General features: G+C 47.1%; 2 protein-coding genes and 1 long non-coding RNA gene across 3 annotated transcripts; all 3 read left to right on the top strand.

The window, feature by feature from the left end:
- The first annotated feature begins 15,953 nt into the window (after positions 1-15,953).
- Positions 15,954-32,870, top strand: C1qtnf2 (C1q and TNF related 2). The gene is made up of 4 exons (XM_041676334.1): positions 15,954-16,091; positions 22,418-22,488; positions 28,141-28,393; positions 32,096-32,870. The coding sequence occupies exons 2-4, from the start codon at positions 22,474-22,476 to the stop codon at positions 32,707-32,709; spliced, it is 882 nt and encodes a 293-aa protein (XP_041532268.1). The 5' UTR covers positions 15,954-16,091; positions 22,418-22,473; the 3' UTR covers positions 32,710-32,870.
- A 19,038-nt stretch (positions 32,871-51,908) lies between these two features.
- On the top strand, positions 51,909-54,080 carry LOC121463570. The gene is made up of 4 exons (XR_005976461.1): positions 51,909-52,147; positions 52,656-52,816; positions 53,371-53,427; positions 54,016-54,080. It is a non-coding gene; the product is annotated as an uncharacterized LOC121463570 (long non-coding RNA).
- A 10,374-nt stretch (positions 54,081-64,454) lies between these two features.
- On the top strand, positions 64,455-123,760 carry Ccnjl (cyclin J like). Its single transcript, XM_041676335.1, has 6 exons — positions 64,455-64,590; positions 64,977-65,081; positions 94,068-94,281; positions 117,139-117,441; positions 119,428-119,587; positions 121,366-123,760. Exons 2-6 carry the CDS (start codon positions 65,019-65,021, stop codon positions 121,784-121,786), a joined length of 1,161 nt encoding a protein of 386 aa, XP_041532269.1. The 5' UTR covers positions 64,455-64,590; positions 64,977-65,018; the 3' UTR covers positions 121,787-123,760.
- Positions 123,761-127,542: the final 3,782 nt, after the last annotated feature.

Raw genomic sequence — 127,542 nt, 5'->3', positions numbered from 1 at the left:
TAACATTTGTAACATTACTGAAAATACATCAAGTCTTAAGTACAATTTTCTGGCAAGGACTCAGGGATTAATAATTTCCCTAAGCCCAACTCTCCCAGGTATGACCTGTTGGTTAATCACTTATGCCAAGCATTCGTTCTAGCAAAGTGACTAGCACTGAGTTAGATGCCATGCTGTCTTGATTTACTTTGAACAGACAAGCCACAGGACATTTCTTGATGCGTGCAGGATAATATGTAGTAACAGACTAGCCTGTAACGTGGCTTCATTTAAATTCAGGGCTATATTTTACTCTAATTCCATGGTGTTTCTGGCACATTCACTGAGAATTTTTGCGTGCCGTGTCAAAGAAATGCGAACGGTGTGATGGCCATGTTTATCACTGGTTCACCTGTACAGTGGAGGTGGATGGCACTCAGCGCCCATGGCGTGTGTTGTGCAACAACATATTTTCAAGTGCTGACCTCTTGCCATCAAAACTGTCAGACCGTTTCAAAAGATGGCATGGTGGCGTTGCACGGCATAACCTCAGTAGCCCAAAGCCTATACCAGCACCATCTGGTCAGTTGAAAACACTTGGATCACATGAGAGTGCCTTGCTGTGGGTATCACACCAATCTGCCTATCTGTGTGCCCAGGAGAAGCCCAGGTGCTCACACCATAGCTGGGTAATTAGTCAAACCTCATGCGCTCGGAAGAGCACAAATCGTTCTGGCCTGGGATGCCCAGAAGCAGCTTCAGCAACTGCCCTTTTGTTCAATGATGGGATTCATTCTAGAACTGATTAAATGAGCCAGGACTTCTTACAGCAAGTTCTAGAAGGGCTCAGAGCTAGTCCTCTGAAGGTGGGCATTCAGCTTGCTGAGGCAGCTGACAGGGATGACCGCAGCCAGCCGATGGCGTTACTGTGATGTGTAAAAGGGGGAGAAACCGCAGGAGTTCCTGTTCTGTGACATTTGCGGTTACCCATGAAAGGGGCCAATGTGTCCCGTCTCCTCAGAGATTTCTTTCTGGAGCACAACCTGGCACTTGACATGTGTGGCTTCATGTGTACTGATGGAGCCTCCTCTTTCCTAGGAGAAAATTCGGAATTGGTTGCCCATGTGAAAAAGAGGTGCCTCATGTCGTGGTCATTGTTGGATCCTCATGCACTTGTCACCAAGACACTGCCTACAAAAACTAAGGGATGCTCTGTTTGGAAGCCCCTCCAGTCACATCGGTGGCCAGGCCCCTCCCCCAGCACCTCCAGCTCCCAGGTTCCACCCACAGAACACTCTTTAACTGCCCCCATCCTACAGAGTAAAAAGCCCAACCTTTGGATTTGAAACCCCACCAATCTCTACCCTGGAAAGCTTCACCCTGAAAAGTTCCAACCCCCTCCCCGCAAGATGCTCTACATAAGCCCGGCCTTCTGCTCAGTTCTTTGCTGTTCCTTGCCCAAGCAGAGGCAGCCATCTTTCTGGTTTTTTTTCCCTCACCTGTTAGACATCATTGAAACGAAGCTCCAAGAGCAGCAGGAGGCACTGTGAGCTGGCGTGTGTGTGTGTGTGTGCGTGTGTGTGTGTGTGTGTGTTTGTGTGTGTTGTTTTCTTGTTTGTTTTTGTTTTAGTTGGGGGTTGTTTTTTGTTTATTTGGTTGGTTTTTGTTTGTCTTTGGGTTTTTTTGTTTTTGCTTTTGCTTTTTTTATTTTGTTTTGTTTGGAGACAGCGTTTCTCTGTGCAGCCCTGGCTGTCCTTAAACTCACTCTGTGCACCAGGTTGACCTCGAACTCACAGAGATCTACATGCCTCTGCCTCCCAAGTGCTGGGATTCAGGGTATGTGGCACCACTGCCTGGCTCCTTTTTTGTTTGCTCTTTTGAGACAGGGTCTCACTATGTAGCCCTGGCTGGCCTGGAACTCTCAGTGTAGACCAAGCTTGCTTCAAACTCACAGAGATCCACCTGCCTCTACCTCCCAAGTGCTTGGATTAAAGATGTATGCCACCACACCTAGCCATAATTTTTTTAAATATATAAATTTTTAATATATTCTTAATACCATTGTGATATTCATGGTGTAAATTTTTCCTTTTTTCTTTCCTTTTCTATTTATGATAAACTGAGGTTTGTGTTGAAAAGCGTTGGCTACTTTTAGTAAGGTGTATGAAAATCTGGTTTGAAAAAAAGGAATACAAACGGCAGAAAAGGCTAAGTACCACAGCCTGGCTGATACAAAAGATTTGTACGTGTGTAATTTTTTGAGCAAATACATAACTACATTGTAACTTCAAGACCAGCTTCATGAGACCCTTTCTCTTTTCCAAGTAAATAATTAAATTACTGGGCTGGAGAGATGGCTCAGTGGTTAAGAGCACTGGCTGCTCTTCCAGAGGTCCTGAGTTCAATTCCCAGCAACCACATGGTGGCTCAGAACAATCTGTAATGAGATCTGTCGCCCTCTTCTGGCCTGCAGGCATACATGGAGCAGAATGTTGTATACATAATAAATAAATAAATCTTTAAAAAAATAATTAAATTACTTAGAAAGAAAAATAAGGAGCTGAAGAGATGGCTCAGCTCTTAAGAGCATTTGCTGCTCTTGTAGAGGGCCTGGTTCTGTCCCCAGCACCAGCACTGGGCAGCTCAGACCACCTGTAAGCGCAATTACAGAAGATCGGATGCCCTCTTCTGGGCTTCCTCAGCACCTACACACACATGCTGCATGTACAGACAAGCAGACACACATACACGCATGCACGTGCGCGCACACATAAAATAAAAATAAATAAAGGTGTTGAAGATATGGCCCAGTTGTTAAGACTATGTATTACTTTTTTGTTTTGTTTTTGTTTTTCGAGCCAGGGTTTCTCTGTAGCTTTGGAGCCTGTCCTGGAACTATACCAGGCTGGCCTCAAACTCACAGAGATCTGCCTGCCTCTGCTTCCTGAGTGCTGGGATTAGAGGTGTGCGCCACCACCGCCCACCTAGAATATGTACTGCTCTTACACAGGACCTGAGTTCAGTTCCCAGCACCCGCGTCAGGTGGCTTACAACTGCCTATAACTCTGACTTCAGGGGTAGCCAATGCCTGTGACTCCCAAAGGTCCCTGGACTCACAACACATGTACTCGTACATACACATAACTGAAAATACATATTATTTTTAAAAATAAATAAACACCAAAACAATGAATATGGTATGATAGGCTAGAAACTGAGCCGAGAAGAAAGAGGCTCTCCCACAATTAAAAACACACTGACAGCAACCCCTCCCTTCTCCATGAGGGTAGTTATTGGGAGGCTAATCAACTTCCCAATAACATTAGAGATTATGAGGTAATGCCGTAGAAGGCAGAATGCCTTATGTAACACTTGTTTCTAAGTGTACTCTTTGGAGTTCGTCTCGGTGTCTCTTCCTCGTCTCCCATGCTGTACGCACTATAATACCGACAAATACCCTGATACATTAGTCAGTCTGTGCCCTGATTACTTCCGTGCTCCAAGTCAGCAAGCCCGCTGAGGCTTCCTGCGGCTCACCGAGATTCTAGTTAACAGTCCTGCAGGAAGATGAGGGGACCCCATTCCTATGCAGGCAGTTGCTCTGGACCAGTGTGTGCTGGCCTAGATGGCTGTCCTGGCCCTTGCTCGTTCACCCTGACTTCTTCATATCACACCTTCCCTTGTGTGCCTTTTGCTGAGACCACTCAACCGTTTTGAGTGACCAGAGTATAAATTACATACAAGATGGCCTACATACATGAGACATTCACACTGCACAGAATACCTACACATTAAAAAGAAAAAGGTTTTAAAACCAGTAGCAAATAAATTTCCCATAATAATATGTGTATTGGCAGAGATCAGTCGTATGTGTTCTTTTCTGATCTTTTTTCATACATAAATAGCTCAGCCAGATATCATAGCTTATAACCAGTAGGTGTCACTGCCTGCAGGTTTGGGTGGAAGCGAACGTGCTGAGATAGCACCAATGTGACATTAAACATTGATAGAAAAGGCATTAGGGGCTGAAGACCCGGCTCAGCAGTTAAGGGTGTGTATTCTTCTTACAGGGGGTCTAAGTTCAATTCCCAGCACCCACACGAGGAGACTCACAACCACCTGCAACTTCAGTTCCAGAGGAGCCAAGCCTCTGGCCTCCAAGCAGGCATCCGCTACTCAAGGACATACACACACACACACACACACACACACACGTAGACATAATTTATAATATACATACACACAAATACATATGTAATTCCAAAGTAATAAATCTCTTTCTTTAAAAAGAGAAAGGTTATTAACTCAAATTTATAATGCTCACCCTGGACTTCTGATGTCTCAAACTTGCCAGATAGAACTCTGGCAGGGCCAATTAACTCCAAATGATGCTTAAGGGCTTGACCATGTTAGTATTCAGTCATAAGCCGATGCGGATCAAAACCAAACAGACATACACTTCTAAAGTAAAGACTTCATGACACTTGGATTATAATTCAATTAAAAGCATAGCCTCTAGATAGCTATTGTACAGACTTTTGGTCACTAAGCTATAGAAACATGGTGTTACGCTTGACTTTAATACTTAGAAAACAATGAGAAAGGTGAATTTGAGGCTTCCAGCATCCACCTGAATCTGAATGCCAGTATGAAGCTGTATTGTAATTTGCTGTCTTTTGTACTTTTAGCTTCTGAGACTAAAGAGACCTAGGGTTCCTTCCTTTTGCTCTACAAATTAACCACAAGTCTTATTCTGATTCAGAACTAGATTTGATTCTTGGCTTAGTGACTCCCTTGCTACATAGACATGTTAACCAAAAAAAAAAAAAAAAAAAAAAAAAAGACCACTTGAGAGGAGAGGAGTAGAAGAGAGGAGGGGAATGGCTCAGCAGGTAAGGGCCCTTGCCATCAAACCCGAGGATCAGTTTGATCCCTAGGATCCACGTGGTGAAAGAAGAAAACTGACTCTGACCTCCACAAGTACACTGCAGCCCGTATGCGCGACCCCCCCCCAATTAAATAAATAAATGTAATTTTAAAAAAGAGGACTTGTCTCATTTTGACCTGCTCAACATTCATTGATTTGCTTGCTGCTTTTCATCATAGTCCCCTTATTTTCCTTGAGATATTTATCATCTGGCCACTGTGGTGGGTCCCTATGACCTTCTCTTAACGAGACTCAGCCCCAGGGCTTTCCCTGGAATAAACATGGGAGATGCTGGGCAGGCTAAAGTACCAGAATGTGCCTAAATCTTCCATTAATCAGTTTGGCTAATTAAACTGAGAAGGTGCCAGAAGCTGCAGCCAACAGCCAAAGGAAAAAGATCTCCATCTCATTGCTCCAGCTGCTAAATGCAGCCATGCTCATTTTTCTCCGTTCCACTCCTTGAGGCCACACGTTTTCCGTGTTGGAGGCTACTTCCCATGGCAAACCATTCAGAGACCTACCTCATCTGTTTGGTTCCCAATATTCTGAATGAGTAATGGGTAAGTTTTTATTCCAATTTGGTTTTGTGGTTTGGAGCAACTATTACTTTTTCTGGACCTCGGTTTTCTCCTCTATAAAATCAAGCTCTTGTAGAAATTTTCCCTGTAGAACCTTTTCATGTTCCCTCCCTAAGAAATTATATTTCATTTGCTTAATTGTTATGTCTTTGTGGCACCAGCGATTTAGAGACATTTTCCTAGCTATAATCAAAACTAGGCAGTTGGTCTGTGGTATTTTTTTTTGATGGACCATCAATTTGATTGGAAAAATCACAACTCTATATATTATATCGTTCTAGCAAAAGTCTTACCTACATTTTAAGAACCTGATTTCCCATGTTTTACTTTACACACTTTAAGCTTTATGTGTTCATTCTTATCATGTATATATATGACGTGTGAGCTTGTGCACGCACATGTGACATGGCACGTGTTCATGTCAGAGGACAGCTATGCGAAGACAGTTCCACCTTCACTTGGGTTCCTGGGATCACATCGAACTTGGGTGGTCAGGACTGCACAGCGAGCAGTTTTACCAACTAAGCCACCTCATCTTTCCCGCCTCACCCAGTGTATAACCTGGACTTGCACCTTCAGAAATGAAACTCATCCAGAGCAAGAAGGAAGAAAAAAAGACAACGGCAGAAGTAAGCAAAATAGAGAAAAATGAATAAACCAAGAGTTGGTCCTTTGAAAAGATCAATAAGGAGCTAAGGAGATGACTCTGTGGGTATGAGCACGTGCTCTGCAAGTATAAGGACCTGAGTTCAAATCCCCATGACCCATATGAAAAGTTCGGCATGGGTGTACCTGCCTGTAAGCCTAGTACTGGGGATTGGAGACAGGTGGATCCCGAGAGCTTACCGACCAGCAAGTTTCACCAAATCAGTAAACTTCTGGTTCAGTAAAAGACTTAATAAGACAAATAGTGATAGAGGAAAACCCTATGTCCTCCTCAGGCCTCGACATGTACAATTGTGGGTGCATGCACCTACATCCTCATGTGCACATAACACACACACGAGAGCAATAAAAATGGCATACCTTTATCTAGCATATCATAGTCATAAAAACCTCAAAGTCAGGAATTAAGAGGACATTATTATGAACCTTGAAAAATTTTTAAATGCTTCTACAAATGCTATGAACAATAATTATAAACAACACATTTGATAATCTAAAAAGAAATGGGGAAATTCTCCTAGGAGGACTTATATTCCCAAAACTGATTCGAGAAAAAGTAAAAAATCTGAGCAAACTTTAACAAATAGAGAGCATTTATCAGATTTTTCAATACTACCCTGAAAGATCCAGGAGTGTGCGGCACAGCTTTGCCAGCTTTGGTGAAGGCCCTATTGCAGACAGTAGCACAGTGGCAGACCATGTGTTAAGGGGGATGGTCATGCAGTGAGAGAGAAATCAAGGACGTGGTAAGGAGGGGCCACCGGCAACTTCTTTCTAAGTCTCCACCTGTTAAAAATTCCCCCACTGAGGGGGCTGGAGAGATGGCTCAGTGGTTAAGAGCATTGCCTGCTCTTCCAAAGGTTCTGAGTTCAATTCCCAGCAACCACATCTATAATGAGGTCTGGTGCCCTCTTCTGGCCTGCAGACATACATACAGATAGACTATTGTATACATAATAAATAAATAATAATAATAAATAAATAAATATTTAAAAAAATTCCCCCACTGAGAACCAAGCCTCCAGTACATGAATATTTGAGAATGCATTGGTAATTTCTCGGTAGCTGCCGTGAATAAAACACTTATAGAAGGAAGGGTTCATGGGATTAGATAGGAAGGATCCAGAGGGATTAGAACTTGTAGTATCAGGGAAGTGTGGCAGCAAGCAGACATAGCAGCAGGAGCAGAAGCTAAGGTTACATACACACCTTAAACTGCAAGCAGGAAACAGAGAGTGAACTCAAGATAGATCAAGTCTTTTAGCTTTCAAAGCCCACCTCCAGTGCCATACCTCCTTCAACAAATACCATTCTCCCTAAACCTCCCCAAAGAGCACCATCAACTGGGGACTAAGTGGTCAAATGTCTGAGACTGTGGGGGACATTTCATTCAAACCAGGTGACAAACACATGTGAACCAAAATAGTAAATCAAAGAATCCCAATAGAAAAAAGTTCAGGACCGGATGGCTTGACTATCATCTGATAATTCCACCAAATACTAAAAGAAGACCCATCTTTTACAAACTAAAAAGATGTGGAAGAAGAAAGAATGCAAGTTAATATAGCCAACATATATTACAAAAAAAAAATACCAGACCAATGTTCTCTAAGAATATGACCATAAAATTCCTCAAAAAATAATACCAGAAAACTGAATTGGCAACATAATAAAGATTGTACTCTATGACCAAGTGGGATTTATTCTGGGAATGCAAGAGTGGGTCAAGGTGAAAATCAGTGTAATTTAACACATTGATAGAGGAAATAAAACATAAGATCATCTCAGTAGGCATAAAGAAAGCATTTGAAAAAAATTCAACACTGTTTAATGAAAAAATCCCAAAACTAGAAATAGTAAACTTCCTTAACTTCATTATGAACATTTATGAATAACCTTAACTAACATGATAATAAGGGATCAGAGAAAACCTTTCCCGTAAGATGAGAGAATGACAAACGTCCTTGCTCATGTTCAGAGAAACTAGCCAGAACAGTTAGGTATAAAAATGAAAAGACATACAGATTGGCAAGGACTTTGCTTTGTTTCTGTTATTGTTTTACTTTGGGCTGGCAAGTTCTCCTTGCATAGGTTGTATTCAAACTCTTAACCTTCCTGTCTGCCTGCTGAGTGCTGGAATTATAGGTTAAGTGTGTGTTACCATACCCAGTTCAAAAATTACGATTTCTAGCGATTTTCTATTGGGCATCAATGCTCTGAGAAGTCTTTATCCACTTATATCTTACACGTAGTCTTTCTTGCTTCGTTTGTGGAACAGTGACCGAGTTTGTCCTTTATAACTGTGGTGATTTGTGTGAGAAATGTCTCCCATATTCTCTGGCAATTGAATGATTGGTCTCCAGTAGCCCTGTTTGGCGAGGGTTAGGAGGGGTGCTCTTGCTAAGGCATGTTTTAAGAGCTCAAAGATTTGCATATTTTGAATATTCTTTCCACTTCCTGTCTGCATGATGAGCTGTGAGTTGCCCTGATAACATGTCTGCTTCCTGGCAGGCTTCCCTACTGTGGTGGTATCAGACATTTCATGTTTCTGCAAACTGTAAACCCAAATAAACCCTTCTTTTTTTATTTTATGTATATGAGTAATCTAGCTGAATGTACAACTTTATTCCAGAAGAGGGAATCAGATTCCACTAGAGGTGGTTGTGAGCCACCATGTGCTTGCTGGGAATTGAACTCAGGATCTCTAGAAGAGCAGCCCACTGAGCCATCTCTCCAGCCCCTAAACCCTTCTTTCTATAAGTTGTCTTAGTTATGGTGTTTTGCCACAGCAATAGAAAAGTAGATAGCACAGTAATCAAAGGCACTGCAGCCAGTAAAGTGCCCCTGCTCTTTGGCTATTGGTTCAGTGGCACAAGGAACCCAGCATTAATTATGACAGCACTCACTCACTAAGTAGAACCCCAAATGACAAGGTTTACAGGTTTAGTTTATCAGAGGACAAAAAGAAACAGGACATTAGTAGCATAAAATAAAGACATCCATCAAAGCCAATGACTGCCCCTCACCAAGAGGCCTGCAGGGGACAGTTGTGAGCTCCGACTGAAGGAGGAGAAGGAGGAGGGGAGGGGAGAGGAGAAGGGGAAGGAGAGGAGAAAAGAAGAGAAGGAGGCAGCTGCTGCTTTGTGGGTGTGATGTGTCAGAAGAATTGAACTGTTTATTATACTACCCTGGTAAATCTTGTGCCTTCCACATCTTCATCCCTGTCGCCTCCGTTTCGTGTCCACTAATCCAGTTTATGACCTGTTGAATCAAATTGCATCCAGTCCCACGGTAAAGGGCTTGGTCTTCGCAAGACTTAACAGCAGACCACGAGCTATTTCTCAGAGTGTGGATTCTCTCCAAAGCTCTGGAGGTTTTAATTCCTCTGTTGGCATTCGCCAAGGCTCCATACAGAATCTCTTATCTGTTCATTCGCGCGTCATCGGACCTGCTGTGTCTAAAGCTCCAGATGGCAGAGCAGCTAGCGCTAAAGCTAGACTTGCTTCAAAGCCTTTGACGCTCTGGTCTCTGGATTATGGATTACTTGGTAAATGGGTTGGCTAAATACCACTCCGAAGGGCCAAAGGCTATCAAGCATTGTGCTTCACCACCATGGTAGGTAAGCAGGAATAGCAGCTTGCTTTCTGCCATGAGATGGCTCTTGCAATATGTTGCAGAATATTGGAACATTCAGAAATGTCAACAAGTTTGGTTCTCTGATTCACACGATTTTTACTAAAACATGGAGGCTACTTGCTACTGCCTTAGATCTAATCTGAGATATGTCATTAATGAAATGGACAGGCATGGTGTTCAATGGAATCACAATGCTCAGGTTCAAGGTCAGACAGGGCTACATAGCAAGACTCTGGTTTTTAAACTGGTTTTTCTTTTGACCAAAAAAAAAAAAAAAAAGAACTTGTTTTCCTTTTACTGTATAATTACTTTGCAACCATCCCAGGTCCCAAGATCGGTTCTCTATCCCCATGGCATGGAAGTTAGAAATCACTATAGAGATGAGTAGGCACATGTATGTTATTTGCTGTGGGCAGATACATCTGTCAGGTGCAAGGAGAGTAGACCTAACATGCACACGTCTCTTCTGAGTGCTACTTAAGTGCACAGACCTCCTGCAGATACACACAGCCTCAGGCAGAGCTCAGGTCGCTTCTACACTTCATTCTGCGGTTTCTGCTCTTTCATCCCAGACACAGGGCAGAGATGGAGACTTTACTTTCCCTATTCTCTCCCATGGTTACGCTGGCAGTCCTGTGGCGAGTCCTGCCCATACCTGCTCCTCGGAGCTTGATTCTGCGAAGCAACTGAGGCCCTCCTTCAAACGATGTGTCTATCCTATTTGTGACCTGGTCTCACTGGGCCACCTCTATGTAGCCCAGGCTTGCCCCCAAAATCCTAGCAGTCTTCCTGCATCATCCTCACTGGTGCTGGGACTACAGGCATGAGTTAGCGATGCTCAGCTTTTTGGTTTCTGAGCCATGCATTTGAGAAACCATCTCAAGGGTCCTTCCTTCCTTCCTTCCTTCCTTCCTTCCTTCCTTCCTTCTTTGATCTGATTCTAAAATGAAATTTCTCCAGTCACAACCCTGCAAATTACATCTGGAATCTGGTTGGAGCTTTTCTGGCCGCTTCCTGTTGAAGACTTGCATGTGGTGTTTATTTTGGTCTAATTTCATTTCTGCCGGAGTTCCAGCCCCTTTAAAGCTTCAGCTTTCCTGAAACCACTCTGCTCTAGAGAGTCCCTCTGTTTCTTCTTTCCCTTCCCACGGAAACTACTCTATCCATGCACTAGTAGAGAAACTTGTGCCCAGGGTCAAGCAAGGGGTGAGTCACCTCAGCTGCCACTCACTAAGGTAACCTAGGAAAGACCCGTCACTGTGCCTCGTTCCTTTCTGCTGTGCCATGGAAGAACAAACTTCCATTTCCACTATTTCCCTAAATAGTGTGTCATTGTAGGGAGTTCACTGCTAATTTTCTGAACTCCCGGCCACACCCACAGATCCAGCCCATCCATAATAGCAAAGGAAAACTCTGCAAGAACTGCCACGTGGGGCTTATTTCTACTTTATCAGAAAGCACGGTGCTAAATTAGTGAAACACTCCCACGGCTTTCAAATGCACATCGTTCCAAGACACACAGTGGAAAATAAATGTGTCCCTCTCCAGTTTTCCAGTTCCTCTCCCTAGGGAATAAGGTTCACTTTATGAGTAATTTTTTTTTTTTTCTGTTTCTGGAGACAGGGTTTCTCTGTAGCTTTGGAGCCTGTCCTGGAGCTAGCTCTTGTAGACCAGTCTGGTCTCGAACTCACAGAGATCCACTTGCCTCTGCCTCCCGAGTGCTGGGATTAAAGGCGTGCGCCACCACCGCCCGGCCATGAGTAATTTTTTTTAAAAACAATATTTGATAGCCCAGGCTGTACTCAAACTCACGATCCTCCTGTTTCAACCTCCTGAGTGCCGAGGCAAAGGTATGCTCCAACACAATCATATGGAATCTTTTGTGTTCCCTTCTGGGTTTTGCTTTTGTGAACTTTTGTTTGTATACAAGTGTGTACTGATTTACTGAACTTGCTGCCTACGTGTTTAAAGTTCTTTATTAGTTCAAATAGGTCCAAACAAATACTTCCAGAACAAATTCCTGGAAACATAACTGCTATGTTCATAACAACTCCAAAGCAAAATTTATTTGTAGTTTAAATCTTCACACTTCCTTTGAGGCTGGCTGACCGTCTTGTTTCATCCTAAGTAACATACGTAGCTAGTGTCTGCTTCAACCTCATGGTTTTTAAACTTGATCTGTTCCATCAAATGACATCACAACCATGGGCACAAGTCCCCAGGCCCACCAACCCAGAAGTCCATCAAGTGCAGCATGTCCACAACAGCTGTCTCCCCAACCTTGCTTCATTGTTGACACCCCATCTAGAATGACCTCATTCTGGAGGACTTCACTAAGCCCTGTACTGAAAATAAACATCTGAGTCCTTGGTTCTTGGCCGCTAACTTTTGGAATGATTCAGTGATGGTTTGTAGACACTCTCGTGCCAAGAGTGGAGTAAGAGAGGGGTTGAAAGGGCAAAGAGAGTGGTCCATGTTTTAGCTCTGGGTGTAAGTCAAAAGATGTTGGATCTCATTTCCGCTCCACAACTATCAAAGCCTCTAACCGTCCATGCTTCCAGGCATTGTGCATGGAATTGGGATGTTGGCCTAAATTCCTTTGCAGGGCCTTTCCTCCTTAGTGAGTCTAAAGACTTAGATGCAGCCTAGACCTACCTACCCAATGGAAGCAAGAGGCACACAAATCAGTACATGACTCTAGCCAATGGGTGGGGCAACTGAGAAGGGCTTTAGACAGTGATGTTTCGGGAGAGCAGGCTGGAGACTAGTTCACACTGTGGCTGATGTCTATGGCGTGTTGCTCCCCCTACAACATGCCAGACTATGAACACAGCGTCATTAGAGATCGGAAGAGAAGCACGGAGAGATTGTGGAGACCCAATCTCTCGTCAGTTAATAATTTATCAGCGAATAATTCAAAGAAAGCTTTTTGTCCATACAGTCTTGTGTTAAAGGAACTGTCTACAAGAGGAAAGGCTTGAGCTAGGCTTGAGAGGATACTGCGGTGGGTCTCCCTCTATAGTAGCTGACAGAAACTCATTAAAGCTAGTTTAAAGATAAAGGAAGAATAAAAGAATGGGACTTTTAACACAACTATTACAAGTATCAGAACAAAGGCTTTAATAAAGTAGTCACAGTTCTCTGTACAGTCCAATTCTTCTTATGTGAGAATGTCACTGTCTCTTGTCACAAGCAGGTTCTTTCCAAGTGACAAGACGCTATGGCTCAAGACAGACTAAAACTATGATTCTGAAGTTAATACTTCAGAAGAAATTGGTACCCTTTCATGGAGACCACACAGGAGAAAGAATTGGCTCACACGGTCTCATGCCTACCATCTAGGCATGTCCAGTCTGAGACCCACTGTCTTCCACACACATGCAAATACCATAAATAAATAATTGTAATTTAATTTCTAAAATTTGTTGAATAAACATTGAACTCATTAACACATCTCTTTATATCATTACCTATTTTATATTATATAACATTGAAGGCGTAAGTCACAAACAATGCCACACCAGTTTGGAATTATGATTAATAGGGTGGTATTTATTTAAAGGGGAAAAAACTTACAGATCACCGTCAGCCCTCTGCGCAACCAGGAAGGGAATCTAGTCGCCGCCAGCGGAGCAGGAAGTGAAGAGAGAGAGGAGAGGGAAGTGGCCGCTTTTTTAAAGGGAGAGAGACCACGCCCCAATGGGCTGGTATCTCAGCAGCTATAGGCTGGAGGAGTGGGAGGACCTCCCGCAACACCTCCCCCTTTTGTTTAAATAAGAGAGTTCTAAACCTACTATGAAAGTATATACAATAAGTACAAATATCCTATTCTAACTAGCTTAGGTCTTGTATAATAAATAACTTGGCCAAGTCATGAGAGAAAGTAACTACATTTATATAGTCTTCAACCCCATCGAAGATCTGAGAAGGGAAATAATGTTACCTGGGTAATTAGGAAGTTCAGTAAAACAACTTCCAAAACATGCAACAAATCACAGAGACAACTAGCTACCTGGGCAATCACCCAAAGTCACATTAGCAGCGTTGAAGCAACCAACTTTGGCTAAGGCCTAACATAACTGACATACCATTTTCAAAGGCAAGCAACTTTTCAAAACTATCTTACCCTGTCTTGGCAGGATATGACAGTCCTGTTTTATCCATTGATGCACGCTCTGTATCTTTGTCAGTGGTTGAGGTATGGGCATTTCTTTGCCCCAAGGCCAATTCTGCCAAAAAGAAAGGCTCCAGGTGGAGTGTCTTTGGTGCTCAACATTCTCTCGGGAATAGAGTGGTGTTGCCCAGAGCAATTGTGTCTCACTACCACAAAACTCTGAGTTAGATTAAAGGCCATTTTCTACAGCTCTTTGAAGAAGTTGAAGATTATCTATCTATACTGAGTATAATCTCTATATATCTAAAGAACCTGATTAGTCTAATTATAAATGACAAACTTAGATGACTATTAGTCTATATAATTCTCAATATCTATCTAACTTAAAGACTAAGACAATAAACAACTGTGAAACAAATGAGGACAATGACCTCCAAATATAAACAATGTACAAATATACATTGCAGTAGGTAAATATATATCAATACATAAACATTATATAAGTATCTTAATCAGAGTTAGAAATGTACACTGCAATATGGTAAATATATACAATATATATATATATCAATACAATATATGTCAATACATGAAAATGTTTTAAACAGATGTAGAAATATGCATGCATACAATAGTCAATATAATTTAACTTTGTATCAATATACAAGAATCTATACCAATATATTTGTCTAAAAACAGTAACTCACGATTACAAATCTATTTTTTTTATGATTAATAGGGTGGTATTTATTTAAAGGGGAAAAAACTTACAGATCACCGTCAGCCCTCTGCGCAACCAGGAAGGGAGTCTAGTCGCCAGCGGAGCAGGAAGTGAAGAGAGAGAGGAGAGGGAAGTGGCCGCTTTTTTAAAGGGAGAGAGACCAGGCCCCAATGGGCTGGTATCTCAGCAGCTATAGGCTGGAGGAGTAGGAGGACCTCCCACAACATAACATATAATGCTTTATATAAGATATGTTATTAGTATTTCATTTATTATCATTACAAATTATAAATTTATGTAATATTACTAATGAGTCTCTGCATACCTTGATAGCTTCCTAAGTGCCTAATGGGTGAATGTCACGGCTATGGGAAGGAAGACAGGTGCAGGTGAGATCATTATTATTCTTCCCACTTCTCAGAAAGAGAAATACAGTCGATGCAGTTCACTGACTTGTCTAGGATGGTGTATCTACATTAAAATTTTGACTGCATCTTATGGCAGCTGTTAGCCAGATGCTCCTACTGCCCGGTGGAATATTATCAGCTAGAGGAAGGGAGCAGAAGAAGGAATGGAGAGAAGCTAATTACAGGCTCCCGGGTTCTCTTCTTCTGGTATCTGCTTGTTGTCTAATTGGAATCTCTCTACCTGTGTTGGCTAGGACACAGTTGCCTGTTCCCATTAACACTAATATCCAGAGAAAATCCACACAAACGTGTGTGTGTGTGTGTGTGTGTGTGTGTGTGTGTGTAAACACACAGAAAAGAAGCCGATAAATCCTCACCAATGCCACCCGACACTGATACTTAGCCAGTATAAGATACACCCTGGACATAATACAAGCTCCAGTTACATATTAAGTTCAGCCTTCACCATGTGTCTGCACATGTGCATGCTAGGGTCTGATGCATGTTTGGGTGCATGACCTATGTCTCTCTCTGTCTCTCTCTCTCTCTCTCTGTCTCTCTCTCTGTGTCTCTCTCTCTGTCTCTCTCTCTCTCTCTCTCTCTCTCTCTCTCACACACACACACACACACACACACTATTAGACGTGTATGCATAACGTGTAATCACTCTCAAGTGCATGCATACTCGAAATGCTTGGAAATGCTCTCTCCTGACAGCCTCGGATCCACCGAGAGATAGATGCCCGCTTGTACATACAGATGGCTCTGCAGATACTGGCAAACACACCAGTAACCATGACTCGAGTACTATAAATCTTCAAATACTCGGGCAACTTCTACACACATGCTTGCATCGACACACCCAAGTTGTCCCTGACGCTGGAAGTCTTTCTCAAATCCGAAGGGATAAAGAGCGCCAGCTGCTGGCCAGTGCACGTGACCGGGAAGGAAGGCGCTCCCTCCCATGACGGGATGGGAAAACTATGCCTGCGGCCCCTCATCTGCGGTCGCTGAAGGCAGGACCGAGCACCACCAGAGCTGGACGTGGCGCGGGGTAGAGAAGGTGAGTGTCGTGCCCTGCAGGGCAGAGAGTGGGGATGACCTGGAGGAACCTTGGATGCTGTAGGCGCGAGATGAGGTAGCAGAGAACTCGCCCCGGGATGGGAAAGGGCTTCTGCCTCTACCCTTCTAACTTGGTCATTACAGCAGGAATTCAAACCTTTCTAAAGAGCCTGCCATATGCCAGGCTCCGCCTGGTGGCTCACGGGTTAAGAAGGAAAGGAGCCTTGTGGTTTACTGAGCACCTATTTGGTGCCAAGTCCTCGGGCCTTGAACTTGTGCGCTTTCGTTTCCATGACAACGAGTTCTCTCTCTCTCTCTCTCTCTCTCTCTCTCTCTCTCTCTCTCTCTCTCTCTCTGACTCAGTTACTTTAAGGACAGGCTCAGGGTTACACAGATAGCAAAGATACTTAACCCTTTATGTCTGAATCTAATACCCAGATTCACAGGGTTAACATCTCATTTATTCTGGATATTTCTCTAAATACATTAAAATAGGGGTAGACTGAACTCAGATAAAATAATGTAAATGATGGTCAAAAAATTAAATCAAGTTTCTCACAGTTCTCTCCTCTGTCCCTCTTTCCTCAAACAGCTTGTCTCTAAGCCTTGTCTTTGTTTTGTTGGAGACGGGGCCTCCTGCAGCCCAGTCTAGCCTCGAACTCCCTATGTAGCTGAGGATGACCTTTGACTCCTCCTGATCCTCCTGCTTCTACCTACTGAGTGCTGGGACTGCAGAGGTGCAACACCACATCAGATTTGTGCAGTGCTGGGGATCGAACCCAGGGTTTTGTGTATGCTAAGCAAGCACTCTACCTGCAGAGCCACAGCCCCCGCACCCAAACCTCATTTATATCTATATACTGTTTAGAGTCTCTGTGACCCACCCCAGGACCTTCACGCTCAACCAAGCTATGACAGTGGCCAGAGTGGCCTCCCAGCCCAGTCCCTCCTGTCCATCACACAAGAAAGCCTTTATCCATTTCGGTGTGGTGCTTTTCTGTTCTGCAACCACAGAATGGCCTGGTTTGTAAGCTTTCAAATGTCCTTCCCTTAAGTGACCATCTGCCAGAGACTGTCCACCCTAGACCAGCAGCACTAATGGTGACAATGTCATTTAGCATTGTTAAAAGCCTCTCTTCTCTTGGTTTTATTTATGCTCTTTCTTCTGCATGGGATTTTTTTGTTGTCTTCTGCTTGCATTACTCAGCTTTCCAGCACCAACGAACTCAGCTCCTCTACACATCTCTCTAGCCATCACCTCTGCCCTTCCTTCTAATTGAACTAGTGCAGCATATTCAAATGTGCAGTGCCTTTTCGGGTCCTAGCAGGGACATCAGACGTGTTTCTGTAGTGTGCCATGGCACAGGTGAATTGGAATTCTTTACACAAGCTCAAAGTCATCTTTGAAGCTATTCTGTCTCTTTGAAGTAGTAAGAATGTTACCCCCAAGAAAATTGTGTGTGTGTGTGTGTGTGTGTGTGTGTGTGTGTGTGTGTGCTGGTGAGTACATGTACATTTGAGGAATACAGAGGTCAGAGGACAATCTCATCTGTCATTCCTTAGACATTGTCCACCCCATCCACCCCCAGTCAGGAGTGAATTGCTTGGAATTCACCAAGTAGGCTAGGCTGGCGAGCCAGGGAGTCCCAGAGATCTGCCTGTCTCTACTTCTCCAGGAATGAAATTACAAGTGCATTCCACCCTACTGGATACCTTTTGTGTCTTCTTTTGTTTTTATGTTACTTCATAAAATCAGGTCCTCGTGCTAGTATTGTTCCCCAGCCCAAGAAAGTGCTTTCTGTCTTTACCTCCTTCCCTGTCTAATCCTGACCCTGCTGACTGGACATCTTTTTTATAGTCTGGTACCAATGCTTCCTACTCCTCAGTGCTCCCTACGGGGTACCAGACTGATGCTCAAAGTTCCCCAACCTTTTCCTGCCAGTCAGAGCCCTGAAAACTGCATTGAGTTCCATGAGAGGAACCCTGCACAAATCAATTTGCTCAGATAATCCCCGGCTATTGTCAGTCCAGTTCTTTCTAAAGCCAATGGTCCTCCCCCAGATGTGTCCCCTTCTGTAACTGCCCTATTTCTCTGCATACGTCCCTGGCCATGCAGACATCACTAACCTCTTAGGGGCCCTCCTGCTAGTGAAGGGGCTAAGATGGAGGACCATGACCTTTGGGTCTGGCATTGGCAGGGCTGGTTCCCCCAGATATGCTTGACATGGGAAAATGGTTTTCCATTTTCTGGGCTCTGTTTTGTCTTCTGCAAAGTGGAGATGCCAAAATCGGGCTTTTAGAGGCAGAGACCCACAGAGGAACAATGGGCTGAGCTCCCAAAATCTAGCTGAAGAGTGGAACGAGTGAGAATATGAGCAAAGAGGTCAAGACCATGATGGTGACACCTACTGAAACAGTTAACTTGAGCTAATGGGAGCTCACCAATTTCAGCTGTACAGGGAAGGAACCAGCATAGGACCAAACTAGACCCTCTGAATATGGGTGACAATTGTATGGCTGAAGCAGACTGCAGGGCCTCTGGCAGTGGCATCAGGATTTATCCCTACTGTTTGTACTGGCCTTTTGGGGAACCCACTCTCTTTGGATGGATACCTAGACATATTATGGAGAGCCTTGGACCTTCCCCAAAGCAATGAGGAATGAATGGGGGCGGGGCAAATGGAAGGAATGGGAAGAGGGGAGGGAGTGGGAACTGGGATCAGTATGTAAAATGAAAAAAGATAATTTCTTTTCTTTTTTAAAAAAAATAAAATAAGATAAATTGGACTCTTAGGACTATGAGAAGAAATGCAGGACCAGCAGGATGCCAGGCCCCCCAGAAATTCAAGGGGTTTCCCCCTCTCTTCCTCTCTCTCTGCATGTTCACGTGCCTGAGTGTGGACATACCTGTCATAAGCGCCACATTGGGCTGCCATCTGTCACAAGCCACCTTTTGGGGTGACTACCACAGTGCAGCCACAATGGGTTCATTCCTTCCAGAGTGGGGGCATGAGGATCAGAAATGTTAGGTAGGAGGAACAGAGATGTGAAAGAAACAGAGGGGCACAGGACGGTACCAGGAGGGCAACTAAGTGGATACAGAAGCTGGTCTCGCACACATGCCCACGTGACAGTGTGCATGCAGAAGGCACAGGACAGCCTCAGGTGTCAAGCCTCGCTTCCCACCTTGTTTGGTGCTCAGTCTCATGCTTCTAGCTGTCTTGTGAATTTCCCAGGTGTCCTAGGTCTCCACCTCCCATCTTACTATAAAAGCGCTGGCATTACAGACTCACACTACTGTCTCCAGCTTTACCTGAGTTTTAGGGATTTGAACTTAGGCCTTCTTCACACAAGCGTAGAGAATGCTTTACCCACTGAACTTCCCAGTCTCCAGCTGATGACTCTCACCGAATGGAATTTCCTCAGTGATAAAGTTGTTTTCAGCCTCTATCAACCTGTTCTTCCATGTTGTAATCTTAAAGAAATTGATATGTAAGCTTGCTGCTTACAACCTTCTTTAGAGTACGGCATGTCTGGAGAGCAACTGTCTTGAGTATTTTACACAAATGTAGGTATGTGCACCATTTGCATGCTGTGCCAGTGGAAGCCAGAAGAGGGAGTTGGAGCCCCTGAAATGCCAGCTACAGAGGGCATCCATGTGGGTGTTGCCAACCTGAGTTCAACCAAAACCCTCATGGTAGAAGGAAAGAACACACCACTAATCTCCACATGCACACTGGGATGCACTGTGGAATGCAGAAACACACACAGATACACAAATATAGACACAATCAATGGACATTAATAAATAACATTAAAAACTGAGTCATGAGTGTGAAAAACCTCACAGGATTTCAAAAGTTAGTGTTAATTAAATATTGCAAACTATGGGACTGGAGAAACGGCTCAGCAGTTAAGAGCACTGACTGCTCTTCCAAAGGCTTCGGGTTCAATTCCTAGCACTCCCACAGTGAATGTCTATATTCCAGTCTGTATTTCAGTTCTGATGTTTCCATATCCCTATTCTGGCTTCCACGGGCACCAGACACACATGTGTTGCAAATACATGCATGCAAGTAAAACACCCATACACATAAAATAAAAGTAAAATACATTTTTAAAAATTTTAGGTTATAAAATGTCTCACTAATGATTTTTTTTGAAGCTTATATGTTCAAATGACATGGCACATTGACCTAAACAACACTGAAGCTAATTTCACCTGCTTCCTTTTGCCTTTTTAATGTGACCATGAGATAATTTTAAATGACGTTTATGGCTTATGTCCTTTCCCTATTGGACAATGCCCATTCAATTATTCTTCCCACCATACAGGTTTGCCATGCCCAAGGCTGACCCTCTGGCAACATGAAGACAGAAGTACAAACACCCTTCACATCCCACCCAGCAACTGCGTCCTTCTCCTTTGTTGTCCTCCTTGGTCCTCCACTTGGCACAAGAGCCACAGGCAGGGTGGAGCTTGCTGGTCTCCATTTCAATGACCAGGAGCCTGGCTCCACCCCTTGACTCCTGTAGCAGGTTCTTCAGTGGAGGTTCACACCTGAAGCAGCCTGGGCCAGAAGGCTGATCTGCGCTGCCCACCATGGTGAATGTTATAGTTGTTGATTTTGAAGGTCCCGCAGTATATATAGATGAAAATAGGATCCTTCGATATTATTTCCAAGATTTGACTTCCTGTGTGCCTTCAGAAATGCTTGCTGAGACAAGCACAGCCAGATCCCAGCTCCTGAGACCTCTCATTAGGTCGTAATTTATCTTTAGACCTCTATTCCTAGGCAGAGCCAAGAGTAGGGAGGGAGAAAAATGGAAGGAATTAAAACATTTCTCAGCAAGAAGACCCCCCTGCTTTTCGACTCTCTGTATTCACTTTAAAATCCTCTGTCTCTCTTTCTTCTGGGCAGTGCCGTTTCCAAGTGGGCCCCAAACTTGAGGTCCCAGAAAAGGGGGTGTCCTTAGAGCTCTGTTAGAGCTGCAGCCAGCCCTCTCTTCCAGGCCACCTCAGCATTTGGAGAAACTGGGAGAGGACTGCTTCCAATTTGCTTCCTGGAATTAGGGAAGGCAGGGTGTTTTCCATTAGAGAATTCTCACTGCCATCAAAGCAAATTTTTCAACGGTCTTCATCCATCTGCAAGCAAGCTCTCTGTAACCCCAGCCACCAGCTTGTGCCTTCTATAGCTGTACATAGGGAGAATCACTCTGTTGGATCCGATCTGGAGGTCTTCTTCCGCTGAGGATGAGGCAAGGCAGGGCAGCATTCCAGGGTCTCCTGGTGGAGGTGGAGATTGTGAGCCTCAACTGAACTGCAGTTTTAGCGCTTGGGTCTCTACATTCCTAGTAGTAGTTAAGTGTGGCTTTGTCAACCACAAATGTATCAAAATTCTGTTGGTATTTCATGGGTTATGAGCGACCATTGCATCCAAGGTCTCTTAACTCGTATTGAACATACACTGTATGTGACACTGTACTAGGCTCCAGTGTTAAGGACAGAGACAGGCAAGGCCCCCACTTCCCCAGATCTCCCAGTAGGAGTAGAGAGAAGTGAATCATCACTACATTTGGGTCGTGTGCCTTGAAAGGCAGAACAGGGCCGCCCAAGTGCATTGTGGGTCAGATACCTTAGCCTGTAGGCAGTGTTCCCAAGGAGATGAGACTAGCCCTAAGGCTTCAAGGGTAAGGTTGGCAACCGAGAGAACCTCTGGGGAGCAGGGTAGGAAGGGGAACAGGTAATCACTTGCAGTGTTGAGTGTATCTACCCCTGGATTGAATGTTTAGTGATGTAGTCTCAGTCTTGACACAGACTCTGTGGATTAAAAATGGTTAAGAAAACAAGTGCCTGCTTTTTCCGGGGCTTTTTACCACTGAGAAAAGAACTGTTCATTTGAGATCTTCAGATCTTCGCGCAAAGCATAGTCAGCACCTAGGTCTCACGACTTCACTCAAGGCCCAGAAAAGCATTCCTGGCATTTGCGCTTGCAACCACATTCCAGAAAAATACAGGGAAGGCCAGTATCCCCACCTCTGCCCCTTCTCAAGTCACAACATCGACAGAAGGCCCTCAAGAATGGCCAGAGGCTATGTCTGTGAAGTGTGGAGGAAGACGGCTCTTGCCCTACAGTGGGCTCCAGGTTGGAGCCATGGGCTCCCAGGGCTTTCCTGGAACATGCATACTCATGAATCACTAGCTACTTTCCTGAGCGGCTAGAAGCTCAGGACGGGACAGATTAAAACCAGACTTCAAAACACATCCAAGTTTAACACCTCATAATTCCATTTCTGGGATTTAACTCTCGTTACTTTCCACTTTAGCAAGAAGACTTGATGAAGGCCTCCTTTCCAACCCAGAGCCAGAAAGAACAATTTAGATGACACTGTTTAAGGTAAGGGGGCGGTAACAGTTCATTTCTTTTTCTAACCAATTGAACCCCTCTTTGGGGAACGTTTGCTGTATGTGTGGCATTCTGCAAGCACAGCCCCAGAGACAGGGACAAAATGGCAGACGTCTGTCTGAGCAATCCCAGGGAGAATTTCTGGCTGGGTCAGGTAAGAAAAAAATGGAAAAGAAAAGTTGCTTGAATGAGTGATTTCCATGCCCTCTGGCGCTTAGACTCCTTTTCTCTTTCAGCAGACTCTGAGTCTCAAACATTTATTAATCAGCTAGTTTTCTTTTTTCTTTTTTTTTTTTGTCTTTTTTTTTTATTTTTTGAGACAGGGTTTCTCTGTAGCTTTTGTTTCCTGTCCTGGAACTAGCTCTTGTAGACTAGGCTGGCCTCGAACTCACAGAGATCCGACTGCCTCTGCCTCCCGAGTGCTGGGATTAAAGGCGTGCGCCACCACCGCCCGGCTTGCTAGTTTTCTTTTTAAGAGCTCTCTCTCTCTCTCTCTCTCTCTCTCTCTCTCTCTCTCTCTCCCCCCCCCTCTGTGTGTGTGTGTGTGTGTGTGTGTGTGTGTGTGTGTGTGTGTACACCTCATATATGGGGAAACCCTCGGATGCCAGATGAGGACATTGGATGCTCTGCAGTTATAGATGGTTGTGAGCTGCCCCATACAGATGCTGGGAATTGAACCCAGGTCCTTCGGAAAAGCAGAAGGCACTCTTAGCCACTGAGCTATTTCTCCAGCCCCCAGGCAGATCGTTCTCAAATATCTGTATATGCTTGGAAGTTTATAAACAGGTGACCCGCTGCATTCCCATGCTCCACAGGATTCAGGTATGAAAGGGATGATAACACAAACCCCTGCAGGAGCGAGGGGAAGAAACAAAGAGTTAGGACCGAAAAGAGAGCAGCCTCGGAGAGGAGGTTAGGGGATACCTGGAAGAAAGGCTCATGATCCTGAGGGCAAGGTGCTACCTCAAGAGCAGAGATGCTGGGCCTTGGCCCGAAAGAAGCCCTGTAGCTGGCCAACAAGCAAGGAAGGGAGGAGCAGAGGCTGGGGTGAGACTGAGGCCAGGTCATTTAGGGCCTTTGTGGGGTCTGTTAGGGATTCCTGTGTTTGTGGCCTACAACCAGAAGTTGCTGGACCAGCTTGAAGAATGAGGCGCCTGAGGGACGGTTTTCAACTCTGGCTGGGGCGCGTGGAAGAGGCCGGGAGTTGTGGAGTGTGCACAGGAAGGGAGGATGTTGAAAGTCCAAATGAGGAATGACTAATGGGATGGGGTGGGCTTTGCAAATCTCAACCCTGACCTCTTGGCGGGGACCCTAGCTGGACCCCACATCATGAACACTCCAGAGGGGGTTATGGTAGAGTCAGGGCTCTGGATGATGGATGATCCTGTCCTTTAAAGCAGAGAGTTTTCAAAACACAGGAACTATTTCATTGTTTAGTTCTCGCTGTCTGTCTGTCTGTCTGCCTCTCTCCCTCTTCCCCAACCCCCCCCCCCCGCCCCCGTGTATGTGTGTGTGTGCTTAATTTTATTTTATGTGCATTGGTATTGTGCCTGCCTGATAAGTCTGTGTGAGAGTGTAGGATCTCCTGGGACTAACTGTGCAGACAACTGTAAACTGCCAGGTTGGGGGGGGGGGGGTAGGAATTGAACCCAGGTCCTTTGGAAGAGCAGCCAGTGTTCTTCACTGGTGAGTATCTCTCCGGCCTCCTTTTCTGTGTGTTTTTGAGACAGGGTGCCCTGTAGCCAAGGCTGGCCTTGAGCTTGCTCTGTATCTGAGGATGACTTTGAACTCCTGATCCATCGGCTTCCACCTAAGTGCTGGGATCACAAGTGTGCACCACCACACCCCAGAGGACAAAAGGTTGTCCTCGAGTATCTGATTACCCGAGTGTCCTGAGAAAGCAGAAATATCACTTGGACGTTTTAAAAGTCATGTGGTGTGCGTGTGCATAAAGCTGTAAAACAGAACACAACATATCACACGTGTGGCTTCGGTGTATGCTTCAAGGACCCGTCTATAATTTGGGATGCTTGGAAGGAAAAACATCTAAGCAATGCTGACAACATGAAAAGCATTTGTATATCTGGGGTAGCCAATGCCAAGTTCAAATATAACTTCTGCCACTAACTACTTGCCTCTCTGGGTACTGGAGAAAGTTACAGAAGGGAGAAAGGCAATATGAGGTAATCATGGTCACTAGAGATAGCTGACCATAGGTAGAGCCTACTCCCTGATGGCGTGGCAATGGGTAAACCACTTCACCTCTTAGAGCTTTGCTTTCTTCCTTTGATAACGAGGGTGATTTTTGCCTTTGTAGGGCTTTATGTGCCTTTCCAATAATACAATGCAGGTAAAGAGGTTCGTGTAGACCCTGGAACATTGGGGATGCTTAATAATATCAGTTTATCCCTGCTCCAGTGTCATCTCTAACTGAAGGAGTAGGATTTGACACCCTCCCCAAGTTTGCTCTATGTTTATGTAAAAGGCTGCGGGAAAGTTGCTCCATCTAGATGGCTTGGGGGCTTGCCGCCTTCTAAGCATGCTATCCCAGTCCCCGGTTTTCTCCCCCAGGGCCGTCATGTGGATGGTGGTGTGAGCATGGGGCTCAGTGGGGAGCAGAGCTATTTGGAGTCTTGTTTTCTCGGAGGTGCCTGGGAAGCAAGGAAACTTGTCTCTCCCTTCTGCCCTGGAAGCAGAGCTAGTCCCGCCTTTCTTTCCAAAGCTATTCCTGGCTCCAGCTGCAGGAAAGCCTGTGGGGCTGCAGGAACCTTCAGGCTCCAGCTCCAGAAAAAAAAAATAAAAATAAAACATCTCCCTGTGTGTCCCAGAGCAGCCCGCCTCGTGGGCTCTGGGGCCCGCTCCAGCCAGCTGTCACGGAGAGGCCATTGACCCCTCTCTGTCAGAGAAGATTAGACTGGCGAGAGCAAGTTTCTTCCTCTCAGGGTCCTTGTAGCTGTGCTTCGGGGCAGAATAGAGAACACTGTGGTAGATATGCCCCTGTGCCCATTCCGGTCTAGCTGTCTCTTTGCCATGACTTCAGTTGTTCTGGGAGTTCGCATATTCTTGTAAAAGTCACTCCGCCTCCCTCCCTTCTCCCCCCTCTCTCTCCGCCCTCCCTCCCTCTCTTGCTAATCTGAAATGTTTACAGGTCACAACTTTCCAGATCAGTTTAAAACTGCTCGGAAAATTCATTTCCATTCTGCAAGACTCTGGGTGTGCATTCGCTCCTAAATAACAGAGCTGTGGAACGTAGCTCAATGGCCGAGCACTTGTCCAGCACACATGAGGCCCAAGGTTCAAGCCCCAACTGGGGGGGGGGGGGGGAGTCCGAATTACACCAGCTGGTTTCCCACAACTCTCATCTCATTTAGCAGGAAGAAGAAAGAGAGAAAGGGGTCTGAGGAGTGTCTGGGCCAGTTTTCCAGAAGCACCTGCCGTTGGTGTCATATTAACACACGTGATTTATTGTGCTGAGCAAGCCTCACACACAAAATACAACCAAGTATGGTCACCTATGCTTGTGTCCCTCTGTCCCTTTATAAACTAGCATCAGCGAGGGGAGCTCAAGCTAGCCTGAGAGACTTCTAGAGACCTTGTCTCAGAAGGAAAAACAAGGGAGCTAGCTGTGCAGCCGAAGTGTAGAGCTTCCCGGGGATGGGTGAAGCCCTGGGTTCACTCTCAAGTACTGAAAAAAAATGTCCTGACCTGGAGTAGACCAGGAGCTGAGAAGGGGTCAGATCGTTCCAAGGGGAACAGTCAAAGACAGCCCCAAAGCCTGGGTAGCTGTCAGCATCAAGACCAAAGCAGGGTGGGAAGGAAGGGGATGGAGGGAGACGGGTAAAGGACCCAGGAAGAGCCTTGACCTCCAAAGCTTGAGCAAAGTCCCCACTGCCTCCAGCATCCCCGCCACTCATGAACCCTGAATGAGCTCTGAGAGCATAGTCAAAGGCTGTGTGGGAGCCAGGGAGCCAGCTAGCCTTCATCTCCACAACGAGAAGGAAGGCTGGAGATGGAAAGGCTCGACGCCAGAGCTGATGGGTCTCAAACAAGGACTCAGATGACCTTCAGCCCCAGCCACCCTCAGAGACTTACTAGAAAGCAAATTGTGCAGCCCCGCCCCTGACCTACTCCCGTTTGGTACCTAAAATTAGAGGGTGGGACTCAATCGTCTGCATTTTAATGAGCCCCTCCTCCACAACCTGATTGGTAGACTTTCAGATTGAAGACCACTGATTTCTTCTAGCCCTTTGCTGTTCAGGGAAGGGAACTAGGAGTCAGCTAGGGAAAGGGGCTAGCCTGAGGTCACAAAGCAAGTTACCACTGAGAGCCATCCCTGTAACAGGAAGTCATGCCCAGCGTGTTTGTTCTTTGCCCTAGCTACCTCGAAGAGGCCCATTGGTGACAATGCATCTGCATCAGATCTAGTTTGTTGATAGGCCTGAAGCAAAGCCGCTGATTTCTACTCCAAGCCCCAGTGTGTGTATCTGCACCATGTCCGTGGGCAGAAGAGGAGCTCCCAGGATGCTCCACACTGATATTTAGTGGGCTTATGCTATTGCCACAAACGTGAAGGATGGCCCAGCCTGGAGTAGGAGGGGAAAACTTTGGAGCTGTGTAGCCTGGATCAAACCTCAGTCTACCACCTGCTAGTCACATGACCTAGCCAGTCCTGTCACCTAGCTTTTCTGAGCCTCTTTTCCATAAGGCTGTTACACTGTGAGATGGGGTGTGAGATTGACAGCTCTGAGCCTTGAGTGTGGACCTGGGCACCAGAAGCACCCAGAGAAGAGTTGTTACCAGGGCCTTCCAGCACCGAGGTTGCCACGCTCATGTGGAATCACCCTCCCTCAGTCGCTGAACCTGCATCTCCGCCCATTTGCAACCCCAAGTCCCTGTGGGAAACAGCCTAAATCACCAGCAGCAATCAAAGTGTGCCCGCTCTTCTAACTCGACTTGCATATTTGACCAAAGCTGTGGTCATCAGTCACTGGGACTGGTGGCGGGGTGAGTAGATTCTTTCTGCATTTCAGCTACATGGATGAATGACAGCCTAATGGTGAATGGCTCATTCTCAAGACCCCTGCAAAGTGTATCTGAGCACAGGATTCAGCTACCTAAATGTGCCCTTAAAATGTGCTGGCCTTGCCAGGTGGTGGTGGTGCGTGCCTTTAATCCCAGCACTTGGAAGGCAGAGACTGGAGGATCTCTAGGGCTACACAGGGAAATTCTCTCTCAGGACACAGAACACAACAAAACAAAATGATGACACTGTCTAGATTAGTAATTCTCATCCTTCCTAGTGCTGCAACCCTTTAATACAGTTCTTCATGCTGTGATGACCGCCAGGCAGAAAATTATTTCCATTGCTCCTTCATAACTGTAATTTTGCTACTGTTATGAATTATAATGTAAATATCTATGTTTTCTCTATGATCTTAGGTGACCCCCATGAAGGGGTCATCCCGTCCTCAAAGGGGTCACAACCCACAGGCTTGTCTAGATGGCTGTCTATGATGCAGGAAAGAGAGACAGGCAGAAATGTAATTGCATCTATGCCTCCTCTTCCTGATGTCTTCGGACTGACCAGGAGCGTGTCAGAACCATGTCCACTCTCACCTGCCACAGCTCCTTTGTCACCCGCAGGTGACCACCATGATCTTCTGGGTGCTCCTAGCCTGTGCCCTTCCATGTGCTGCTGACCCGTTGATTGGTGCTTTTGCTCGAAGGGACTTCCAGAAAGGTGGCCCTCAACTCGTCTGCAGTCTGCCTGGTCCCCAAGGCCCCCCTGGCCCTCCAGGAGCACCAGGATCCTCAGGAATGGTGGGAAGAATGGGTTTTCCTGGTAAAGATGGCCAAGATGGCCAGGATGGAGACCGGGGGGACCCTGGAGAAGAAGGTAAGAGACCTGTATATACCTGCCCACTTGTCCAACCAGAGTTGACAGCATCTGTCATGGAGCAGGGGGATGATTCAGAGTTCCTGAAACTAGCTTGCATTGATACCTCTTTATAACCAAATGTAAGAAAACAATGGAGACTCAATTCTGTGTTCCTGCCTCTGTAGAGCTTTGAAATTGCTGGGGGAGGGGAGGGTGGGCAAGCCTGTGAGCTGTTATTCAAAGGGCTTGGTTTGTAGGTGACTGCAGCCCAATTAATGGGCCCAAATGAGATTACTTGACTCACTAAACTGCGAAGACCAAGAGAAAAGCTTCAGGAATGGGTTGGCCCAGATTTTTAACTCTTGTTGTCTGGGCTCTGCTTCTCCCTGTATGTCAGCTTCATCCCCCTTAAAGTCGGATGCTCTGAAATGGCAGCTGGTGCATTCAGGTCTCCATTCCAACAGCTTCATCCATACCCCCTTTTCACCTTTTCAAACAGAGATGCAGTACCACCATTTGCCAAGGTTGGATCAGATGCCACCCTAGATGTTTTTGAGTGGGTAGCAGAAGTACTTGATACTCCGTTGTAGTTGACAACCCCACGGGGACCCACGGGGTAGTAAGGGGTGGCATGGACCAGAGCAGATACTGCCTTTAGGTTCCTTCCTCCTTGACATTCCCTCTAGCTCTGACCTTGCATCCCTGCTCTTGATCAGCATCCTCAAACGCACACCTGAAACACAGGGAGATTATAGTGGTTTTCTGTTCTTGATGCTAGGAAGTCAACCCTGACCTTGTGCGGGTTAAGTACGCGCTCCACCCTGCCAGCCCCGGGACAGCATTTACTTACATGGTGTTTTAACACTGAGAAGGCATCTTGAGTAAGTCACTCATCAGATCGTCCTGTAAAGCAAATGCCCTTATTATTCCAAGTTTCAAATGAGGAAACTAAGAGTCAGGTGGCAAGATGAAGATGAGCATGTCATTGCTTCAAGCACTTTAACTCTGAGGGCAACCTTGAATAGTGTCTTAACTTCCCCTAACCTCAGTGTCCCCATATCTACAACAGCAATATCAACAGCACCTACCTCACCAGAGCGGGTGGCGAGAACTGTGGGAAGCTCTGGTCTTGAAGACAATGTCCCAGTGTTACTTACCCCAACCTGATTTCCTGAACTTAGATTCCAAACCCAAGATGTTTCCTATCACATGAAACCAACTCGTCCAAATGTACCTCTTCCTAGGGGAAGACTTCTGACAATAACGGAAATGCTTGGACCCAAGGAGGTCTGTACGCGAATGTTTGTGAATCCACAGGAGCCCAGATAAAAGGATAACAAAGATTGTTAGAAAACACTCACAAATAACAGCAAGGTATAGAATTGCTGCAGGCTTCCATTCTGCCCTGGGGTAAACGGAAGCAGTTATCCGATCCAACCTTGAAATTGTAACAGATATGTAAAAATATCTTGATCAGAGGTAGAAATGTATAGTGCAATATGATAAAAAATATCCTTAAATTGTATCAATATACAAAAATCTTAAGCAGATATAGAGACATACATACACACAGCATGACAAAAATAATTTTACATTTGTTTGCAAAAACATTGTAGACAAATAGGAACGTATACAATATGACAAATATAATTTTGAATTAGTATCAACATACAAATTATTTAGACAGGAATACAAAAGCAATTTTGCATGTGTATCAAAATATAAGAATGTATGTCAATGTAAATTGTCTACAATTAGTAGTTGCTAAAATAGTTTACAGGCAGGTATACTAAGCTACCCTTATTATCCTATCCCATCCCCCCTTTTCTATACCAAATTAAATTCCTGAGCCTAACTATTATTATTATGCCTCCAACCCTATAATAACTTATAACCAACCCCGAGAAAAGCCAAACCATACATCTCAACTATTGGGAGAGGAGGCATTGTTTTCTTAGAATTACTTCCAACTGTCTTGGGGTAACAATCTCTCTATGGGATCCTGTAATAAAAAAAAATCTAAAATAATGGTTAAGTCTCAAGAGGACTAGCTATAACATTTGTAGCCAGTCTCTGAGTAGTGGTAAAGCCTATCTGAAGTTCTGGTTAAAGTATTGTAAGAAGGTGGACCATTTCAGCTAGCCGATTTGGAATTACCTCGCACAGTTCTCATCCAAAGCCAATCTTAGAGTGATGTATCTTGGTACAAAGGCATCATTTATGAACAAGGTAGAATCATTGTTGTAGGGCCCCATCTTCTTACTGGAGACTTCAGAGACTGCTATTAGGAAAATTTATTGCTCACTGAGGAAAACTTAAACATTAAACTAGCTCAGTCAATAGAGCATGAGAGTGAAGGCAGCTGAGAGTGAAGCAGCATCCTCTTCCTCAGATCTCTTTATATCTGGGACGCAGCCAGAGGGGCTGTCCACTCTAGGACAGTATCTTCCTCATACACTTTAATCCTTCCCTCACAGACCTACCAAGAGGCATGTCTCCTGGCTGATTCAGATCCAACCGAGTTGACAAGATTAACCATCACCCAGAGATATACCTATATCCTACGTAGAGGAAACAAAGTGCCTTGTTGGGGCAAAAAAAAATTGCTAAAAAGTTTCCCCCATCCTCCACTTCAGTGTGTTTAACCATGGTTGCCATGTGTCTGGCGATGCTCAGATGTTCATTAGCACCAACACCTCTCGGGAACGAGACCTTGATGGGCATTTGACACGCCTCTCACAGCCCTGCCATTCTACCAATGCACAGCTGCATTAAGACAGAAGCCAAGCTCCCTCCCATATATGCTTTCCTTAAAAGGTGTTGAAGAGCCAGGCCTGGTGGCTCATACTGGAATCCCAGCATTTGGGAGGAAGGAGAAGAGTCAGAGCTCTAAAACTAGCCTTGGCTTTGCAACATGGTCACGCCAGCCCTAGGCCACGAGAGACTGCCTAAAAAATAAATACAGTTTTGTACTAAATAATAGTAAAGACAAATGCTTCCTATGGAATTACTGGCCCAAAAATGTTGTTTGTAGAAAATGTATATTTTATGAATTATTAGAATTAAAAACCAAGAAGTGTTCTCTGAGTAAACATTCGGGAATATTCTGCAGGGTTTACCAACTGACGTTTAACGTTTAGACGGTGTTTGCCAGGCACTGTCCAGTGCGCTGAGAGAACACAGGGACCAGTGACATTGCCGTTTCCCTGGAGCCTGGGAGTTTCTGGCACCCTTTGCTGTTTTGGCTAAGTGGACTCCACAGTGGTTTTTACATAACATGTAAATCTCCCTCCTTTTTGTTTTCCTGAGTCAGTCAGGTGTAGCCCAGGCTGACCCCAAACTCACTCTGTAACCAAGAGGATCTTGAATTCCTGATCCCCCGCACACACACTGTGCTAAGAATGCAGGAGTGTGTAGTTTGCCACCGTGTGCAGTTTTATGCAGTGTTGGGGATTGAACCCAGGACTTCAGGCTTGCTAAGCAAGCACTCTATCAGCTGAGCTGCATTCCCAGCACAGTGAATTATTCTGCTGCCGTGATTCCTAGGGCTTCCAACAGGCGTAGCAATCCTGATTTCCCTGAAAAGACCAAGAAGAAACACCTCTGGTCACACCTTCAGCATTTGTCTGCTCCTGCGTCCCAAAGCCTTCTCATTCTCCTTCATCATACTCTGCCTCTGTTTTACAGGTCCCTTATCAAACCAACTGTTCTGTCTTCCAGGTCCACCTGGCCGGACAGGCAACCGTGGAAAACAAGGGCCAAAGGGCAAAGCTGGGGCTATTGGGCGGGCTGGCCCTCGAGGACCCAAGGGGGTCAGCGGTACCCCAGGGAAGCATGGCACACCAGGCAAGAAGGGACCTAAAGGCAAGAAAGGAGAACCGGGTCTCCCAGGCCCCTGCAGCTGCGGCAGCAGTCCAGCCAAGTCGGCCTTTTCGGTGGCGGTGACCAAGAGCTATCCACGCGAGCGGCTGCCCATCAAGTTTGACAAGATTCTGATGAATGAGGGTGGCCACTACAATGCGTCCAGCGGCAAGTTCGTCTGCGGCGTGCCAGGGATCTACTACTTCACCTATGACATAACCCTGGCCAACAAGCACCTGGCCATCGGCCTGGTGCACAACGGCCAGTACCGCATTCGGACTTTTGATGCCAACACAGGCAACCACGACGTGGCCTCGGGCTCTACCATCCTGGCTCTCAAGGAGGGGGACGAAGTCTGGCTGCAGATCTTCTACTCGGAGCAGAATGGACTCTTCTACGACCCCTACTGGACCGACAGCCTCTTCACGGGCTTCCTCATCTATGCTGACCAGGGAGACCCCAATGAGGTGTAGAGAAGCTGGAGCTGAGCCTCCAGGCAGGGACCGAGTTTCTGGGGATGGATGCTGACAGAGGAAGACCTCTGGACTGGGACTGGGGTCTGGCAGTCTTGGGAGCTTCTATTCCCTGGCTGGCCTCTTCTGTTGCTGCTTTTTTAAAAAAAAAAATCATTAAATCCAATCTTTTGCTTTATTATTTTTCTGTTTGCTCACTAATTATCTTAGGGTACAGGCTCTGGACTAAACCATGTTGGTTACATACAACACTGATAAGACAGTTCCTATCCTCATGGGAAATACAATTCACAAACAGAAAATATGCAAGGCATAGGGGAGTGGCTGAAACATTTATTTTTATTTAGAGTTCATCTCTGAGGTCTACTTGTAAAGAGGCATTGATTTTCAGGGATTTTTACTGACGTGAGTGCCCTGTACCACTGCGTAGACCAGGAACAAACCACTCTCACCCCCACCCTTGTCTCCCACAGCTCCCGGGAGTGTTCAAACCAGAGCAGATGCTCCTTGACTTACAGTAGAATTATGTCTGAAACACAGTACGTTTAAAATATTGTTCAGTCGAAGATACATTCAGCAGGATACATCAGGGTCTGGCCACACAGGACACGGCAGAGCAGTTGCTCACCCTCATGGGTCGTCCACTGCCCATGCCCTGCATTGCAAAGGCTGCTCTCTCCTGCACATACTCATCGAAGGGAAAGATCAAAATTTCAGGTGGTTTCTACTGAATGTGTGTTATTTTTGCAGCATCATAAAGTCAAAAATCCATAGGTCAAACTATAATCGTGATAAATCAGAAATCATACGTGCACAGAAAAGCTGAGCACCAAAGCAGGGCCCAGGGCAATGGGAGAATGTGAAGGGACTGTTCCCCCAAGCAAAATGACCAGGTACAGATGCCTTCGCCACCCAGGGAAGAGTGGGCGTGCTTGAGGGATTGATTGAGTTCAGAAGAACTGGAATGTTAGGAGGGAGAGATCACACAGACCCTCATGGGTATAGCCCAAGTTCCTTCCACTTAAGAAAACAGATTTACGGGCTGGAGAGATGGCTCAGTGGTTAAGAGCACTGACTGCTCTTCCAGAGGTCCTGAGTTCAATTCCCGGCAACCACATGGTGGCTCACAGTCATCTATAATGAGACCTGGCACCCCCTTCTGGCTTGTGGGGCACACATGGAAGGAATGCTGTACACATAATAAATAAAAAAAAATATTAAAAAAAAAAGAAAACAGATTTACCCAGAGTATGGTAGCTTGTGCCATTATTACCAGAATTCAGAGGGAGTGTGAATAATCCCCCCCCCCAAACAGGGTGTCTCTGTATCCTGGCTATCCTGCAACTCACTCCATAGACCAGGTTTGCCTCAAAACTCAGAGATCTGCCTGCCTTGGCCTTCTGGGTGCTGGGATTAAAGACCTGCACCACCAACACCCAATGGGGATAACGTTGAACTTCTCAGAGCAAGGTCCTTCAAGAACCTGGGCTGGGTTTTTGTTTTGTCTTGTTTTGTTTTTTGTCCCAATGCTCAGTGTACAAGGCTTAAGAAACCTCCATGCAAGAGGCTGGTGTGAGCCCAAGATCAAATTGCTAGAGCATTTCCTGATAGAGCCTTAACTCTCAAGCAGTTGGCTCTCACTGCCCCCTGGTGGATACTCATAGAATAGCAAGTAACGCCTGGACTGGTCCTGGGGAGTGGTCCCACTGTTAATAAAACAGGGTTTCCTTAATCGTTCTCACTGAGTCACAAACAATATGGGAATGGGAAAGGCCTAGACACCTGGCAGGACTCTGGGGCCCAGACATAGCAACATGTGGTCAAGGACCCTGTCCAGGGCTCCCATCAATGGATCAGCCTCTGAGATGGAGTGGCACCTCCATTTATTCGAAAACAGTTTTTTCTTCCTTTCCTTTCTTTACAAAATTGTTTTATCTGGCATAATGGTGAGTGCCTTTAATCCCAGAACTCAGGAGGCAGAGGCAGGTGGATCTTGGTGAGTTTGAGGACACCCTGATCTGATTTGTTATAATTTCAAGCCAGCTAGGGCTACACAGTGAGACCATAATCTTTCATCCTATCCCTGGTTTCTTTTTGAGGGTCTTGGGACCTGGGACTGTCTTTGGGTCTTGCCATTATGTAGACACTGAAGAAGAAGCACAACGGCACATCTTAGTGCCGTAAGAAGGTCTTTAGTCCAAAGATCTTCTCCAAAGATCTTCTCTCATTAATACACTCTTTGAAAGGCCCCTTCTGAAGAAGCTCAGAGACCCCCAACTTTGATCACGACGTTGCAGGGAGCATCCAGTCCAGATGGAAAGATAGACATTAAGTTTGTCCCGATGAATGCATGCTGTTCTTCATGTACTAGGGCTCTTCCCAGGCAGGCTTAGGATTGAGATTAGACAGAAGAAAATGAACATTCATCTCACAAACAAAATTTAAATGTCAAAAAACCCTCAAAACTTAATAGCAGTAATATTTAATACAGAATGTTAATAAATCAAAAATAATGCAAAAGCAAAGAGCAAAATTTAAAATGTGGGTAAAGATGGGATCTGACAGAGCTGGGATTCCGGTGAGGTAAAGGAGGGAAGGACGGAGGCAGGGAGAGAATTCTACAAGTACAGACTGCATCAAAGCTGCACTAGAGTTTTGACCCACCCCATCTCCACCCCACCCCACCTACCTCCGTCCCATCCCACCGGTGCTCCACCCCCACCATAACGAGAAGAAACCGCTTCCTTGCTGCATGTCATCCTCACTTGTGACACTAGAGGGCGCACGCACCACACAAACCTCCAACAAACCACAGGCGTCTGGAAGAACCAGCAGGCCTCTGCAGCAGTTTCTTAGACTCAGAGGCCCAGACAAAAGGGAGAGACTCCAGCCAAGGGTCTAGGGTGGTCATGATCTAGTTCTGAAAATAGACCAAAAAAAAAAAAAAAAAAAAAAAAGAGGAAAAGGAATAAAATCAGTCCCACCTTTCCCTACCGTTTGTTTGTTCTCAGGGCATTTTGGGGCACCCTGTGTGTGGTGTGGCAGAGAAAGCCTGAGACAGTGCCAGGGCACCTGCTCTTGGAAAGCAAGAATGGGGTCTAGACCTGAGTGCCTTTGGGCTCCTTGTGTGGTTTGGGCCATGTCATTAACATTTGTGGCTTCAGCAAAATGAAGGGTTGGGCCAGAACCAATTTGGGCATCAGATCTTGATTTCGTCCTCCAAAGCAGCATCAGGAGAGGAGTGTAAGGTCCTAAAATGCAGTAACTCTGCTGGAGGAAGCTGCTGGCATGTCGGGTCTTTACACTAGGGCCTCTGCTTCCTGTGTGTGCATGCACGGGTGTGTGTGTGTGTGTGTGGTGTGTATGAGGTATGCAAGTGTATGGTGAGGGCATGGTGCATGTGTGTGTGATGTGTGTGTGAGGTGTGTGGTGTGTGTGTGCGTGTGAGATGTGTGTGGGGTATGTGGTGTGTGTGTGGTGTGTGTGTGTGAGGTATGTGTGTGTGTGGTGTGTGTGTGGTGTGTGTGTGTGTGTGTGAGGTGTGTGGTATGTGTGGTGTGTGTGTGGTGTGTGTATGTGAGGTATATGTGTGTATGGTGTGTGTGAGGTGTGTGGTGTGTGTGGTGTGTGTGTGGTATGTGTATGTGAGGTATATGTGTGAGGTTGTAGTGTGTGAGGTGTGTGTGGTGTGTATGTGTGTGTACAGAGTCCGAGAAGGACGTCAGTTGTTCTCCATCATTTTCCATCTTACTCCCCTGAGGCAGCATCTCTCACTGATCTCGGGTCTAGACTGATGGCTAGCGAGCCCCGGCAATCCTCCTGCCTCTGTCCCCAATAGTGCCGGGGTAACAGACCTGCGCTCAAGCATGCCAGCCTTGTATGTGGGCTTTGGGGATTTTCACTTAGGTCCATGTGATTTTTTTTTAACTTTTTATTTATTCTTTGTGGCTTTCACATCACGCATCTCTATCCCATTCATCTCCCCATCTCTTTCTATCTGCCCTTACAACCTCTCCCCGCAAAATAAAATGGAATAAAATTTAAAAGAAAAAGAAAGAAAAATCTCGTTATGGCAGTTGCGGTGTGACCCAGTGAGTCACGCGGCACGCTCTTTAGTCCATGCATCTTTCCTTGCAAGTGTTCGCTGCAGTGAGTCACTGGTCTGGTTCGAGGCCTCTGGCTTCTGCTGCACCATTGATGCTGGGCTCTCCCTGGGACTCCTCTTGGATATGTTGTTGTCCTGTGTCGTGGAGATCCTGCAGCTTTAGATCTGCCCGGGCCTGCACATAGCCATAGTTCTGGGCCTGAGTGGTTAAAAAGTTGGTCAACCGGCCAGCTCTCCCCAATCCTCACCACCAGGGGGAGCTCTGAAGCACAGCCCTTGCTAGTTCACCCTATGGAGCAAGGAGCAAGAGGCAGGGCCGGTTGTCCAGCTTTCTCAGTCACCCACACCTCCACCACCAAGGCCAGCTCTACTGTGTTGTGGGTGGGGTGCAGGGGCCACTCTCAGAGACAGCTCTCCAGCCTATGAGGGAGTTTGAGTACCAGCCTGAGTACCCCCTCAGGGCTCAGAATAGAATGTCTATGGCAAGCAAGGATCTAAGGATAAAAGTTACCTCAAGCACGTTACCTCTGCATGTTCTTTATTTTTTCAGGAGAGGGTAAAAAGTGGAGTGTGAGGAACTGGAGAAGAAGGGGAAGAAGGAGGAGGAGAAGGAAGAGGAGGAGGAGGAGGAGGAAGGAGAGTAAGGGCTGATCTCCACGAGGTTTCTAGTTTTTACAGACAGAGTTGGAAAATTCCACAGGCAAGGACAATAATAATATGCATATCAAAATCACAAAAGGGGCAGGTGGAACCCTACAAAGCAACACTCCGGAACAGGTGACGTAACCCAGGAAAGAGTCAGTATTCAAGGGGAAATACCTGACATTCCAAACCATTAGGTAAGGTTACTAAACATCCCTGAATCCTGGATTCACCCATTTTCCTCATCCAATCTCTTTTGTGATAAGCAGTTTTGGGGACACTCAGACTTGTTTGTTAGCAAAGGTGGGCACGCTGCCTTCCTGCTCGGTGCCTGTCTTCTTTAGACATTTCTATGTGGTCTGTTAGCAAGTAATTTTGTGGGATTGACTCTATTGACTGTTAGAACAAAGAGTGCATATTGTTGCTCTAATGTCTCATGGTGTGGAAGAATGGAAAGGTCATTCTACTGCCAGTGCAGAAGTTACACTGCTGAGGTGCTTCGGGAATGAATCCCATTTTGAAGGGAGGAATCATGGCTTCACAAGGTTTTTACAGATATGACGTGACTTTCCCAAAACACAAGTGTTCCTGCAGCTCTGCAAAACAGATGATTTTATGTGGGCGTGTACGCATACACTTCCCAGGGTTCTGCCTATTGGTGTGTCAGCCATACATTTATTGTAAAGTCTTGTGGGCTCCAACACACCACCTGCCACAGGTGGTGAGAGTCAGGGGCATCTCTCGCTTGCCCATGCCTCCCTACGGCATATGGGGGAGGGGGGCAGGACCAGATCATTTATGTTCATTTTCGGGACTGGTTCATGCATGCCCCTGTCAACAGGGTCAGCTCTATTGTGCTGCGCTGCCCAGGCAGGGTGCAGGGTCTGCTCTCCCAAGTGCTGCAGCTGGTGAGGAGGGTCAGTTCTCCTGCCTGCTGCAGGTGTCCGGGGCCAGGGGTGGGGGAGAGCATCCTTCCTTCCTCCTGGCCACCACATGGCTTCCTGTTTAGTTATTTTATCTTGATATTTATTTATTATTTGTATGTGTGTATACATGTACACACATATGTTCTTTTGGGCACCGTGCTACAGAACACACGTGGAGACAAGAAGATAACTTTGTGGAGTATGTTCTCTCCTACCGTATCATGAGTTAAGGGGTTTCCTGCTTGCCCAGTAGGCGCGTTTACCCTCAGAGCCATGTTTACCTGTAAGGGCCTTCTGTGACCAGATGTGGTTACTGCTAAGTCTACATGGGAGCCACAGCCCTCAGATGTTGTAGAATAATCCTTTTGTACACTGAAAAGATGTGGCTCTCCTTGAGGCGCCTTCTGATTGGTTTAATAAAGAGTTGAATGAGCAATAGTTAAGCAGGAGAGAATAGGTGAAACTTCTGGAAGAAAGAGAACCCTGGGAAGAAAAAAAGGCAGGGATTTGCCAGCAGACTCAGAGCAAGTCAGACATGCTGTACTGAGGGAAGGTAAAAGGCCATGTGGTAAAATGTAGATTTGAGAATGTGGGTTAATGCTGGGCGGTGGTGGCGCACTCCTTTAATCCCAACCCTTGGGAAGCAGAGGCAGACGGATCTCTGAGTATTCGAGGCCAGCCTGGTCTACAGAATGAGTTCCAGGATAGTCAGGGCTACACAGAGAAACCTCATCTCAAAAACAAAGCAAAACAAAGAAATGCAGAAAAAGAAAATAGATAATCAAAAGGCCACCCCAAGTCATAAACATACACCCCCATTTCCTGGCTCCTTGCTAGAAAAAAGCAGCAAGAGGTGTGTTCTCTCTCTCTGTTCTTTTTTTTTTTTTTTTTTTTTTTTTTTTGGTTTTTCGAGATAGGGTTTCTCTGTGGCTTTGGAGCCTGTCCTGGAACTAGCTCTTGTAGACCAGGCTGGTCTCGAACTCACAGAGATCCGCCTGCCTCTGCCTCCCGAGTGCTGGGATTAAAGGCATGCGCCACCATCGCCCGGCTTCTGTTATTTTTTCTTATCTTCTTATCCTTCCTATAAACCAGCTTATACCAGCTCCTGAAAGTCTCTGAAAGTCTATTTCTACATTTTCAGGAATTTCAGGAGCTATCTGTTGAACATCACCATTATAAAACATCACCTTTGTCTTTCTTCTGGGTTCGCTTGCTTGCTTTTTTATTTAGGCCTAGGGATGAACTCAGGGCCTCTCACATGGTAGAGAAAGTGCTCCTCCACTGAGCCACACCCCAGCTCTGGCTGTCTTTTCAAACTTGCCTCTGCAGTGTTTATCTCCAGAAAGGGCAGAGTTCCTTATTATCCAGAATAATAAAAATAGAAGTAGCAGATGGCTCAGTGGGGAGGACAGGAGTTTGAATCGGCAGCAGCGACAGAAAAGTCAGGCATGCATGGCAACTGTCTCATCCCAAGCAAGCTGGCTCTGTTACCCAGATTCAGTGAGCTCTGGGGTTCAGAGACCTAGCTTCAATAAAATAAAGCAGACAATGATCAAGTAAGACACCCTATTACACACACACACACACACACACACACACACACACACACACACCTTTGTAGAACTATTAAGAAGGTAACTTACAGGACTGCAGAGAAGGGTGAATCTTCCAGATTTCTAGAGGACCTGAATTCAATTCCTAGCACTAACATCTGTAATACTGGCTCTAGAGGATCCAATGCCCTCTTCCAACTTTGGTAAACTCCACAGACACATATAAAAATGAGTCTTTAAAGCCGAGCAGTGGTGGCACATGCCTTTAATCCCAGCACTTGGGAGGCAGAGGCAGGCGGATCTCTGTGAGTTCAAGACCAGCCTGGTTTACAAAGGGAGTTCCAGGACAGGCTCCAAAGCTACAGAGAAACCCTGTCTCGAAAAAAAAAAAAAAGTCTTTGAAAACATAGCTTCTTAAAAAAGATTCCGGTCCCTGAGCTCTGGCCTCTTCTCTATAAGATATGTGCACATCTTCCCCCAACCCCGTCTCCAGAGCCATCACATTGGTAACTTAAAATCCACTTATGGCTGTTGCGTTTATGCTTGCAGCTATATTTCTAGAGCAGAGGCACACCCCTCTCCCTGAAGAGTGGGTGACTCTTTACCATTTTCATCACTAACCATGAATCCCTCCCAGTGCTTCTTATACCCCGACACCCTGGAAGGGTTTGTCAAAATGTAGGTTCCAAATTAGATGTCCATAAGCAGAGAAAAAAAATTCACTCTAACCTCACACTTTGTTAAAAATGACCTCAGAGTATCTCACAGCTGTTAATATAAACCACTGAGCTAGAAATAGGAGGATAACTTTAAGACCTGGTTAAGCAAAGACATCTTAACCTTGACACCAAGCATAACTGTAATGGTCTGTCCTGTCCCTTTAAGAGATAAGCCATGACCACTTCCACACCCATCTACCCAGGCAAGCTGATCGTCAGCTTTCAGCCAGAGTTCTTTCATTTCTGTCTCTCTCTTGAAGAGGCAGCTTCTGTCTCTCCCTTCTCCCCACTTCTCCCTGTCCCCCCTCTCTGTTTCTCTCTCTGAGTCTCTCCTCTTCTCCCTTCTCCCCATTCCTTCCATAAACCACTCAACAAATATCCAACTTTGCTCTGCATGGCATGCCTATCTGTCTCAGTCTCTCATCTGCCACACGGCTTCCTGCCTAGGAACTGGCTGCCTTTGTGGCCTGCCATGCCGCTGCTCAGGGACCTGTGGCGTGGTCTCATGGCCTGCTGCCCGCTGCTCAGGGATCTACAGCATTTTATTTAAACCATTACAATAAACAACTCAAGGAAAATTGGTAAATTGGGCTTTGTTTTAGTTAGGGTTTCTATTGCTGTGAAGAGACACCATGAACACGGCAACTCTTATAAGGAAAACATTTCATTGGGGTGGCTTACATTTTCAGAGGTTTAGTTCATTTCCATCATGGTACAACATGGTGGCACGCAGGCAGACATGGTGCTGGAGAAAGAGGTGAGAGTCCCACATCTTTACCTGCAGACAACAGGAAGTAGTCTGAGACACTGGGTGATATCCTGAGCATAGGAAACCTCAAAGCCCACCCTACAGTGACACACTTCCTCCAACAAGGCCATACCTACTCCAACAAAGCCACACCTCCTAGTAATGCCACTCCCTATGAGCTTATAGGGGCCAATTACATTCAAGCTATCACAGACTTTATCAAAAACCATAAAAACATTTACTTTGTGAACAATCCTTAAAAGGAGAAGAAGAGGCATTGGGGTGTTTCAGTGATTAAGCCCTGCCTAGCATGTGCTAGGCCCTGGGTTCAGTGCCAATGCCACACATACAAACACATACCTGGGGATGTGATGATGGGGAATCTCTTCCTGTATATACCTCTTTCAAAGCGAGAGAAGCCATTTTCAAACCATATCTATGATAAAAGACTAATATCCAGAATGGCTAAACTTTCCCAAGTCAGTAGTGAGACAAGCGATGCAATGAGACTATGAGCCAAAGACATGAAGAGATGTGTCACTGAATGTCTTTGTCCTTGTTCTACTGCTGCAAAGAGACACCCTGACCAAGGCAACTATTATCAAAAAAGAAGCCTTTAGTTGAGGGCTTGCTCACAGTTTCAGAGGGTTAGTCCATGATCATCACAGTGGGAAGCAGAAAGGCATGGAAGCAAAGAAGTAGCTAAGAGCTTTATATGATCGAGAGAGAGAGAGAGAGAGAGAGAGAGAGAGAGAGAGCGAGAGAGACTGAGCCTGGTGTGGGCTTTTGAGACCTCAAAGCCCGTCCCTAGGGACACACCTCCTCAAATAAGGACACACCTCCTAATCCTTCCCATACAGTCCATCAACTGGAGACCAAGCATGCAATTATACAAGTCTATGTGGGCCATTCTCATTCAAACTACGACACTGAAGACCATATATAGAAGAAGAAATACTACAAAGGATACACATAAAAGATGTTCCAGATTCTACACAGAAGAATCATGAAAATGAGAAGCATGACATCATTATATCCCCACCAAAATATCTTTTTTTTTTTTTTTTTTTTTTTTTTTGAGACAGGGTTTCTCTGTGGCTTTGGAGCCTGTCCTGGAACTCGCTCTGTAGACCAGGCTGGTCTCGAACTCACAGAGATCCGCCTGCCTCTGCCTCCCGAGTGCTGGGATTAAAGGCGTGCGCCACCATCGCCCGGCTAAAATATCTTTTTTTAAGTATTTATTTATTATGTATACAATATTCTGTGTATATGCCTACAGGCCAAAAGAGGGCACCAGATCTCATTACAGATGGTTGTGAGCCACCATGTGGTTGCTGGGAATTGAACTCAGGACCTCTGGAATAGCAGGCAATGCTCTTAGCCGCTGAGCCATCTCTCCAGTCCCCCAAAATATCTTTTTAAGAAGTGCTGGAGAGATGCCTCAGCAGCTGAGAACACTTACTGCTCTTGCAGAGGACCTGGATTCAGTACCCAGCACAACAAATCCAGGGCTCCCAGCACCCATGTCTGACCTCCGTGGGCACCAGGGACACACAGAGTTCACATGTAGGCAAAACATGTATACACATACATTTTTTAATCCTTTCTTCAAAATGAGAGTAAGAGCTGGTTAGATAACTCAGTAGGTTAAAGGTGCCCGCTGCAAGCTGGATGACCTGAGTTTGATCCCAGGAACCTATGTGGTAGATGAAGAGAACAGACTTGGGCTGGCAAGGGTACAGAAAGCGATATTATTCCTGCAATGCTGGTGAAGGGGCAAAAATGTCACATCCTATGCAAAACAGTTCAGTTTCTGGAGAATGAAACCTAACTACTGATCAACCAACAATGACACACCTGAACTTACCCGCCATACCCGCCCGCCATGACAGGGTTCCTCTGTGTAACAGCCCTGGCTGTCCTGGAACTGACTTTGTAGACCAGGCTGGCCTCGAACTCATAGAGATCTACCTGCTTCTGCCTCCCAAGTGATGAGATCAAAGGTGTGCGCCACCATGCCCAGCTCACACCTGAGCTTTTATCTCGGAGAAAAGAGTGCATTCCCACCAGTGACTGTCAGTAGCAGCTTTATTCCTGGTTCCAGTGGCTCCAAACTGGAACCAGCCCTTCTGTCCTTCAGTAGATGAGCAAAGCTCAACAAGCCTGAGCACCCATACTGTGAAATGCTACTCAGCAGTGAAAAACCTACAATCAATACATGTAGCTGCCAGATAAAGAACTATAAAAAATACAACCCTTCCTGGGGCCGGTGAGAGCTCAGTGGGTTAAGGAGCTTTGCCTATTGATCTGAGTTCAATCCCTAAAACATGGTAGAAAGAGAGGGCTGTTGTCCTCTGTCCTCCGAAAGTGCAATTTGTGGTGTGAGCATACACAAGCACGCATGTGCGCGCGAACACACACACACACACACACACACATATTTATTTATATGTTTGTTTGTTTAAAAAGAAAACTATTAAATGCATAAGTAATAGCTATAGAAGTAAATACTTAGGGCCTATATGTATGTACATGGACCCGATTTGGGCATGGGCGATAAACAAAATAACAAAAGGAAAACTTCTTCTCCCTGGAGCTTATGTTATACTAAAGAGACGACCAAGTAAATGGTAAAATGGCCTAATAGGCACGATAGGAGGAAACTAGGGGCCGGGCAGGGAGCCCACTGGGCAAGCGGGTTACAACTGAAGGGGGCTGGTCAGAGGTGCTTCGGCGGAGGTGGCATTTTAATGACAGGATGAGAAGTGTGAGGAAGTGTGTAAGTAAGGCTGCTGGTGGTGACAGCACTCCAGGCAGAGGGAGCGTCGGATGCCAGTGCCTGTCCCAGTAGCACGTCTGAGCGGAAGGAAAAGCAGCTGTGGCCTGAGGAGCCGACAGAGCTCTCAGCGAGCAGATCACCAAGGGAGCATGCGCTGTCCATCCAACACGCACCTTGGGAATGTTTTGTCTAATGATTTTAAATAAATAACTTGGCATAAACAGGAAACAAATGACAGCTCCAGATTCCCTGGCAGAGATGCCAAACAGAGGGAACAGAGTATGACCTTGCCCTGAAATGGGTTTCCTAAAGGAAAGAGATCAAGGGACGGGCAGGCCCCTCAACCTGGTTTCCACAAATTACAGATAAGAAGTAATCCTGCAGGACAGGCTGGTGCTGTCTCTTTCTCCCCTTTATCAGCTGTACTCTGATAAGGTAACGTGGAAATCTTAACAGCTTGGGGCCTGGGAAGTGGAACACCCTGAGCCTGCAGTTCTGCCCGCCCCCCTTCAGCTCACCCCAGGGTCAGACAACTCTCCCGGATGTTTTTCAAGCAACCTCTCATTTTGCAGTTACTTTGTATTTGTGACAGGGTGTCTTGTAGCTCAGGTTGGCTTCAAACTCAATGTGTGATAAGCTTCTGAGCCTCTGGGGGCTACCTCCTAAGTGCGGGGATTACAGGTCAGGGGTTACAGGTCACCAGGCCAGGTTTTAAGTGGTGCTGAGAATCAAACCCAGAACGTTGTGCACGTTAGGTAAGCACTCTACCCACTGAGTTACATCACCAGCCTTCAGAGGACAACTCATTTAAATAAATGCAATCCTGCAGCTAGCTCCTAGCTGTTCAGTTACATTAAGTCAATTCCGTGAATAAGAGATAGCTTCGATTGTAGAATTTTTCCATTAAAAGGCAACCTCTACCTCTGCGAATAGATTAATTTCCACACACATTCTCATGAGCAGAAACGTCAAAAATGAATGAAAGGATTGAGGAAACTCAGAGTGACCACATCTACTTCACAAATAATGGAATCCAGGCTCCTCTGATGAGGAGCAAACCGTGGGAGTCAGGGAGCTGGCCCCGCAGTGCACACTGCTTCTGCAGAGGACCTGGGTTTGCTTCCAAACAACCACATCAGGCAGTTCACAATGCCTATAAACTCCAGCTCCCGGGGGGACCTCACCCTCTCTTCTGCCCTCCAGGGGTTATGTGCACATATCACCCCCATACAGAGACATGCATATACACTTAATTTAATAGGAAAAGAAATCTTTTTTTTTAAACCAAAACTTCCTTTATACAAATATTAAAATACAATCACATTTCTAAAGTGAAACCACAGGTACACAGTTGTAGTCATAAAGCTACACAGAGAAGCATCAGTGGGGCAAATGTTGAACGAAGACACTCCTGAATTTCACATTTTCACCGAGCATCGAAAACCACCAATCTTTTAGTCCTTTTCTTTTTCTTCTTCTTTTATTTTTTATTTATTTATTTATTTATTTATTTATTTTTTTGATTTTTTCGAGACAAGGTTTCTCTGTGGTTTTGGGGCCTGTCCTGGAACTAGCTCTTGTAGACCAGGCTGGTCTCGAACTCACAGAGATCTGCCTGCCTCTGCCTCCCGAGTGCTGGGATTAAAGGTGTGCGCCACCATCGCCCGGCTTTTAGTCCTTTTCTTGTACATTATTCTGTATCCACATTCTCTGCATCTGATTGGATCTCTGGACTTTATTTCATTTTTGGTGTGACACTCTCCACAAATATATATCATCGGCTGCTGCTTTAGGGGTTGGACGTCTCTCTGGGTATCCATTGTTTGTGCCTCGGCAGCTCAAACAAGCTCTATGCACCCAAAACCTTTCCCCAGGAAAATAAATCTTTAATAAAGAAGAAGCAGCGAGAAAAGGACTTGAACCCATAACTGTTTCTCCTAACACTTTTCCTCCATTGAGTGACTAAAGCTCCATCCATACAGTCAGCACAGAAGTGTATCAACCTCCACCAAGGAGGAGTGGCTTCAGTCCTCTCTCAGTGGGACCTTGGACTGGCGGGGGTGAGGGGGTGGGGGGTGCGTGCTTTTCTCTTGTGACTCCTGGCTCCATAGTCCTGCTCCTGAGTTTTGATGCAACGTGTTACCCTTTAGAACCCACACAATTCTGACACTCTACGCATTCACGTCTCTGCTAGCACAAACATAAAGACAGAACGCTTTCCTTGGGCAAATCTTTGCATAATACTGAAGCAGGAGGAAAAAGGGCCTTGGCCTTGAGTGTCTGGAACACAATGATAAAGCCCCTCTATTTGGTGGCGGGTTTCCAATTAGCCGGCCACAGCTTGGGACTTGGCAGCTACGGTTCACAGATGAGGAAGCACCCCGAATGTCTGCCTGAATGTGACTGAAGCCAAGTCAGGGAAGACTTGCAAAAAGAGGGATATATTTCAGAGAAAAACCACAGCATTATCAGGCTGTAATATTTTGGAGACATATCTTTATGTACTGAAATCAAAGAACATATTACTGATAAATTCTTGAGTGGAAGAAAAAATAATGGCTTTTGGTGGTGGTGGTGGGGGTGGTGGTGGTGGGGGTGGGGGTGGTGGTGGGGCTGGTGGGGGTGGTGGTGGGGGTGATGCCCAAATTAAGTTTTAGTTATTTTCACCCAAAGCACTTAACTATATCTTGACTATTTTCCTTTTCTCAGGTGTTATTGTTTCATCTTCAGTATCATCTCTCCACTGGAGACCCGAATGTAGTTACAGGTATCAGGCCACGGAGGAGTAATGAAGGTCATTTGGTCAGGACATTTGGGGGCTTAAGGACACTCAGCCTAGACTTAGGATGGATGCTTGTGGTTACAGCAGCTCATGTTTCTTGAGCCTTTATAATGTGCCAGGCCTTGCAATAAATGTTTATATGTATTACCTAACTCAATGTCCTCTTTGCCTGCTGCAGTTTTCGAGCCCAACATTAGTAAGTGTTCCTTTGCACCACTGGCTCTAATGCCCTTGCCCCCTCTCACCTCACCATTCCTTCTCAGGAAAATACTGATCTGGCTAGACCTAACCCCCCCTTTTCTCCACATCACACATCCCCAACTGTATGGAGAGAGAACACACAACTGTTTTTGATGAGTCTCGTTTTAAATCCAAAACAGCCTCATGCTATGGTACACCTTCAGGAGACTGAAACAGAAGGACCCACATTCCAGACCCACCCTTACAAAGGAAGTTCAAGAACAGCTGTGGAGCTGTAGAGATGGCTCAGGGGCTCTGTGGCTAAGAGCACTGGCTACTCTTCCTGAGGACCGGGGTTCAATTCCCAGGACCCACCTCACAGTCATCTACAATGCTAAGTTCTGGGACTTCATGGTAGAGCCCAGCTTTTTGCCTGCCTGCCTGTCTGTCTGTCCGTATTTACCTTTTCTTCATTCCTTCTCAGCACCCCTAGTCAGACCCAAGTCCCTAGAACTGGGCACGGAATTGGCAATCTGTTAAAAAAAAAAAAAAGAAAACAGAAAAGAGGGAGAGCAATCGAGAAAGACAACGGATGTCAACCTCTGGCCTTCACACGCGTGCACATGCACACACGCTCGCACACACACGTCTACAAATCTCACATGGTACAGAATGTACCCTGGTAATCCTACTAGCTCCCTCGAGGTCCCCTGGTATTCTCAATGAAGATTCATTTTGCTAGTTCAGAATCTGGGTGATCGAGGTGGCAACAGACATCAGAGAGGTTCCAAGAGCCAAGTCACGAAGGCCCTTCTGGGATGTTGGGTACCATGAGAACCACTGGAGAGTTCTGGGTAGAACAGAGATGCAGTCTGACTTAGATTACAGACTGGGAAGGACAAAAGAAGTGATATAGGAAGTCATTGTCCTAATCCAAATCCAAATAAGAGACAGTGTTGGCTAGAACCAGGTAGTCACAAGGAGGGAGGGGAAAAGTGATCTGATTTGTACTGTGACTTTGATAAATTTATATATTAGCTCCGGTTGCTGCTATGTGTGGATTCCTTGGTATATATATAAAAAGATTTAAACACAGTGCTGACAGTTTCACAGAAATTTGACTGGAATTAATGACCCTGAACTACACATTTAAGCATTTAAAAGGTTGTGGGGTGTGTGTGTTGAGATAAAATATCATATATACCCCAGCCTGGTCTAGAGCTTGTCACATAGCTAGGGATGGCCTTGAACCCCTGATCCTCCTGCCTTTACTTCTCAGGTACTGGCATTACAAAGCATGACACCAGTTCAGCTTAGCTCTCCTATCTTGAAAATCACGATGCTCTTAAGGACATGGGAGTTGTGAGGACTGAGAAGCTGGTCGTGTGTAACTCACATGGACATTGTTACAGAAGACAGTGGTGGGACTTGGCCTGGGAATCCTGGATAGTCAATGCATATTTCTTATTGGAGAGGTCTTTAAAGAGTTTAAAATTAGCTGGGCAGTGGTGGCGCACGCCTTTAATCCCAGAACTCAGGAGCCAGAGGCAGGCGGATCTCTGTGAGTTCAAGGCCAGCCTGGTCTACAAGAGCTAGTTCCAGGACAGGCTCCAAAGCTACAGCAAAACCCTGTCTTGAAAAATAAAAACAAACAAACAAAAAATAAAGTGCCTAAAATTAAACACATTAACAGATACTATGTAATGCCTGGGAAATATATATGTTGTATAATGTCCTAACAATGTCAAATTATCTATATCCCCAAGCGTTAACATTCCTTGATTGAGTTCATGCTCACTGAGTTTATTGGTTCATGTCTGCAACTGTAACACTCTAGAAGTCAGTCAGATCACTGGGGATTTAAGGCCAGCCTGGGCTGTATAGTGAGTCCTGGGGGTGGGGGTGGGGGTCAATAAAGGGTACTTAGCAAGACCCTGTTTCAAAGAAACAAAGGAAGGAAAGAAAGAAGGAGAGAGGGAGAGGGGGGGAAAAAAGGCTCAGCCAGTCCAAGCCAGGCACACGTCTGTAAGAGGATCAGGAATTCAAGGCCATCCTCAGCTACAGAGTGAGTTTGAGGTCAGCCTTGACAACTTGAGACCCTATTTTAAAAAAACAAACAACCTAGCCGGGCGGTGGTGGTGCACGCCTTTAATCCCAGCACTCGGGAGGCAGAGGCAGGCGGATCTCTGTGAGTTCGAGACCAGCCTGGTCTACAAGAGCTAGTTCCGGGACAGGCTCCAAAACCACAGGGAAACCCTATCTCGAAAAACCACAAAAAAAAAACCAAAACCAACAACAACAACAACAACAAAAACACAAACAGCCTCAAGAATATTTTTATGTAACGGATACCACATTCACACTACAGTCGCCCTGCTGTGCAGTAGCACCCCATAGCTTCCTGCGCCTGTTTTGCTGTAATTCAGTGGCCCTTGCTCATCCTTTTCCCATGGCTCCACACACACCCCACTCGCCTCTGGTGATTCTACTCAACTTCTGTGAAATGAACGGCTACCTTCTCTGAGTGACGGAGAGCTTGCAGGGTTTATCTCTCTGGGGGAGACAGTTCTAAAGCCTTGTCATCAGAAACTGGCCTGATAAGAGCTAAGCAGCCTGGGGTTCAGGGATGGGAGGTGGAGACAGTCCCCTGGGCACCAAGGCTGCTGGAAAACAGGATAACACCTGAATCTCACAGTGTGGATGGCCCGCACAGTCTCAGGAGAAGGATGAGTGTGCCCAAGCCCACAGAAAGCCTGGAAATGTCTTGGCAGAGATGGAAGTCTATCTCACCAGCACACAGATCTCCATCTGATGCTGAGCAGGTCGAGGGGTTCCATCGTGAACCCTGGGGTGTCCACGGGGCCTCGACTTCTATAAGACATTGGGTCTCACTATGGTGGGCCCTTCTGTGCTGGCTTCCATACTCTGTTCCCCATTGGTAACTCCAGAATCCACACTTTAGAGCCTCACGTAGGTGACAGGGTAGTGGCTGTGTCAGTTACCTTGGCCTAAAAGGATCCCAGTGACTCAATGTGTGTATTGACCTAGCGGAAGTCCCATAGCTTTGCCCAGAAGTCGGTTTCCCCATGGTGGGCCTGGTACTGGCTTCCAAGACGGAAATCCTGAACATAACTCCCTCCTCCAAGCTGGAGGTGTCTCCTACCATGCTGTTAGGAAGTGAGGGAGGGGTGCCCTAGGCAGCCCCTCTCCTCTTCCCTTCCCCGTGGTCATATCTTTTTGTTTGGCTAACAGCAGGCAGTATGCTCTCTCACCCGACTTTTTTGTGACATCAGTTTGGCATGCGCAAAGTAGTCTGACTTGGTATGTTTCTGGAGCCGACACATTGGAGGATCTTACTGGACACGGTCTCCCTCTGACTCCAGCAGATCCTTAACAAAACGGCAAATAGAGCACGTGGTCACAGACATACCAACTGACATCGGAGGTGAGTCACCCACCCCTTATCCACAGGCTGCTTAGCTCTTGCCAGGCCAGTGACTGAGGCCAAGGCTTTAGAACTGTCTCTCACAGAATACTGCAAACTCTCACTCAGCCAGAGAACATAAGAGTTCATGTCATATAAGTTGCTTGTAGATGTTCCTCTCATTCTTCCGTGTTCTCACACAGAAAAAGGAAGCGTTCCATGTTTGCACAGGAGGCGACAGGATGAAATAGTTGCCTAAGAGAAAGGAAGACGGAATGAATTAGAACAATGGCTTCACTTCGAATTCACACATCAGACTCACCGGAGGGCCTGACAAAGCAAGTCGGAGAGGCAGCCTCAGGAGGGCCAAGCTGGGGCATGAGAATGTGAAAGGCTTCCAAGCTCCCAGGTGACACCCATGTTACTGGTCCAGGGACCAGATTTAAGAGCTGTTGAACGAGAATACAGGAGGCTTGCCCAGCTGAGTATAAGGTTTACAGTGGGAAAACGCCCCTCGGGGTGGTGAGTTCACCGGAAGGCTATCCCTGCGACTGTATGACTCTCCAGCCAGGCGCGGCTGCTTATTGGATGGTGTGTTACAAGTAGACTCTTCAACTTGAGTTGAAGGAACTCCAGCTGAGCAAGCGCAGGTCACCCCAAGACCCAAAAGAGGCAAGGGGGCTAAAGGTGGTTGTGGCGTATCACACCTGTCTGCGCTCTATGCCCTGCCATACAGTTCGTGAACCGGGCAAGCGGCTGGAGATTGAAACACACAAAGACTCACAGACAGAGACACGGGTCATCTTTGAAACCAGAATGCCCCAAGAATGCCCCCTTGATTGTGTACCAGAGCCGCTTATATAGGGATCCTTAACTGCTAGCCACGCCCCAGCCAAACCCACCAGAAACCACTCTCCTGCCCTCAGGAACTCCTGATGGTCTCGTGCTCAGAGCAGCTGCAGGCTGTCTCAGAGCAGAGGAAAACAAGTTGTTTACAAGAAATTCAGGATCTGGAGGTTCATAGCTCCCAACAGGTGGTCACTTATGGCGGGGGGGGGGGGGGGGGGGGGGGGGGGGGGGGCGGTGGCTGAGTCACGCCGGAGTTGACTCTGGAAGAGGTGAAGGAAGGAGGTGAGACCGAGAGACGGGGTAGGTTCCAGGGTTTCCAGGCTGTGCGGTGTCCGGGGCTTAGAGGAAGTGAGCTGGGGAACGGCGGAAAACAGAGCCCAGCGAGTGATTCAAAGTTGAGGTTGGGGAGTGAGGGGACACCAGAATCAGAAGTGGTGAGAAGGTGGGCAACTGCAGGAAGGGGCAGGGTTCTTTAAGACACGCCCACTGGACTGGGTGTTGCCGACACCGAGAAGCCAGCAGGTGCTGTGCTGGCTGGTGACAGCAAGCCAGGCATCAAAACCTTCCAGCAATCTCCGGTGACTGTAATGAAGACAAGGGGTGGGAGGTGGACTCTGAGACCATGAAGTTCACGGCCGGAAGAGTTTACAGCAACAACGACAGAGAAAGAAGCAGTCGTAGTGAGGGGACCAAGGAGGAACCCACCCCACAGCCACACCCACCATCCAGAGGTAACCCCGGATAGATAGCACCCCCACTGAGGCAGCTGCCAGGGAAGCTAATCTGGCAGGAGCAGGCCGGGTCGGTCTGTGGTTCTCCGCTGGTCCCTAAATTAAACACCTGGGAAACGTAAAGAACATAATTGGTCTGGCAAGCAGCCCAGGCTTTGGGTTGTTTTTAACTCCCCTCAGGAGTTAAGAAAGCTGAGAGTAGGTGCTGAGAGGACTGCCCAGCAGTGTTGCAGGAGACGGCGTCAGAATAAGGCAGAGGATTTGAGTAAATCAGAGTAAACCTTAAAGGTTTGAGTCTGAACGAACAAGGGCAGGTCTGGGAGGGCTGAGCTTCTCATAATCACAGGGTCTTAAGGTCTCAGGGGCTTAAGGCAGTACTGGGAGGAGACAGGGGGTTGGGACTCACGAGGAATGTAGAGAGGGTGGAGGTCTAACCCTGATTCCACAGAGGTGGTATAAAGGCTGGAGACAGGGTGGGCCTCCTAACCACACAGTGTCTATATTAAAGGAAAAACTCACCAAGTGAACCCCCTACGATCTGCTTGACTCATCCACTGGATAACATCACATCTACAAAACAGAAGGATGCGCCACGAGCTAAGCCAACCGGAGAAGTTTTATTGGCAGAATGGCTGAAGAAATCTGAAACAGAAAACCAAAACTGTGGAGGTTTGCATGGGATGCCTCCCCCACCCCATAAGTCTCTGGCACTTGAATACTTGGTCCCCAGTTGGTGAATGTTTGGGGAGGATTAGGAGGTGTGACCTTGCTAGAAGCATGTCACTTGGAGCAGATCTTATGGTTTCAAAAGACTCAACGTTATGAGTTGACTCTGCCTCGTGCTTGTGGTTTGAGGTGTTAGCTCTCAGCTCTTCTAGTCACCTGCTGCCTGCTGCCTGCCCTCTGCTGCCCGCTGTCTACCCTCCACCGTCATGGACTCTAGATCTCTGGAGCCGTAAACCCAAAATAAACTCTTCTATAAATTCCCTTGGCCATGTTTTGTTTGTTTGTTTTCACAGCAATAGAAAAGTAACTAAGGTAAAAGGCAAGACTATTTCAAAGTTTCTTGTGTGGTTGGTTTGGCTTGCTTTTGGTTTTTGCCTTGTTTGTTGCTGGTTGAGACAGGGCTTCGTGTAACTCAGGTTGGTCGAGAACTCCTGACCCTTCTTCACCCTTCCAAGTACCTCGATTGCAGGCATGGACTTGAGTTGTATTCTTCGCAGAGCTGATGCAGGTGGACTTCCCTGTCATGCTGACTTGGACATATCAAGCCCCTTTAGGTTGGTTGCGGGAAAGCTCCTGCTTTTGCAAACTGGCCTGTTTTCTAAGTTCAGCTTACTACAAGGCATTAACGCCTGAGTTATTCTAGTTGGGTCAGGTCTATTGAGGCTTAGTACTGCTACTTCTAGGGTAATAACCACCCATAAATTTTGTTTACGCTGGGAACTCCAGGGTTTCAGTTTAACTCCTTGCTTCCTCTTGCCCTCACCCTCGTTTCTGATCCCTGAGAAAGAAGACAGGCTCTGATGGGTTACAGAACTCCAGAGGTTAAAGCACAGACAGTGGACGCTTGCTTAGCATGCACAAAGCCCTGGCAGTGTACACACACACACACACACACACACACACACACACACACACACAGGAATTGTAGCTCGCAGAATATACGTATGGAGGGAGACCTATGGTAATTAAAGTGGTCATTCAGATCTTTACTCTAGGCAATCTTTGTGCCTTGACTTCATCATCTGTAACACGAAGCTAAGAACGGTATCCATCTTTGGGGAATTTCGGTGGGCATTGAATGATGATCTCTCGTCTAGACGAAGGTACGCCATTGTCATTTTGTCTGCCATTATTCTTCACAGAAACGTATCCCAAATCTCCTATCTCCACCTTGATGTGCACAGCACCTGTCCAAGCCACCATCAGCGGCCTGAAGTTCTGCAATGGTCTCCTTAGCAGACACCTGTTACCCACGCCCCCACAGAAACTGCTGGCATGCCAAAGCCGCGCAGATAACCCGGAAGCGCAGTGCAAGCCATATCACTCTTTTGCCTAAAACTATTTGTTGATTCCTTATCTGTGGCGTTTATAATAAAATCCTGAGTCATTTACGTGTGGATTGCCGCAAAGGCCCTCGTGATGTGGCCTTCGTCTCCACCTCACTTCCTCATCCACCAGACAGGCTGCCCTTTCTTTTCTTTGGCGTGGCAAATATATCAATCACTGCTTTGAACCTTTGCCGCACCCACTGTTCCCTGTCTGGATAGTCCCTATCCCAGTCCCCTCCCCCCTCCGCTAACTAACCACCTGTGGCTACAGTCCTCTCACGGGCTCTAGTGTCCTGTAGCCTGTGAGCGTTCATTTCGTTCACTCCTGTCTCATCTCAGTTCTCTGTGAGGCCCTTATTAGCCCCTTGTTTAGTTAGTTTGTTTCACTTGTTTGTTTATGATTTGTTTTATTTTGGGTTTCCCCTCAAAACAGACACTAAGATAAAGATTTAGGTATGGGAACTGTGTTTGGAAGATAAGGCCAGGAAGCTGGGAACGAGAGACAGGATGGTGCTAACTCAGTGTATGGAAGTTACCAGCCACACGACTGTACTCCAGAAACCGAACCCCCACAACCCTTTAACTCCCTTAACTCCCAGGGTCATGCTTGCTTAAGGTTTTCTGCATTTCTGCACTGGAGAAGGTTCTGGTAATCATTGGAGAATAGGAACATACCCTTCTACCGTGACTGAACGCAGACGTGGACTAAGTGTTTGTATGTTAAGAGCCAGTGTCTGCTTCATGTTCTATCTCCTCTATTTACTGCAAGTATACACATAGGGATGCTGTTGGTAGTGTTCGCTGATGTGTCCCAAGAGCTTAGCACAGTGCCTGGCACACCGCAGGCATCAGCAGACTGGATGCTTTTATCAGTTCAGCGCTGCTGTCTTCCTTGTCTGCATACGGGGCTTTCCTGCCGCCATGCAGAGCACACGGATGACACAGATGCATGATAGGAATGCTGACTTTCAATGTCACAATTTTACCCCTAGGAATCCACCCTGAGAGTAGCTATAGTTACTGAGGGACAATGGTAAACATTCCTGAACAATACTAAAAAGTTTGATCGTCAAGGGTTGTGCTGGAAAGATAATGTTTCTGGGTAATGTTTTAAAACTGCCTTGCTCTATTTAACAAATGGTGCTGGCATAACTGTATGTCAGCATGTAGAAGAATGAAAATAGATCCATATCTATCACTATCCAGTCCAAATGGATCAACATAAAGCCAACCACACTGAACCTCACAGAAGAGAAAGAGGGAATTACACTTGAACGCATTGGCATAGGAGACCACTTCCTAAATATAACCCCAGTTGCATAGACACTGAGAGAAACAATTAATAAATTGAACCTCCTGAAACTGAAAACCTTCTATAAAGCAAAGGACACAGTCAACAAGACAAAACAGCAGCCTACAGAATGGAAAAAGATCTTCATCAACCTCATGTCGAACAGAGGTCTGATCTCCAAAGTATACAAAGAACTCAAGAACAAATAATCCAATTTAAAAAATGGAGGACAGACCTAAACAGAAAAGTCTCAACAGAGGATCTAAAATGGCTGAATGACACTTAAGAAAATGCTGAACATCCTTAGTCATCAGAGAAATGCAAATCAAACAATTTTGAGATTCCATCTTACACCTGTAAGAATGGCCAAAATCAAAAACACTGATGACAACTTATGCTGGAGAAGATGTGGGGTAAAGAGAACACTCCTGCATTGCTGGTGGGAGTACAAACTGGTACAGACCCTTTGGATATCTGAGTCCTCTCCCGCCTCCACCATCTGGGTGTTGGGATTACAGCCACAACACTCAAATATATATATATATATATATTTTCCAAGACAGGGTTTCTCTGTAGCTTTGGAGCCTGTCCTGGAACTCGCTCTGTAGACCAGGCTGGCCTCTAACTCACAAAGATCCACCTGCCTCTGCCTCCCGAGTGCTGGAGTTATAGGCGTGCACCACCACTGCCCGGCTTTTTCTTTTTCTTTTTTATACCTGGGGGGACAGCCGTGGGTGCTGGGAACCGAACTCTTACATTTTTGATTATGAGCCTAACCTTTAACAGCTGAGCCATCCCTCCAATTCCTCCATTATGGCCTCAGCCTCCTCTGCTCAGTGGACCATTCCCACATCTTGAGCCCCTTTCTCTTCCTGGACCACTCCCCACATCTTCAGCCCCTTTCTCTTCCTGGACCACTCCCACATCTTCAGCCCCTTTCTCTTCCTGGACCACTCCCACATCTTCAGCTGCTTTCTTTTCATGGACCACTCCCCACATCTTCAGCCCCTTTCTCTTCCTGGACCACTCCCCACATCTTTAGCCCCTTTCTCTTCCTGGACCACTCCCCACATCTTTAGCCCCTTTCTTTTCTGCTCTCTGCACACCTGGAAGCTTCGGCTCCCTGGTGGCCCAAGGGAAATAACACCCTGTGATTGGCAGTCAGACTCTCCCCAGCTGGAAGGAGGCTTGTCTGGTCACTTTTTACTGTCTAGTCTCAGCCTTCTTCCTGTCCATTGTCTGTCTGTCAGGGAAGAGAGGCTTGGAAGGTTCCCTTGGGGTCTTTGAAGTTAATGGCTCCTTTAATTTCCTCCTGCTGCAGTCATGAAGTTCTTAGCATCTTGCTCCTTTCTGCCCCACCGAAGCCTAGTTGAATTGGCGGGCTCCTATCATACACCTTGTCCAGGGCTCCATGGCTGGGGCTGGGGCTGTGTGTGGCCCACATGGAGTTAAAAAGAAAAAAAAATGTTTTAGAATCAGGGGATGTAGCTATCACACAGGTGTCACAGGGATTTTTACACAGAACTTGCTTCAGGTTCTGAAGAGCAACTCCACAAGAACTTTTTTTTAAATAATAAAATGTTATTATTTAATTGCCACTTATTAACTGTATTTGCTAATAAGTGACAGATAATGTATCATTTGTGGCGTTCCTAGGTATTAAATTATTATTATTAATTAAATAAATAATTAAATTAAATAATTTTCAAACACACGAAAGGGAACATTTTGCTCAAACGATTTCCCCACAGGGATAGCAGAAAGCTCTGGCAAAGAGCAGTGTCTCATGGAATATCTTCAGAAGGAAGTAGAAATGGGTCTCCTCCAGGGATAAAATTCAGGGGCGGGACAATATGGGAACCTGAATACATAATTTGTGGAAAGCCGTGCCATATGAAAATATGACACCTCTGCTCAAAAGGTAAGACAAGGTGCCAATAAATCTACAGACAGCTGGGCTTTCTTTTCCCTTTCACCTATTTTCTTCAAATCAGCTTGACTTTTTTTTAGCGATTCTCTTTTTAAATGTTATTTATTTATCTTATGTGTTTGAGTATTTGGTCTGCTTGTATGTCTGTGAACTACATGCATGCCTGGTGCCCTTGGAGGCCAGAAGAGGGTGCTGCATCCCCTGGGACTGGAGTTATAGACAGTTGTGAGCCACTACATAGGTACTGGGAATTGATCGAGATCCTCTGGAAGAGTAACCAGTTCTCTTAACCGATGAGCCATCTCTCCAGCCCAATCTTGAGCGTTTTAAAATATGTGCTTATAAAGAAAAGTTTGACCCATCAGCATGAGTTTTTATCACTTGTTTTTATATTATAAAGTTCCCATTTTAAATGCAAAGATAGGGCTAGAGATCTTGGTGGCTAAAGACATTTGCTGCCAAGCCTTAGGACTTATTTCGATCTTCAGGACCCACATGGTGGAAGGAGAGAATGAACTCACGCATGCCACCCCATAAAATAAGTAAATTCAATTTTAAAAGAATTTAATTGCAAAAACACTTTTATCTTACACTCAGAATCGCCGAACAGCTCAACCTCCTGTCTTGTAGTGGTTTGTGCATGAATATTTTAATTCTTACGACAACAGTAGAAATACTACACAGAACGACTGTGCTTTTTTGTTGTTGTTGTTTGACTTCTTGATACATGAAATTCTAATCAGCCCTCCCTGCCTCTGGCTCGCTGATGAGTTAAGCAGAGCTGAAAGCAAAGGAGGTACGGGTGGCTCCATTATTCTCTTTCCCCATAAGAAAGCACATGACGACAGCATTTCTTAAAATGCTATTTCCTCTGGGGAGAAACTATGTCCGCCAAACAATGGGCTGAACTGACTTTATCTTGGGAACAGGGTCACTGTAGACATCACTGGTTAAAATAAGGCCATCCTGGGAACTGGGGAGATGGTCCCATGACTAAAGCACACAGACAGGGGTTTCCTTAGAGCAATCCAACAAGAAAGAATAGCCATATCGGGGAGCTCTGAGTTTGAGTGACAGCCACGGTCACAACGACTAAGATGGACAAATGATCAAAGATGATGCCCTACATAAAGTAAGCTCCAGGCCTTCATATGCACGTGTACTCAAGAGCACATGTATCCTCACACACGTGTCCTCCCCCCACATCTTCAAACATGCGCACATATGTTGTAATAGGAGCGGCGGGGCTGCGTCCCCAGCACCCCGGCCGCCTGGCTAGCTTATGCCCCAAAATAACAACACACAAACTGTATTCATTTAAACACTGCTTGGTCCATTTCTATCTAGCCTCTTCAAGGCTAATTCTCACATATTAATTTAGCCCATTTCTAATCATCTGTGTAGCACCGCTAGGTGCGCTTACCGGGAAGATTCTAGCCTACGTCCATCCTGGGTTGGAGCTTCATCACGTGTGCCCCAGAGAGCAGAGCTATTGCATCTCACATCTGCCCAGGAGAGGGGAGCATGGCATCTCTCAGCTCACTTCCTCTTCCTCCCAGCATTCTGTTCTGTTTACTCCTCCCACCTATGTTTTAACCCTATCAGGACCAAGCAGTTTCTTTATTGCTTAACCAAAGAAATCAACAGATTGATATATGACACTCCCACATCACACATACACACATGAAAATGGGGGAAAAAAATCCTTACTGGAGTAGGGTGGTCCACAGGGCAACACAATTGGTGTAACACCTTTGGAAGTCCAGGGGAGGGCAGGAAGAAGGCCATGAGGATGAAGCAGAGCTTGGTGTCGTGTGAATATACACCAACGCCACCAACAAAAGTGGAGAATGAAAAAAAACATTCTTCTCTAGTGTCTTCAGAGGCAGCATGACCCTGCTGACAAGCGACCAGACTTCAGGCATTCAGGATGGAAAGACTACTTTCTGTGATGTTAGGCCACCTCGTGAGGTGTTCTGTCACAGAGGCCCTAGAATGTATAATGCCTTCTTTCGGTCTTCAAAGCAAAGTTCTGGTTCAAGTGGAGTGCATGGCCTCCCCAGGTTGCCATTGCTCCCCACTTAATGCCCACTTGTAGATTTAGCCCACCTGCCTCTGACTCCCCCGGAGTCTCACGCATCATAGATTTGGAGGAATTCTGTCCCCCGCAAGGCACAGGGATGTAACAACCCAGTGGGCTAGAGGAACAGAGACGCTTTTTGCACATAATTGTTGTCTTTATCCACACATTCAGCCTCTCTGGAAGATGTAATTACAGAACACATAATCAAAGATAAACGCCTGGTGTCAACAGACTCGGGGTGTCTTGCAGTGGCAGAGCTTGTGCCTAGCATGCCAGCATGGGTCAGGTCTTGGATCTGATCCCAAGAGTTGCCAAATAAAAGCTCAAATATTATATATATATATATATATATATATATATGATAACTTAAAAGAATATTATTGAGCCTTAATTAATAATATTGAGGTAGTGGTACATGCCTTTAATCCCAGCACTTGAGAGGTAGAGACAGGTGGATCTCTGTGAATTCAAGGCCACCCTGGTCTATCTATAAAGTGAGTTCCAGGACAGGGCTGTTACCCTCTCTGGAATAACAGAAAACAAAACAAACTAAGGGGCGGGGGGGGGGGGGGGAATGTGGCTCGGCTTTGTAAATGTCCTAGACATTGTGAAGCAAACTGCTACCTTTTTTCTGCTTCCTGTTTGATTGTTGAGTTTAATTTGCATAGTTATTATCTAGACCCGGATTGTAGAGGATTTGGCAAATACTTTTGATTCTTCGGAACTTACAGAACTTATGACTGGAAAGAGTTTGAAAGGGTTACTTGGTTTTAGTTAAAGACCAAGGTGGTGATAAGGCAGGTGTCTTCCTTCTGCCCCCATTAACACAGCCAGCCTTCACGCTTTGGGTTCTAAATAACGCCACACGAACTACTCAGACCTGGAGGAAACACTACTCAATGTGTATGGAGGAATTGTGCCACTATATTACTGGCCCAGAATATCTTCTACAGGGTGTCCATGACAGCAAAGAGCTACGAACAATCATGGTGCCCAGCAAAAGAAAATGCCCATCATGGTGGAGCCACACTGTGGACACTAGGGTACCATGCTGCTCTATGGCCATGAAGGAGCAGGGACAGAAGGATGTGCACAGCTTGCCCCGTTGGTGGAAAGGAAAGAATAATCTCTATGATGGTAAACACAGGTAAATGCACGCCCGCGCGTGTGTGGTGTTTGGAAAATAGAGGAAGGTAAGATAAGGTCTTGTTATGTATCCCTGGTTGGCCTTTACTTGCTGTCCAGCTCAAGCTGTTCTCAAATTCATAGCGATCCTCCTAGCTCAGTCTGCTGAGTAATGAGATGACAGGGGTGTATACCATGACCTTATCACCAGTCACTTTTGACGGGAAGAAAGCAGGCTCCAGTGCAGGCTGGCCTTAATTAAACTCACCATGTAGCTGTCCTGCTGGTTCTCCTGTCTCTACCTCCTGAGTGTTGGGATTACAGATGTGCACCACCACACCTGGTTTGTGTGGTTTTAGGGATTGAACATGGGATTTTACCCAAACTAGGCAAGCACTCTAACTCAGTCTTGTTCCCAGCTCCTATCAGTCCTATTAGAAGATTTCTCCCTCTCTCTCTCTCTCTCTCTCTCTCTCTCTCTCTCTCTCTCTCTCTGTGTGTGTGTGTGTGTGTGTGTGTGTATGTATGTGTGTGTGTGTGCAATTGTGTGCAAGTGCCTGAGGAGAAGGAGGCATCAGATGGGTATTGGGTACCCTGGTTTTGGAGTTCCAGGGAGTTGTGAGCTGCCTCACGTGTGTTCTGAGAACTGAACTCCAGTCTTCTGCAAGGGCAACAAGTACTCCTAAGCACCAAGTCATCTCTCTTGCCCCCCCATCCCCAGAAGTCACTTTTGAAGGAGACAAGCTAATGGCTATCTTTAGCAATAGAATGGGGTCTGGCACAAGGTGAGTTGTGTCACGTGAAAAGGGGCAGATGGAGGAAGGAGAGCGAAAGTTTACTGCGGAGTTAACAGCCAATAAGAACATGGTGGAAACGCTAGACTCACTTGCCTCTAAGTAAGATGGTAATGGGCAGAGATTTTCTTTTTCTCCCTTTATACATGGGAGATTTGAAGGTAACTAGAATGTCTCTGCTTTAAACCTTTGATTCCTGCCAGCTTTGGAGGCAGCAGGTGGAGAAGTGGTCATTGCTCCGTAATAAGCACTTAATAAAAAGTTTAGTTTTTGAACGATGAAAAACTTTTGGTCTAATTGGGAGAAGTAACTCCAGTTACGTTGTTTCCCAGAAACCAGCACAGGAAATCGCCTTTGCTAAGGGCACCTGTGGCCAGGGACCAACCCCTAAAAGCATGAGTTTATTGGTGCAATGTGTTTTTACTCTTCAGAGATAGTGGGAAAATGAGGGATTCCTGAGGATACACAAAAGAAGGCTGGGCGACTGTGTTTAGACTCCTCTTAAAACAGCCCCGAGAGGGAAGCCTGAAGTGTGTGTTCCTCCTTCTGTTATCAGCTTCCTGGACAAACTCATAGCTGAGACCCAGGATGGGGAGATTACTGAAAACAAAATAACATGATTTTAAAAAAAGTGAGTAAGACACAAACGGCACCACAAGCTGTTGTTCAGGGGAGCCCCACACCCCAAAAATGTAGCATGTAGGTATTAAAAATAACATCCATTTTTTTGTAGTTATGAAAGCAATATGTTTCTTGTAGGAGATTTAGAAAACAGATATATTGGCAGGGGGTAAATTAAAGATTTCTAGGATTGAAGATGAAGCTCAGAGGTAGAGAGAGTCTGCAGAATGTGGAAGTCCCTAGGTTCAGTAGCTGGCACCAGCTCCTTCCTCCCCCCCCCTCCAATCCCTTTCCTTTCATTTCTTCCTCCCTTAGTTATCACTCTGATTATAGTCAATAATTTTATGGATAGTTTCCAATTTCTTTTGTGGGTGAATAAATAGATATGAAAGTAGTAAAACCATATTCCAGGCTCCTGTTTACTAAATATATTGTGTATATTACCCTACCCCAATTCGCTACATAGTCATTCTTTTCAAAAATGCCTTTATGAGCAGATCGTTCTTAGCCAGTTCCTTTTTCAAACACTATACCATAGCACCATAGTGTGTGTGTGTGTGTGTGTGTGTGTGTGTGTGTGTGTGTGTAGGGTTTTTTTTGTTTTGTTTTCTTTGAGATAAGTTCTTACATGTATCCTTGGTTGGCCTAGAATTCACTATGTGCACCAGCCTGGCCTACAGACTCACAGATGTGGAATAGTTGAGTTAGATATTTTGCAACTTTTTGATCTATGTGGCACTTACAATCCCAAGAACACTATATATTTACCAACCTTAGGACTCACGTGCTAAATAAACCCATGACAGTAAGGGAGAGTGATGATTGAGAACAAAGAAACGGCACATAGGTGGGAAATGCTGCCTTTCTTTGCTAGCCTAAAACATTGACAAACACAAAAGCATCCTTGAAAGCTATGCTCCAGTTTTTATAAATTGTGTTTGTTAGTGACGGTGGGCATGCAATTGTCCTTGTGAAATTTTTTCTTTGACGACCTGCTCACTCATGATTTCCATCCATTTCAACACGAAGGTGTTAGGGTTTTACACATTGATCTAAAGATATGCACACATGTGTGACTATATACCACATTTGTTTAATCCCAGATATTTTATATTTATGTGAGGGCTCATAAATGCTAAAACTGCTTTGTCAGTGAAAGTTTATCAAAGCTCTTTTAAAAAAAAAAATCTCACATAGTCTAGACAGGGCTTGAACTTCTGTGTAACCTAGGCTAGCCTTGAACTCCAGGTTCTTAAACAGCCTTCGGAGTGGTAATATTGCAGGCATGCACCACTATGGTAGAATTTCAAAACTGAATTATATTTTTAACCCGTAAAATTTTACTTGTAGCTGGGCGGGTGATGGCAAACGCCTTTAATCCTAGCACCAGAAGGCTGAGACAGGCGGATCTCTGAGCTCGAGGGCAGCCTGGTCTACAAAGTGAGTTCCAGGATGGCCAGGGCTACACACAGAAACCCTGTCTCGAAAAAGAAAAAAGAAAAAAATGTTTTCCTACATGTAGAAAACTAGGCAGAAACTAGTCTTTTTCATAGAAATTATTTATTGATTGTTCACTTTCTAACAGGCCTGGTGGTTATCCTCTTTCGTGCGTTTTCTCATTTGAACATAATGTACCCTCAGCAGACTTGCGGCACTCTTAAGTGGTTGAGGAACTGGGCAAAAAGACCCAGGTAGTTGGTGGCTTTGAATCTAAGTGAAATGACCAAAGGGGGTCATAGAAATCAACACAGCGGGATGTTATGACTCCAGAAAATGCCTTTCTGAAAGCGAGTGTATTAAAAGGGCTTTCTCTCCCGCAACCCACCGTAAGGACTGCTTCCTTGCAATGCTCGGCATGGATGCACACTTCAGAGTACAATAAAATACTCGCTGAGCCCCCTTTATAAGGAGGAACTCGTGCGTAACCAAGGGTGAATTTTCGGGGTCTTCAGTGGGAACTGTTTGGAAATCCACCTCCGCATCGCAGGACAGGCTGAAAAGAAAGAAAGACAGGTGGAAGCGTCCGCAGGTTGGCAAGAGCAGCGTACGCGGAAGTCAGAACTTTTGGGGGCGTCCCGGCCGCTGGTTCCACGCGCGGCGCGCGCAGGTGGCGCCGGGTCCCCGCGCCCCGGGATCAAGTCGGAGGAGTGATTGGGGACCTCCCGTGAGGCTCGGGGAAGGTGAAACCTAGCTTTTCTCCTGGGCGAGGGAGGAGGGTGGGCAGGAAGCTCAGCCCAGAGCCGGGGAAAGAAAGACAGCCATTCCCAGCCCCCCGCCCCGCGGGGCGCGGGGCGCCGGCGGCGCATGCGCGAAGCCCGGCCCCCAATTCCCCGAGCGAGGGAGGGAGGCCCCCGGCGGCCCGAACTGCGAGCCGCGGCGGGACCGAGCGCACGCAGGGGCGCGCCGGTGGCCGGACCGGACAGGCTGCCGAGGCGCTGATCGCCAGCACGCGAGGCCAAGGGCCGGACGGCCACCGGAGGGCACAGCGCGCCCGGTGCGGGGAGGGACCTGCCACCCGCGGCCCCCCACGCGGGGACAGCGATGCGTGAGTCTCGCCCCGGCTCGAGGGCAGGATGTGCGAGCAGGACAAAGGCTGGGCGGCGGGGGAGGAGTTGGGGACTCAGAGCCGGTGACCCAGCCACCCCCGAGCGAGCTACTGCAGCCGGCAACTTTGCAACTTTTGCAGAAGGGGACATTGGAAATTCTGCAAGTTGTTACACACAGTTCCAGATCGCCCCAGGTTGGGCGGGCGGAGAGAGGGGAGGGGGACACTACTGGTTTTTCAGGACAGCAGGCGACCGCCAGCTCCGCTGAACGGGGCAGGAGGGGGCGCCCGTCCAGGACGGGGACAGGGACCGGCAAGGATAAGGGTGACCAAGGGCGAGATAGGGGAAGTGTCTCCGTCCGCTGAAGCTCCCCGTGTCCTCGCAGGGTGCGCCCTGAGATCCCGGTAGCCTCGGATCTGCGGCGGTGATGGATGAGCCGTGGTGGGAAGGGCGCGTCGCCTCGGACGTCCACTGCACTCTACGCGAAAAGGTCAGTACCTCCCAACCCTTGTCACTCGCAACGACTGGGTATTTAGAATCACTTTCGCTCTCGTGGATGTGTCTCGTGTGGGACGCCCCGCTTGGGAACTCAGAACTCTTGGTGCCTATTTGTGCGTCTCCCCTTTTACGTTCATGGGGGAGTGGGAGTGGGATCTTCCTCCAGGGAGAAGACCTGGATATCCAAGAACTTGAAGTCGGTTTTTCCGGAGAGCAGAGAATAGTTATATTATCCCGTTGGGTTTACCTGAGGAGATTACTTTAAATGTTACTAGAATGGACTTTTTAAAAAGATACTGTGTATGCATTTCAGTGTGTAGTTCAAAGTCACATAATACAGCAGGTCTGCCTACCGTACATGAGGCTGCCTTTTCCCTTTCTTGTAATAATGATGTAGCAATTGCTTTTAAGATAAAATTATTAGGCTAGTGCATAGCTCAGTGGTAAAGCAGATGCCTAAATAAATTGATGGTAAAGTAGTAAAGTTACAGTGCCGTGTAAAGAAATATTGGGTAGTTGGTGGTATTGCATTGTTAAGGTAGGAGCTGACTGAAACGTAAAAGCCAGGCCTGGAGGTAATCCCAGCTCTGTGGAGACAGAAGCAGAAGGATCTCCACAAGTTCAAGGCCAGCAGAGTCATCAAGGTGAGTTCCAGGAAGGACTGGGGGCTACACAGTGACACCTTGTCTCAAAACAAGGGCAAGAAGAGATTACTAATCTAACTGGAAGAGGTTACAAACTAGTTAGCCAAGGGAGAGAGCAGAAATTCCCCTGCCAGTTGGCCTTCTGGGGTAGAAGGTGGGGATGCCTGAAACATGATCCTGGCTCCCCTCCGCTCTCCGCTCCTCCCCAGGCTGCTGGTGGCCACTGGGAGGCTGGAAAAGCCCAGAGGACTGGAGGCTCCTCTGTGTTTCTTCCTTCTTGTGCCAGGGCTGGGAAGAGTCATTTGGACAGAAGTGGATCTACTGTAGGGAACTACTAGAAGCTGGAGAACATCCTGTGGCAAAAATGTATTCTCTAATGTCGCAAGGGTCTCAAAGATGACCCTTCCGCCTTGTTTTTGAGACAGGGTCTTGACATGCCGCTCAGACTAGCTGGATGCTTACTGTCTGGAACAAGCAGTTCTCCGATTCATGGTCCTATTGCCTCAGTTTTCTGAGCGCTCTTAGCTTCCTCACAGCATCCGCCTCCACGCCTCCTCCTGTGGTCTGCCTGAGGGTCTGTGTCCGTTTTCTCACAGGAGCCCACCCTAACCCGATAGGACAGAGCTGCTTCAACTGGTACGTCTGAAAGGATGAGACTTGCAAGTATGGTCACGTGCTCAGGTGGACACGAATTTAGGGGAGAAATGTTCTCAAATGGTTTGTCAGCCCAGTGTAGGACAGAAGTTGTCTGATGGGGGCACGTGGGTCTCCTTTCAGCACATGTGTCCTCAGTGTCTGTGGCAGGCCTATTTAGAGTCCCCAGACTCTCCGGGCGGGGGGGGGGTCCTCATAGGGAGTGAGTCTACCTGTTGACACCCCCACCCCCACTCCAGGCCTAGCTTTCCCATGTTACTTTGCTCTTTCCAGAATAGAATGTTCCAGTCTGGGGATCTGGAGACAGAATTGGGTCCTTAATAGATCTTTTCAAAAGCAGGTCACGGTGCTGGACACCTTGGGGGTCCAGAAGTCAAGTTCAGAAAGCAGGGCCAGGGGTAGGGGCTGTTCATGAAACAGTATGTTCTTAGTACATTTCTAGAAGTATGGGCTGAATGCAGGTAGTGAGGGCCACTGGGGAACTTGTCTTCCTGATTGGACATAACTGCGCATAGCTTAGGGCCGTATGGGAAGAGAAAACTTGTGGAAACAATGTAACTCGGAGTTCAGTTGCCTGAGACATTCCAGGCTTGAAGCTGACCTTAGGGTCAAATCTGATTAGTTACAATGTCCCACTTCCTCCCCATACTGCTGACTATATTCTTACTGTATTTCTGCTCCTTCTTCAAAGATGTTTAAGAATGTTTGGCTTGATGGAGTTTTAAGTGAAAATTGCGTGGAAAAGGGACGGGTACCCTGACTGATCTACTGTCTTTGAGGAACAAGGGCTGGCTCATTATCTTTCCCAGACATGGCGATTTTTTTTTTTAATTAGACATTAACTTTAATAATGTGTTCCTACTGCTGTAGAATAACTTTCCAAGTGCCTGGCACACTAGACACTCACCCTTTGTTGGATGTTGCCAGACGAACACAAAGCATGTTTGCATACAGGCTATGCAATTGTTTTTGTGGAGCAACTAGCAGCCATCCTCTCCTGATGGCTGCAGAGGGCACAGCTGCCATCTCGGGACCAATGAGAGCCCCTCTTCATCTGATGGGAGAGTCCGGTATAGCAGCATACAATAATGTGAAAAATTTAACACCGTGGAAATAAGTCTTGGTGTTGTGTGCAAATTAGTAACGGCGGCCTCTCCTGAGCTGAGAGTTTACCATCTCCCAGCCCAGATGCTATGGTTCGTTCTTCCCCCACAACCAGTATTCCACTGTGTCACGTTCTTGCTTCAAGACCTGTCACTCTTCATCTTAAATGCCCAGAGGACTGGAGAGATGGTTCAGTGATGGAGAGCACTGGCGGTTCTATCAGAAGACGCAGGTTCAGTTCCTAGCACCCACATGGCTGCTCAGAACGATCTGAAACGCCAGTCCTAGGCTATTCAACTCCCTCTCTTCTGGTCTCTTTGGGCACTGCATGCACACAGCGTAAAGGTATACAAGTCAGCCAAGCACCTACGTCCATTATGAATAAATGCAATATTCAGATGAAATTCCCAGTTCACACTTTTACCTGGATTTCCTGACGTAGCCTCTCTGGCCTGCTCTCTTATCTTGTCTCCGGCTCCCTCCCTGGGAGCCTCACTTGACTTCCTCTCTGTCCCTTGAACGCCTCAAGCTTTTTCCTGCCTCAGGGCCTTTGTACCAGCTGTTCATTTGCAATCTGAGTTTCTCAGTCTCTCACAGTAGCCTCTTATTAATTTATACCCCCCATGTCACTATTAGATCACCATTTTATTCTCTCTATAGCATTTACTCATATCTCAAGTTGGCCACTCTTTCTTTGCTGTCTTAACCCTGATTCTAAACATAGGTGCTCCACCTACATCTGTCCCTAAGTTTGTTCTGGGACCTTGATGTCTGGAATGGAGAGCCTTCCCTGTATGTTCAAAATGATGAAAGTGAATCAATCATCCAGTAGTTTCTTTTATAAACTGGGGAGAAGTATTTTATAGGAATTTAAAGGTCAAGGGAGACAATCTAAAAATTGCCAGGCAGGCATGGTAGCCGTGTGTGATTCCAGCGCTCAGGAGGTGTAGAGAAGGCATTCTAAGGGCAACCAGGGTAGCTAGACTAGCCAGGATTGGGGAGTTCCAGGTTCAGCAAGAGACCTTGCCTCAATAAAGGGTGAATGGAGAAGAAATTCAGTGCTAACTATAGGCCTCTACACACATGTGCACACTCACACAAGCACGCACACATACACAAACATGCAAACACGCATGCATGCCGCACATGGTCCAGGTTTTTTATTTTAAGACATCTTAGCTGTGCGTAACCATCATGCCAACACTTGGAAGCTGAAGGCAGGAAGATCAGGAGCTACCTAGCTCGTCGGAGGCTAATCTGAACTGCATGCAAACTTACCCTACTTCCCAGAAAAAGAAAGGTATCATCGCCAGGCAGTGGTGGCACACACCTTTAGTCCCAGCACTCAGGAGGCAGAGACAGGCAGATCTCTGTGAGTTCGAGACCAGCCTGCTCTACAAGAGCTAGTTCCAAGACATCCAGAGCTACAGAGAAACCCTGCCTCGAAAAAACAAAACAGAAAGGTGTTGTCATCTCATGAGAGCAGTGCGTGGTGGTGGGAAAGACTCAGAAGTGCAAGTAACTTGGTGGTTTGCTCAACGCCAAGTGTCTTGTGAGAGCAGGACCCAGGAACAAGACGGCTCATCCAAAGACCTTCCACCCAGCCTAGACAGGATTCAGGAACTGATTGGGGGCAGGGTGGCTTTCTACCAAATGTCTCCCACTTCTCCCTCTCAGATCACCTCTGTCCCACACCAAGCCCTTAAATTCCTCCTTTGGTCCTCCTTCTTGGTCCTGCAGCTTCCACAGAAGACCCCTTTAATCCTAAAACACGCTGCCCCTTAGCCTTGCCCCTTCTGTCTGCTGCGGGTTAGTTAAACAGTAGCTGCAGCTCCTACAGGAAAATGTGCTCCTCACCTGTGCCCTCAGCGTGAGAGAGGAGCATAGCATGCCCACCTGGGAGGCACGGAGGATGGAGGTAGTGATGGTTGTTATGGTCCACACCTTTTTGAGTATCAGATTTAAACTCAGAGCTATTTTTTTGTCCTCCCAGAAAATGCATCCTCCTAAGTTTAAAGTGAACGCAGTCTTCAGTCTTCTACCTAATAGATTGGCATAGGCTTGGGACGCACATAGAAGTAGGACACAGACAGCTCCTACCCTGAGACTCACCTCCCCACCCTGCAGGCTTTGTTCTCCACCCTGTGTGCCCCGGGCAGACTAACCTTGCATTGACTTTTCTACGATCGTCATCATCCATGAAGTAACTATTCCTGAAAACTGACTGTGGACATGTGGACATGAGGTCTGCCTTGCCTTAGCATTACCAGCCCAGTGTCTGGTGCAGAGGGACCTCAGAGGCCACTGCCTGACCTAATACAGTCACAACATGCTGAAGGCCTAGAGAAAGAAACCCGGCAGAGTTCACTCAGACGGGTTGAAGTGGTTTTAGCATGTGGTTAGGGCGTGGGGGGGGGGGCTCCTGGATCAGCTGGAGCAGACCAAAGTGCTGGCTGGAGTGTCATACACTGGACCAAGAGGAACTCACCTTCTTAGCGCTCTAGACACCTGGGTACTGTCCTCACAGACAATTCTGGGTGGGGCCATAAAAATACAATTAGTGGGCTGGAGAGATGGCTCAGTGGTTAAGAGCACTGACTATTCTTCCAGAGGTCCTGTGTTCAATTCCTAGCAACCACATCGTGACTCACAACCATCTGTAATGAGGTCTGGTGCCCTCTTCTGGTCTGTAGGCATACCTGTAGGCATACATACAAACAGAACACTGTATACGTAATAACTAACTAACTAACTCTGTGTGTGTGTGTGTGTGTGTGTGTGTGTGTGTGTGTGTGTGAATACAATTAGCCACAGAGACAGGTGTCCTGGCCTGGACCAAAGTACACTGTAAGTATCTTGGGAAAATGCGTACATATTGAGCTCAAATAATAGAAATAATTTCTCCCAGACCTCACCGAGGGGAACCAGTTCCTGAAATTATCCCACCCAAACCCACAATGTCACCCTCCACCTTGACATGACATGGGAGATCCAGCTTTCTGGGCTCTAAGGAGCTTACAACCTAGAGGCTTTTCCGGCAGGTACTCCCTATCTTCTGGAGTGGAAGTCATGGGGCACCTTTGGGCTATCTCATCCTGCCCTAGATTGAGATCTGTTCAGTGCCATATCATCAGATACATTTCCCCTACTTCCTGAAACTGCTTCTTTGCGCACCGGGAAGACCTTGCCTACGTGAGGCTGTTCTCATTTGCTTTGACTTTGTTTACATTGCTGGGGATCAGATCCAGGGCCTGTGATTGCCACACAAGTACTCTCCCAGCAAGCTATATCCCTAGCTTTGCAAAACCATGTCTTGAAGTAGTGGGTTAGGAAAGGACATTTTTATAGTTTGTGATTGTGTTTTTTACAGTTATCTTCCAACATAGCAACAAATTCCAACTTACTATAAATTTTACACCTTGCTAGCATCTGTCCGTGTGTTATCTTGTTTAGGCCCCACCTTGGTTCTGGTGCTGGCATTCAGCCCATTCTACAGATGGGGACCTGTAAGGCACAGAATGAATAACTGTCTTAAAGTCACTTTTGAAAAAATGTTTTAGCAAGGAGTGGAGACATAAGCTGGGCTGGAAGGGGATTTAAGCTCTGTTATCCAAGACACTGTAGTCTGTTTTGTTGTGCCTTGGTCTGAAGGAACTATGCTTTTCATAAACCACCCCTGGCAGCTAGCAGCTGCAGGTGCTGGCCCCACTCTGGGCATTCAGAAGAACTGTCTGTCAAACACACCCTCTTTGATTGAACCTGGCTTGTGTAAGATACCGCTTGCCTTGAAGAAACATGACCTCTGCCACCGCCTGCCCTTGGGTAGACATAGCAGGCTCTGTCACCTGTCACCTGTCTTCCATGTCTCTTTTATTTCCTTACACTAGGCCGAGTCTCTGTCTCCTAAAAGAAAAAATACGACCCAAGTCCATGTTCAGAAATCTGGCTAGGAGCCAATGCTAGTGGTGCAGGCCTTCAAAACCACTACACAAGAAGCTAAGGCAGGGGGATTGAAAGTTCAAGGCCTGCCTGCACTACAGAGCAAGTTTAAGGCCAGTCTAAGAAAACTTACTGGCATCTTGTCTCCAAAGTTAATTTTAAGAAGGGCAGAGAAGGCTGGGCATGGTGGCTCATGTGTGTAATCCCAACACTCAGAAGGCTGGGTCAGGAAAACTGCCATGCATTTAACGATAGGCTGCATTACAGAGAGTTCCAGGCTACCCTGGGATACAGAGTAATACCTTGCCTCAAAACCACAAAATAAGCTGAGAGGTGGTAGCACACGCCTTTAATCCCAGTACTTGGGAGGCAGAGGCAGGTGGATCTCTGTGAGTTCGAGGCCAGCCAGGTCTACAAGAGCTAGTTCCAGGACAACTAGAACTGCTACACAGAAAAACCCTGTCTCAAAAAAATAAAACACAAAATAAATAAATGAAGGAATAAATTAAATTAATATGGAATGATATAAAAGTAAGGAATTTAGCTCAGTGGGAGAGTTCTTGCCTAGTATTCCTGAGACCCTAAATTGAATCCCTAAAAGAACAAAATAAACTGGCCAATAAACAAAACAGTCAGCTTGGCTATTGTCCATTTGGGTTTCCCTCTCCCTTTCCCCTTTTGGGTTCTGAACCCGTTTGTACACAAAGGGCCATTTTCCATACGTCTGAGACACACCCAGTACTCCAATGAAAAGATGCCCTGGCCACTGTTGACGGTCGCATCTGCCTAGTGTAGATCTCGGAGTATTGGTCTTGACAAGTCCTAGCCTGCTATAACAGCGGGGTTATCTCATGGCTGTGGTCTTCAGCAGCAGGGCTATCTCATGGCTGTGGTCTTTGGTGCCACTCTAAGCGGCTGTCCTTGGTGGCTCCTTCCTGGAAGTAAGCCTAACCGAGATTACAATACAGAGTGTTTTGCTGCTGTCTGAACTGCAAAGTTGACTTGAGCAGCCCAGGAGAGAGATACAGATGGGATGGAAGACTGATCAAAGAGTATGGAAAGCAGCTGGGGCACTAAATGGCATTCAGCTGTCCAGTCGTACAGCCCCTGACCCCAGAGCACCACATCTGTGTTTTCATTACGTGTAGACATGTAGTACTGGGAATTGAACCAAGGACCTTACACATACGAGACAAGTGCTCTACCACTTAGCTACACCCCCCAGCCCTTTTTTTTCTTTTGTTATGTTTTGATTTGAGGCAAGGTCTTATTAAGTTGCCAGTTAGCCTGAATTTTGATCCCCCTACCCCAGCCTCCCAAATAGCTGGAGTGACAGGCCTGAACCATGAGGCCCAACTCCTTGTGAGTGTCTCAGAAGAGGATATTACAGAAACTGAATAAGGACTCTGTGTTCACTTGAGCGACCTCAAGCCTTGGGGTACCAACGTGCTTGGTGTGAACACAGCACCCAGTTGAGACTTGGTCCCAGTGCTTCTTGTCCTGAGGAAGCCCAACTCTTTCTGTCTTCTAGACCACACTCTGTCCCTGGGAGATGACAAGGATGTTTGCTTTGAGTGATTCTCCAGTCTCTGAAGCTTGTGATGCAAAGACTGGGCTTGCATCCTGGTTGCTGGGGTAGCCTGGACTCACTAGTTAAGAGAAGGCAGAGCTTGCAAGGCTGGAGCTGGCCCTGAGTTTTTGACTTGGTCTTCATCTTAAATCATTCATCCCTTGGACAAAGGGAATGTAGTCAGAGATTTTCTAGAATGTGAGCGAGCACCTGGCAGAATGAGGTGACACTGAGGTTTTTACAAACATGCACACACACACGCACTCAGAGAGAATATGAATTTGTTTGTTTAGAAATTTTTAAAAATAAACACAAGAGTTAGAACCATGATTTAGTGATTTAGTGATTAAGAGCACTGGCTACCCTGCTCTTCCAGAGGACCCTGGTTCAAAGCTCAAAACCCACACATAGTAGCTGACAACCATCTGTAATTCCAGTTCCAGGGCATCCAGCACCCTCTTCTGGTATTCTTGGGTACTGCACTCACTTGGAGCACATATATACAGACAAAACACCTACACACATTGAAGAAAAAAAAGTCCAGGCTGGTTGTGAACCTGCAGTCCTGTTGCTGTAGCCTTAAGTGCTGAAACTAACATGCCACCACATCTAGCCTGTGTCTTAGTGTTTGCCAGCACCGTGCACAACGCTTTACTTTATAGCTGTACCGTGATTTGACTGCTCTCTTTGCTGCAGGATTACTTGCTTTTGTCCAGTTCAAGGGTAACATGCTGACATATAGTACAATGTACAGGTATGAAGTGTGCACACGGTTTACAGTGTGTATTGTGAGTTTTCAAAGATCTGTATAAATATGTAACTAGCATGGTCATGACAGAGGATGTCAGCTGAACCTGGGAAGCCCCCTTGTTCCTCTCAGTCACCCAATTCTACTTCCAACCCTAGATCATTCATAATCTACTTCTTACAGCCTAGATTTAGTCTCTTCCAGGGTTTTGTGCGTGCGCATGTGCGTGTGTGTGTGCGTGCGTGCATGCATGCGTGTGTAAGTGTGTATGTGTAAATGGAGTCATGGGTACCCTTTTCTCTACCTTTCAGCTTAACATGCTGCCTTTGTGTTTCATCTGTGCCGTTTTGCCTTTCAGGAGTCTCTTATAATAGTTTGAGCAGCCATTCTTTCCCCTGAATGCCTGTTGGGTTATTTCAAGTGAATCCCTCAATTGTCTCTAGCACTGTGACCATGAGCCTTATCGGCCAGCCTGTCTAGGGATAAATTCCTAAAATGGAGTTGTGCATGACAAGATACGTTTGTAAGAACCTTGCCTGTCATTAATCAGATCCTCAAGAGGATACAGCAATGTCTACTATTGCTGGTGCTGATGCCACAGTAACGTTGCTAGCCCAGGTAGTATCCCTGTAAAAAATGTAGTGCCCTTGGATCATCTAAAAGTGATGGCTCATTGGGTGTGTGTAAAAAGACCAGGACCCTCGTGTGAGAATGCCCCAAAACAGAAAGGCAGGGGGAAGGGCACTCTCGTAGGCCTCCCAGAGGCCCATGAACTTCTGACTGTAGTAACTAATGGGCCCACAACCCTATGAGGGGCTGGGAGGCTCTGCTGGAAAACTCTTGCCCCCTCTTAACCCTGGCACTGCAGTGTGTACTGCAAGTGGCAGCCACTCGGTAATTGGATGTTTGGAAGCAGAGTTTCAATTATCCTGAGGCTCGGGGTCCCTTGCAGGTCACTGAAGCAGATGGTGCCAGAGTCTGGAGTCATTAGAATAGACCTCATAGATAGCCTTATCTTTTCCATTACTGATTTTTTCGGTCACAAGAAAAAAACAATCCAATCAATTCAGAGCACCTCTGACTCTGGAGCTAACTATTATGATTTTTTGTTCGTTGATGTCTTTCCCTTTGTTTTGTTTTTAACCTATTAAATTTTTAGACAAATTTATTTTACACGCCCCTCATGTCTCTCTCTCTCTTTGTCTGCCCCCCCTCGTGTGTGTGTGTGTGTGTGTGTGTGTGTGTGTGCGGTGTTTTATTTAAGCCAGTCACTTTTTACTTTCTTTGGCATGTGTGTGACAGACTCTCACCATGCAACCTTGACTGGCCTAAAACTCTTTATGTAGGGCAGGCTGGCCTTGAACTCGCAGAGATGCCCTGGCCTCTGTCTCCTGAGTGTCAAGATTAAAGGTGTGTGCCAGTATGCCTGGCTCACCTTATATTGTGAGACAGCTTGAGCTCACTTGTTCCTCTACACTGATGGCCGCAAGCCCCTGGAACCCACCTTCCCTTCCGTGTGGTTAGCTCCTGAGGGGAAGAACTGCATCTCCTTGTCCTAAGCAGGGAGGTGCTGCTGCACAGGGGTCTTAGTCAGTGTGTGCTCATCACAGACACCTTATGTAACCAAGGCTTGTGCATTACCGCCCACGGTTGCCTCCTTAAACTTTTCGGGGGAGGGAGGCAGACAGCCTCGGTAGAAAAAACAGCCTTGAGACTTTAACTATGCACTTAAGACCCCTAGCAAGTAGGAAAGTTAGATTTGTGAAACTTTGCCACCCACTGGCCCTGGAGTTCCACCTTAGCCAAGACATTGGTTTTTTTTTTTTTTTTGTTTGTTGTTGTTGGTTTTTTTTTTTTTTTTTTTTTTTATTGTCGTTGCTGTGTAGCCCTAACTGGGCTAGAACACTCATGTAGCCCAGGCTGGCCTCTAACTCACAGAGATCCACCTGCCTCTGCCTTCTAAGTGCTGGGACTAAAGGCTGTGACACCACACCTGACTCAAGACTTAGTTTTTGTTGTTGTTGTTTACATTCTGGCCTCAGTTTCCCCTCCCTCTTCTTCTCCCAGTCCCTCCTACCTTCCCTTCCTACCCCTTAACCCACTTCTACTCTGCTTCTGTTTAGAAAAGGGCAGGCCTCCCATGAGCGTCAACAAAACATGGCACGTCATGTTTCAGCAAGAGAAGCACTTCCCCAGGTATTAAGGCTGGGCAAGGTGACCCAGTATGAGGAGTAAGGTCCCAAAAGCCAACAAGAGAGTGAGAAACAGCCCCTGCGCCCACCGTTAGGAGTCCCACAAGAGGACCAAGCTACACAACTGTCACCTACATGCTGTGTGCCCTAGGTCAGTCCCATGCAGACTCCCTGGTCGTCAGTTCAATGTCTGTGAGCCCCTGTGTTCCCAGGTTAGTTGATTCTGTGGGTTTTCTTGTGGTGTCCTTAACCCCTCTGCCTCCTACACTCCGTTATCCCCCTCTTCTGCAGGGTTCCCCAAACTCTGCCTAATGTTTGACTTTGGATCTCTGCATCTGTTTCCATCTGTTGCAGAATGAGGCCTCTTTGATGACAGTTGGACTAGGCACCAATGCATTAGGATAGCAGAATATCGTTAGGCATCATTACATTGACAGGTTGTTTTTTTTTTTTTTTTCTCCAGTTGTGTTTGGTTCTATCCTAGGTCTCCGGGTCATCTAGCCAGTGGGTCTGGTGACAGTGTCAGAAGTGGGCTTGCCTTTCCTGGCTAGAGCAGTTGTTCGTTGGTCACTCCCTCGATCTCTAGGCCACCCTGACCCCCACCCAGCACATCCCATAGGCAGGACAACTGTAGTTTGAAGGTTATGTGGCTGGGTTGGTGTCCCATTCCCTTCATTTGACGTCTTGCCTGGTCACAGGAGCTGGCCAGGTCAGACTATATATCTCCTATTGCAAGGAGTCTTAGCTGGGGTCATCTTTGTATGCTCCTGGGAGGTTCTCTCTTGCCAGGTTTTTACCTGGCCCTGAAATGCTCCCCCTACTTTCCAGAAGTCTTTCAGGACTCTTCACCTCTGTCTCCCCAAATCTGATCTCTCAGAGGTTCCCATCCCCACCTGCCCACAGTCTACTCGTGAAATCTTTTCTTTCCCATTCCCAGGGAGATCTGGGTGCCCCCACTTGAACCCTCCTTGTTACCTAGTCAAGACTTTGAATGGGCTTGCTGTGAGCTAAGAAGTGGTTATTTGTAGTATGTAGGGTTGCAGTTGTGGGTGTCACAACATGGATCCCCCCTCAGACAGATGACGCCTGGGCCATCACTGAGCTGGGTGAGAAGGTGGGTCTCATACAAAGCTTTTGACTTGATGATCAGTCTCCTTTCCCACGAACTTTGGTTTTGACGGAGCTGCAAACCAAGACGCGATTTTGTGCACATTTTAACACTTCTGCCTTCTCATCCATTTCTCCATGTGCATTTCCTAGGTCCAGCGACATCACAGAGAAAATTCTCCATCACCCTGAGTACTTCAGAGTTTAGTTCTCATGGTTCTGTGTATTTATTGACAGAGTCACTGTGTAGCCCAGGAGTGCCTCGAGCTTGCTCTCCTCCTGTCTTAGCCTTCTGAGATTAGAATCTTGTAAAATTTTGTTCAGCTCTTATGGTTACTTTAAAACCCAACTGAGAAGTAGTTTCTGGGAGATCTCATCAGATCAATGGGGGACACCTTGCCAGGGATGGGGACCACCCAGGAGGTGACATTTCTCGGGGAGGAGATTCTAGTCAGGAGGAAGAGGCCAATGCATCCATCCACCTTTAGGCTTTGCTGCCCCCGAGTTAGGGGAAGCAAACTTCGGATATCTCTTTGGACCATCTGTGAGGCCCACTATGGAGCCTTCGTCTACAGCATTTAATGAGCTCCATATATCACCTGCCCTCCGGGTGCTCTGCCAGGGGAAACGATGTCCCAAAAAATCTGCCCTGAGAACTTTAGCGTACCTAAGAACATTCACAGAAAGTCACTTGCAGTCATATGTTAATGACTGTCAGATCTAGTTATGACTGTGTCCCTTTAACGGTGCTTACTATGTGCTAACAAGTTGATGTCTGTGGCCACCATTTAATGAGTGCTCAATTGTCTGCAAAGAGCTGGATTTCCCTGCTGTTGCTAAGCCCTCTTGCAACCCTCTCTAGTGTGCCCTATGATCTTACAGAGAGGATGGGCTAAGTTTAGAGAAGTGAATAACCTAGACTGCAAAGCTAGGAGTTTGGAGAGTTCAGTATGGCTCCACAAGTACACACACACACACACACATACACACACACACACTGTCTCTGTACAAAAGGCAAGAGGATTTGCCTAGGGAGCTATTGTGAATGGTATTTGAAGGATGAGGGCAGGTAGAGTCAGCTATGTTCTAGCACAGCCCAGGGCAGCATGTGACAGTCACACAAAACATGAGCCCCATGGGAACTATCTTAGTGATGTAAAGGAAGACCGGAATGGGCCAAGAGTGTTGGCTTTTTGGGATGCCGATCTCCCTAGAAGTTTGCATCTTTTCCCCAAAGCATATGGAGAGCTATAAGAAGAATGTGAGACAGGCCTGCAGGCTCGCTGTCATCGGACCCTGGTTTTCAGGGGGTTTGTAGCCATCCAAGGCAGTGAGTGCTGTGAGAGCCAGCACAGGAAATGCATGAGGGTCTAGAGAACCAGTGGGCAGAAGCAAAAGGCTGCAGGTCACTCCCTGGTTGGAAGAAAGGCGCTCCCTCACTGGGTCTGTCCAGCGTTTTCACAGCAAACATTCTTGGGGAGTCCCAGAAGGAAACCCTGACAGCTGGTGTTAAAGAACCTGCTGCCGGCTAAAGGAAGCTGTTTACTACTGGATGCCTACAGGGTACCTGCCAGAGACGACCAAATGGATGCCTTGTTAACATAATTTCATCTGGATATAGAAGTGGCTTCAGAGAGGTGAAGAACGCAGCCCAGTTGGTTGAGTGCTTGCTTAGCATGCACAAAACCCTGGATTTTATCCCCAGCATCTCATAAAACAGCCCGGTGGCACATACCTATAATTCCAGCTCTCGGGAAGTGGAGGCAAGAGGATCAGGAGTTCAAAGTCATCATCTTGGACACATAGCGAATTGGAAGACAGCGTAGGATATGTGAGGACCCTGTCTGAAGAAGGAAATGGGGGCAGGGATAATTCCTCAAACATTCCTAGTCATCTTTTTATGTCCCCCTCAGCTGACTGCACACGAAGCATTAGGAGCCTCTGTGATTTCAATATGGCGTCCTTTGCCCTTTTTGAACTGGCTTGCAAAGTCCAATGACGTGCTAGGGCTAGTTCCTGAACTCTTGATTCCCTGAGTCTGAAGTTTGAGAGATAGATGTCATTCCTAGGGCTACTGTAACAAAGAAGTAGCTGGGAGATTTAAAACAGCAGAAATATATTCTGGTTCTGAGGTACAAGTTTGAATCATGGTGTCAACTCTCAAAGGCGGGTTTCGTTCCTGCCTCTCCCAGCTTCTGGTGGTTAATGGCAGTCTGTGGCAGTCCCTGGCTTCTAGCTGCATCTCTCCAGTTCCTGCTCAGGCTTCATGGTGTCTCTCTTTTCCTTGTCTTCTTTCCGTGTGTCTCTTTTGTTTTGTGTTAAAAAAAAATTTTTTTAAGTTTTATTTTATCTGCCAGGCTAAATGGCCTTTAATCCCAGTACTAGGGAGGCAGAGGCAGGCAGATCTCTGAGAGTTTGAGGCCAGCCTGGTCTGCAGAGGTTTTTTATCTTGTGTTTGGGAGTGTTCTCCCTGCATGTATGTCTCTATGCCACTTGTATGTCTGAGGCCCTTGGAGGTCAGAAGATGGCATTGGATCCTCTGGAACTCAATTTATGGGTGGTTGTGAGCCACAGAATAGGTTCTGGGAACTGAGCTCTGATCCTATGGAGGAACAAGTGCTCTTAACTCCTGAGCCATTGCTCTAGTCCCTATTTTCTTTTCTCTAAAGGAAACCATGACCCCATTTTAACTTAATTTCATCTGGGAGGATTCTGTGTCTAAGTAAGGTCACATTCTAAAGTTCTAGGTAGACAAGAATTTGGAGGAGACCCATTGACCCCTACATAGGGAGGAGCCTCTATTTGTAAGCCAGACTTCAGGAGATCCTGGTGCCTGTGTGTAGCATGAATCAAATTGGTCTTAGTAAAAACCCGGAGTCAGATATTAAGGGGGTGAAAGCTGAAAGATCAGAGGAGCAGAGCCGCCAGCCACTAGTTCTGACCTCTATAAAATCCTCAGCTCAAATGGGGTATCCTGTCTCTACAAGCCTTGAGCTCCTGTATCCTCCCTCCTTATATTCCTCTCTCCACCCAGCCACATCACTGCTATCTCCACCTCCCTAGTGTTGGGATTAAAAGCCCGTGACTCCCAAGTGCCTGGCTCTGTTTCTCTTTGAGACTGGATCAATTTTGTGTAGTCCATGGTGGCCTTGAACTCGCAAAGATGCTTCTGCCTCTGCCTCTGCCTCCTGAGTGCTGGGGATTAAAGATGTGCCACCACTGCCTGGCCTCTATGGCTAACTAGTAGCTCGCTCCACACTCTGATGATCCTCAGGCAAACTTTATTTGTTACAGCACAAACAAAATATCACCACTCATGTGGCCAACCTACTGTCATTTGAGAGACTTGGAAGTGAGTGAGCAGGAGATCAGAACCCCAACTCAGAAGTAATGGTGGAAGTTAATTTCCTGTTGGTCCATGCTGGGCTTCCCTAAGGTGCCTAGGAGAAGCTATATAAGGAACCTGAAGATGAGTGACAGGAGCTAGGAGTATCAGTGAGGTGATTTGGGGTGAATAGCCATGCTGACTGCCATTGTAGAACTCTTGTTGAGCAAGTACAGACTTTGGTTCACCTCCCAGTAGAGAGAGGGGGAGGATAGGGGGCGGGAAGGAGAGAGAAGGGGATGGGACTTGTTGTTAAAAAGAAAGGGAGAGGAGAGGGAGGGAGAGAGGAAGAGGTGGAGGAGGGACCCAGAGAAGAGAGTTATAAGACTAGATCAATTAGAGAACCAGCAGCAAATCAAAGTCACATTGGCCTGACCCTAGGTAAGGGGGTGTGGGAGGATGAGGAGTCTCCTCAATGCAGGCGGTGTGACGGATGTGGTCATATCTGGAAGCTGACTGACTTGAAGACCTTGGGGGTGTGATGAAAGAGACCCTGAATGCTATCTATGGGGATGTTTGAGGAGGGGGCTCCAGGGTCTGAGTGGGATGGCCGACCAAAGGGCGGTGACCAGGCATGTGTGTTCACTGTCAGATGGGCTGGCTTGGTACTGAATATTGCTTAGAGAGCCTGTGACTGCGGCTCTCAGGAATGAGGAGATTTGGGGAACTATCCCATCTGCCATTTGCTGAGGAGTCCGGGGGGACAGTGACAGATGTCACAGGCAAGACTTCTCACCCTGCTGGAAGGAAGTTGGGCCCAACTTCCGCAGAAGGGGATGTCACCAGCGCTGTTGGCTTTTGGAGAATGTTGAAACCCTGTCTTGCTGGAGCTGTTCACGCCTTACGGGAAATGCCTCCTCAGGCTGAACCAACCAGTCACTGAGAGGAGGAGGGGAGACTGGGGCCTAGCTCAGAGGCCTTTGAAAAGTCCCTCCTCCCCGCCCCCTTGCATTTTCTCTTTAGATTTGCAAGTCTCCACTTCCTGTTGGTCACCTTAGTTGCACATAGTGTTTCTTCACCTCTTGCTTTAAGATGAATATATAGGCTTCCAAATGTTGTATTTTAAGTCTCTGTGTGTGAATGTCCGGCAGAACTCTGTATCTATCCGAAGGCTATGCAAAACTGATTATCACACGGAGAGATTCCAAGCACACATGAAATCCAGGGAGAGGTGGAGAAGCTTGGGGAGCTGAATTTCAATGAGTGTAAAAGAAAGGCGCTGTCCCTCCGTGCCTTAAGGTGGCATACCTCATGGTCTAGCAAGCTGTAACACAGGGCTTCCATGGGGCGGTAGGGAGGTCTGTGTTCACAGAGAACTGGAAGCCACCAGCGTTGGGAGGTGTTAAGTATGTGTGAGATGGGGTAGGGCTGTGTGCTTAATCCTGACCCTACTCCTTCTGCCTTTGGTAGGCGCCCAACCCTGACTGCCTGGGGCATCCTTGTACCAGGCTCTACTGCCCGTCAAAGGTGTCTCTCAGGCTGCTAATGTCATGGCCACAGGGAAATTCATACTGAGGCAGTTCAAAGCTGCGGTTTTTTTAAAAAAAATTATTTAATTTTATTTTATGTGCATTGGTGTGAGGGTGTCAGATTCCCTAGAATTGAGCTGCCATAGGAGGTGCTGGGAATTGAACCTGGGTCCTCTAGAATGGCCGTCAGTGCTCTTAACCACTGAGCCATCTCTCCAGCCCCGAAGCTGCAATTCTTTTTTTTTTTTTTTCCTCATTTGGTTTTTTTTGAGACAGACAGGGCTTCTCTGTAGAGCTTTGGGCCCTGCCCTGGAACTCGCTCTATAGATCAGGCTGGCCCCAAACTCAGAAATCCACCTGCCTCTGCCTCCCGAGTGCTGAGATTAAAGACATGCATCCCCCCACCCTTGGCAAAGCTGCAATTTTTAATCGCAGCCAGCTTTTCCTAAATCTCTGAGTTTGGAGGAGTCATCAGGTTATGAAGCACCATGCCGGGGATTTCACCAGAGTCCTGCTTTGCCGATGCTCTGGAGTTTCCTTTTCGCCCACGCTGCTAGTCATCAGTCAACCACCCTAAAGTTCTGTCTCGCTCTGACCTGCTGTCACTCTGCCCTCCAAAAAGGAGGTAGTGGTGGCACTGTGTGGCCAAATAAATTTAGTGCACGGTTCCCCCAAGTCGTATAAATATTCTTCACTGACTAAATATTTCGGACTGTGTCCATGGGTACTTTAGGAGTGAGCAGTGTGGTAGGTGTTGTCTCCCAAACTGGCCTATGGGACCCTTGCCTTTGAATGTCACAGGACTGTTTGCCTTGTCATGGAACACACATTGAAAAACATTGCCTTTGATGTGTCTGATAGGTGGATAATATATCTTTTTTATTTGTTTGTTTGTTTGTTTTTCGGGACGGGGTTTCCCAGTAGCTATAAAGCCTGTCCTGGATCTCGCTCTGTAGACCAGACTGGCCTCAAACTCCCAGAGATCTTTTTGCCTCTACCACCTGAGTGCTGGGATGAAAGGCGTGTGCCACCACCGCCTGGCAATTTATCTATCGTTCTTTTTATGGTCTTTTTTAAAGTTAAAAAAAAGAAAAAACAAAAATTGCAAAATTTCTCTAATCGTTAATAAATTCTTCACAAACTTTATTAAAACTAAAAATATGACAAAATATTTCTAGTTAATAAAAATGTGGGTTTCATTATATTTTCTTGCATATAAGTCACTGTACTTTGCTCATATTTATAATCCTTCTTGAGGCTCACGAGGCTCTGTTAAAGCACTTGTCCTAGCTATGTTCAGGCAAGAAAAATGCTTCCTCCTTATCTGGAATGCAGATCGCCACTTTCTCAGACCCCCCTGCTTCATGAGTGTTACAATTGCCCACTGAGATGAGCTCATCTGTAGCATGAATTCTAACTGGTCTTAATAAATAAAACCTGGAGTTAGTTATTACGGGGTGAAGGCTGAAGGATCAGAGAGGCAGAGGGGCCAGCGATTAGAAAGACCTTTGACCTCTACTAATGCTCAGACCGGAGGAGCAATCCTGTCCTCTGACTGTCTCCTCAGACTGCATCCTCAGACTGCAACTGTCTCCACCAAACCTCAGACTCCACTGAGCTCCTGTCTCCTCCTGCCTTATATTCCTCTCTCTGCCCAGCCTATCACTTCTGTCTCCCCATCCCAAGTGCTGGGATCATCTTTGTGTGAGCTCTGTTTCTCTTTTAGACAGATTCAGTCTTGTGTAGCCCAGGGTGGCCTTGAACTAACAGAGATTCCTTTGCCTGTCTCCCAGAGTCCTGGGATTAAAGACATGCACCACCACTCCCTGGCCTCTAGTGGCTTAGCCCTGCACCCTGATCTTCAAGCAAGCTTGATTTGTTAAAACACAAAGAAAACATCACTGCACTCAACACTCGCCCTCACCTCCATAGTCCTAGTAGTGTGAGCCATTCTCAAAAATAGGAGCTTTGGGCAGTTGTTGAGCATCTCCTTTGTATCAGGTATTGGGGTCACAAGCAGAAGGACAGGAACCCGGTACCCAGGGCTGCTAACAGTCTGTCAAGGAAGGGCAGTAAAGAGCGAATGTGGGTGAGCCGGTGAGCCTGAATGGATGAAAAGTCTGAGATGCTTAGGGAGTAATTGACAGAAACTTGGCTGGGAAATGACTTCTAAGCCAGTGCCTGAAGGAAATAGTGCATACCAGAACCCCAAGTGTGAAAATTTGAGGGGGTCACTTCCATCGCGATAGAGGAAGCCAGCGGTAACTGGTTGGACTTCCGAGTTCATTGATCTTCAGATGCCAAAGTTTCAAGGGGCTGTTCACCTACTTGGGTCAACAGCTACAGGACTGGCTGGCTCTGGCTCCTGTCTTGTGCCCCTACACGGAGAACTGGCCGTGCATACTAGCCCTGCCAGCACTTCTAAGCCCCAGACAGACATCGAAGAGTTTGCTACTCTGCTAAGGTCAGTGCCACTGTGCAGGAGGGGTTGCGGAGGGCGTGGGGCACATATCTGAGATCTTTGAGGACCTGGCCAGACACCCCCACTGCCTGTATATATATGTAGCTCAGTGTGGGAACTCAGTGCAGGTTATCATTCATATGTCCTTGTTTCCCTGAACTCTGCCTCTGGGGTAACGCTCCTTCTACTGGAGAACCCCCAGGTTGGTTCACCAACAGTGGTTTCTTTAAATATACATTGCGTTTACTTTTCACTTGCTTGTGTATGCGTCTGTGGGTGTGAGTGTTTGCGTGTGTGCGTGTGTCTCTGTGAGCACAGACGTGTGCATCATGTATGGAAGTCAGAGGACAACTTGCAGGACTTGACTCTCATCTTTCATAACGTGGGTCCTGAGGATCATCAGGCGTGATGGCCAGCACCTTTACCTTCTGAGCGAGCTATCTCACTGCCCCTCCCCCCCAGCAGTGGCTCTAAAGAAATCAAATCTGACCTGACGTCACCACCTCCCCTTCCCTCTGAATGGCTCTTCTTGTCTTGGAAGTGCTGCCCCCGTGTCACAGCTCTGGGGAGTCCCTCTGTGGGCAGTGACACCCCCCCATTGGTTACCCAGAGAAGAATGCAGGATAGTTAAGGGGACCTGAGGGGAAAGGAGAGCATCAAAGGTCAAAGGAATCTGAAGGATTTCCGCTAGACATTCCACTCATTCATTCATGCCATGCCTTCACTGGGAGGTATTCATTTATCCTTACCTTGTGGTAAGCAACAGTGTTTAGAAATACCTGCTGCTTGTAGCCCAGTGGTGGCGGCCCACCTTTAATTCCAGCACTCGGGGAGACAGAGGCCAGCCTGGTCTACAGGGCGACTTCCAGGACAGCCAGGACTGTTACACAGAGAAACCCTGTCTTGAAAAACCAAAAGAAGAAAGGAAATACCTGCTGGTTGTGAGGAATTCCTGGGACAGCGGTCTGGGGAGGTCTCTCTAAAGAACAGTGAGGGGACAGAGGCCCGAAGGAAGAGAAGCAGTCCCCGTTTCTAAAATCAGGGCTCACAGGACATTGCTGAGAAATAACGCACGGCCATTGAAACCGTACAAGAAGCTCTCTGAAGGGGAAGCAGGGAGCTGAGTGTCATCCCAGTTTCTGAGAGTCGCATAAAGCCACAGAGAATCCACTGTCCTTTATCCTGAATCCCTCTGAATGATAAAGGAGCTGGTGGTGTCCATCTCCCCTCTCCCCCACTTTAATCCCAGCACTCTGAGTGGCAGGTGGGTCTCTTGAGTTCCAGGACAGCTATACAAAGAAACCCTGGGGTGGGGGTGGGGGGGAGAGTCATAAAGGATCATTTGGGTATTTTAATGAAAAGCTGGAGAGATGAGTCACTTGGTCACTTACAGAGGACCCAGGTTTACTTCCCAGCAATCACAGTGGCTCACAGCTGCCTCTAACTTCAATTTCGGGGCCTCTGACGCTCTCTTCTGGCCTGTAAGGGCACTGCACATACACGGTGCACATAAACTCATGGAGGCCCAGGCCTACATATACATACATACAGATAAGCCGTAACATAAAACTTAACAAAAGTTACTCAGCAGTAGGGAACGACTGAGGAAGACATTGGCATGCTGCGTGCATGTTAGGAGGGCGCAAGCGGACGCTCAGGAAGCATGGCAGCTTCGCCATTGAAGAGCTGATTAAAGGGGGAGGGGAGAACATTTGAGTTTGGTCCAAATACAGTAGCGACCAAGCCCTCTCCATACCTTTTCTTTTCTTGAAGCTATAAATCTAGTAATTGAATTATAAAATTACTTATTGATTTTTTTTTAATTCAGACAACATTGAAAAGCTTGAAAACTAAAAACCTTGCAAAGTTTCAGCCCATTTCATTACCTGCCCAGATAACCACTGTAAACGTTTTGGTGTGTATCTCAATAAAAAAACATTTTTTAGTCAATGGTAATTATTAAATAAAACAAACAAAACACCAGCTATGGTAACAAAAGCAGGTTTTTGTAAGGTACGATTCCCTGAATTCTGGTGACCATAGCCATCTGTCCCTGGCCTCCATCTGCTCATCTCTACGCGCACCTGGGACAGAAGGCGTTCCTGCCTGGCTCAGGTGATAAGGGGCCAACATCTGGGGGGTGGAGATAGTCTGGGAGCGCCTTTCATCCATCTGTTCCTGTTGTCTCCTCCCTCCTGCAACCACGCTGCTGGCTCTACTGGTGCTGAGAGGAAGGTCACCCTGCCTGGCCCTGTTCCTGCAGCCCACCCTGCCAAGCTGGTTGTCGGGTGCCTGCCAAGCGCCTGCCCGATCTTGAGAGAAGAGCTTTGCAAGCCGCCCTGGTCATGCTGCTCCTTTGTCCCTGAAATCCAGGCCACTCGCCAGCAAGGCCTGCTTCCTGTGCTCAAGCTGCTGCAGCCTGAGAAGGCTTAGGTCAAGAGTGCTTGGGGATTGAAGAATGCAGATCCTTAGGGCAAAGCCGTGTAATGAGTGCTTCTCCCCTGCTAATTGGGTTAGCAACGTAATCAGCTGGACTTTCAAACTAAACAGGGCAAGCATGCTGCAAGCCCCGCGCCGCTGTCCCTCTGCCAACATAGCACCCCTCTCTGGGGGAACAGGAAGAAACTCCGGCTCAGCATGACTAATTCCATTTGGTTTGGGGGGCCCTGCAGAACAAGCTAATAGACAGCTGCCCTTTTCTCCAGAGACTTCCTTGGCCCCAGCTGTCCACACACCCCAAGGTAGAAAACTTTGTTCCTTGTTAAGCAGAGCAAGTTCCTCTGAGAGCCTTCTAGCCTTCCACTAAGCTCCAGGCCTCAGATAACACCCCCTCTTATCTGGAGTTTGATTACCCAGCTCCCTGGAAGGCCCATTCTCCATTCTCACTGGAATGGCTTGTTTGGTGTGTGCCAAATGCGTTAACTTTACAGCAACACAACCGGAATTTCTCGAGGATGCTGAGAGTCAGAATTTACTAACCCAAGGTTAGTAAATAGTAGAACTCAGTTTCCCAGCCAGGGCTGCTTCCATGCGTCCTTTGGTATGAGGAAGGACGAGCATTCTCTTTGTCTCAATGTTTTCAACACCTGCTCGCGTGTCAGCCGTTAAATTGGGCACGGGGCAAACTGTATCTGTAGCACGTGGCCTTGACTGTCTGGAATAAGCAGAATTTTGGCCGTGAAGAACAAACATTGGGAATGTAGGTCGGTGGGTAATGTGCTTGCCTAGCGGACCCGATCCCTAGCAGCACAGAAGCCGGCTGTGGCTGCACACACAGGTGAGCTGCCATGCCAGCACTTGGAAAGTAGAAACAGGAGCATCAGAAGTTCAAGGTTACCTCTGGCCACTCAGTGAGTGAAGGCCTGTGTGAGCTACAAAAAACCACCTCTCCAGAGTGGGGCAGGATGGGGGGAGATAAGCAGACATGAGGAGAGAAAGGAGAGTCCTCTTGGAACAATAGAAGTCAGGGGAGCTCTCAGGAAATGACATTTAAGTATTTGAGGGTCAAGATGAAGTAGGAAGTCTATCTCCCAGAGCTAGCTGTGGCTGCCAGCATCTTGATAGCCTGTGCCTGGACTTTTCTAGAAAGGCTTTCTCTCCCTGGCTCATTGGTGTGCACTGCTGCCTCCTGCCTTGTTATGTACCTTTCTTGTGGGGGGTGGGGGTGGGTTTTTTGTTGTTGTTTGAGATAGGGTTTCTCTGTTGCTTTGGGGCCCATCCTGGAACTTGCTCTGTAGACCAGGCTGGCCTCAAACACAGAGATTGCCTGTCTCTGCCTCCCAAGGGCTGAAATTAAAGGTGTACGCTACCACTGCCAGGCTCTGTATACCTTTCTTTATGCTTCCTCTTCCAGAAGCTACTCAAGGCAAAAGAGACTTTTTCCCAGGAACCTGTGAGAGAACATATAGGGTGCTCTGTGGAGCTATCTTCTCTCACTTGACAAGAGGGAGGGAAGATGTCGAAGCCACTGAACTTGGCTGTGTCGAGCTCCAAGGGAAAGAAGCCAGGACTTCTTATATCTGATTGTGCTTTGTGACTGAACTGCCGATGAGGGTAGCACGGCCCGGGCAAAGGCTAATGTGGCAGCTGCAGCTTGCCAGACACTGATGACCTGAATTTAGAGTCCCGTGCTTAGAGGGAACAACCAGGCAGCCTGTGGGGTTGTGGGGTCTGCTGGGGGTTGGGATGCTAAGGAAACAGCAGCTCTACGGGAGCTGCCTTGGCTTGAGCCCAGTGTTGGGTTGGTGCAGAGATCTCATGGAAGATCTCAGACCAGGTAGAAACCCTACTCTAAACCTTTCTATGGCTTCTCATTGTCCTCAGGGCTGGACAGATTTCTTAGATTGTACCCTACCCATCTTCCCAGTCTGCTTTATCTAGGTTTTGCGAGACAGGGTTTCTCTGTGTAGCCCTGGCTATCCCAGAACTCACTCTGTAGACGAGGCTGGCCTCAATTCAGAGATCTGCCTGCTTCTGTCTCCTGAGAGCTGGGATGAAAGGTGTGCGCCACCTGGCTCTTTTTTTTTTCCTTTTTTAAAGATTTTATTTATTCACTATGTATACAATATTCTGTCTGTATGTTTGCCTGCATGCCAGAAGAGGGCACCAGATCTTAGTATGAATGGTTGTGAGCCACCATATGGTTGCTGGGAATTGAACTCAGGACCTCTGGAAGAGCAGCCTGTGCTCTTAACTACTGAGCCATCTCTCCAGCCCAACCCACTTGGCTCTTTAACCACTAAGTGTGACCTGGTTCTTTTAACCGCTAACTGTTCCCTGTGCTTTACAGATAAGCTTCCCCTTGCTACATCTTCAGAGGCAAATTCTCACACGTCTTCCAAGACTTAACCTCTCTAGCCAGGTGGGGCACACATTGGTCATCCCAGCACTTAGGAGGCAGAGGCAGGTGTATGGGGGAGGGGGAGGCGGCGTGGTGGAGGTGAACATTCAAGACCAGACCAAGCTGTACGGTGAGTTCCAGGCCTGGCAAAACCGGAGAAAAATCCCCCCCCCCCCTTTCTGATGTCCACTGGCCCAGAGCTGTTCCTTGAATACACCTTCCTCCCTCCATTCCTCAAGAATTAGTTATGGGGCATCCAGCTATTGTATTTACACCGAGGTGCTGGGGTTTGGAATCTGCCCTCAAGGACTGCAAACTTCTGGAGTAGCCACAGAAATCCACCAAACAGTGTAGACCAAAACTATGCAACACTGGCAGGCCGTTTCGTTCATGTAAGCTGGGAATAAGATCTTCTCATGATTTCAAAATTAGAATGTTAACCTGCTCATGGTGGCTCACGCATGTAATCCCAGAAGCTAGCAGGCCAAGGGGGAGTTTGAAGTCAAACTGGGCCAATTTAGCGAGTTTTAGACCAGCTTGTAACTACATTGCAAGAGACTGCCTCAAATACATACATACATACATACATACATACATAAATAAAGCCAACCATAGTGACTCAGACCTGTAATTCCTGCACCTGGGAGGTGGAGATAGTGGGAGTTCAAGGTCATCCTGGCCTGCACAGTAAATTTGAAGCCATCTTAGGCTACCTGAGACCTTGTCTCAAAAACCAAACAAGCCATATCCTGGTTAACACAGAGCCTTCGGAAGTATGAACTTAAAGCAACTGCCAGTGCCTGCCCTGGGTCTGCACAAGAATGAACCTGTCATCAGTCAGGCGCGATGGAGGAGAGGTTCAGAGAGCCTCGTCCCTTACTCCTGAATTTGCTACTGTTGCTAAAATCCATTCCCAGGGAAGAAGTTGGTCTAGCCTTTCACTTGAGGTCTCAACTATCAGGCACTGCTTGGACAGAGTTCACCCTGGGGGAACCAATGGATTCGTCTTCCTTATAGAGTATAGGGGTTGCTTAAAGGGGTACTAGTGCTCCTCACCCCTTCTCCCCCAAAAGGCCACACCTGGAAAGCCTTGACCCAGCAAGGGTGAGAGTTTCCTATAGCTTGGTACACGGAACCTCCTTCACTGAGTCTCCCCAGGTCTATATATACTCTATCCCCTCCCAGAAGCCGTGTGCAGTGAAGGCAGAGCTGTACATAAGAGTGGTAGAGAATGGCTAGATAATCGGGTGACACTCTTGTGACCCTAAGTGGGTCTAAACAGTCAGCAAGCCCAGCTGGGGTAATCCTTCTGCAAGAGGGCACAGCTGAATGCCCCAAGATGGTAGGTGCTTGGCTTGGAGAACAATTATGATGATGACTGATGCACTGAAGGAGGAAAAGTCATTCATTACCCTCAGTAGTGAACCCACGGGTGACCCCACATGTTCCCATGGATAGTTCCAGTCTAATGCTCACACGGATGGCACTGGTTAAACTAAGTGCCACACACATGCCCAGAGACACACACGGCAACGGACAGCAATACACATCAAAATGTCAGAATGAAACCCATTATTTTGGCCTCTGGCTCTCTTGCTAGTTCAGCAAAGCCTTGGGATTAAGGGACTTTTTAAACCTAGGTTTCTTCATGTGGGAACTAAGAGACAGAAAGGAATTTATCCAGGCTCTGTACATCTTCTGTGTGCAAAGCTTAGGGCTGCAGAGATAGCTGATCCTGACCTCTTGTCCTCTGAGGACAAAGCGGAAGAGAAGACATGCTTGGGAGATCTGAACTCAAGCTTTCGCCAGACCGGCCTTCCTCCCTTTGGGGAATATGACGGTTACGCATCTGCAACTTTTCCTCGTGGCAGGGCCATGTTCTCATTTCTCAAAGGTCTGTTGTATCAAGGGCTGGGGTTGCTGGCTCCTGCGGTGACTGAGTGCAATAGGAGGATTTGTCACGTTGCTTCCTACAGTAGCTGCCCTATTTGACTTCCCTATTACCTGTATACAAATATTCTGATTTGCTCTTCTCCTCGCCATCACTTTTTATTTTTAATTTGTATGTTTTTTTGGTCTGGGGTTTTGTTTTGTTTGTTTGTTTGTTTTCTCTTTTTAAAGTGACACCCATCCCCAGGGAACCTGAAGTACCATTTCCCCTCGGGTTGGTTTGTGTTTCCCTAGTGACTAGTCACATGCAACATCTTTTCATTTGCTTCCTAGCCATGTTTTAATCTTCTTTAGAGAAATGCCTTCTCCATACGTTACCTATTTTGTTTTGTTTTTTTAAGATTTGTTTTTATTTTGTTTCTATGTATATGTGTGCACATGTGCAGGTGTCTGCAGAGGCCAGAAGAAGGTGTCAGATCCCCTGGAGCTGAATTTGCCCAGGTGGCTGTGGGCTGTAGGCTGAAAGCAAACTTAGTTTCTCTGGGAAAACAGTAAGCCTGCCCTCTTAATTGCTTAGCCATCTCTCCAGCATGAAAGTTTAATTTTAAAATCTCCCTTATATTTTGTTCTGCTGCTTCAGCTTTTGGAATCATATTTAAGAAACCATTGCTTTTGTATAAAGTCATATATGCATTTACCCAAGAGGTTTTTTAGTTTCAAGTCCTGCATTTAGGTTTGAGTCTGCGTTGCTGAAGCTATATCCCTGGGGCCTAAAATAATGCCTAGTATGCAGAAGGTTTGTGATACTTACTGAGGGAAATGAATGAGTTCATATCGCTAGTAAATGAATGAATAGACACGTCTTTCTAGTCTTAGTGTGCAGCTGGTTGAGTAAAGGGTTAGAGGGGCATGGTGCTGGGTGCAGTAGTAGGGCCCTTGCCCAGCCTGGGCTTGGCTCTGGGTTTGATCCTCAACACCATTTGAGAGGTGTAGTGACATACAACAATTTGCTTAATGTTACTGGTAAGCACTCATAATTCTTTGTCTGTCAATTTCCCTCCCGTTTTCCCTTCAGTTTTTGTTTCTCCTGTGTTTCCCTATTTGACACAATGTCACTAAGACTTGTATGTGGGAGAGAGAGAGAGAGAGAGAGAGAGAGAGAGAGAGAGAGAGAGAGAGAGACTACATTCAGCCACACATGAGAACTAAACTAGCCCAGAATGTCTGCCACAGGTCCAGGCCAGAGGACCCATGGGAACTGTTTGGGTTGTGAGCAAGGCAGTCTTGGTGGCTTCGGGATGGTGATGTTCCAGACCCAATGAGACACATTATGGACAGCCCAGCAGCATATGCCAGCATTCCTTAGTTCTGTGCCTGCAGCCTTTGTGGGTATAGAGGCGGATGTATGACCTCTGCCTCATCCTCTCTTGGGCCTGCCCATTCTCTTCTTCTTGCACTTTGCTCTCCTGATACTGGAGTTTCCGCCAGGAAAATAGTGCTAAGGCCAAGAGCATGGAGATGTTCCCTCAACAAATATATCTAACCTACCTTGACTAAAAGGCAAATATCTTAGGTATATGGGGAAAACTATTGTAAAAATATTTTTTGGACCAAGGTGTGGTAGTGCACAGCTGTAATACCAGCACTCGGGAAGCTGAGGCAGGAGGATGGCTATTTCCAGAACAGACTGGGATACATAGTCCTTTTGGGGGGTGGGGGGCGAAAGTAGGGAGTTAAAGAGATGGCTCAGCAGTTAAGAGCACTTTCTGTTCTTTCAGAGGACCCAGGTTCAGTTCCCAGAAGCTCACAAGCATTTATTCCAGAAAATCTGATGCCTTCTTCTGGCTTTCTAGAGCACCAGGACTGCGCACGCGCGCGCGCGCACACACACACACACACACACACACACACACACACACACACTCCACATATATACATATAGGCAAATACTTATACAATACAATAAAAATAATTTTTAAAAAAGATTCGATGGTTTACATCTGAAATCCCAGCAACTGGGAAGCTAAGCCAGCGGGATTTACTTGACTTCAAGACAGGCCATGACTGCATAGTGAGCTCTAGCCATAGAGAGAGACCCTGTCTCAAAACTAAAAACACATTCTTGGTCTAATATTTCTTTCCCTGGTTTTCCTTGTGTTCAGCAGATAAACTCGGAAAACATGGCAGTGTAGAAATTACAAAATAGATGCTACCTTGAGAGAGGAGAATGTTGGTGTTCAAAACCTGCAGTGAGAAACTGACAGTGGAGACAAAAGGCAAAATATCCACCATGAGTGGTCACGGTAAACAGGACTTGCTAGTCATTCACTATTCGTTCAAATCTATTTGTTTGTTTCCCGAGTCATGTCCTTGTTGTATGCCCTTGGCTGTCTAGAACTCACTGTGTAGACCAGGCTGGCTTCAGACTTTCAGCCGTCCCCTACCTCTGCCTCTTGGGTACAGGAATTACAGTCATGTCCAACAACACCTTTTAGTTTAGTCTTGGTTTTGTTTTTTTCCCAAATGGGGGAAAGCAGTCATTCACAGTCCTAGGCATGGAGGGAATTACCAGAGAACCCTGAGAGGTTCCTGTGTGCTAGACACCCGGCATAGCTTCTCATTAAACCCCAGCTCCTGAAGAAGAAACAAAGGAAGAGAAGTGACTCAGCTGTTCTGAAGAACCGGAATTTGGATGTGGGTCACTACCTCCAGGCCTCCATTCTTTTGTTGCTCTAAGGACCTGAACAGCACATTCCTTGGGGAAATGCCTGATTTCTCTGTCATCGCGATAGTCCTAAGGGCCTGTGCTTCGGGAGGGTGGATGGGAATTGGTCTAGAGTTTCTAGAGCACAAGCACCATCACTTGAGATTTAAAACGAGTAGGAATGTAGAGGGGATTGCTGCCCACCCCTGCCAGTCCACGGGCAGGCTTTGGGTCACAAGTCCTTCACCTTTTTCTGTTTGCCTTCCTCCAGGAACTGAAGCTGCCTACCTTCCGTGCCCACTCCCCGCTCCTGAAGAGCCGTCGCTTCTTTGTAGACATTCTGACCCTGCTGAGCAGACACTGCCATCTCTGCCCCTCAGCCCGGCACCTGGCCATCTACCTGCTGGACCACTTCATGGACCAGTACAACGTCACCACCTCCAAGCAGCTGTATACTGTGGCTGTCTCCTGCCTCCTGCTGGCGAGTAAGTAGAAACACTTCCTTCGGCGGCCAGCTGAGTTGCTGCTTATTTCTACAAGCTTTCCATGGCTTCTGTGTGCATCATTTGATGGCTTTGTGTCTATACCATACCAGAGAAACTAATAAGTATAGGTGGGGTTTTCTCTCACCAGCCAGTGCCCAAATAACCATACAGAGACTTATTAATTATAAATGCTCAGCTGATAGCTTAGGCGTAGTACTAATCAGCTCTTACAACTTAACCCATATTTCTTATTTATGTTCTACCACGTGGTGGTATCATTTTTCAGCACAGCTTGTTCATCTCTTGCTCCCTCTGTGTCTGACTGGTGACTTCACCCCTCTCCTCCCCAGCTTCCCCCTTCTTCTCACAGTCTGGCTCTCCCACCTACCCTCTTTCTACCTAGCTATTGGCCATTTGGCTTTTTATTAAACCAGTGAGAGTAAAATATCTCACAGTGTACAAAAGAATTATTCCCCTGTAAATAAAGATATTCACAGTTCGATCTTAATGAATCTCCACAGTGACTTTAGAAGACAGACAGTCTTGGTACCTGATGTTATCACGGCTCAGAGAAGCTTCAAAACTTGTTTGGGGTTGCCCAACTAGTATATGACAAACAGTATTTGAGACCGTAGCTGCTTGGTGCCTGCGCCCTTGACCTCATGTCTCCTGCGTCTTTCCACAAGGACTTTGAATGGGCCCTCGCATTCACTATTTTCAGAGGGGTCTAAAGATGGAACTGCTTGTTTTGGACCAAAGTTGGATCCACAATGTAGTCACCGGGCCTGAGCACATTCCTTGTGCAGTCTATACCTTCCGAAGAAGCCTCACTGAAAACAGCAGATCTCCGGCCATCTGTCCTTCTTGGTGAGGGTCACTGCAGCTTAGAGAAGCTCCTGACCACACAGGTCTCCTATGTCACCTTGCCACCTAAAACTGCTCTGTGATAGACCAAGAGCTCCAGTCTAATGGCCAGACCTCAGATTCTTTCCCCTCTGGATTTGTGTCTTTCTCCTCATCACTGCCTGGATGGCAGTCACACTGGGGACCCCTGTCCCATCACAGACCTCTGCCTTCATTGCTTCTTGCTGCATTTGTGAACTTAGGCCACCCGCCCCTTTCACCACAGCCGAGGTCAGAGATATATAGAGACACAGGATTGTGTACTTGGCCCAGTGGGTAAAGTGCTTGCTGTCAGTTTGAGTCTTCAGTACCCACATAAATGCCAGGCAAATGCGACAACCCGCCTATAATCCCGGCACTCGGGAGGTTGAGATGGTGTTTGCAAGGCAAACTGACTAGTTAGACTAGCTGTGGGTTCAAGTGAGAGATCCTGTTTCAGTAGATAAGGTGGAGAACAATCTAGAAGACATCTAATGTCAACCTCTAGCCTTCGTGGCATAGTGTCACATATGTGCCTATACACGCACAAACACTACATACAGAGAGTTCCAGAGAGGGAAGAGAGCTTGGCACATCATAAGTCCTCATAAGAACATTTGTGGAAACAACAAAAGGAACGAAACTTAGGCATCCCTCGGGAACTGGGATTCTTCTTCTCTGTACTGTCCTTAGTGTTAGGGAGTAGAACGTGAAATCCCGGTCTCAAACTAGCCAGCTGCCATTAAGAACATTTTCTTGGCATCTAATATCAATATGTTTACCCTTGACTTAAATCAGGTTTTATGTTCTCCTCCATGCTGTGTTACTACCCTAGGTTATTGAATATTTCCTATTGTTAGGAGGGTGGCACCCACAAGCTGCTGTGGTTTTCTCTGTTCTTGGCACACTGCTCTAAGCCCCGTGGTCACCATCACTCTGTTAAACACACATGCTCGCACACACGCACCCACGCATGTGCACACACACTGCAGTTTTGGAATTTTATTTATTTGTTTGCTTGGTTGGTTGACTGGTTGGCTAGATGGTTGGTTGATTTTTTTTTTTTTTTTTTTTTTTGAGACAGGATCTTGCTTTGTAACCGTAGTGAATCTGGAAGTCCCTGTAGAGATCAGGCTGCCCTCAAACATTGTGATTCTCCATAGCATCAGAATTACAGGCATACGCCACCCTGCCTGGCAGGAGAGTGAATTTCAAGTTTCCCAAACCCTGTCTTATTGTCACCTAGGACCTCCGCCCTATTGTAAGGTTGTCTCTAATCTGGACCAGCTAGAATTTGCAAGTTATCAGTGGGAGCTAATTTTGCTCAAGCCCGGCCTTTTGTAAGCATCTTATCACCTCAGGAAGAGATGCAGAGGCCGGTGAGCCATCTCCATCAGAGACGGGCAGAGCAGGCATCGTGTTGCAGACACATCATGGCCTTTGGCCTGCTGCTTCTGTGATCTGTGGACTGCAGCGAGGCCTACTGGGGGCAGGAGACTTAGATTTCCTTGGGGCTGTTGCGTTCTCCCCCAGCATCTGTCTGGGGAGCCGGGATGGAAGGCTCACACTGGAGTCCCCATTGTGCTGCTGTAGCCATGGTGGAGGAAGAGGGCCCTCCAGATGGAGAGGCAGACGCCCCCACCCATATGTTGATGGGCCTCAGCCAGCCTGGGGAGGCAGAAACGGAGTTCTCAGAACACCTGCCATATGTTCCAGGGCTCAAGGACAGCCTGAAATCCTATTCGCCCCTTCTCCCTTTCCTGGGCTCACTGTCAGCCGTAGGGTAGGTAGGGTCGGTCACCTTGTCTGGGGAAACTTGGAGTTCTACTGGTTCGGTATCAAATTACTGAGATAAGGAAACCTGGCATCGCTGTCCCCACCTGTGAATCTAAAGGGATTTTGCTTTTTTAAAAAGATTTATTTTTTACTGTGTGTGTGTGTGTGTGTGTGTGTGTTTATCTGAATGGGAATACGGGTGTCCATGGAGGCTAGAGGCTTGGATCTCCTCGTCTAATTTGGGTGATGGGAACCTAACTGCCCCAGGTTCTCAGGTTTTATGTGTAGGTATATCCATATTTGTTTGTGTGCATGTGCGTGTGCACATGAGTGCACCTGCCTGTGGAGGCCAGAGGTCGACTTCAGGTGTCCTCTTTGGTTGCTCTGTAGTTTATTTTATTTATTTATTTATTGGTTTTTTTTTTTTTCCGAGACAGGGTTTCTCTGTGGTTTTGGAGCCTGTCCTGGAAGTAGCTTAGCTCTTGTAGACCAGGCTGGTCTCAAACTCACAGAGATCCTCCTGCCTCTGCCTCCCGAGTGCTGGGATTAAAGGCATGCGCCACCACCGCCCGGCTTGTAGTTTATTTTTTGAGATAGAGTCTCTCACCAAACCAGGAGCTTGCCAATTTGACTAGGCTAGCTGGCCAGGGATCCTCCTGTCTCCAGCCCCACAGCACTGGAATTATAGGCACACACAGCCTCCTGCAGCATTGTGCACGGGTGCAGGGGATTCAACCTTAGTACTCTTAACTGGCTGAGTCATCTCCCCAACTCCAAATTCTGAGGTTTATAACACTGTTTCCAAATAAGGGCTTTTGCATAGATGAAACTTCTCTTTCTGCCTTGGGTCCCACAGCTCTCATAAAACAAGCAGAACCTTAGGTAGTCAGGTAGCCAACCTATGGCAAAGAGGCCCCTTAGTCTCTATGACTAAGTTAATTGTGTCTCCTACCTCCACACAGGATAGACACAGAAGTATCATACAGGACTGGGGTAGAGTTTGACAGTAGAGAACTTACCCAGCATATGCAAAGCCCTGAGCTCCACCCTCAATCAAACAAAAAATCAAAACAAAACAATAAACATCATGGGGAGGCACATCTTTAGTCCCAGCACTAGGGAGGTGGAGGCAGGGGCAGGCAGATCTCTGAGTTCAAGGCCAGCTTGATCTACAGAGTAAGTTCTAAGCTAGCCGGGGCTGCACAGTGAGACCCTATCTCAATAACAAGAACAAAACAGTAAACGTACTATTTAATAGAGCCACCCTCTTTTTTATCTTTCACCTTACCCATCTTCTGTCCCCCAACTGTTCTTTTTGGTGTTTTTGTTACTTAATTAAAAGGATTATACGACAACATGGAAACTTACAAACTTCAGGTGAGTTGCTTCAGGACATCCTATGACAGGATGGCCAGTCCCTGCTTCATTTCTGTCCTGGTCTCTTTCTGTAGGCCCACCAACCAGTCCATCCAACCAGCATGTATGGTCATGATGTCATATGCCTGTGATTTTAGGTTCAGAGAGGCAGTGTAACTTACCCCAAAGTCACACGGCTTGTTTTTGGGTTGTCTTATAGTATTGTGTAAATTCAGCAGTTTAACCATTTTAAAGAGTACAATTCAATGGCATTTAATAATTCAATGGCGTTTAATAATTCAATGGCATTTAGTAGATCCATGCCATCTAGTGTGCAGCTGTCACTCTGTCTCACTCTAGAACATTTTTTATCACTTTAAAAGTAATCCCAGCTGGGCGATGGTGGTGCACACTTTTAATCCCAGCACTCGGAAAGAGGGGGCAGAAGGATTTCTGTGAGTTAGAGGCCAGCCTGGCATACAGAGTGAGTTCCAGGACAGCCAAGGATACAGAAAAACCCTATCTTGAAAAACTAGGAAAAAAAGAAAGGATGAAAAGAACAAAGAAAGAAAGAAAGAAAAAGAAAGAAAGAAAGAAAGAAAGAAAAATTCTGGAGGGTTAGGTAGATTCAAGGCTGGCCTGGGCTACAGTGAGTTCAAGACCAGCCCGGGTAACTTAGTGAAACCCTGTCTCAAAAAAATAAAAACAAAAAAGAGGGCCGTGGATGTAGCTCAGTGATGAAGCACTTGTTCTGAGAGACAGGCACTTCCCGTTCCTTTCCACCCCAGCCTTGGCAACCACTCGGTTGCCTTCTAGCTGTCTGGTTTGTGTATTCTGGCTTCTCATGTAGGAAGGCTCATACAGTGCGTGAGCAGTGGCGTCCCTGTGTCCATGATGTAGCGTGTATCAGATCTTCCACCGACTCACATCCATCTTGGATGACACGGTCTGTTTACCCAGTCCTCTGCTCACTGATCACTGTGTAGTTTTCACATTTGTGCTTCTGCTCTGAGCATTCAGGCACGGGTCTCAGTTAAACCCCTTTTCCAGATCATGTGTTAAGTCTGAGTTGAGACCCTCTAGTCACCTGGAGCTGATTTGAAAAACTAGACAGAGCTGGATGGTGGTGGCTCAGCCATTAATCACGACACGTGGGAAGCAGAGGCAGGCAGATGTCTGAGTTCAAAACCAACCTGGTCTGCAGAGGGAGTTCCAGGACATCCAAGGCTGTATAGTGAAACCCTGTCTCAAAAAGCCAAAAAAAGAAAAAAAAAAGTAACAAAGCTGTTGAATCCTTAGCCCTGGACAGGAACCAGAGGGAGAGAAAACCAGAGAGGCCAGAATGGCCTTTTTGTCAAGATCCCATGGCCTTAAATGTTAGGCCTAAAGCTACAAAAGAACATGAAAGATGTTTTTACCATTTAAAAAAATAATTTTTGAAAATCTACAGTTTTCAAAATTGGTGCGATGGCTCAGTGGGTAAATGTGCCTGCAGCTTGAGCCCAGCAGCCTGAGTTCATGAACCTCAGACGTTAATGTAGATAATGTACTCCACTAAGTTGTCCTGTGTGACCATTACATGTGTACCATGGCCTGCATACTTACATATACACATTGTGAACACACATGTGTACCCATATGCAATATTTTTTAATATTTTTAATTATAGCCGAGCAGTGGTGGCGCACGCCTTTAATCCCAGCACTCGGGAGGCAGAGGCAGGAGGATCTCTGTCTACAAGAGCTAGTTCCAGGACAGGAAACCAAAAGCTACAGAGAAACCCTGTCTCGAAAAATCCAAAAAAATAATAATAATAAAAAATAAAATAAAATAAATATTTTTAATTATCTATACAAAATGTGTTTTCCCCTGTACTCGCAGTCTATACCCACAAATTGGTTTGTATGCCTTCTGGCCTAGGTGAGCTTGGTGTGTCGTTTTAATTGGTGGGGAGAGGGAAACTACTCTCAGTTCCTAGCAGGAAGACAGCCATAGTTTATCATGCCATCATAAACTCCCAGTGAATGCAGCGACTGCCATGCCAGGGCCTGTCCCTCCATTCTTTCCCCTAATTCATCTCAACCCCACGGGCTTTGTCTCCACAGACTTCTGTTGCCTTCCATGGCTGCTTTCAGCCCCCACACCCTCCCTGGGAAAACAGTGCTCCTTGCTGAGTGGTTGCCTGTGTTCTGGAAGCCTATCCGGCTCCTGGCCGACCGCCTCAGGTCTGGAAAGCCGTGGAAGGTGGGGGTAGTGGGATGATGGTCCTTCTGCCTCTTAGGGTCATGTTCTGACGGCGCGCGCGTGCGTGCGTGCGTGTGTGTGTGTGTGTGTGTGTGTGTGTGTGTGTGAGAGAGAGAGGGGGGGGGGGGAGGGAGGGAGGGAGGGAGACAGACAGACACAGAGATTCCCATTCTATACTGTGCCTGTGGAGGTCAGAGGACAATTCAGAGAAGGATCAGTTTTCTCCTTTCATCCTGATTCCTGGGGATCAAACTCAGGTCATCGGGCTTGGCAGCAAATACTTTTACCCTCGGGCCATTTCCTCAGCCCCCAGCCTTAGTTTTTAGGTGAGGCTGAGTTCTTTTGTGGCCTTCAAGTCAGTCCCTAAACCTCCCTGGAAGAGTGGGAGGTAGCCATGTGATCTCTGTCAGGACAGCGCATCCCTGTCTGGATGGGGTTCTTTCTTAGGCAGGGTCCCTTAGTCCAGAGTGAGCCTGTCGCTTGTAGCTCACCTGCACAGGGGCTCATCTCCTCAGTACAGGTCTTTAAAAATTAGAAATCCTTTATCAGTTAGAAATGGGATCCAAAGAATAAAATAAAATCACTTTCCACCATTCTAGACAGGAAGGAAACCTCTGGAAGGCTTCTGTGTCAAATTGATCTGGTATATTTTTGTGGAAATGTGCTATGTCTATGCTGTTATACAGTCAGCTAGCTGCTCCCCATGATTCGATGATTCTGCACTTAAGGCTCATGGATTTGTCTAACTGCACCCTCTCGCCCCTCCACCTCTGGTGCTGGGGAATTGCACACAAGACCCTGTGTGTGCTAGAGAAACACTTTTCGCCTGAGGTTCATTCCCAGTCCTTCATTAAAAAAAAATTAAGCAAAAACCACTGCTACTGCTTTCATCCATGCCTGTGGGCAGAGAAGTGGAAGTTGCTGATTGCCCTTTCTGTGTTTTCCCAGCCGAGATGGAAAGGGGAGGAGCTCTGCCTTTGTCTCATCTCTCCCGTGGTAAACAAGCCTTCTCCTGTGTTCCGGTTGAGGCTGTGTTTCCTCAGTTTTATTGGTGGCCCTGCTACTTCAGGTGCCCCCCATACCTCTTCCTGCAAGGCTATTGTCCTGTTTTCTGTGCTCAGGAAAACTGTGTCCTGCCTCTCTGAGAAGGTGCCTGTCTTTCCTGGTTAGGTGTTCAATGTGCTTCTAGCCCTGAGTTTGGTGTTAATGAATCATCAATACAGCATGTTAAATGGAAATAAACCCTTCAAAGTTACGTACGCTATGTATTGACCGATTGGTGACGTGTGGCTGTCAGAGGCTCCTGGGGACCTCACCCCCATTTCTTCCCCCTAAAGGCAATGGTTCAGTGTTCAAGGTGACTTTATAGCCTATGACCATCACAAGGAACAAAACCAAGCAGGATAAAAACACATAACTGGGGCTTGAGAGATGGCTCAGCAGGGAAAAGCACTTTGTAAAAAGTCCCATGACCTGAGTTTGTTTCCCACATAAGGGTGGAAGGGAAGAACTGATGTCACATGTCACAATTGTCTTCTGCCCTCCACATGTGCATGTGGCACTTGTGCCCCCACATAATATCGGAAGATAGATAGATAGATAGATAGATAGATAGATAGATAGATAGATGGGCAGACAAATAAGTAGATAGATAATACCTGAATGGGTCCTTACACAAAGTACTTTCTTCGGTCTGTCAGAGATGATCTTTGCTCTTTGTTGTCTACAGTTCCCCATTTTATGAGAGGCATTTATTTAATGATATCTGCACTGGTGGCACTTGAAGTTGGCATCCACTTTCCCCCCTGCTGTGTACAGCCAGATAGCCACTGTCTTGTTCCCTGCCTCACTGCATACCTACCTGAGTCTGTAAGAGGAAGTCCTGTCCCACAAGTGGAATGTTTTTGCCATAGGGCAAGTAAGGGACTGGAGACATAGCTTCACGGGACAGAATTTGCCTACTGTGTGTCAGGCCCCTGGTTCAATCTCCAACACCACCACCACCACCACACACACACACACACACACACACACGTACGTACGTACATACATACGTATGTACTTTTAGAACTTTGGCAGAGGGTACTAAAGTGGTGGCTCAGCTGTTAAGAGCACTTGCTGCTCTTGCAGAGGACCTAGGTTTGGCTCCTAGAACTGACATGGCAGGTCACAATTTCTATAACTCTAGTTCCAGGGGATCTGATGCCGTATTCTGGCACTGCACATACATCGTATTCTTATGTGCATGGAGGCAAACACTCATATTCATAAAATAAAAAGCCTTAAAAAATCTATTGGTTCCTCCAAAACCACAGAGAAATTCTGTCTCGAAAAACCAAAAAAAAAAAAAAAAATCTATTGGCAGCTGCACAGTGTTACACACCTTTAGTCCCGACACTCAGGGGGCCGAGGTAGGTGGATCTCTGAGTTCAAGGCCAGCCTGGTCTACAGTGCTCCAGGATATCCAAAGCCACACAGGAAAACTCTACTCTCCCAAAACCACGTGTGTGTGTGTGTGTGTGTGTGTGTGTGTGTGTGTGTGTGTGTAAGGTAGGTATGCAGTGAGGCAGGGAACAAGGTCTAGGTGATCTTTTCTTGTTCGTTCTTTTGAGGAATTTTTTTCCCCTGTTGAACAGACTACCTTAGAATTTGTTCTATAGCCCAGGCTGACTTCAGACTCTCCACCCCCTGCTTCCTCCTCCCAAGTGCTAGGGTCGTAAGCATGTACCACTCCCATCCATAAAAGTCTCCACCTAAGCAATAAATTGTCAAAACTGACTGGTGTGCCTGCCTGTCCCTGGCTTTCACCCGTGCTCTGGTGGCTGGCCCTCTGTGGGAGAGAGCATAGCCTTTTTGCACATGATCCTTGTCCTGTCTGTGATGTTCAGAGAAGGAATAGAAGGGTGCTGGTTGCTTTGGATGCACTTTAAAGCCAAAATCAATAGTCCTGTCTCTTCAGGTAGAAGCCAGTGAAGGCTGATGCCCGCCAGGCTCCTGCACAAGGGTCTCAGGAGATTATAGGGAAAGCCTGGCTTTCTCCCAGGAAATCACCATCATACTACCCGGTGTCCCTCCCACCCGCGCACCCCGCCCCTGCTTTGATCAGTCAGTAACTGTTACCTCTGCCAGAACTGCTGCTCCAGCAACGGAATGGGAGGGGGCTACCCTTCAGAGATCTTGCTGAAAATTTCAGAAACTTGAAAGTGGTCTTAATCCCTTGTGGTAAGCAGGGAAGAACTAAGCCGAGGGAGGCTGAGCGCAACAGCTTCCCCCGCCCCCACCCCGGAGCTAAGAATGTTGGAGCTAAGAATCCGAGGCAGGCATGAGAAGCAAAGGGGGGATTTTTCCAGGTGATCTTTTTCAAGGGTTCTGGCAAGGTGTGAGAGTTCTTACTAGAGTCAAACCCTAGTCCTTAAGGAAAACAGACCCCAGAAATACAGGGAATGATTTGCTATTTCCTCATAGCTCGTGGAAAAGCGACCAGGAACACCCCCATTTCCTTTGTCTTGTTGTGGGGGTCATTTGCGGAAGGCTCAGCATTTTAGAGATTGGATTACAGGGGGTCTTCTATTTTTCCCTTCCCCAGGGCCACCCAGAGCTGCTACAGGATTGGGGGCTCCACTTCTCAGCAGCGGCATTTTGTGGTGGCCAGATAACCTGGAAGAGGTGGCCTCTCTGCTGAGAGCTGTGCCGAGGGGGTCGCAGCACCGGCTCAAACATGATCTCAGGGGGCATGGTGCTTTTTCCATTTGCCCTTCTCATATCTGCCGGCTGGCAGGCTTGGAGCTATGTCGGGGGAGGGATTTTATTTGAGAGCTGCTTGTCAGACAGATGACTGGGCCAGAAGCTCTTAAAATTGTACAAAATGCCTTAGCAGGTTAGAGCCCAGACTTGTTTGTCCTAGAACTGGGGTTCTGAGAATTTGTAGCGTGCCCCCCCTCCCATGCTCCCCTCAGAAGTTTTAGATTTCAACTGATGGAATATTCGTTGTTGAGTAGCTCTCACCCCACACAGGTGTTAGACTTGCCCCCCCCCCCCCCCGTTCTATTAGGGACGATGTAGACTCTAGAGAGGTGATATGGAATAGAAGTGATGTTCACAGTATCCCTGGATGAAGACTGCTCACCCTGTACCTGAGTACCTGCTTGGCGGGTACACTGAGCCCCTATCTTCAAGCTGCTCATCATTGGGAAAATGCTCCTCAAGATGCAGGCTTAGGCCTGCATTACCAACAGATCTTGGGACGTGCTCTAAGAGTGAGCCCTTCTAAGAGAACAATGTGTCCTTGCTGTAAAGGGAACAAGCAGCATGCATCATGAGCAGGAAGAGTACCAGAAAGCTGGAGTCAGGCGCCCCCTCTGTGTGCCGTGCTACCTGAGGACTGGTAGGAGCGAGGTTCAGCTATAAAGTCTCTCTGTGGTGAATATTTGCATCTTTTAAAATATTATTATGATTATTATTATTATATGTGTATGGGTTTTTTTTGCCCACTTGTATACCATGTGTTGCTGTGCTCATGGAGGTTAAAAAACAGCATCAGGGGGCTAGAGAGATGGCTCAGTGGTTAAAAGAACTTGCTCTTGTAGAGGACGCAAGTTTGACTCTCAGCACCCACATGGCACCTCACAGCCATCTGTATATGATGGAGGAAGGTCATTGGTTAAATAAAAAGAAACTGCTTGGCCCTCATTGGTTAGAAGATAGGTGGGAGGAGTAAACAGAACAGAACGCTGGGAGGAAGAGGAAGTGAGCTCAGACTCCATAGCTCTCCTCTCGGGAGCAGACACCTCAGAGAGACGCCGTGCTCCCAGCTCCCAGGCAGAGGCACGCTATGAAGCTCTGACCCAGGATGGACATAGGCTAGAATCTTCCTGGTAAGCGCACCTAGGGGCGCTACACAGATGATTAGAAATGGGCTAAATTAATATGTGAGAATTAGCCTAGAAGAGGCTAGATAGAAATGGGCCAAGCAGTGATTAAATGAATACAGTTTGTGTGTTGTTATTTCGGGCATAAGCTAGCCAGGCAGCCGGGGTGCTGGGGAGGCAGCCCTGCCACCCTTATTACTACATGTATACATGCAGACAAAACACCCATTAAATAAATGAATGAATGAATGAATGAATGAATAAAAAGTCTTTTGAAAAATTGTCTTAAAGAAGGCATCAGATCTCTTAGAGTTACAGAAAGCCACCGTGTCGGTGCTGAGAATTGAACCAGGTTCTCTAGGGGCAGCCAGTACTCTTAACTGCCGAGGCATCTCTCTAGCACCAAATATTGGCATCTTGACCACATTGTGCCCCTTATTAACGCCAAGACTACCTTATGTCCATCACTAAACCACTCCCTCCCCTGAACCCCACTCTCCTGTTTCCTGCTGATATCCGGAAAGACTGGCCCAGGAGGCCTTGTCTGTTACACCCTGTGCTCCCAAGGGAAAACCATGTGGAGAGTTTTCTAGATCAGAGCCCTGACTTAGCTTTCTGAGACGCTCAGGTTTGTGGAGTACAGGTTTCATTAGCTCAAGGGTGAGCCTTGGCCACAGCAGCCTCCCTTTCGCCAGTACCAATCACCACCTAGCTAACGTGGTTGGTTGTTTTCGTCAGTGTTAAAAAGCATTTCATACTCAAGGGAAATGTGCTGGCCTGGTGATGAGATTAGAAACCAGTGCTGTGTTTGTTCTGTCGGCATAGAGTTTTAAGATTGACTTGGGGAAGCGTGCGTTGCCTTTCCCCTTTCCCGTCTTAATTTTAATTACAAGCATTTTGGTGTCTAGACAGGAAAAATCTCCTCTTTGTCACCAGCATGGTGGGGTTTCTGGGACTCTTCTAGGAAAATCTGACGTCTCCTGACTTGTGGGCACTTGTCAGAGCAGGTTCATGCCAGAATATTCCTGGTCTCAGCAGTCTCACATTCTGGATCCTTCTATGGCAGTTTTATTCTGCCACTTCTGGAGTCTGCCATCCCTTCAGCGGGGCCTTGTCTTCCGAGGAGTTAAAGATGTTTTTCCTCTGTGGGAGAGTGAACTTTGACTCTTGTGGAAATTTAGAAGACAGGAAAATAAAATAGAAATGTCTGACAGCTCCACTGTATTGTCCCCATCATCAGAATGTGGGGGCGGAGGGGAAATCTGCCATGAGAAATGGAATTGCTAGTGTTTATTGAGATTTATGTGCTATGCAAAGTTTTCCTTCTTTTAAATACACTTTTATTCATTTAATTCCCAAAGCAAACCCTAAGGAGTGTTTCCCTACCTAACAGAGGTGGAAACCAAGGCTCAAGAAATAGATAACTTGTATAAAAAGGACACACCTAGGAAGATAGGTTAGTAGGAAGGGGGACCGGGTGAATGACTTGGAATGGCTTGGTGGGCCTTGTCTCACAACAGCAGCATTTGCCTTTAACCTGATGACCTCTGTGCTTGGCAGTACCAAAATTACCCAGGTCAGCAGACAGGTTGTATAAGCTCCCAAATCCTCTGCTTTCTAAGCTACAGACCCACGCCGACTGGAGGGTTGCCTCAGCCCTCAGGACTCTCTCCTGTGTCAGGAAGTGACTCCCCTCATAACCTCAATCAGTGGGCCATGGTTGTCCCTCTTCTTCCTTCTTTCTGCTCCCAGCAGATGGGGGAACAAAGGATCTAGGACCTCTGGTGTCTGCACCTTCGGCCCTGCAACTAGGAAGGCTTGCTGTCTGCCAGCAGAGGCCCCTCAGACCCAGTCCAGAGGTAGAACCCACAAGCGGGGATGGACAGTAACTACTCAGCATCATTCATGCTGGGACTCTGTTCTTCTGCACAAAGCACTTACCCCACCCGGTGCCAGCCGTGCACGTGACAAGTGGCTCCTGCCCCACAATCCTCGGTTCCAGCCAGTGGAATTATTTGGGTCACTTATAAAGTGGGACACAACGGAACCAGGGATTGGCTGGGGCTACCCTGTGATGTCATCGTTCCTGTGTCTGCATCCTGAGGTAGCTACGTCCCCGCAGGGAGAAGGGAAGCCTGTGTGTGACCCAGCTGGCTTGATGCCACCACAAACCCTGAGAGGCATTTCCACAATTTCCTCTTGAAGAAAACAGCCACTCATAGCCTCACTGTAGGCTCTTCCCCAAATTGGACTCAGGGACGGATTCAGGCCTTCGGAAATGGGCTCGTTCTCATTCCTCCACCCATCCGTCCGTAGGTCCATTCATGCGTTATTTATCCAGCTTGCTGTGTACACACACTGGAGACAGCCATTGACAGAGTGGCTTTGCTTTTAAGAGAGATGAGGGGAAAGGAAGGGAGTTTTCTCTTCCTCCCTAAGGGAGGCAGCAGCCCAGAAAGACAGGGGTCCCAAGGCCATCTTTATGACAGATATACCCAAGGCTCCAAACCCCAAGGACAGCTGGTAATAAAAGTTTGTTCCTCCAGGAAATCCCTAACTTCAGCATCTTTAGATCAGAGATGTACCCAGCTGCAGCAGGACCATAGTGTTGGGTGCTGCCTGGTCCCCAAACCCTGTGGTTACTACAACTTCCTTTCTTTCCCAGAGAATAACAAACACTGATGTAAAGGGGGCCTTCTCTTCCCTTGTCCCTGGCTTTCTCTGTCCCTTTTTATCAAGGTCCTTCCAGAAACCTAACTGCCATTGTATCTGTATGAAGGATGGGGCTAGTTCTGGCTACCATAGGATCTAGAAAGGTACTGTTCTGAGGGCACTGACCCAGAGTGCCACCTTGACTCATTCTGTTATTCCCGTGCCACAAAACAGAAAGCATAGACCCAAGGGATTGATCCTCAGCCCAGAGTACATGCCAGTAAGTGGCATGGCTGAGCCTCTGACCTCTTACCTCTGCACTATTAACACAGTCTCTCCCAAGGACGATGTCCTCGGGCAGTTTCTGGGCTACCATCTGATCAGCTTTTCAGCCATACTGCCCCATCTGTGTCCTAGTTCCTGGAAAGACACCAGCTGGGCCTCCCTTGGGGGAGAGTAGGAAGTTCCTCTGCAAACTGCCAAGGTTAACTACAAAAAGCCAAAAAGGTTGGGGTTGGTTGTGTGTGTTTTCCAGGTGGGCCAAAGGGTTCATTCATTACAGAAAGTATCTTGGTAATGAGTCACAGATTTAAATTCTGTTGTCCACAGAAAAAGCTAAATCCTATTGACCATACAGTCTTCACTAGAAAGCCCCTAGAATTCAATTGCTCATTAGCATACAGGAAATTAAAGATGAAAATATTTGTGGGGCAGAAGCTGGCCTCACACTCATGCCTACGGGAAGCCTGCATCCACAGGGTTATCCTCGGAAACTGTGGGTTGCTTAGGATGAGGTCCATGCTTGTGGTATAGACAATTCTAGACATTGGGACCATTTATGAAAGAGAACCAAAGATATCTATTGAGTATGGTCCTTAGGCCAGAAGCTATGCTCTGGTGTTTTCATGGAGGATGTGTGCCCAGGCCTCCTGGCAGCAAGCAGCCCGACTTCATCCTGCATGGATACAGGAAAGCCAGGTGTGGTGTGGGGGCTGCCTACTGCACAGCAGGCTGGGTGCAGCTGAGAACCACGTATCCACCTCCCAAAGCTCCCAGCTTGGTGGGCAGACTCTGTCTTTTGCTCTAACCAGGTGGGAAATCCCATCCCTGAGGAGACATGGATCTGGGGAAAGAGTCAAACCCAACACTGCCCCCTGTTTCACTTCTACCCTCTGGGCTGAGTGGAAGGTGCCATCCCTGAGGAAGCAGGCTGGGGTTATAGTGTCCACACTCTGCCCCCAGAACCACTTGTACAGTGGGTTGAAGTGGAAGGTGCCTATTGTTAGGATGATTTCACCCCTTTTCAGAACCTGTAAGGAAATACCCTCTGACGTTAGCCGCCACACTAGCAGTTCATCAGTGCCCAACTGACAAGACTCTCAAAGTTGCCAGTTTGGTGCAAAAAAAAAAAAAAAAAATACCTATCATATTCTGTAAATAATCCAGCAGCAGCTGCTACCACTGATGGCCACTTCCTTTGTGCCAGGAGTTCCTTTGTCTGTTATGTAACCTGGAATAGCCCTTGAACCCTCTCCCCTGCCCTGAGAGGCATCCATCAGCTCAATTGCTGAGATTCACACAATGATACCTGGAGAGTGGCCAGAGACGTGAGACTCAGGGGACAGTGTCCTCTAGGATCTTCTCTCTGATTACTGGTTCCAGTAAATAAAGCTGACTGAGTTGCTCCCGGTCTGGTGACCACATCGCTTTCCTCTGAGGAGGGAAGAATCCGAGAAGAAGCAAAAGGATTGATACCTCAAAGATGTCTTGAGAGCCTGACCAGCTTGGGCTGCCACTCCTAGGACCCTGGACACACCCTCCCTGGCAAGGCTACAACCTTGCAACCCAAGCCCTCTGCAAGAGCAACAATTGCTCTGTCCATGTGACACCCATGCTACTTGGCATGTCTCATATCCACCTCGAAAGACGTCAGGATCCACGCTGGCACGAGGCCAAGCCAGGATGATAATGGGGCAGGTTTTTGTCCCTCTGATCCCGCTCCCCTATCACCCTCATCAACGCCATGCTGGACGGGGGCAACCAGCTGCTACCCTTTTGCCAGGTGGCCACCTGATTTAGTTATGGTTCTTGTTCTCAGATGAGGGGCGAGCTGTTTCTAAGAGAAAAGCATTCCTGATGCCAAGTGGTTCTGGTTTCAGAATCGTTGCCTTTGCAGAAAGGACTGCCAGCTGTTGCTGTTTTGAAACCCAGTTCTTTTTAGCCAAGAAACTTTGGCCTCCTCTGAGCCTAGGCTCAGAACCGAGATGGGGAGCAGGTACCAGCATCCTGCGTGTGTACCAGATGGGCAGTGAGTCCAGCATCCTGCCAACCACGGGAGAATGCTAGGACTTAATGAGGGGCAACCTCAGCAGTTAAGAAAGGACTGTGCCACACCTTTAATCCCAGCACTTGGGAGGCAGAGGCAGGTGGATCTCTGTGAGTTTGAGGCCAGTCCAAGCTACAAAGTGAGTTCCAGGACAGCCAAGGCAGTTTTACAGAGAAGCCCTGTCTTGAAAAACTGGGGGGGGGGGGGGGGGAGATGAGAATGAACAGACTGTGTGGAACCTGAAGTTTCTTAGAACCCGTTGTGTTTTTGTTTAGGAATTTTTTTAGGGGGCTAGAGAGATGGCTCCTTTTGCACAGGACGTGGTTTCATTTCCTAGCACCTATATGGTGACTCATAACCACCCATAACTCCTAATCCAAGGGATCCAGTGCCCTCTTCTGACCTCTGAGGACACCAGCACACATATGGTGCACATACATACATACCTGCAAACAAAGCATTCCTATGTGTAAAGTAAAATAAAACTAAGAAATGTTTTCTTTTAGAGGCAAGGTAGATAGATATCCTGACTATAAGAGCTGAGTACTGCCTTCGCAGGGGTTGTTACAACATGTTTTCTTCTCCCTGTTTTTTTTTTTTTAACTTTTGTTCCTATATCATAAATTTTCCAGAGTAGAGAGGTTTGCAAGGTGCAGGGTTCAGGAGAAGTGGGGCGGTGATGGCTACGGCCCCATTGTCAAGTGTGTGATGTCACTGAACTGCGCATTTTAAAGTGGTAAATTTCCTGCTATGTGGTTTTGAGTTTGCAGCCACAGTCTTTTTTTTTTTTCTCCCCTTCTAAAAGGGAAGGTTGGGGCTGGGGGGATGACTCAGTGCTTTCAGATTTCCACACTGTGTGGAGTAAAAGCGAGGTTCTGAGGCACATGGCTGCGATCCCAGAGCTGTGGGGATGGAGGGGTAAAGACCAGAGGATCCTTGGAGTCTGCTGGCCAACCACTCAGGCTTAATGAGCAAGTTCCAGGTTCGAAGTAGATGCCTGGTATCTATCTGAGCCTCTACACCCACCCGTGTGTGTAACCAGTCTTTTCTGTCCCGCCAGCCACCTCTGAAATAATGTTACAGAGACTTATTAATTATGAATGCTCGGCCTTAGCTTAGGCTTATCCCACTAGCTCTTATAACTTAAGTTCACCATTTATACTAATCTATGTTCTACCAAGTGGCTTTTACATCACCCGATCTGTGTTTGACTCCTATCGAGTCTCCATGGCAACTCTGCCTCTCTTCCCTCCCCCTCTCTCCCCTAGATTCCTTCTTCTCTTCTTCTTCCAGGAAATCCTGCCTATACCTCCTGCCTGACTATTGGCTGTTCAGCTTTTTATTACACCAGTCACAGCAATCTACCTTTACTCAGAGTTCAAATATCCCACAACATGTGTACACACATTTGAACACACACAATCACACACAGGAAAGAAGGAAGAGTGTGAGAGAAAGAGACCTCTCTCTCTCTACACACACACACACACACACACACACACACACACACACCATAAGCACAGGATTCAGGAGGCTGATGCCTGAGAACTGCCAAGAACTCAAGACTTAGGCTATGTAGTAAGATCCTGTCTCACCAGCCTCCCACCCTCCAGGGGAGAAGGGATGGAAGGAAAGCCAAGCTAGCCACTGTGGCCTAGAATGTTCAGAGTCTAGGCCAATGGAGCTGGAAAGATAGCTGCTTACTTAAGAGCACTTGTGTCTCTGTTATGCTCAGACCCACAGAGTCCTCCCAAAACCAACAAGGAGACCAAGTCCTATATGTAAAAACAAAAACCCTTTTTTCAGGTTCGAACTCACAGGGAGAGTCTAAGGCGTTGGCATGACCTGAGAGCCCAAAGCACAGTTGGGGTGGGATTTTTATAATAGCAGACGTTGGGGTGAGGGATTTCTAAGGCTCGGGACCCATAATTGGCTGACATTTATCTAGGGTGTCCTGGTGAAAACGGAATGGGTATGCGCTGGGCTAAGGGACATGAGGTGATCCTATCTGCAATGATTGGAATGTTAGGTATTTCCTTTGGAACTTTAGGTACTTTTCCCTTGGATGGTATGTTCCTGCATGGTGCCTGGGTGGCCTCTGTTGAGTCTGTTACCCTACAGCTCTCGCAGAGGACCTAGGTTTAGTTCCCATCATCCACATGGTGTCTCACAATCATCTGTAATTCTAGTTCTAGAGGATCCAATGCTCTCTCCTGACCTGTAAGGGCACCAGACATGCGTGTGATGCACATATATACATACAGACAAAACATTCAAAGTGTCTTTAAAATGAGTTTAAGCCAACCCAGGCCTAGTGGTTCACATTTGTAATCCCAACACTTGAGAGACTGAGGCAGGAGACTTGCCAGGCCTGAGCTACATAGTGAGCTCCAAGCTAGTCTAGTTTAAGAGACCCTACCTTAGAAGAAGTAAATGCTTTCTGGGAGTGTGGGTGTTTAGACCAATGAGCTGGATTTCCGGTCAATACCTGCCATGAATACCCTAGCTCTTTGTTCACCAGCCTTAGGGTTGCCACTCAGTTAGCCAGGTGTGCAAATGGGTTAACTGTTAAGATTAAGGCTAGGAAAAGAATTTAAAAGAAAAAACTGTGTATGCAATGACAACATCTGTACAGTAGCCATTTCAGCTCCAATGTTACCCTTTAGCCAGGAAAGCCTAACCCATAGGAAAGCATCACCCATGGATGCTGAGCCAGTGAGACAGAGTTGTTGGGAAACAGGACATTTTGTCTCGAGGTATCACCTTGGTTTTACAGGTTGCTTATGAACCTCACAGGGAAAGGGGGAATCCTTTAGACCAGAGAGAACCCATGTCCCCACCTTAGCCAAGCAATACAAGCTGGCCTTTCTGTTGCTGGGATACATTGACTATAGCTGTAAATCCCAGTATGACTCAGCAAAAAGGACTGGGCACCTCTCTGCTTTGCTGCACGCTATTCAAAATGTGGCTGTCCACAAGGAAGCAATCCAGCCAATCAAGAATGGGGAACATTTTAAAACATAGCTGGTTTTACATTCTCCAAACACTAAGAAATAAGACTGAAAGATTTTAAACTCTTCGTGTGAGCCTAGTTTGACTCTAGGATCCAAAACGAAGGGGGAGAATAAATGTGTTTTAAGAACCCCTGGAGCAAACCACATGTGGACGGAAAATCAGAATGTTATTGCATGTAGGTTTGTAATCCCAGCACTTGAGAGATAGAGGCAAGAGGACTAGAGTTCAGGGACAACCTCCATGGCATGGTGAATTTGAGACTATTCTGGGCTACATTGAGACCCTGTCATAAAAACAAAAAATAAGTTATTGCATTAGTGATGGTGTATTCCTATTATTAATATTTTACCGTGTGTAGAAAAATATCCTCAGGATGAGATGCTGGGGTGCTGGGGGTAGTGGCATATCCCATCTGTAACCTGCAAAGCCCATATTTTATATACAACACACAGAACTGGAATAAGTATGGACCAGCTGAAGACAAGACGGATAGGCAACTGCTTTCTGTGCATTTTGCTCATGAGGAGGAAGCGTGCTTGGTGGTGGCAGTACTGGGGACAAAGGACCACTTAGACTGTGGGAGGAGGGGAAGAAATGTCTGCTGGGCCCGTGCACTGCTAGGAAGCCCAAAGCCATTCCTGACTGCTAAGTGTGTGTGTGTGTGTGTGTGTGTGTGTGTGTGTGTGTGTGTGTGTGTTGGGAAACAATGTGTGTGCTATGAAGTCATTGTGGCCAACAGAAAGAAGCAGGGACTCTGCAGCTACTTCTGGGGATAAAGCTCTCATCATCTTTTTGTCTTTTTGAGCCCTGGGGATGCTTAGGGTTCCTTTGAGGACTCAGCACAGTGAGGCACAGTGCCTTCTGTGTCCTGGGCGCAAGAGAAGCACTTTTCATTCTGCGGGATCATTCTCTTTCCTCTTCATAAACAAAAGAACAGCCTGGAGGGTTTCATGCTGCTAGCACCAGAGCAAACTCATTGAGGATGCAGGCCCAACCCTGCCTAACTGTAGCCCCGCAGTGTGGAGGGTCCCCAAGAGACCTTCCCTGCTTGTCTGGGGAGTAGAGGGAGCCAGGAAAGTGAGATCCCTTCTCCGCAAGCCATGACCCCTCCTTTGAGGGTTAATCCTCTGAGGTTTGATAGCAAGGTTCTGAAAGGTTTAAAAGCAGGGAGGGGCAGAGGAAACTAATCTGAATGAACACATCAGCTGGTGCCTCCAGATAGATGACTGGCCACCAGCAATGCTGCTCCAGGGTCTTGGGGCCACCCTCAGTGTACAGTTCTGCCTGGGCTAGGTACCCTGCCACTTTATGCTTCTCCCTGCCTGTCCTTCCCACCCCCAATTAAAAAAAACCAAACTCATGGTGATGAGGGTGTTGCTTGGTGGTAGAGCACTTCCCTTTTATGTGGGAGGGCGAGAACTCAGTCGCTAGCACCAAACTGAGGCCAGGGGAGCATCATATCTGTTTAGTTTACATGACCAAGATTAGGTTAGTTCTTATATAAGGTTCAGGAAAGCATCAACTTGGGGCGGGGCAGGGGAGTTGCTGCTTTTAAATGATTATTAAACTATATGATCTTGCTTTATGCACTTTTTATAGTTACTGGATAGACTTATCTTAAAAGGGGGTTAGGGGCTGTTTCAGTGATTAAGAGCATGTGTTGTTCTTGCAGAAGACTGGCTCCCAGAACCCACAACCATCTTTAACTGCAGCGCCAGGGGATCTGATACCTTTCGGATCCTGACAGCACCTGCATTCATATTCATAGAGACAGACAGACAGACAGACAGACACACAATTAAAATTGCTAAAAAGCAAAATATGATTGTGCACGCCTTTAATCCCATCACGTAGGATGAGGCAGGACCAAGTGGTTCTCTGTGAGTTCGAGGCCAGCCACAGCTACATAAGACCCTACAAAACAAACAAAAAAAAAATGAAAAGATTAATAAAAAATATTGTTTAAGAGGAAATTTAAAATCTGAAAAAAATTAAATAAACATAGGGTCATTAGAGAAAAAAATAGGAACGCTAAACTCCCACGAGAAAGTACAAACAGCATTAGATTCCAGGGGCTAGAGAGAACAACCATTAGTCTGCCTACAGGAGGTCTTAGAATCTGGTGGTGGTGATTCCTGTTAACAGGGCCTTTCAACTAAGCTTTGAAGGACACAGGAGCATTAAAGAGCACTCCACTGGGGAGGATCATGGGATTGCGTCCTGCTGATGAGGAGGAAGGCCTGGATGAGAGGCTGCCGACAGCAGCGGGCCCAGGTTGCAGCTGGAGAAGAAGCTCCTCCCCTTGGACAGTTTCCGTTTGCGCTCACCTGCCTCAGTGGGGGTGCACACTCTGCAGGCAGCACCATTACAGCCACACACTGGGAAGAGATTGCACTTGACCAGAGTGGTCTCTGTTTTCTCCCTGTGGTAATCCACTTGCCCTCTCTGCACATCCACCCTTCCCCGCCCTCTTGAAAGGCTGTTGCTGGCTCCTGGCCTGCCCACGGTTTCATTTCACTTAGCGGAGGCATCCTTGCATTTAGGATGGGTGTGTTCCTCAGAGCAGCCTCGGGTGGGTACTTCTTACCTTTCCTGAGAGATGAAGAAGCTGGTGACTAAGTGCATCAGAGAGTCAATTACCACAGCCGTGGGCAGGTACACAAAGGTATCTGTGCCCTTCCCAGCCGTTCTACGCGCTGTGGGGCTATCCAGAGATCACAGGTGACAGACAGGTCAAGGCTGACTCCCAAGGGGCTCAGCTGGGGAAGGCTTACCCAAGGCAGTAACTCAGAAGGGGCGTGAAAGACAGCGAGCTTGGCCGAGTGAAGAGGGAATAAAGATGGGTATTCCAGGCTACAGTGCCATGCAGACAAGACCGGGAGACATAGTGCTTTCAAGGAACTGCCAGTGGTGGGGTTCACTGCCAGATGTGGAGTGGTATCCCCAGAAAGGAGAGCTGAGTCTCACAAAGTGGGCCTATCATGTCTCCCAGTAGCTTCTGATGTCGACTCTCAGTGCAGGAGAAGCTCCCCTGTTTCTGGCTATTGAGTTATAACCCAAGGCCTTAAAGCCTGTATTTTTAACCATTTTCCAGAACCCCTTAGTATATGGTTAGGCTCCATCTGTCCACGGCAGCACCTCCTAAGAATTCCTTTGGGGCTTTCTTCCTTTTCCTCTTTCCTCCCTCAATTTGCCGGTCTTTTCTGAGCTCACCTTCCAAGCAACCAGTGTCCAACACATCCCAAACTAAAACTACTCCGGCGAGAATATGAGGCCCACCGAGGAAGTGGAAAGCTGTGGACAGGCTCTTCTGCACCTGGAAGGATGGGGTCAGACTTGAGGCCATTACGGCTCTGCCTGAATTGATGAGGGCCAGACAGACAAACCTCGCCCCTAGAACCTAAAGGCTGCTCATGACCGCATTCTGGTGCCTTCAATGTTCTAGGCACCTGTCTGAGCTTTAGTGTGCATTTCCTCACGGACTCAAACAAAAGCTGTACTAAGCCGTCAGGTCCCCTTGCAGTTGGGGCCACAGAGAGATTGAGACACCTCATCATCATCACCTAGCAGGAAGTGATGGTGTGGAGATTCGTGGTCCAAAGGTGTCCTTTTATTCCTGGGCAGTCCCTCCTACCTGCTGCTTTCTGTCACTCTTGTTAACTCCATCCAGATACCACAGGGGAGAATTTATCATCCCTGGTTCAGCTTCTAGTAAATTCCGCTTCTGCCTCCCCACAGGTAAGTTTGAGGACAGGGAAGACCGCGTGCCCAAATTGGAGCAGATAAACAGTACGAGGATCCTGAGCAGCCAAAACTTTTCCCTCACCAAGAAAGAGCTGCTGTCCACGGAACTTCTGCTCCTGGAGGCTTTCAGCTGGGACCTCTGCCTGCCCACGCCTGCCCACTTTCTGGACTACTACCTCTTGGCCTCGGTCAGCCAGAAGGACCACCACTGCCACACCTGGCCCACCACCTGCCTCCGAAAGACCAAAGAGTGCCTCAAGGAGTACGCCCACTACTTCCTGGAAGTTACCCTGCAAGGTGAGGGCACAGAGGCAGTGGGGTGAGGGAGGCGCACAGGGGCTGGGATCAGATGGCTGAAGAGGGGTGTCATCCAGAGAGGATCTTCTTTCCTGCCTAGAGCCCCCACACCCATATTGTTAGGGGAAAAAAATCCTAAGGCAGGAGGCTCCGCCAGCGCAAAGAAATCCAATTAGGTCAAATCAAACCAAATTAAAATGCCCATTGTTTTATTAAATACGGTGCTCTCGGGTGGTCGAGTACATGGCGGGGAGACAGGAAAGTGGGGAGCACATGCAAACCCTGAACCACGTATTTCTCCTCTGGGAGCCCACTTAAATACCCTGTGGGAGTGGTCCCGACCCTACCCCCAGGGAGGGGTCAGGACCTGGCATGCTGGGATTTGGAGTCCAGACCAATGCAACTCCCAGGCCAGGGGGGCTGGGATGGATGCCAGGGGCTGGGGCTATGCTCCAGACTTAACACATCACTCCCACTTTGCAGAGAAATGCAAGGACATCCCCAGTGTTCCAGAATAGCACATAAACAAAATAGCAGCTTGCACAAAAGCCACTAGTACCTAGACACTAGCAACTCACCGGGGACACTTCTTATGAGAACCTAGAACCTTTCAGGTGATTTAAATCACACTGACTCACAAGTAGCTCATTCCCAAAGGGCTGTCATCACACAGATTAAATAGGGTGCGGGGAGAGTGACAATGTTTACATCTGTGTTAGCAGCAAGTTGGCTTGTTTGGGGGCTGGGAAGGTAGCTCAGTTGGTAATGTGCTCGCTGTAAAGCATGAGGAGTTTGGAATTCAAGGTGAAGAACCCACAAAGAAAGCCAGCGTGGTAACACACACGCCTGTAATCCCCTGGTTATGGGCTCTATAAAAAAGCAGGCTGAGCATGCCACGGGGAGCAAGCCAGCAAGCAGCAGGTCTCCATGGCCTCTCCATCCGTCTCCTGCCTCCAGATTCCTACCTTGTTTGAATTCCTGTCTTGGCTTCCTTCAGTGGACAGGATATATAAGTCAAATAAACCCTTTCACCCCCAAGTTACTTTGAAACCCCTTTCAAAGTAGTTTCGTTTATTCCCATTTTATGTATGAGGTGATATATACTCAAGAAGTGAGATCAGTTCCTCGAGTCCCCTGATGGCATTTAAGTCTGACTCAGTGACTCCTACTTACAATTATACCACTCTAACCGATTGATTGATGCTTTCAAAGGCAAAACTTGTAGTGTTTGAAAGTTATAAGCAATTGATAACAGATAGTGATGCACTGGACCCCAAATATCAGTGAAAAGTGTAGATATGTCCACTATATCCATTCACCAGAACTTCAGATGTGTTGATAGAATGTAAACTTTCTTGTGCTTGTGAGATTGCTCAGTGGGACGATGGAGCTGTTTGGTCCCCAGCTCCCACTTCCTGAATCCCGAATCCCACTTGGTGCGAGGAAAGAATTAACTCCAGCCATTTGTCCTCTGACCTCCACATGTCCAAATGTCGGACACCTCATGTGCCTACACAGTACATAAGCAAATGTGATTTAAATTTTAATGTTACTTCATAAGCCTAGACAGAGTTATGAGTATCAAACTCATACAGCCATTTGTTTGTTTTTCATCCGCTTTTCAGTGCCTGCTGAGGACCAGACATTACTGCTATGCACACAGCCTTTAGGCAGGCTCTGCCTATTCGTAATAACCAAGAAAGAGAATAAAGATCTTTGTGGTTCTGTTCGTAGCCCATCAGCAGACACCTGCATCTCGCTGGGAGCTGTAGACACCGTTTTAAAGAATTGTCCCTCTAGGCTGATGCCAGAAACCACAGACTGAACGCCCAGACCGAAGACCCAACACTGGTCTCCTCTCACCCCATTTGTAAAATGCCAGCGTTGCATAAGCCCTTGACTGGTTTGTCTGCTGTTGGGCAGACCGAGCAGGAGACGCCATGGAGACGCTTTCCAGTACTCACGCCCTCCGCAATTCTCTTTCAGATCATATCTTTTACAAATTCCAGCCTTCTGTGGTCGCCGCAGCCTGTGTTGGAGCCTCCAGGATCTGCCTTCAGCTCTCTCCCTACTGGACCAGAGACTTGCAGAGGGTCTCAAGCTACTCCCTGGAGCATCTTAGCACGTGTATTGAAATCCTGCTGGTGTAAGTCTTGGTTGTCTGAGTTTCTGAAATGATGACCTATTTGCCCTTGGGACACCACCCCGGCTGAGGGGGATGTTCCTGAGTCTGGGACAGATACTGGTTCCCCAGATAAGGTGTACAAGAAGCAGAGAGCCCCTTACAGAATTGGTATTTTGGAAAGTGGGGTGTGGTGGGATGCAGCTGTAATCCTAACACTTGGGAAGCTGAAGCAGGGGATTAAAAGCTGGAGGCCAGTCTAGGATAAATAGTGAGACTCTGTCTCAAAAAAACTAAGACGTAGGACTTAGAGAATTGCCTATTTTCATTGTATTTTTAAGATCGGGGAGTGAGGGGAAAGAGGAGTGGGACGGGGACGCCTGCTCTCCTATGTCTGGACTCATTCTATCATTTTGTTTGTTATTGAGACAGGGTATCGTGTAGCCTAGGCTAACCTCAGTCTCTTTATGTAGCTAGTGGGGTATCCTTGAACACCTTGCCCCCTGCTCCTGAGTGCTGCTGGCATTACAGGTGTGTGTGCCAGTTTAGTTAGTGCCAGGGGTCAAACTCAGCTTTATGCATGCTAGGCAATACTCTTATCAACTGAACTCCATCCTGTTGGGGCTAATTGACCTGATTCCCAGCGAGAGTTTGTGAAAGATCGTGAATTCATTCTCTCATGAGTTCCTTTTCTCAGCAAGCTACAAAGCTGATCGCTTAGAATCTACCACTGTGACATAGATATGGGAGCCAAAGAGTACAGAACAGCCCTTAAGTGGCTACCTCTAGTCAACGCCCTCTTCCGCCAGCTGATAGTAATAACCTCTGTATGCTGGCCTAATAGATCCGGAGTCTGGGTGGGCAGAAGCAGAAGTCTTTCAGCCCCTGAAGAGACACAGCTCTCAGCTTCCCCTTGCGAGCAGCTCTGCTGAGCTACCTGAAACATTAGCCCGGCTCCCTAAGCCGTCTCTTGAATTGTGTGCTTTTAGAAGTTCCCAAGTCAAACTTGGAGGTAGTAGCACATGCCTTTAATCTCAGCACTGGGGAGGCAGAGGCAGGTAGATCTCTATGAGTTCAAGGCAAGCCTGGTCTACAGAGTGAGTTCCAGGACAGCCAAGGTGACACAGAAAAAACGGTGTCTCAAAAAGCCAAAGAAAAAAGGTTTCCCCAAGTCAGAACCCAGCCTGTTTTGACAATTGATGGCAGTATCACTCACCAGGCCAGCTGTTTGTCCTTACTAGCTGTTACCCTGGGAAATCCTTGCTCAAATAAGTCGTAGATACCATAGGCTCCTTTCTTCTATGCACCTCTAATTGTTTTTACTTCTCAAAGCATTTTGAGATGGGGAGAAAATAGCAGAAAATACCCACTGTGTCCCCTCTTTTCAAACGTTTGCTTGCTGTCTACAAGCTAAGGATTCACCCAGCTGGGGATGGAACTGGCCCAGAAGAACCCAGAAAGTAGAGCTGGTACTCTCCCAAGTGCTGGGATGCAGGAGTGAACTGAAGCAGATGGGATCCACATTACCCTCTGAGGTTTTAATAGCCCAGATGTGTTGGTGCAAGGGCTTCAGGGACAAATCTGGCTGATCTTGCACAGGGTCAGAGATGTTGTGTGACAGAAGCAGCTCTAAGCTGAGATCTGGACTCTAGTTGCTAAGCCAGTGAGGCTGTGTCATAGCTTGCCATCACAGACTGGTATAGCATGGTGCACCATTCTCCCCCGTCCCACTCACCAAGGAAGATAAGCAGTTGTCTGGTGACCTTTGCTCTCCAGGGCTCACCTGAGTCTTTTCCTTTCAGAGCCTATGACAATGTTCTCAAGGATGCTGTTGCTGTCAAGAGCCAGGCATTGGCCATGGTGCCGGGCACATCACCAGCTGCCACCCAAGTGCTGTTCCAACCGCCCACCTACCCTACGCTCAGCCAACCGCCGCCAACGCTAGCCCAGTTCCAGAGTCCAGCACAGGACTTGTGTTTGGCTTATCGGGACTCATTACAGGCCCACCGCTCAGGAACCCTGCTCTCAGGAGACACTGGTCCATCCCTCCACACCCCATACTCAACCCTCCAAGCCTTGGATATGTGTCCTGTGCCTGTGCCTGCATCCCTAAGCATGCAGATGGCCATTGCAGCTGAACCCAGGCACTGTCTTTCTGCCACCTATGGAAGCAGCTACTTCAGTGGGAGCCATATGTTCCCCACAGGTTGTTTTGACAGCTAGGCTACATTTGGACCACACGGAGAATCCTGGAAGACCCGGATCGAGGAAGTGGACACCTAAGAGGGAGAGCTCAGTCAAGTGAGGCAAAGAACCTAGTACCCTTCAATAGTGAGGGTTTATGTGCTTTGAAAAAAAAAAAAAAGAACAACCCAGAGCCAAACATCCAGGGACATACCTCACCCAACAGCGTCTCTCTGGGAAAAAAACCTCTTCCATGTGTGGCTGAAGGACAAAGACGTGGCTCTGTGGCCATTCCCTTGAGCTGGGGGAGCCAGTGGAGCACATCAGACTTGGTAAGAGGCTTGGACATTGCGGACTGCATAGAGATCTGTAGCACATCCGGGCTTTTCTAAGACTACTCGTCACAGCTAAACCACTGAGAAACGAAGGGGCAGCCGGGCAGTGGTGGCGCACGCCTTTAATCCCAGCACTCGGGAGGCAAAAGCAGGCGGATCCCTGTGAGTTCAAGGCCAGATTGCTCTACAGAGCAAGTTCCAGGACAGCCAAGGTTAAATAGAGAAACACTGTCAGGAAAAAAAAAATCAAAAAGAAAAAGAAAGAAAAAAGAGTTGGCACTTGGGATATATATCCTCTGTGTCTCTAGAAGATCCGTCCCGAGTGTTTTTCTCTCCTTAGCTCCACACCAAGGGCACAGTTGTCTGTGTTTATGACCGAGCACTGGCCCCAGGAGGTACAGCGGCTATCTTGCCCTTTCTTTTTTTGAACCTCAAACCTTTTTCGCCCTTCTAGATGTTTCACGTGCTGCTGCTTCCCAGAACAATCCAGCTTTCTCTCCTGTAGAACCACCTTGTTTACATACTGTGTCAGGGATTCTGGGATACTTGAAAATTCCGTAAGAGGAAAACGTTTGAATTGCCGCACTGTCTGTCCCGCGTTGAGGCTGTGTCTTTTCCTAACCCAGCTTGTGAGCAAACCGGTGTGTAACCACAGCGCGTGTGGGGGGGACACACCTCCCAGGCTCTCAGCTCTGAAGAGTCCACCCTTGGCCTGCTAGGGTTCCCTCCACCCACCCCCCGCCCACTTGGACTCAGATCACTGCCCCCTAGTGGGGGAATGTTGTTGAAAGGAAGACAAAGGTTTGAACTAGTCCTCACTTCCCTCCATGCTTGTAGTGCTAAGGTGAAACCAACCCCAGCTCTGAGTGTGGTCAGTAGTAAAAGGTAATGATACTGAGGGATATTTGAAAAGTAGGGGATGACCATGGGATAGGACGCTAGCGTTGACAGGCCAGGGATTGCTGGAGCAAAAGCCAGTGTGTGGGGATCTGCAGTTGGAGGGCTCAAGAAGACTGTCACCATGTGCAATATGTTAATGACTCTGACTCATAGCTTGTGCTTAGGATGTTCTTGTGGGTTTTTTTTTTTTTGTCAGGGGACATGCTGTTCACCCATCAGAATTGGGAGGGTGCAAAAGACCGCAGGAACAAATTTTAGTTTTGTTTTTGAAAAGATTGTGTCTTTATTTTGTTTTTCTTTTCTTATTCTTTTTTTTTGGGGGGGGGGGCTTTTATTTTACAACAGGTCTAGTGTAGCTAAGGCTAGCCTCAAACTTAGTATGTAGCCGGAGGCTGACCTTGAGCTCCTGATCCTCCTGCTTCAGCCTCCCTCCCACCACACCCTGCCTCCCTTCTTGGTTCTCTTTGACTCATTTGCCAATCTAAGAGACCAAGGCAGGGACTGCCAGGAAGGCGGCCATGTGCTGCTGAGTCGGATTCCACAGTGATAGAACTTTTCTAAACAGATGAATGTCTCATGGAAGCAGAATAAGGAGAGAGCTGGATGAAGATGAGGCGCTGCCATTTTGTCAGTGAGCATAGGAACCTGCACATTTGTTTGTTATTTTTTGTGTTTTTGGCTCCCACCCCTCCACCCCCTTTCCCAGCCTCTTTGTATTTATGTGCAACTAGTTTGGAGTCCAAGTTATTGTATCTGTCTGTTTCTAGGCTGGGGCCCCAGAGCTAACCTGATTCCCAGGACCAGGCGTCCTGCAATAAAGATAAACACATCACCTGCTTTTGGTCTCTTCCTTCTTTGTCTGGACATCTCGCTGCAGGCCAGCTCTTCCCCTCCTCTCTCAGGTCCACCTCTGCAAGAGTCTCCTCCCGAAGGGGTGTGAAAGAGATCAAGGGGTTTATGAGTTTTCTCCTTGCTGTGACCTGATAGAACAACCTAAAGGAGAAAATGTTTATTTCAGCTCATGGTTTGAGAGTGCAGTCTACTGTGGCCAGGAAGCCATAGTGGGCAAGAACAGCTGTGACAGCCATAGCAGGATTAGGAGGGTGTTTGCTCCCAACTCTGTGGACCAGGAGCAGAGATGGGGCAGGAAGAAAAGCCGAGCTATCAACATTAAAGCTGGGTCCCTAGAGATCTACTTTTCTAGCTAGGTCCCAACTCCAAAAGATTCCACAGACTCCCAAAACAATGCCACCCGCGGAGGACCACGTGTTCAAATAAGGGAGCCTGTGAGGAACATTTTACAATATTGGCGCCATCAGCACAGGACCAGCTGCTCTGGACCTGAGCTGTTCCCTCTAAGTAGGAGCTGGGCTTCCCTAGGCAGAGGAGTATGTTGTTGCTTGTTTTAACTCTTTACTCTTTTTTTTGGGGGGGGGAGTGCGCATACACACACACACACACATACGTGGAGGCTTATTTGGTCTTATAAATGCCTGGCCTTAGCTTGGCTTGTTCCTTTCCAGCTTTTCTTACCTTAAATTACTCCATCTACCTTTGGCCCCTAGACTCTTCCTTTTTCTCTGTTTCTGCATCCCTTTCTTTCCTTCTGACTCCATGGCTTGCTGTGTAGCTGAGTGGCTGACCCCTGGAGCCCTCCTAAATATCCCTTTTTCTCTTTTTCTCCTTCGAGTTATTTTTTTCTGCCTGCCAGCCCCACCCATCCTTTCTCCTGACTTGCTATTGGTCATTCAGCTCTTTATTAGACCAATCAGGTGTCTTAGATAGGCAGAGTAACAAATGCAACATAAAAGAATGCAACACCATCTTTGCATCATTGAGACAAATGTTCTACAGCATAAAGAAATGTCACACATCTTAAAACAATATTCCACCACAGGAGTATGTGAAGCTTGACCTTCCAACTCTACTCCTGCATCAACCATCACTGTCTGTCTAGTGGCAAAGCAATCATAAGAGTCACACAACCATGGAAGCTGGCAAACCCAGAATTTTTAGAGCGCCTGCCAGCAGGTTGAAGATGCTGATGCAAGTGAAGTCTAAACTTTGCAGGGTGGGCCAGCAAACCAGAAACCTGCTGGTGTTCTTTATTGTAGCCTGGAGGCAAAAATTCCCTTCCTGGGGAAACTTGAATCTTTGCTCTTAAGGCCTTTCCCTGGTTGAAAGGGACTCGCCTGCTGTTCTTGAAGTCACACATTTTAAGAAATAATCTCACCTGGAGAAAAAAAATCTTCACAGCAACCCCTAGACTAAGTTTTGTTTTGTTATCAAATAACTGGGCACCGTAGCTTCACAGGGTTAGCCTATATAAATAACTATGGTCCGTTGCTGTTGAGAGACAAATTGGTCAGCCCCTCGCAAGCTGTCTTCTTCCCTACTAAAATGGGTGTGGTGACAGCACTTGCCTGTTGGGGTCTCATGGTCAACAATATAATGTACGTCAAAGTCAGTATCTCCAAATAAGAGGTGGTTATTATACAGTTCCTCAAACATAAGACAAAGCTGGGCAATGATGTTACACGCCTTTAGTCCCAGCACTTGGGAGACAGGCAGATCTCTGTGAGTTTGAGGTCAGCCTGGTCTACAGAGCAAGTTCCAGGACAGGCTCCAAAGCTAGAGAAACCCAGTCTTGCAAAACAAACAAAAAAACATAAGACAAGCTGTTATTGTAACAATAAAGGCATTTTGGTTGCAATAATAGCAGACTATGTTCCCCAGGCTGGACTTGAACACCTGGGTTCAGCTGACCTTCCCATCTTGGCCTCTCGAGTTGCAAAGGCACATGCAGAAGGACACTGCCTGGCTAAGACACCTACCAAGGGCTGGGAATGAAGGTCGGTGGCAGAGCTGAGTACTGTTTAAGAGTACTTGTCTAGCATACCCAGAGATCTGGTCGTAGCCCCAGCAACACAGAAGGTGGAAAAGGCAGAGAGAGAAGAAGGGAAAACAGGATACAAGTGAGTAAGGTGCTTGCCGTACAAGGGTGAAGACCTGAGGTCAGGTCTCCAGAACACATGTCTTTGTGTGCCAGGTACAGCCGTGTATGTCTGCAGTCCCAGCCCTTACGCTGCAAGATGGGAGTTGGAGACGAGACTCTGCAGATTCCCAATACCCACACAGCAGCTCACAACTGCCTATAACTTCAGAATCTGACACCCTCGCACAGACATGCATGCAGGCAAAACACCAATACACATAAAATAAAAATAAAGAGACCTGGTCTCAAGCAAGGACCAATACTGAAGGTTGTCGCCTGAACTTCATACGTGCCATAGCATGGGTATACTCACAGGAACACACACATCCTACACAAAAAGTTGAAAAAAAAATGATTTAAAAAAAAAAAGCAAGCCAGCCTTGGTGATCTGTGTTTATAATCCTAGCACTCAGTGGGCTAAGGCAGGAGGCTTATGATTTTGAGAGCCAGCCTGACCCTAATTCAAAACCACAATGTGTGGGCTAGAACTATGGACTCCAGCCTCTACTGTGATGGAGAATGTCAGTCCACTCTTCTCGGCCCCTGATCTCCCTCCAGGAAACCATTATGAGAGCTGTTGTCCTGTGGGGCTCAGGGGTATTCGCCCAGTACCTGAGGTGACAGGTACATTGCTAGGTGACATTTTAAGGCGTGAAGGGTATGTGGGGACTGTGTCTGTTGGTAGAGAACTGGCACACTCAGCCCCCTGTACTCAAGGCTCATTGGGCACGGGACTCTAGATTCGGGGGATTCTGATAAAAATAAACTGAGTTTACAAAGAGCAATGGATTCAGTTTGGACATGCCCTTTCCTGTGGCTCTATTCCCCATCCGTTACCATGGAGACCACTGAACTTTTGGCCTGGTATGAGCCCCAGGCAAAGCTGAGCCACAGAGTCACGGCCCCAGCCTTCAACTAGAGGGATCACACAGACATGGTATTCTGTTTAAGACTTTGTTGCCATACTAGATCACGACTAAAAAAGGCTAAGAAGCAAACACTGCTGGGCATGGTGAGACACACACACACCTTTAATCCCAGCAGATAGACTCATCTCTGGGTTTGATGCCAGCCTAATCTACAAAATGGGTGTCAGGGCTACTTAGCAGGACCCTGTGTGTCCACAAAAAACAACAAACACAAAGGACAGAGATGGCCTGAAAGGCTCTCCTGGGGCTGTTGAGTGGGTGAGTGCGGCAGTTCACACCCAAGGAAGCTGCAGAATGGCCAGGAGGCTTCTCTAATTGGAATGAGGCGCAGAGCCTTTTGTTTGTTTGTTTGTTTGTTTGTTTTGAGACACGTTTTTCTGTGTGTAGCCCTGCCTGTCCTGCAACTAATTCGCTCTGTAGACCAGGCTGGCCTCAAACTCACAGAGATCCTTTTGTCTCTGCCTCCAGAGTGCTGGGATTAAAGGTGTGCGCCACCTCCGCCCAGCTCAGAATCAACCTGTTTAGTCAACTTCCTCATAATACAGATGTGAGAATTCTTCAGAGATCCAAGGAAAGATTGACTGTGCAAGGCAGAGGAGAACCCACATCTGGACCCTGTGAGCTCTCAGCTTCTCT

This window comes from Microtus oregoni, unplaced genomic scaffold (assembly GCF_018167655.1).
Source record: "Microtus oregoni isolate MIOR12 unplaced genomic scaffold, Mior012 000027F_ref0000203, whole genome shotgun sequence".
NCBI lineage: Eukaryota > Metazoa > Chordata > Mammalia > Rodentia > Cricetidae > Microtus > Microtus oregoni.
The sequence above is the reverse complement of the archived record's forward strand: the minus strand, read 5'-3'. Positions and strand labels throughout refer to the sequence as shown.

Bases quoted from the DNA above. Each gene is read 5' to 3' on its own strand.
- Ccnjl (XM_041676335.1), top strand. From the start codon at position 65,019: ATGGATGAGCCGTGGTGGGAAGGGCGCGTCGCCTCGGACGTCCACTGC. The intron at 65,082-94,067 runs GTCAGTACCTCC...GCCTTCCTCCAG, and splicing joins ACTGCACTCTACGCGAAAAG to GAACTGAAGCTGCCTACCTT. The intron at 117,442-119,427 runs GTGAGGGCACAG...ATTCTCTTTCAG, and splicing joins CCTGGAAGTTACCCTGCAAG to ATCATATCTTTTACAAATTC.
- C1qtnf2 (XM_041676334.1), top strand. The intron at 28,394-32,095 runs GTAAGAGACCTG...TCTGTCTTCCAG, and splicing joins GGGGGACCCTGGAGAAGAAG to GTCCACCTGGCCGGACAGGC.